Below are 144179 nucleotides of genomic sequence, written 5' to 3' on the forward strand. Positions count from 1 at the left end.
ATAATACTAGTAGAAGACTAAACCATTATCCAAATATAGGACTAAAATTCCTCCCCGTCTAATGTAATGATACTTGACAAAAGTCGTAAATGTATTTTAGGAGAGACAATGATAAATCATGTGTTTTTAGAAAGAAACCACTAGGTTTTTATAGAGGCTGAGTATACCTATTGGAGGTGTAGACCAACATCAAGGAGGATGAAAAATATTTGAATTTGAAATTGAAAATTTCCCTCTAAAAAAAATAATTTTAAAAATTAAATTAGGGTTCATCATTAAATATGTTGATAAATTTATTTTGATCTTGAAAAGACCTAATTTTATCCCCTTCCTTCTCTAATAAATGGATTCTACATCATTAGCTAATAATGTGATTCCGCATCATTCATTCTTTGGGGTTCTAGACCAATGTTTTGGGATTTCATCTTCAACCAAGTATCTCTCATACCATGAGGGCTCTTGTGGCACTACACACACCAACAAAATTGGCATGACAATGGCTGTCAACCTAGAGGGGTCCCATGCCAAGGATCATGACGAATATGGTCAATAAGAGCAAGACAAATATGATGCTTCATAATCTTCTAGGGTATCTAATCCCTAGAGCTATGGTTTCATCACTTCATCATATCATTCATGACAACCAAAATACATAGAACATAAATGACAACATGTTGCACATAATATGCCTTCCTGCAACTACTTTGACATATTGCACCTATTCTCACTTTGACATAAATGAATAGATGCTCAACAATATCCCCCTTTTTCATTTATTTCAACACATTGACCATCTCCTAGTGTGATGCATAATATTACCATGACTTCATGCATCTTCTCTTTGTTCCTATCCAATATTCTCTCCCCCTTTGACATCAATGGAAAAGTCAGGCTGATGTGTCCTTGATGATATCTTCATGTGATATAGCTCCCTATGATAGTGTACTCTTTGGCTCAACCATTTCCTCCATTACGAAGAATACCCCTCACAATATGCTTTCCTATTGAATTATTTATATTATTACAAAGAATCCACTTGATAGTGTGCCTTCCTATGGCATGATATCTTCTATTACATAGGTTTCCCTTGATAGTATTCTTTCCTACAGGGTCCACCCAACTCTGTGCATCTGGTAATTTATTATGAAACCCTTTTTTATTGCCAAAACCTTGGTGTTCTTTTCTTATTTTCTAGTGAATGACTTTCTTTCTTGGTTCTATGAGGTCCATGTCAAGCTACTTCTACAATCTCGTTTGAAATGGTTAAAGTTATGACATAGGTAGCACTCTACATCTCGTCTAAATAATGGAGCAAAGGTGTTGTAATTTTTGTTTTCACAGTCATATCGGATTATATCTTCTCTTCCATAAAATATACCTCAAGGGCTTTTCTAAAACCCTTTATCATTACTCTTGCTATATTCCATACACTCTCCAACTCTATGTCCATAGTTAGATCGTGAATAATAATAACCATGAAATTTTCCTACATACCTAGGTGTATAGGGTGATGATCTTCTAAAAGTTTCTTTTCCTTGAGAATATTCAAGACTTTGCTACTCTCTTCTTCTAAATATTCTTCTATGATTTGGTGTCTTGAATTCGTCATCTTGACTTCTTGAGGCATTGGTCTTCTAACTTTCAATGTTGGTTGATTTGTGAAAAACTTTGACTTTGGGCTTCTCTTCATTTTTGGGATAATGCTTATTTCCTTCTCTAACATGTGTCTTATTTTTATCATTGGCATGAGGCTTCTCTCCATCTTCATCATGTAAATTTTCTTCATCTTCGGAATCTTCATCCTTGCAGCATGAGGACTCACCAACATACCCATGATGCATATTGATAACTGCAGATCTTTAACAATTAGCAATGTCATCCAAGACTTCTGAGCTCCTAAATTTTTTATTCAACTTGTCAACTTCTTCTCTCAAGTTGACAATTCATCATTCATGTTTTACAAAATCATCTTCCTTCTACCTCATTTGACTTCTTAAGACTTCCTTAGTACTTTTGGCATCTGCAGTATCCCTCTTGAAGGTAGTGATTTACTTTCCACCTTCTTTGTCTAGCATATTCCTCTTGTTTGTCTTTTCCTTTTCCTTTAGCTAGTTTGTCAACATGATTTCCCTATTGTTTTCCTCTTATAGCATGCTTTTGAGGTGATCCACTTCTTTCTTTACTTCATCAAGTTGACGATCCTTTTTCTTGTTTTTTTCTTAATTTGATCTTAAAGGTGGGTGATCTGAAATGAAAACCATTTCTAGTTATCATAATGCTTTGTATTCAGCTTATTAAAAATAAATATGTTCAAATCCCTTTCCCATTCCACTTTTTTAAGTTTTTTCTTTTAGGGAATTATCATCTTTTTCGGGATCAACAATAATCATATATTTAGTTGTAGCCTCCATAATTAAAATTTGAATGTTATAGATCTTCCTTCAACTGGTTAAGGTTCAAACAAAGGCATGCTATGATACTGATTATTTGAAATATTGAGAGGGGGTGAATCAATATATCCTTAATTTTTCACAATTGGTTGGCTTCTTTCAAAAATTCATAGAAGCAAACTAAAAAGGAAACAAGATCAGATCACATGTATAAATACACAGAATATGTCGCTCAACAAGATTTCATTATCCATGGTTTGCATAAAAAATTATTAGTTGAATTGGAAGGAAGTACAAGACTCCCCAAGGGGTTTTACTAGCAAGGATGGAAGGAAGAAATTTCTCCTTGTGTAAGTTCTGGCTCCAGTACTAGGGACAACAATACTAGGGACAATGACCCAACTATAATCTTATACGTCAATTGTTTCTACTATTTCTACCACCATCCACTCTCACTGCCACTACTAATGTTACTGCCACTGCTGCTATTGTTCACTGTTCCATCCACTTCTACTGCTACACAAATTTTCACTACTACATGTTTTTTTATTGCTACCATTCATAGATGCCACAATTCATACTACTACCACACTGTCATAACTACCACACTCATTGTCATAGCTACATCACTATCAAGGAGATACTATCACAAACTATAATACATAAAGGTTTCTGTCATACATCAGAGTGTCATTTCCATACTGATTTCTCTACTTCTATCATTCATAATTGTTACACAACAAGGTCACTCTTATAGTCAAAGGTCATTGCCACCCATTTGTCCTCTTACACTGTTTCAATTGTCACAATAAGATATTTTTCGCATCAAACCCTAACTATTAGACGTCACCAATAATGAAAATAAAACTATTACTATTGATGAGATTCATATTTATAATGAGACAATGAGATTCTTATTATTAAATTGTTATTACAGAACCCCTGAAGATTTCAATTTGTTGTAAAAGTTATGGCACTGAAGCCTAGCGAAAACCACTGACTTGATGTTCTGAAGATGTATGCTTTTGATTAATAAGCATACATACCATTGTAATTTAATCAAAATCATGTCACTGCAATAAGGAAGATTTCATGCTAGTTTCTGCCATATTTTGTTCGAACATCTTTTACACATTGAAAATAACACATTTGTTAATTCTAAAACCAAATAAATCATGGAAAATGATACCATTCAACATCATCTTTAGAACAACAACAAAAACAAACACACACACACACATTTGTGTGTGTGTGTGCGTGGTTTCTTGAGAGAATCAGAGATACTTATCTCAAAACTAATGGCTAATTAACTCTAGGACTATGAATCTCCACCCAACGATTGACAACTACATCCATGTCTCACTTGTAGTTATCACCCTGGAGCCAGATCCTAGAGGTTGAGGGATATTTGCGTCAAGGATCATACACTTTCATAAGCTAAAATTGGGACTCCAGAGATTCACTAATCTCCACACATCAATTGAATTTGAAACCATCAAATCCACAAAGATTTTAGAGACCAGATGTCTCTACCCTTCAATCGCGACACTGTAGTTCCACCCAATGCAGGGTTTTGAGAACCCATAGTGAAATCAACATATAGAAAACAAACATCCTGAAATACTATAGGAATTTTGCAAGATAAATTCTTCCACCCACCCCTTTGGGATTTCATAATAAACATCATCTCCACCCTCTAGTCCAACCGGGACTCGAGAGGCAATCAATTCACCACCTCATGGTTTCTTCATACTCCTTTTCTAGCCAAAAGCTTCATTCCTTTCTATTTTTGAGCCTCTCATGATAATTCAAAATTATCATTTTTTTGTCATGCTTATTCTTTCACTCCTGTTTTTCTATCTATCCTTTTTCTCTCCTCGTTTTCTCTTCTTTTTCTCTTTTCCTTTATTTATTATCTTGTCATTCACATCCTTCTTCCAACAATTAATTTTTCCTCTTCTTGATTGTTCAAATTCCCTCACTTGAATTTTTTTTACATTAATATTATTTGTAGAAAATAATCACCCCATCCCTCTAAATTTTGTGTCCCATTACTCAAGCCATTTTAATTTTACAAGATATTTTCATTGCATGCAAATATGTAACTAATTGGGGTTTTCACAACCCCCCCCCCTTTGGGGAGCACCATCCTCGATCTTCTTATTTCATATGCAACACCAAAACATGATTAAATACATACACAAACTATTTATAGAGCTTTATAAACAAAACTCTGTACAATATTTACATTTATATATATTTTCTTCAACCAACAAATAAATAAAGATATGTTTCCCTCATTTAGTTAGTCATTTCCCAAGTGGCTTCCTTGGGCTCAAAATTCCTCCACTAAACTTTTACTATATTGCTCAATTCCATAGGACGAGGCTCCTCTATTCTAGAATGCTAACCGGTTTTGGCTGGAATTCTCCCTATAGCTCTACCTGTAGCACATAGAAATAAATCACATGATTAGAATCCTGTATATATATTTGAAGAAAAGAAGCATGGAAAGCATCATTGATTTTAACTACTGGAGGTAAGGATAATGTATATGACACTAGTCCTATCCTTTTAACTATCTCAAAAGTTCCAAAAAATGTGGTTCCAACTTGGCACATGACCCAATCCTCATGGAGATTTTGTTGAGTTTAATTGCCAAGTAAACATGTTCCCTGACTTGAAATTCATTCTGCACCTTAATCTAATTCATATAGATATTTTGACTGTCATTTGTGACCATTAAATTATTCTTAATGATATACATTTTTTACTCCATTTATTTTAACATATCAGCCCCAATGAGGACCCTATTCAGTGGATCACCGTAGCTGATAAGAGTATTACAATTCCTTCCATAAAATGCCTCAAATGTCTCAGCTTTAAAGACTCCTAAAACTTATTATGATATGCACTTTGTTAATTTCTTCTACATTTGTGAAGTAGCAGAAGTGGATCCATTAATCTTGAGAAGATAGTTGCAACTAGCCAAAGGTATGAATGCCACAATTCAGTCTATTTGTATGGATGAAATTGATGTTAAGGGTTCAATCTATGAATGTGTTGACAGTTCTAGACCAACCGACATGTCAAGGGGATCTCCCCGGAAAGAAGTCCCAGTTATACCTCAAACCGTTTGGTGTAGGAGTCCCAGCAGTGGGTCATAAGGTAATGCCTTGACCATGATGTCGCACAAAGGCAAGTAGGATAACTTTGTTAGTAGAAAGGGTGTGACTGATACAGTGAGTCAAGGAAGGTGTATGGGAGGTTCCAAAACTTCGAAGGGGCAAGGAGGTGAAGGTGATTTCCAAGTTGAAAGGGATCAATCCCAAATCGGATAGGAGCACACAACACAAAGGACATGCACAACTTCCGGCAGATTAGTCCACTCGAATGGGGAATTCACATCATACAATGTAAGGTAACACGTAGAACACTCATGGATTAGTATGAGACGAGTGCGATGGTTATTATAGGAAGGTTCAAGTGAAAGGTCTGTCTGATGTCTTATAGATCAGTCAACACAGAGGGTGACAACATTAACAACATATGCAACACATTAACAACAATATTCATATAATTACATACAAATCAGTCCATACACAAGTACATAAGTTAAACAACATATATCACTAAGACAACTAGAGAAGTCCAACTACAATAAGAACATATGCATGAAAATGTGTTGGCTCTTATTATATAAAGAAGTGTAAGTCTCAATCATACAATACATCCATGTAAATCTGGTAGCCCCAATAGTGGAATGTTAGAGCCACATCCACCTGCTCCTCCAAAGAGATTTTCTAGCTTTGTGTAGTGGAGAAGCCAAGGCATGTTACAATAGTGTCCAAGTCTTCTTCAATATAGTCTTAGTGGAAACTTCGATGACCAAAGCCTCTACAATGAGTTATGAGGCACTATTTATAGCAAAGGGTGGGGTGACTCTTGACATTCCCCTTTGTGACCATTCAAGCACCCTCATGACTCTTCACCTACTCTATGACTATTACATCCACTCTTGACACTTGACTTACACTTCACATGAGTGAATATTACAATGCACATGTACCCATGTGAAAAAGGGCTTGCAAAAGCCAAACTAGACATCGTTCAGACATAGAAAACCATAGAAGTCCAATTGCTTGACATCCTCATGTTGATCAATAGTGACATATTGATGACAATATTGGTTGTCCTTGATACTGTCTGTGTGTTCTACTGTGACATCCATCTGAACCCTGAACCTTACCTCCATAGCATTTCGGTACACTTCTTAGGTTCCTCTGTCTAACTCATCTATGAGCATGTGCATCATTGTATTCAGCGTGGCTAGGTGAGAAACATACTTGCACATGATGTCTGCACTGATAGGAGAGTCTGGGCTGGTGGTGGTGTGCATCAACTCGTCAAAGTATGAGTCAAGCTCCTATTGGAACTACTTCTTTATCCTTGCCTGGGTTAGAGTCCCAAGTGATGGGATAGCATGAGTGTGCACTATAACATCCATGCTCTTGAATACTCATTCATGGGAAGCCTGTATACTAGTTATGAGTTGTGGTAGGTCTTCATAGTTCCGGATCTAACTCTGGATACGATTTTGCAGCTTGACCACATTGGCCTTCATCATCTTTGGCAAGTGAAGTGGGGCTCCCTTGTACTTCATCATCCATGCTTGCATGTTATCAACAACAACATGTATGGTATTCAAGATGCGTGCTCTTCTCACACATCGCTTCTACCATCCTTGGAGATGAACGAGTACATTATGCATGGTACCAAACTTGCAGTACAATGCTTCCATAACTATGTCTAAGGACAATACTTCATCTAGTATTTCCTTGTTTAGTTCAACTCGGGCAAACATTGTCACCAAGTCTCCTCCCTGCTTGGCCACCTGTAGCTCCTTCACCATTATCTCATTGTCATATATGAGAAAATGAACACTTGAGGTAGTGGCTTCAGAATACACTCTAGTTCCATTGGCCAAAGCAACTCGATGCTTGTGCACATTAGTCATGATCACTTTCTCTTCAAATTGCGCATGGGATGTTTGGTCCTTGGGAGTTGGTACTCTCTGGGACTGCACAACTCTGTGATGAGATTGTACAAAGGAGATGTTGTGCATCTTTGCTTCCGACTAACAACCAAGGATCTCATTGCCCCCTTGGTCATTTGAGACTTGCTTATAATCAGGATGCAATGAAGTGGGTGAGTTGACCTCTTTGTGATGAGGCATGAGGTCGGTATCCTATTCCAACTCCTGTTGCTCCATGTCTGCATCCAACTATTCAAGTGCCTATTCTATCTGATGAGAAATGTCTTGCCCCTATGATGGTTCGCCCTGTTCACCTAATGCTAGTTGTTAAGATGAATAAACTACCTGTATGGGTGTTGCTTCGTCTATCTGCACATGATCCGCCCCTTGTTGTGAATGTTGTTGCTGCACTTCCTTCCCCTATTGGTGCATCTCTTTTTCTCTCTGGAGTTTATCCCTCAGCTCATTCAACTCCTTCATTACTTCTTCCATCCTCTTCTTATCCCCCTACCTTCGCATGATGTGCTTGTCGCGATGCTGCCTCTTTGGCTGAATAGATATAGTTGTTTGTTCTACAAGTTGATCTGCTCAAAAATTGCAGCTTTTCTCCTCCTCCATGCGGTTGAAAATATTCCTCTTCCCTGTTTTATTCATAGGTATGCTTCGCTCTGCTCTCTCTGTTGTTGCTGCTAATGCTAGTGCTCTCTGTATTCTACTTCATGCTATCTTGCTAACAACTCTATTGTGAAGCTGGCCTATTCATTAGGTTTGGAGGAATTGTAGGAGTACCTCCATGAGTCTTCCTCATCCCAATGATATGCCCCATGGATCGAGTTGAACTAAACTCTCACGTAGTGATCCTTCATAATGCAATGCGGGTCATACAGATTGAAGCTTTGGAGGTCAAATGGGTACTTCTTCATCTGTTCTGCTTCGACATCCACTTGCTTGATGCTCTAGATCTCATATAACCTAATCTGCGATGGAACAGCTGGCCAAGATGCCTTCTTCTTCTGCTACAGTCTAGCTGTTAATCCTACATAGATATGATACACTACTTCCTGCATGACAAGTAGATCCAAGGTGAACTTCGGCAGAAAATGCAAAGGATTCTCCACACTGAACACTCGTATGAACTTACCAAATGGTGAGGCATACCAATCTGCAATGCCTAACAATTCCTTCATCGCTTCCTCTCACGTGCAGGGTGGATGTTGTTTGAATATCAACCCTTACACTGGGGAGAAAAAATGGTCGGACAACCATATGATCACTCCTCTGAAGATCCATTTGGAAAATAGCTTGAAATATGTGTTCACAATAGTCTCTACCAGTGACCATTCCCACTCCAAGCAAGAGAACTCATGTCGGGCACAAACCGCATCTAGAATGTAAGCAGACATATAAATCTCTACATGCATACCCTCCAGTGACTGTCAAGCCTTCGTAGCTTGTTCCTTCAGCTAGTGAACCACTCTGCCAGACCAATTGCATGGTCTTCCTTCTCTAGCCATTTGGTCCAATGCGATCACCCAACTCTAACGGGAGGTCTCAGTGCTTGCTTGGCCACTCAGTCGACATGCGAATATGACCAAGTATTAGTACGCCTTACCCGATCCCTAAGAATTTTGTTGGAGTGAACTCTATTGTTGGGAAAGATGAATGGAGGGGTAATGATATTCATGGGCTCGTACATCTGATACATATCATTGTAATCTCACGCAGAGAAGGTTGCAAGCTTCATCCCATTAGCACTGCTCAAGGTCATCATCTTGGGGTCAGTGCGAGAAATGATCCAGTGAATCATGTCCGTGCATGGGAATGCAGGGTATCTACATGCAATATGGTACAAGTCAGACTTATGAATATTCACGTACACTTGGTGGTCTTCAAGGTCTTCCCCAAAAGTACCTGCTCAATTGTTGCTCAAGCTGCAATACCATCAATGTCATGAGATCATGTTCTCTTGGAAGCCATTGAGACAGATGAATACCTGAAAGATCTGGAAGCAAGAAGCATGCATGACAAGAAATATGTAAGTGAAAACAAGGTAAGTCCAACGAAGGAAAAAAAACATACTTGGGGAACTGATGACCAATATTGCACAAATTTTACTGGGAGGTTGAGTGATTGGCTATCAAAAATGTGCAAAAGGAAGTCTGTGCTATTTGGGAGGCTGGAATGGCTGTTGGATCTACAAAATGCATAATCTATTTAGGCAGTTGGTTGCTACGATTGCGCAATGTGAAATCTCATCTGGGAAGGACTATTGGCCCAGGGACAGATTTGCACAATTTCTTGGGCCAGGTAGCCATTGTCCCCTAGAAATGTGAAAAACAGTCCTCAAGGCTAGTGTTGGGCAATAATGAGAAAATATAGAGGGGAAGGTTAGCCTTCCTTCCCCATATTATGCAATGCAGCCTTGGTGAAGGTAGAGCTCAGGCCAATGTTGGGCCGAATCGCTGACGGGAAACTAAAAGCAAGTGAGATTATGAAATTTATGGTGACACTAAGTGATAGCAGAAGTGGTTGACAGTGCATGCAAAACATGAATGAAAGATTTAGCAGATAGATCAACATGCATGTGGGTGAGGTAGTTCACCGGTTGGGTGAATGTCCATGCAAAATAGTGTCACACATGTGACAACAGTGAGATAGAAACAAAAATTGAAACAGAGCTAGGGAAATCTAGAATACATGTAAACAACAACAGTCATTCAAAGAAATCAAGAAATAAACACTCACAAAAGCGAATATACAAAAAGAGATAGAAATGCTAAAAAAGACAAGTTCAAGCCACTTACCCATGAATAGTTGAGCCGGATGTGTCGAAGAGTCCTAGATGTACTGTGGGATGCCAGAGCTCCAAGATCAATGTGAATGAATGAGCTCTAATGCAACGAATAAATAAGTTTGGTCTCATGACGTGTATGCCACAAATCTAGGAAAAAGCGACACTTGGAGGGAAACTTCTAAAACAACTTTTCATGTAACCCCCGGCTACTAAAAATAGATCCTTGAATCATGGGATGCCCTTTGCATGTTTTCTCTTGATATTCCAAGAAGATCAAGTTACGCATGCATGCAAGTCAAGTCTCCTCGGTCCCGGGTGGAACTGGTCAACCGGACTGTCCATGCATGCAAGTGCTCAACGTTGGGAAAAATGCGCATTCCTGGCTGGGAGCTGGCTGACTGCCCAGGAAGTTTGCATAATTTCTGAGCAGAGCAGCTGACTACTACCTAGATTTGTGCAAATCCTGGGATGAACAACCTCCTGCTGGGAGGGTTGGCGGGTAGGATTGCGCAATTTTGGATCTTAGGGGGCTGTCAAAGAGGATTCTGCAATTTCTAGAGGGAAGGCTAGTTTCCCTCAAGAAATGCGCAATTTTCAAGTGGTAGCCACTGAGCTTGCAGCTTGACCAAGTCTGGGTAGGCAACTTGTGAGGGAAATGGATAAACTGTGATCGACAGGCTGTCTTTTTGTGAGGAAAACTCTCAAGCTTGAGTACTTGATGAAGCAAGACAAAGTGTTGTGTAAGGTTGGTAGGGAGGCTTCAAAACAGGCTAAGGCAAAATTTGGGAGGGTTGTTGTAGCTTCTACAACACTTGGCGACACACTAGTAGAACTTCAGCTCTCTTAATGAACCTTGTTCATGAAAAGCAAGTCTAACACCTTCAAAAGTATTGTTCATCTCTCAGATCATCTTGGCTTCACACTCGCTTGATTATAAGATGTAACATCCACCAGACTCTTGTTCGATTGACACACTTTCCAAGCCAAGGCAACACAATTTTTTCGATTAGGGTTGAGGGGTATATAGGTGCACAAGCATAATCGTAGTCAGAGACTTAGTTTCATCTTTGGTGTTGATCCACTACCAGTAGGCCTGGACAGTACCGCGGTGGAGTCACATAGGAACACAAGCATGGATTTGTTGCCAACGATCTTAGTGAGTACCCCAACAGAGTTACTTGCATCACCTCCCTGCGCAAGAAGGCTTTCTTTTCTTCCTCCTTATTCATTTTCATTTTGAATTTTTGACATTTTATTTTTTCATTTTTCACTATGCATAACACTTATTAATTTCAGAGGGAGAAGAGGGATCCTGAATTATTGAGAGCATAAGAGGTTCTTCCAATAGAGAAGTATTTTATTGTATCTCTGACATGCCTATTAAGGTTTTTCCCCTCACTGTACTCTGCTTGACTGAGGTGACAAGTGGTAACCCAAAAACAATTGACTAGAGAAGGTGACACTAGTTAGCACGTAAGAGTTGTGTTTTCACCAACATTCACTTCGAACAATACACATTGTCCTTCGATGTATTATGGATTAAAAGTAACAAGCTCATCACACAGAGGCAAGATGATAGATAACCAAGTAGTAATAGTTGTTCAAGCCCTCTTGTACTTTAACCCAACTTGCTTCAAGTGTCATACATGGTATCATGCAAGACTAACCTACAGATGAAACAAACAAACTAATAAACATCAAAGAAAAGCAAAAGAGGAAGTGGAAGTGAAAACAAATCAGGTAAGAAAACAAGCAAGCATACAAACAAGCAAAAAAATCATATAAGAAAACAAGTAGGCAAGCAAACAACTAAAACGAAACACTACTCCTACTCCTACACTAATGGTGCATGGGCCTGATCACGTGAAGTTATACTTCCGATGTAGCCAGCGGCTCATTGCTATACCCATGTTGGTGAAGGCTTAGTCCACGAGCAACATAGTGGTGTGAACCAGCATTAAAGAAAGATATAACAATGAAGACAACCACACTTTGTGTTCCAAAGTGCCCATGGGACATGAGTGAGTGCATGTGCAATTCGGGCAGTCCATGGACTTATCGTGGTGCTATGTGACACTACATGAAACTTTGAAGAATAAGCACACACTTGATTGTGACATGCAAGGAAATGAAGGAAACAAATATAACTTGCATCACAAATGAGTGCTTGAAATGTAAGACTCCTCCAATGCATGAGAATTCGAATCATGCAGTGCAAGTGGAGGAAGTGTGATCTGTGCGTGAGATGGATATTCAATGCATATAGATGAGTGATGAGGAGCCTTGGGTGATTGAAAAGTTTCATGATCAGAAGTGAGACTAACCCCAAGAGAGCGAGGACCTGACATAACCATCAGCTTGGGCTGAAGTGCCTCAACAGTCTTGGGTGTCTCAACTTCATCATCAAGTAGATCATCATACACCAGTGGCTTTGAAATATCAACTATGATAGGTCCTTGATCATGATCAAGAATGGAAGAAAATGGCTCACGAACACCACGATAACAGAAATCAGTGAATTCTTCGGCATCCTCATGATCAAATGAATTGAAAAAAGGGGAAGATGAAAAGCGAACAAACTCATCCTCTGTGTTTCTAGAAAAGGCAGATGAAGGATTAAGTGGATTCTCAATGAGTAACTTATCCTGTCCATTGCCAGATGATAGAGTAACATCTCGTGAGTCCTGTGAGTGATCAGTAATCGGTGCATCCATGAATGAAGGAACATAAGAAAAATCATGGATGGTAGGTTCACCAAAAAGGTTAGGAAAGAACGGAGGGGGATCAGACAAAAGGGAGTCATCCTTGACCGAGTGTTGATGTTCAAGCTCCCACTCATACTCTTCATGAATGAAAATGCATTTTGGTTGTGCAACACCATCTCTGTCAGTGGGTTGTTCCTCATTCACAACAAGTGAAGAGTCTGGAATGGAAGAAAACAAGACAACATCATCCAGAGGAACACTTGAGTGAAAAGATGGAGGTCGAAGAAAACAATGCATATGAGAACTCAAAGGACTCACAACAAAATCTACGTGAAAATTGAGTGGAGTGATGTTGGGAGATTGTGAATGATGAATAAGTGTGTGAGAATGATCCTCTACATCACTGGGCAGTGGTGGAGTTGTTGAATGAGAGGGAGGTGGACAGTCAGTTGAGATAATGCTCACTCCCACATGAGATTGCGCAGTTCCATCAATGAATAGTGTTGACCGAGTCTTGATATCAAGATTGCTCTTCGAATGTGAATATTTCTTCAGGCAATACTTGAACTAGTCCCAAAGATAAGAAAACTTCATATGGATCCTCAGAGCTTGAAAGTACAAGTCAGGGAAGCGCTGCCAAAAATAAATAATGGATTGATGCGGAGCCCTCCATTGCTACGACAATTTCTGATCAAGATGGTCTGGATCAAAATGATAGGATGTGTCTTCAATTAGATCATATAAGTGCTCAAATGAGTGTACAGTGTCAGCTTTTAGACTAAGCACCCAACGAAATTGAGATTCCTGAAGTGTGTATGCAAGCAACAAACTAGCCTGTTCATAAGAAAAATCATCTTCCTCATGAATCATGGAAAGAAAGTTTTGTAAGTGCTTAGACCAGGCCACTTTGCCTTCACCATCATACATGTGAGTGGACAAGAGATCAAACAACTTCCTTGAGATGGAGACGTCTTCATGATTTGAAAAAACACCTCAAGGGGAAGCAGAGTGCAAGACTCCATCAAAGACATGGAACGGTTCAAAACTGGATGAGAGGGCACTGCTTGTCATTAGGCCCTCCTTCTAGCACCAGAAATGTTGATGGTGTTGGACCTACCAACATGTCAAGGGGATCTCCACGGTAAGAAGTCTCAATTAGACCTCAGTCCATTTGGTGTAGGAGTCCCAGCAGTGGATTGTAAGGTAATACGTTGACCGTGATGTCGCACAGAGGAAAGTAGGATAACTCTGTTAGAATCAAGGGTGTAACTTATGCAATGAGTCAAGGAAGGTGTATGAGAAGTTCCAACACTTCGAAGGGGGAAAGAGGTGAAGGTGAGTTCTAGGTTGAAAGGGATCAGTCCCAACTTGGTTAGAAAAACACAAAACAAAGGACATGCACAGTTTCCAGCTGAGTAGTCCACTCGGATACGATAGTCACATCATACAGGGTAAGATAACATGTACAACACTCATCAATCAGTTAGAGATGAGTGCAACAATTGTTATAGAAAGGTTTAAGTGAAAGGTTTGTCTGATATCTGGCAGAGCAATCAACATAGATGGTGACAACATTAACAACATATGCAACACATTAAAAGAAAGATTCATATAATTGCATACAAATCAGTTCATACATAAGTATGTAAGTTAAGTGATATATATCATTAAGGCAACTGGAGTAGTCCAACTACAATAACAACATATGCATGAAAATGTGTTGACTCTTATTATATAAATAAGTGTAAGTCTTAATCATACAATACATCCATGTAAACTTGCTAGCCCAAGTAGTCGGATGTTACAACCACATCCACCTGCTCCTCCAAAGAAATGTAGTAGCTTTGTGCAGTGGAGAAGTGAGGGCGTGTTACAATACTGTCCAAGCCTTCTTCAAGATAGTCTTAGTAAAAGATTGGCTGACCAAAATCCTATACAATGAGTTATGAGGGACTATTTATAGGAAAGGGTGGGGTGACCCTTGACATTCCCCTTTGTGACCATTCAACTACCCTCATGACTCTTCACCTACTTTATGACTGTTACATCCACTCTTGAAACTTGACTTACATTTGACATGGCTCAACATTACAATGCACATGTACCCATGTGGACAATGGCTTGGAAAAGCCAAAATAGACATCTTTTGGACTTAGAAAAGGATATAAGTCCAACTGCTTGACATCCTCATGTTGATCAACAGTGACATATTGATGCCAAGATTGGTGGTGTCCATGTGTCCTGCTATGACATCCATTTGAAACCTGAACCTTGCCTCCATATCATCTGGGTACACTGTTCGGGTTCCTCTATCTAACTCATCTATGAGCATGTGAATCATTGTCTTTAGTGTGGCCGAACCAGCAGCGTACTTGTACATGATGTTTTGCACTAATATACAAGTTTGGGCCAGTGGTAGTGTGTATTGACTCATTGAAGTACGAGTCAATCTCCTATTGGACGTGCTTCTTTTTCTTCGCCTGGGTGAGAGTCCCAAGTTATGAGATCGAATGAGTGTGCACTATAACATCCATGCTATTGAATACTCATTCATGGGAAGCCTATATGCTAGTGATGAGTTGTGGTAGGTCTTCATAGTTCTGGATCTGACTCCAGATACGTGCTTGCAGCTCGACCGCATTGGCCTTCATCATCTTTGGCAAGTGAAGCAGGCCTGCCTTGTACTTCATCATCCATCTTTACATGTTATCAACAGTAGCATGTATCTTTTTCAATATAGGTGCTCTTCTCGCACATCATTGCTACCATCCATGGAGGTGAAAGACTGCTTGATGCATGTTATCAAACTTGGAGTACAATGCTCGCATAATTGTGTTCAAGGACAATACTTCATCTAGTATTTCCTTCTTCAGTTCAGCTCACATGGACATGTTCACCAAGTCTCCTCCTTGCTTGGCCACCTACATTTCCTTCGCCATTCGCTCGTTCTCAACTATGATAAAATGAACACTTGAAATAGTGGCTTCGGCATACACTCTAGTTGCATCAACCAAAGCGGTTGGATCCTTCAAATTATGTAGGGGATGTTTGGTCCTTGTGAGTTGGTACTCTCTGAGACTACACAACTCTGTGATGAGATTCATCGAAGGAGATATTGTGCATCTCTATTTCTGGCTGATCACTCAAGATCTCAGTGACCCCTTGGTCATTTGAGACTTTCTCATCATCAGGATGTAATGAAGTGGGTGATTCAACCTCTTTGTGATGAGGCATGAGGTTGATATCCTATTCCAACTCATGTTTCTCCATGTCTACATCCAATTGTTCAAGCACCTGTTCTATCTCATGAGTAATGTATTGCCCCTGTGATGGTTCACCCTGTTCGCTTGATACCCGCTATTCAGATGAATCAACTACCTGTACAGGCATTTCTTTGTCTATCTACACATGATGCACCCAATGTTGTGTCTATTGTTACTGTGCTTCCTTCTCCTATTGGCGCAACTCTTGTTCTCTCTGAATTTGCTCCCTCAACTCATGGAAATCCTTCTTTGCTTCTTCCATACTCTTCTTATCCCTCTACCTTTGCATGATGCACTTGTTGTGTTGCTACCTCTTTTCTTGAATATCCATAGCTGATTGTTTTACAAGTGGATCTACTCGAAAATTGCAAATTTTATCCTTGTCCATGTGGTCAACAAGCTTCCTCTTCCATTTGTTGCGCATATGTATGCTTGTCTTTGTTGCCTTTATTATTGCTGCTATTGCTAGTTCTCTCCATGATGCTGCTTCATGCTGCCTTGTTAAGCACTCTACGGCGAAGCCGACTTATTCAATGGGTCTAGAGGAATTATAGTAATACCTCCTTGAGTTTTCCTTATCCCAATGACATGCCCCATGGATCCAGTTGAACTAAACTCTCACGAAGTGATCCTTCACAATGCAATGTGGGTCATACAGATTGAAGCTTCGGAGGTCGAATGGGTACTTTTTCATCTTTTTTTCTTCGACATCGAGTTACTTGATGCTTTGGATCTGATATAACCCAATCCATAATGGAAGAGCAGGCCAAGGTGCCTTCCTATTCCATTGTAGTCTAATTGCCAATCCTGTTGAGATATGATATGCTACTTCCTACATGACAAGTACGTGCAAGGTGAACTTTGGTAGAACATGCAGAGTGTTCTCTGCACTAAACACTATAATGAATGTGTTGGATAGTGAGGCATACTAATCTGCAATTCCTGATAATGCCTTCATCACTTCCTATGACATGCAAAGTGGATCCTATTCGAATATGAACCTTTAAACTAGGGTGAAAAAATGGTCTAACAACCGTATGATCACTCCTATGAAGCTGCATTCAGACAATAACTTGAAATACATGTTCACAATAGTCTTCTTTGGTGACCATTCCACTCCAAGCCTAGGAACACATGTTGGGCACATACTGCATCTAGAATGTAAGTGGACATATAAATCTCTGCATGCATACCCTCGGGTGATTTTCAAGCCTTTGTAACTTGTTCCTTCATCTAGTGAACCAGTATGTCAGACCAGTTGCATTGTCTTCCTTCTCTAGCCAGTTAGTCCAATGCGATCACCAAACTCTGAGGGAAGATCTCAATGCTTGCTTTGCCACTTAGTTGACATGCGACTATGACCAAGTATTGGTACGCCTTCCTCAATATCTGTGTCTTGTAGATCTAGTTGGGTGTCATCATGAAGCAAGTTGGCTCCTTTACCCAATCCTTTAGAATGTCACTGGAGTGAGCTCTGCTACTCGGTAAGCTAAATGGAGGGGTCATGATAGTTATGGGATCAGACATCTGATACATCTCGTAAGAATCTCATGCCCAGAAGGTTGCAAGCTTCATGCCACTTACACTACTCAAGGTCCTCATCTTATGGTCAATATGAGAGACGCTCTAGTGAATCATGTCCACGCATGGTAACACGGGGTATTTGCATGCAATCTAGTACAAAATGGACTTATTAATGTTCACGTAGACCTGACGATCTTTAAGGTCCTCCACAAAAGTACCTGCTTAACTGTTGCTCCAACTACAATATCATCAGTGTCCTGAGATCTTGTTCTCTTAGAAGCCATTCAGATAGATGAATACTTGAAATATATGGAAGCAAGAAGCATGCATGACAAGGAATATGTTAGTGAAAACAAAGTAAATCTGGGGAAGGACACAACACATACCTTAAGAACTGATGAGCAAGATTGTGCAAATTTTACTGGGAGGGTGAATGACTCACTACCATAACTATGCAAAAGGAACTCTGGGTTGTTTGGGAGGCTGGACTGGATGTTGGATCTGTGAAATGTGCAATCCATTCAGGACGCTAGCTATTGGGATTGTGCAATGTGCAATCCCAGCTTGGAAGGACTGCTTGCCAAGGGAAGATTTGCATAATTTCTTGGGCCAAGCAGACAGTATCCTCCGAAAATGTACAAAACAGTCCTGGAGGCTAGTGCTGGGCAAGAATACACAAATCTAGAGAGGAATGTGAGCCTTCCTTCCCTAGATTGCACAATGCAACCTTGGTGAAGGCATAGCCCAGGGAAAGGTTGGCTTGACTCGTCGACATAAAACTAAAAGAAAGTAAGATAATGAAATTTATGGTGAAACTGAGTGATAGAAGAAGTGATTGAAAGTGCATGCAAAACATGAATGAAATATTTAGCAGAAATATCAACATGCATATGGGTGAGGCAGTTTGCTAGTTGAGCGAACGTCCATGAAAAATAGTTTCATGCATGCGACAGTAGTGAGAAAGCAACGAAAACTGAAACAGAGCTAGGACAAGCTAGAATACATGTAAATTAAAACGTGTGCTTAAAGGAATCAAGCAAACAACACCCCCACAAGACAATACACAAAAAGCAACAGAAATGATGAAAAAGACAAGTTGAGGCAACCTACCTGTGAATAGCTGAGCCGGATGTGTCGAATAAGCCTGGATGTGTTGTGGGATGTTAGATATCCAAGACCAATGTGAATGAATCATCTCTGATACATCGAATAAATAAGTTGGGTCTCATGACGCGCATGCCACAAATCTAGGAAAAAGTGGCACTTGGAGGGAACTTATAAAATAACTTTGCATGTAACCCCAGGTTGCTAAAAATAGTTCCTTGAATCATTGAATGTCTTTTGCATGTTTTCTCTTACTATTCTGGGAAGATCAAGTCATGCATGCATGCATGCAAGTAAAGTTTCATCTGTCCCGAGTCGAACTGGTCAATCGGACAGTCCATGTGTGCAATCGCTCAACTTCTTGGGAAAAATGTGCATTCCTTGCTGGGAGCTGGGCTGACTGCCCAGGAGGTTTATGCAATTTCGGGGTAGAGCAGCTAAATACTACACAGATTTGCGCAAATCTAGGGCGAAAAAGCCTGCTGTTGGGAAACTTTATGCAAATCCTGTTGGGAGGGTTGGATGGTAGGATTGCACAAACCTAGAGCCCAACGGGCTGTGAGAGAGGATTGTATAATTTTTGGAGGGAAGGTTCGTTGCCCTCTAGAAATGTACAATTTTGAAGGAGAAGTTGCTCAGCCTATAGCTGGAATAAGTCTGAGTAGGTAGCCTATGAGGGGAATGGATCAACTGTGATCGACGGGCTTCCTTTGTGCGAGGAAAACATTGAAGCTTGAGTACTTGATGACGCAAGACAAAGTGTTGTGTAAGGTTGGTAGGGAGGCTCCAAAACGGGCTAAGATAAAATTTTGGAGGGTGGTTGTAGCTGCTATAGCAGAACGCAATAACTTCTATTTGGCTAAGCTACTTCTAGGGAGGGACACTACTAAGAAGACAACCAGGACTTGAACATAATCCTAGTGACTCATTGGTGCCTCTCAAGGCATTTGGATCTTGGTGAGTGGCACCATTTTCCACATTGAGTTGTGAAAAATTCAATAGTTTCCTAAGTAGTTAACGCTCGCGCGACACTCTCACCTCTAGGTGAAAAACTTGTGCGACTTGTTAATGTTGTTGTCTGGTTCTTGTGGTGGGGTTGTTAGTGTGAAGGAAATTAGGTGGGGAAATGAAGACCATCTTCACCTCACAGACAGTGGATATTCCTGAGCGTCTAAAAGTAGAAGTGAGGGCAAAACATATAAAAGTTAGAGGCTACCACGATACTCTCACAAGGAATTTCAAGCACGTGAATCTTGCTTTTCTTCTCATGGAGGGCGACAGAAAGTTGAATATCGAGACTTGGTTTGGATCCAAGAAAGACATGGTTTCCATACACACCTCCATGAACCATCAAATCTGATCACCGGGGTCACCAAGGGGTATTGGTACAAGATGAGGTTTGTTTATGCCCATTTCCCTATCAATGCCAGCATTGGAGGTGAGAATACCAACATTAATATTCATAACTGTTTGGACAAAGAGAAGGTATATCACTTTTACTTATCATTGGTTCCTTAAATCTGTACTCGATTTGTTGTAGAATAATATTGTCTGATTGCAATCTATAGCTTTGAAGAACTATGCTTGAAACATCAATGTTGTGGAAGATTTTTGCAACTTTCCGAGGACATTTAGGTACCTCAAATTCAGGGTCCAGGCGCTTGAACTCAAGCTTAGGCTTAGTATCTTGATCATAGTTGAACAAAGGTTAGTGGGGCTCATAATTTTGTAACCCCGAGGTTATGATAGTACCTGGACAAATGTGAAATCATGGACATAACTACGCTTTACGTTTTGCATTTGAGGGTCCAGGTTTGTTAGTTGGATCAAAATAAACCTATGGTTAGTACTAGTGTTTATTCGTGTTTATGGTTAATAGAGTGATTCTGGAGGTTCACATAGATTCATATATATAATGCAGTGAACTTTCGTAAAAGTAATTATTGACATAAACTTCACAAATTATAGTGTAAAATTGCCTCAGATTTCTACCTTAATCATACGCATTTTGTAAAGTGCTTCTAACTTTGCAAAGTAGACAAAGTTCCTCCTTTAATCTTGAGAAAATAGTTGCAACTGGCCCAAGTTTTGAATACCACAATTCAGTCTATTTTTAACGATGAAATTGATGTTAAGTGTTCATTCTATGAATGTAATAACTTATGTTTGGCTAAGTTGCTACTAGGGAGGGACACATCTAAAAAGACAGCCAGGACATCGACATAGTCCTAGTGACTCATTGGTGCCTCTCGAGGCAATTGGATCTTGGTGAGTGGCACCATTTTCAAAATTGAGCCATGAATCGATTAATAATTTCATATGTAGTTAATGCTCCTGTGGCACTCTCACCTCTGGGTGCAAAACCTCTGCAACTTACCATTGTTGTTGTTTGATTTTATGGTGGGGTTGTGAGTGTGAAGAAAACTAGGTGGGGAAAGGAAGATTTTCTTAGCCCCATAGAAAATGGATATTCCAGAGGGCAAAAAATTATAAGTGAGGGCCAAACAGATAAAAGTTACAAGCTCCCGCAGAACTCTGACCGGGAATTTCAAGCATCTGAATCTCGATTTTCATCTCATGGAGGGTGGCAGAAAGATGAAGATAGATGCTTGGGTCAGATCTAAGAAAACCATGGCTTCCATATGCACTGCCATCAGCCATGTCACAAATCTAATCACAAAGGTCACCAAGTGGTATATGTAGAAGATGAGGTTTGTTTATGCCCATTTCCCTATCAACGCTAGCATTGTAGGTGAGAAGACCAACATCGAGGTTTGTAGCTTTTTGGGTGAAAAGAAAGTATATCACTTTTACTCATCATTGGTATCTTAAATATCTACTCGATTTGCTACGGAATAAGATTGTCCGATTGCAATCTGTATCTTTGAAGAACTGTGCATGAACCATCAATTTTGTGGGAGATTTTTGTAACTTTCCGATGACATTTAGGTACCTTTAATTCAAGGTCTAGGGGATTGAACTCAGCCATAGGGTTAGTATCTAGATCATAATCAAACTAAGGTTAGTGGGGCTCATGATTTTGCAACCGCGAGATTAGGTTAGTAGCTTGACCGAAGTGAAATCATGGACATATGTATGCTTTATGTTTCTCATTCAAGGGTTGAGGTTTGTTAACTGGATCAGAATAAAATTATGGTTAGTACTAGTGTTTATTGGTGTTTATGGTTAATAGAGTGACTCTAGAGGTTCACATGGATTCATATATATAATGTTGTGAACTTTAGTAAAAGTAATTCTTGACAAAAACTTCACGAATTATGGTGGAAAATTTCCTCAAATTTCCACCTTATTCATATGCACATTTTTAAGTGCTTCTAAGTTTGTGAAGTAATTGAAGTTCCTCCTTTCATCTCAAGAAAATAGTTGCAGCTGGGCGAAGGTTTGAATACCACAATTCAGTATATTTCTACAGATGAAATGGATGTTAAGGATTCAATCTATGAATGAAATAACTTCTGTTTGTCTAAGTTGTTGCTAGGGAGGGATGCTATTGAAAAGACAACCAGGACTTGGACACAGTCCCAGTGACTCATTGGTTCCTCTGGGGGCGTTTGGATCTTGTGAGTGGCACCATTTTCAACATTGAGTCGTGAACTGATCAGCAGTTGCCTAAGTAGTTAACGCGATCTTAGTAAAATTGTATAAAGTCATTTTGTGATCTTTTTGCCAAAAGATCCATTTTCCATATATGTTGGTTGTTGAAAATTTGAAATTCCATCTTTCTATTTTCAAAGATACTAGCAGTGGCCATGAGGAAAGATAGGTTATCAATTACAAAAGTGAGCACCATTGGTTATTTACCTTTTATGCCATAATATATTACATCTTTCTATTTTCAAGCACACCTAGTAGTCATCATGAGGGAAAATAGGTTGCCAATAACATAAGTTGGTTCAATTGGTTATTTCCCTTTTCTGCCATGATATAATAAGATTTTTCTATTTAGCATGCACGATATGATTCCCAAAGTATCCTACTGCAAAATATTGATGACATCTATTACAATATATATGTCCTTGTGGATATGACCAATGTGTAATCTTTGTATTATGACCACAAATGATAAAAACACGTTATTGAAGATGTATCTAGTGGAAGCATCAATAACATTGCCATTATTGTCATAAGGAGGTACCATGGTAAATGGAAGGAACATCAAGAACATTGTCAATTTTGTCATCAAAAGTTACCATAGCAAGGGACTGTGAGAACTGTAGAAGTAGTGGTCTGGTTGAGCCTGACTGAAAATCTGAACCTGATTTTTAACCCAAACTTTTGTTTTTCACGAGTGAAATGATCAATATTTTGATTAAGGTCTTAAGAAACTCCATATGGTGAATCAACAAGCATTACAAGTGCATAAATTTGGCCCTTTTTGGACCTTCTTATGACCCTTTATCAAGTGGGGCATGTATGCTAGCATCACCTGGGTTTTGTGGTGGCAAGTCCCCCATCTACTAGTAGACAACAACCTTTTGGACTATCCTTGCTCCCTACACCCGAGGAAACAAAGTTATATTTATTCAAGCTAATAATGAAACCTATTTAATTGTGAAGCTATTGGTTTCTTTTAAGGCTAACCTGAAATCACAGTTGTGAATAGGTATTATTTAGTGTTTTAGCCATGAGAGGCTTATTATGTTGGGGTTAGTGAAAGTGTGTATGTCTTTAGCCTCATCCAGTGTTCAAACTTCAAATATCACCAAAGTGGTGCAATGGTGGTTGAAAAGTAGGAGAATTATCATGACTGTTAGGTCAGCTTAGGTTTCCTAATGCCTGTCTTGATTTAAAAACCTCAAATGGTCTTATCCATGGTCTATACTAGCACTGGTTGGATGGATGGGGCCAACGATCAACTTGGACTGGGAGATTGGTTTGCAAGGATAATTTTAGGGGCGAATGTTCGCCCTTTGGCGAAATTAAGGGGTTTTAAATTTTTAGTCGGCGAATATTTTGTATCATAGTACATTTTTACAAATCACCTCAAATAGCCCACCTTATTTTAAGGGACAGGCTAAAAAAGGTAAATTTAGCCCTTGAAATTAGGAGTTACAACCTTCCATTCGCCCATTTTCAAGAATAGGTTTTATTTAAGTGAATCCATTCGCCCATTTTCAAGAATAGGTTTTATTTAACTGAATCCTATGGGCCAAATACCATATTTATAAAAGAGGTATGGTAAATTAATAAAAATATAAATAAATGAGAGGTATGGTAAATAAATAAAACGTTTTTTATATTTACTCCATAAGTCACCTGGTGTAAACAAATAAAAATATAAGTAAAGTGGAGGTACGATAAATAAATAAAACGTCTTTTTATACTTACTCAAAAGGTATGGTAAATAAATAAAAATATAAATAAACTAGACGTATGGTAAATAAATAAAACCTCTTTTTATATTTAGTCCATAACCCTCGTTCTATTTATGAAGGCTCAAGAAAGAGGTTTTATTTAAGTGAATCCTATGGGCCAAAGACCATATTTGTAACAGAGGTATGGTAAATTAATAAAAATATAAATAAACTAGAGGTATGGTATACAAATAAAACATTTTTTTATATTTACTCCATAATTCACCTTATGTTTACGAACACTCATGAAATGGGTTATATTTAGGTGAAACCTGTGGGAAAAATACTATGGGACAAATACCATGGACTAGATTGCTATTAATACCATGCAAAAAACCATTACTAACCTACCATGAAAAAAAAAAAACCATTACTAACCCTAGTGTTAGAATTAATAAAAATAAAAATGGCACATGGTATTGACCCATGGTATTCACCTGGAATGTGGCCTATTTAAATGGGGCAATTAAACCATCATAGATCCATTTTTACTCTTCTCTAAGAGTTCACAATGCTAAGATTCACTATGACTTTACAAAGTTTTATTATTTAGTGAAAGACTCGTCAAGATCTTACAATATTTTATAATTGAGTAAAATATTAGCCATGCCTGGTGAGAGATTCGCCAGAAAATTATATATACATATTATATTATTGATAAAATCGCCTTCCATTTTTCCTATATACCATGGAGATTCGCCCATTTATTATATTTATAAATTTAGGGGGGGTTCTTAAAATTTTCCTTGTTGGTTTGTTACCAAATCGGTACAAATCAGTCTGAATGAGTTCGTCTAGTGGTGAACTAGGCAAGCGTATGATGGACAATATGCCTGAAACTAATGGATGGGAAAATTTCTATAATTAGAATGTTGAAATCTTAAGCTGAAAACTTTGCTAATAATATAAGAGGATGCTTTATTCCTATGAAACACTAATTTGAGCACTCCTGAGTTCTAAAAACTCATTTATAACTATGGAGTAAGGTAGGCTGGAACAAAACTCTGAAACCATATGACTAAGGTATTCATGGGCCATCGATGTTGATTATTGAACTTTGAAATTTGGCTCACCTTGAATGATATCCATGAACATATGCCTGAAACTAATACTCAAATTTACAAAAGTAAATATGTCATCAACAGTGTGAGATTTCTAACCAAGGGGTTACAAATAATCTAGTTGGTTGTTTTGTGCCCTAACCCTCAGATTAAGCTCACACATCAGACAAGTTTAATGAGAAATCATGTTGATTAGTGTGTAGTAAGCCAGTGGCCCAGTGGCTTGTAGCATGTTTTTTGGATTCTAGGTTCTATTTATACCGACATCAATTATGTATTATGTTGATGATATGTATTACAGTCGCTAATATTTTTATATATTCACCCCTATATGGTATATAAATGAGAAAACCTTTTCCATTTTGTCACTAATGATTTGGAATTGTCCAAATATCCTTTTTCATAAAAAGTAATTATTTTATGTATATATAGTTTTATAGACCCTACTTTCTAGCATGCACTTTGTTTTTACTTTCTTAGAACCCAACAAGCACACTATTTTAATTTTGTTATTTTGTTGGACCGAGGAGTGGGATATCTTCATTTTTTTGAACTGATTTGTAGTCAATTGAAATCTATTAGTTCAGATGAGAAAGGTGGAACTGCTCTATGGTTTTACTATTACCAGATCTGAGAAGGTCAAGCATGAAGCGATTTTGGAAGGAAATGATATTGAACTTGTATCTCAATCTGCTGCTTTGATTAATCATGTATTTTACATAATATATATTCATTTTTCTTCCAAGGTATGTTATGTGAAGGTCTACTTGTCTCTCCTCTCTTTTTACATGTATAAATGGACAAATATCCATAGATATTTAATATTTATCAATTGATGCACTTGCATTTACATCTGTGTTTGCGTTGATGGATTGAAGTCATGATATTGGATACGTGTGTTAGAAAATCAGGAAGCTAGAAAGATTGTTTCTTGTTCATAATTACTTGTGATATCTTCGAGTTCTTATTATCTTTCTTATGTTATTCTTTTATCTTAGTTTCATCAAGTAATTATGAAAGAAAAAATTTGAGTATTCACTTCTAATTGAGTATTCAGGTACATATTGAGTATCTTATATGTAACTATTTCTCCCCCACCCACTTTTGATAACTTTCATAACCATTAGGTTGGGACCTGCAAGTTCAATGTTATTTTTCATGTTTAGTAAAATATTTTCCAACACTTTACAAAATTTTATAATTAATTGAAAATAGTAGTCTCAAGGTTCAAAATTTTAAATTCTAATTATTTAAAGGGTGCTAGTTCAATGGAGGAGCATCTTCTTTACAAGAAGGAGGTTGGTGGTTTGATTCCATCATGCCTTGATATTCATAGGGAATGGTGACAATCGTTTTTGGTGATAGAGGCTATTTTGAAAATCACCAATAACTTTATGGTGATATTTTTTGACCATCACCAAAATATGAAATTGTCACGGTCAATGAATTCCACAATATATTTGGATAAGTAGTGACAATTATGAAAGGTCCATCACCATAAATAATTGTTGTTCATTTGAAATGGTGACGGTCACTGTCTGTCATTATAATCATTATTTTTGATGGACCTTGAATGTCACCAAAAAACCTATAATTTTGTCTATGCGTCCTTGGGTGATCAATTTTTGGTGATAGAGGCTCTTTTGACCATCACCAATAAGCTTACGATGATATTTTTCGACCCTCACCAAAATATGAAATTAGATGCGTCAATAGTGAAGGGAATGAAAGGTCCATCACAATAAATTGTTGTTGATAATATGAAATGGTGACGGTCACTATCCATCATTATCATTATTCATGAAGGACCTTGAAAGTCACCACAACACATACTTTTAGTGATGCCACCTTTAGTGACGTTCAGTTTTTTGGTGACGAAGGCTAAGGTTTGTCACCATTAATCATATAAAATGGTTATGGTCACTATCCATCATTATAAATCGTTATTGGTGACATGCCTTGAATGTCACCACAACACCTATACTTTCGGCGATGCCACCTTTGGTGACATTCAGTTTTTGGTGATGGAGGCTCTTTTGTTCATCACCAATGACATTATGGTGACATTTTTGGACCCTCACCAATGTCATTTTTTCTTGTAGTGTTTCCATTAATTACACTTCAACAAGGTAGGTTAGGAGGTTGAATCCCATTATAGTGGCCTCTCGTCGCATATTTACCCTAGTTGGTCAGTTACTTGGTTAGATGTGGGATGAGGGTACTAGAATTTCTCTTCCTATTTAATAATGGTAATGACGAGAATGGTGATGATATCTACTAGTATTAGAGATGTAATGTCTATGAAAGTGATTCCCATCCATGTTGGTTTTCCATTTTGGTTTTCTCAATGGCGCATATCCTCTTACACATTCCGCACTTTCACCTCTATGCCTATTCCTAGACTTGCCACCATCTGACCAATTTTTTTCTCTCCTAACCCCAAATGCTATTGCTCTCCTCTATGAATAGCTCCTTGCTCATGTTGTCTTTGTCTCTGCAACTCTGGGAAGCTTTGTAGCATAACTACATTCACCTCCGCCTACTTTTCTTGAGCCTTGATTAATCTTTCATTATCTTCTTTGTAACTTTGGACCTAAGCCTTTAGGCTTCTCAAGGTTTCTATATAATCAGAAGAGTTTGTGCCTCCCACTTAGCCAATTTATCTTTCTTCATGCCTCTTTACTACTTCATATCCATGCTATGACCAAATAGAGCTATAAGATACTATTCCTATCATCATTTATTTATCTTTCTATGTATTTTGTTCCTTTTGTTTTGTTTCCATTCACATGCAATAGTTAGACACATGATAATATAAATAAATAACAATAAATCATGTTATGAACTTAATTTTGTAGAGCTTTCACAATGAGGCCAACCATAAAAAATTTCCATTTATGCATCTCCAACAACATATTTCTATCAACACAATTGTTTATCTCATTAGTAATAGTAAAAACATATCAATCATGGATGCATGCATGTTACAGGGAAAAGTGTCTATTTAGAACTGCTCTATCCCACTAAGGTGTGATAGCTGCCTTAGAAACAAATAGAGAAAAGCTACTTATGTTTTTCCTTTATGAATTACAGATAGAGAGGAATAGAAAGACCAACCTCTGTCTTGTGCTAATCCTTTGATTCAATCCCTCTCTTCTTTGATAGTCCCCAACTACCTACTCCCTTGCACGCCCAGCTTCACAAAGTACCTGTAAGATCACAGAAGCATAGCACTATACAAAGACATGGATATATATTCATAAACAATCTAGTATCAGATGTAAATTGACCATACAAATGTAACAAGCATCAATGATACAAAATCATGGAGGAAAACTCAAATAGCTTTTATTGATAAACAAGAAAAGATCCAGGAGGAGTTAAAACCAGTTGTTCCGACGCAACATCAACCTCCGAGCAAAGAAGCCCCTCTTCATCTCAAACAAAGCTTAGATCACCCAACAATCTGATGTTTGTCTCTAGAAACCAACAAAAATTCCTTACAATATGCAAAATTCCAACCTCTGGATCTCTGGGATGAGGGATCCATATATAGATATTTATAAGGGGGATGAGTCAACTTGTGATTTGATTAGTGTCTTCTCTCTGACAATTTTTGCTTCCACTTGGAGACTGACGGCCTCTTACTCATCCTTGGTCGAATTCAGTGAGGCAAGTGTCACAGGAGAAGATTCTGGAAGCTTCCATTGCCTCTCCACCTCGCGGAATGACACTACCATTTGTCATTTCTCGCCCATCGCACCCCCACTGGGCATTTTGGTGAGATGAAACACACCTACCCAGTGAAGCAACTACAATGATCCTGTTTTGACCAATTTTGAGTAGTTTTTCATGGAGAACTTCTGGGAGAAGCTGTAATCTGTTGACCTTGTTCCTTTAGGGGTCAGAAAAACACTTTTAGGGACTTAGGAGCCCTTGGTTTATGGACATTTGATGCTTGGGGTTGTAGGGCACAAAAATGTCTATAACAGTTGCCCCCTAAAGTATGAGGTCGTTAACCTTTTGGTGTCGGGTGAAATGCTTTATTATGAGGATCTGAAGTTCTTTTAATGCTAGGAGGAGACCTGTAATAAGATACAATACAATACATTATCTTCATACTATTTTCATGATCTAGCTGAGGCGGGCATTCCCATGCTCGGCTTTATAAATTCATTTTCATGTACATAGGACAGACAATCGTCTGAGTGTAGAGTGACGATTCTGGTAGAGCCATCATCCTTTTGAGTGGATGATTATCTGTGCAGTAATGATGTACATTTAATGTCTTTATTTTCCCTGAATATATATCGCAACCCGGATGGATGAAACTAGATCTGGGGTCTTCAATCTCGTTCAATCTTCACTCGAAGTACAAGTCAATCCATGTGAGGAATGTTCTGAAGTCGAACATGGAAGGACATCACTTGATTACCAGTCAATGATGTAAACTGTTAACAAGCGCGAGAGGAATCACCCATAATGATAATGACCCTCAAGTTACTATGGTACAATTCACGTGGTGTGAATAAAGGACTTGGCGTCGAACACCACGCAAAATATTTCGGTCGAAGGCCATTTATGTAAACCTGTCGCTGGAAGAGAGAAACTTGCCATTGAGGCATGCAAGCTTCAAAGTACTCAATGGGGTGTTCCTAGATCAACTTCTTGGATAATGAGCTGATGTCGAAAAGAAGTGATCCGTCACAGGAGGGCCTTAATGAATCCCACATCAATGACACGGAACAGAGCAAATGATTTTAATGGAGGTGAAAACGATCTGGTGATATAAGGTTCATGGTGGCGGTCATGAAAGAATGGAGTATAATGTATTGTAGTGGGTGAGACACAGGTGAATTCACTGAATGACTTCTCTTGAACATATCGGCGACACTAATGTGATGGATCGGTAGTGTTAACCCCAAATGTGGATGGTATGGCGTGACCATGGTGATGTGACCGGTGAATGAAACAACCCAACCCGACTCGAACATGGAGTGGAAGTGTCATGTTCAAGAGTGACTTGCTACCAATAAAGTTTCTTTGAGCTTTCTTCCCAATTTTCCCCACTCATTGCTAACCAATACCTCTTTATTTTTGTCAATCTTGAGGAGGATAACATATGCTGGTTCTATAATTTTCCCTTCGGGAAAACCCATCGCTATGTTTTAACGAGCCTAGCGATAGTGAAACTCGTTCTCGTCTATAGACAAGTTTGTCGCTATTAATATTTTTAATGAGTTTAACGACAAAGATAACTCGGTCCTTTTCAATTTTAGGGAGTCTGAAAAGGAACGTAAAGGTAACTCCAAATTTCCTTTTTCGTCATCTAATCCCTTAAGTCCGAAAAAGTATAAAACAATACAGAAGGGATGAATTTTCGATACTTTTAACGAGTCGAACAAAACAAGCGCTCGGTCTTTTTGTGTAATAATCCCTCAGGTCCAAAAAGATTAAAATCTAGAGGAGGGATAACACTTCCTGTCCCTTTAACGAGCTGGAGAGGCCAACGGCTCGGCAATCTTTTCATATTTTACGAGTCAGTTGAAAAGAGCTTAAAGGAGACTCATTTTTTGAGGAACGAGTGATAAAACGGGTAGCAGCTGATTCCAGGTAAGGTTTGGAATTTTCCAATCACGACAGCGTCACAAGGATGGCTAGTGAAATCACTCTTCGCAGCTGTTCCTCAAAATGGGTAAAAAATCAAATGGAGGTGAATGATCGGCCAATGAAAAAGTGGAGGTGATGGTGCAAACACGAGCAAGGCTTTAACGGCCAAAGTACTACATTGACGATGGTTATTTACCGGGGGAATAGTTCATTTTTTAACGAGCTTAAACGCGGGCGGAAACATTTGCTCATGTATTATGTTTATTTTTTAATGAGCTTGAACTATGTGCTAAAACTACTCGATTAGATGGTCTTGTTTTGATTTTACCATAAATAGCTTTGTTCTTTCAAATATCATACTGTATTTTCAACTGCTTCATCAAACTAGTCAGAAATGAACAATATATGCTTGAAAACGAGTTAGAACACTAATATTTTACTTTGAACTACGTAAAAAGTAATGAAAAAGTGTTTTTACCTCTCATTTTACCATTTCGTTTGAACTTTGGTTTGTTGGAGCTTTGGAGGTGCTTTTCCCCCTCAATTTTTATCAGCTGATTTCGGGAGATTCTATGGACGATTCTCGGCACCGTCTGGACTAGGTAGGAGCTAAACCTGAACTCTTTCATTTCACAGTTTCCATTTTGCATTTTGAGTTTGATTCCTAGCTTTTCTGAGTCCCTGTGGTTTGAAGAACTCGTTCTGTCTTCAGTGCACCCTCTGTGTATCGAAAGCTGCATTGAATGTTGGCTTGTTGAAAGGCTATCTGACATTCAACGCACCTAGAACACTGTTGCAGGTGCGTTGGGCGCAAAAAGGGAATTTGATGCACAATTTTTGATGGTAATTTTGCCTGTTTCTTACCAAAATCAGGATCTAATACCTCCCTTGTTTGTTTTTCAGAGATCTTTGGAGTAAGATGACCATTACATGGTGAGAATGTGAGCATGAAGAAGAGGACATGCTTGCCCTACATGATCTGGTTACAGTGAACGTACTGCGGAACTGTGGCTTGCTGAAGTTCTTCTGCATTTCTAGCATGAGACAGCGGATCAACTTACTGTAGTATTTGCTCGATGCTTGGGATCCTACCAATCAGGTTTTCCAAATCAGGGGAAAATTTATCCCCTTGACTGTAGTAGACATCTATTTCTTGACTGGTTTGTCGAGGCGGGGTGCCCCCATCTCTTTGTGAGGTTCGGCCCGAGGAGGCGACTCTGTGAGAGATTATGTTCGCCAGTACTATAGAGAAGGATCTCAGCCAAGTAAAGATGACAAGATCATCATTCGTTATGTCACTGACAAGTCCCTCAGGACTATTCTATTTACTTTTGGTAGGATGGCCGGTGGTGCGACTCTTCATGTAGCCAACCGATCTTACATGCAGCATGCCTTGGAATGCATCCAATCGAAGGTGTTCAACTGGTGCGACGTTGTACTTGTTGTGATGAAAGAACAGTTGACCAAGATAAAGAGCAGGAGGTTGAAGAACTTTGGGTATCGTTCTATTTTGACCGCCTTTTCCTTGGAGAAGATACCACTGATGCAACCGCAGTATATTGCACTCGATTTACCTTCTCCTACTGAACCACGTATGAAGAGATGGGTTGACCATATGTCTAGGCATGCTGGCCAGTCTCAGATTTCATTTTCTGATACCTTCTTCAGGTGGTTTGATCGTCAGGAGATTGTTTATTCCGAGTATCCATACGCTGGCATAGACTTCCGGGGTGATCCAGATTTAGTACTGCCGGATGGCGAACAGTGGGGCGCCATTGGTAAAACAATTTTGACCATATTCCTCTTTATTGTTTTTCATTTATAATGTCCTTGTGCTTTATTCTATCAAGAATTTAATCAAACTCATGTGTACATGCAGATGTTGGTCTTGTCCGTCCAGCAGTTTGCCTGAGAGTACCAGCTGCTGCCCCAGCAGGAGAGGCCGTCGGAAGGGCTATCCTTCGTGACCTCGACGTGGCTGAGACTCTCACAGCATTACAGGAGCGGGTTGAGGGCCTCACTCTTGGTATTCCAGATGTGAGGACTGACGAGCTACCTTTGAGGTTACAGCGACATACTACTGGTGTGCCCAGACGATGGACTCATCTCTTACACATGATCGCACAGGCTGTGACTTGCTATCACAAGCATCATTAGACTAGGGTGCCCCCTAGCATTTTGAGTTTTTTGGTCATTTGACCGATTTCGTCTTGGCTATAGAACATTATGTGTAAACCATAAACAATTATATATATTTTTGATTTTCAAATTTTTATTTTGGTTAAGTTACATGATCCAAATGTAAACATTGATGGTGTGTTTCTTTTTATAAATGTTGCAAATGTCTATCTAACACATAATTTGCTAATGAGTTGGTTAATGTGTTTATGTTTCTGGAAATATGTTGATATTGAATAAAATCAAATTGTCTTTCCAAAATCTTAACCCTTAGGAACATGCTATAAATAGCTGGGTTTCAGACAGAATATATACCATTGAGTTGTAGTATTACGAGTTGTTAGTCTAGCCCGACAATTAGTCGGCGTATACCATGGGTGATGGCATCAGAGAGAAGTTCTATCAACGCGCTATATTGAACGATGTTATTTGTTGATCGAAAAATACATACCCCTCTGAAACTTACTAACTCACTGCTTGGATCGAAAATAGCCCAGGCCGGGGAGGATAGGTTCCGCGAACTACGACTCGCTCCGTCGGCATATCCAACACATGACTCCAATAGGTTTGACATCTGCAATAAATGTAAAAAGTGGATTACTTGACCAAAATAAACACTTTAGCGAAAACAAAAACATAACAAAATCATACAGGTTACCATTACGCATAGTAACACTTGAGGTACAACCCATTACGAGGTTGTGCCAGTGGGATTCCATCATAATCCATTAACTTGTAGGCTCTTTTTGCTAACACTCATTTAACAATATAGGGGCCCATCCATAAAGACTTAAATTTACCTGCTCCCAATTTATCGGACTCTTGGTCATAAAGCAAGACCAAGTCACCTTCTGAGAAGACACGAGGATTGACATTTTTGTCGAAATGTGCCTTGACTCGTTTCTTATAGGCTTCGTTAGCCAAAGTGACATCACGACGGGTTTCATCCAATTGGATTAATTCCAAGAAACGAGCTTCTTCTTCTGAAGTTTCGTGGAGGAGATCAATTGTGAGTTTGAGGGACGAGATTTCACACTGGACTGGTAAGACTGCTTCCAGGCCATATACCAGTTGGAACGGTGTAAACTCGGTTGCATTCCTTACCGATGTTCGGTAAGCCCACAAAGCTGAGTACAAGATTAGGTGCCATTTTCTCTTGTGAACTCCAATCATTCTTTGCAGCATGCGCTTAGGACCTTGTTGATTGCTTCAACTTGTCAGTTGGCTTGTTGGTAATATGGAGTGGAACTGTCGTGAGACAACCCTAGCTCGGTAGCTAATTCAACCATCATGTGATTGCAAAAATGTGATCCATGATCTCTGACTATAGCCTGTGGTACGCCGAATCTGGCGACTACATCATTGAAAAAGAAGAGGGCAGCTGTTTCACCAGTATTATCTAATGTAGGCATCGCCTCGGCCCATTTGGTAAAAGAGTCAAATGCGACTATGATATACCCATGCCCCCTAGTCGAGGTGGGGTTACATGTCATGAAATCGATGCCCCATTTAGCGAATGGCCCAACAGCAACTATTGGCTGTAGAGGTGTGGGTGGTCTTCTAGTTTTGCTATCAAAAATTTGACAAGCATGGCAACTTCTGACTGCGGTTATGCAATCTTTGAACATTGTTGGCCAGAAGTATCCTGCTCGTAAGATTTTTTGCGTTGTAGCATATCTAGTCTGATGTCCCCCACACGTGCCTGAATGACAATCATTCAGGACTTTTTTGGCCTCCTCATGGGTGAGGCACCTTCTCAGAACTGTATCGATACCACGACGGTAAAGCGTATCACCGACGATCATGTAGTCTTTTGCTTGGTATCGAATACGTTTTTTTTCGGAGTGTGAGGTGTTTGGCCTGTATTTTTGGGTTTGGAGATAAATTATTATATCTCCATACCACTCATTGCTTGCAGATATCGGAAACAAATTTTCATCCACGATTGTTTCTTCGGATGTGTCATCGTTGGACGATGATGGGAGATCGCATAATAATTTTGTGAATACTAGAGCTTTCTTCGACTTGGATTTTACAAATTCCATATCAAACTCTTGTAGGATTGCTATCCATTTAGAATACGTGCCCCCTAGCAACTGTCGCGACAATATATAAGTCATGGGGTTGCAATCTGACAGAATGGTAGTTTTCCGAAAGAGGACATAGTGTTGAAATCTATGTATTGCTTGAACAGCTACGAGTGCTAGCTTTTCAACGTAAGAATACTTTCTTTCTGTCTCATTTAAGTTTTTACTTAAATAATATATGGGATGTTCAATTCCATCGACTTCTTGAACAAAAACCATTGCGATGGTTGTATCCGCTGCAGCCAAATACATGTTAAAATCTTTTTGATAATCAGGAGCGTACATTAATGATGCTTTCAATAGGGATTCTTTTAAAGCATCAAAGGAAGCTTGTGCGACCTGATCCCAGACAAAGGGCACTTCTTTTTTCAAAAGACGTGTATAACCTTAAGCAAGTTCGGCGTAATTTGGAATGAACCTCCTCAGAAATTTTTCTTTCCCTTGGAGTTTCTGAATCTGAAGCAAATTCGAAGGTGGGGGCCAATTTATGATTGCCTGGACCTTACATGGGTCGAGACGAATCCCGTCCTTCGAGACTACAAAGCCAAGTAAACGACCAGAACTGACGCAAAATACACATTTGTGTGGATTGAGTCGTATCTTGTAGTGTAGGCAACGTAGAAATATCGCCCTTAAATGCTGCGGATGATCAGTCCGCTTTCGCGAATGAGCCGAAAGGTCGTCGAGGTATGGTTGAACGATGTTCTTGATGTCATGGAAGGCATAATTCATTGCCCTCTAAAACATTGCACCTGCGTTCTTCAAAACAAAGGGTAATTTCCGATATGCGAGTGTGCCCCGTGGACAAATAAATGTAGCCTTTGACTGGTCCTGTGGGCGGATATTTATTTGATTATACCCGGAGAATCCATCAATGAATGAAAAGATTTCGCATCCGGCGCATTCATCAATTATCTGGTCGATGAAGGGTGTAGGGTAGTTGTCTTTAGGACAAGCTTGATTTACATCCCTATAATTGATGCACACTCTAATTGTTCCTTTTTTTTTCATAACAGGGACAATATTCGATACCCAATCGATTAGAGGAACCGGGTAGATGAAACCAACATGGAGAAGTTTTTCAACTTCTGCCTTAATGGCAGCGGCTTTCTTGGGGTGCACCTGCCTTAGCCGTTGTCATACTGGTTTGACATCTCATACATCTTAATTTCATGTTCAATGATACTCGAGTCAATGCCTGGCATCTCACTGTATGACCAAGCAAAGACTTCTTTGAATTCACGAAAAAGAGCATTATATATTTCCAGTTCTGAAGGAGAACAACATTTTCCAACATAAATATTCTCTACAACATCTGTTTTGGTCGAGATATTTATGGCGATTGTTTCTTCAATGTTGGAGAAGTTTCGCTCGAAATCCACCATGTTTACAGTATTTGATAGGAATTCAAAAACAGAAGGATGATAAAGGTCATCTTGAGTATCTTCTCCACAATCCGGAAGAAGGGAACGATGTTGGGAATCATTCCATGGTGCCCCTTCAATTACCATTGATTGGGAAATTCCTTCGTCGGTGACGTGCACTCGCGATGAAGGATCTGAAGGGGTACCATATTCTCTAGACCTATCTATCCAAAAGCTTGATGAGCGCTGATTTGGGTTCGCCTCCCATGCTAGGAACATTGATTGCTACAATATTTCTGTTGGGCTTCGGGGCAAAACCACTGCATGATCCATGTTGATATCGTTTTCTGAGATCTTTTTAGAAGATATCATGTTGTAGGTTCCTATCGACGCTACTTCCGCCAGATTGTTTGGAGGTGGAAGAGCGAAAGTTCCCATTAGTATAGGATCTTTTAGTAGGCCTACTCCGATATTCTGAAGCGAATGGGGGCTTCCATGGATCATGGGAATGCTTCCTGTAACTTGAGAACCATTGGGGAGGAAGTTTTGTTGATCGACGATTGTAATCCCTCCTTGAAAAGGAAATACAATCTTCCTAAAATAGTTCGACACAACGGCCCCCATAGCATATATCCATGGTCTTCCTAGTAGGATGTTGTAATCAAGATTTCCATCGATGACTTCAACATCTATTTCTACCGTTTTCCCTCCTAGTTCGACTTTCAAGTTACTTAGGATACCATTGGGGTATATGTCCTTCCGTAGAATGCTTTTAATGTCGTCGAAGATCGCGACAAGGTTGGAGATCCTAAAGTTTTCCAGCAACTCATCGACATAATGCATGTAGATGCCCCCTCATCAACAATCGTCCGATGAACAGTTTTGTTGAGGGCTTTCACTTGAACAAGGAAAGCTAGTTGAGCTGGTAATTGAGGATCGTATCCTTTATGGTCGAAGAATACTAGATTGGAATCCTTTGGGTCTATCCCACCAATGGCTGATAATAAAGCCTGCCTTTGGGATGGGCAATTTTGTAGTACTTGAAGAGTCAACATAGGGGATGGCGATTGGGCCAAATCTTCCACTATATTATAATGTTGTGCCACTCTAGCGCGGGGATTAAACGTCGACTTGTGTACTACTCCCTTTGTCGGTTTTATCGTCAATTCAGGAATGGTGGGTGGCACAACATCTGTCGAAGTTGTTGTCGAACTACTTTGTTGATATTTATCCTTGTTGTTCGACAGCTGTGGATTCCCATAATCTTTTTTCCTTGTCTATATCAAAGCATCATTTTGTTGTTTTGAAACCGACAACATTAGCACTTGACACCGGAAAGCATGTTCACTCTCAACCAGATTTGTTCCTAGATTTGGAAACAGATCAGTTAACACTGTGGAGGTTTTTGAATTCTTGAAGAATTTTTTAAGCTCAGCTCTGTGTGGACAATCTGCGGTCTGATGACCCTTATCGCATATCATGCATGGAAATTTTAGCTTCCTATCTCCAGGAGGGTTTGCAGAAGATTTTTCAGTTGATGATTCCTCCTGTTTCATCTTCTTCCCTTTGCCGTTTTTCTTGCTCCCTGGTTGTTTGGTTTCTTTCCCTTTATTTGTCGATACGACATTTACTTCTGAAGAAAGAGGTTCATCTTTTGCATTTTCACCTGAAATCTTACGGGCCTTTTTGGATGTAGCCTTTGCCTATTTCATTTCTGTTGTGCCAATGACGCCATCGCCGACATGAGAGTCATTGTTCGATTTAGGAGGAGGGGGAATTGAGAATTCCGGTCTAGGTATTTTATCAACAGGCGTCAGGTATTTTATCATAGAGTGTGTTAGACTGAGTGTAAATCAAATCCAGATATTGCGGATGAGCGATAACTTGCTCTTCTGTTACGACTCCCCCCTTTGCCACATCTTCCGTGATGGAAGATAGTAATGACTTGATAAACCATTCAACTAAGAGCTGATCGGGGACATACGTTTTTACCATTCTACGACGACGTCACCATTCATGTATATGATCAGATATGTGAGTGGCCGTCGTCTGTTTGAAATTGGTAAGAAGTTCTGTTCCCATTTCGTACCTTATTGGTAACTGAAAATGGGTTAAAAAGGTTGTGGCTAAGGTACTGAAGTTGTCGAACGCAGCTCTAGGTAGTTCGATGTACCATTTTGCCGCCGGACCCATTAACGTCCTCTAAAAGAGGCGAAGTCTTATCGAATCATCATTTAGGGTGTTTGATGAACACCTTAGATGAAAGGTCATCACGTGATTCGATGGATCTTCACCCGGATTTCCATTAAATTTAGGAATATCTGATGGAAGTTTATGCGGAATCGCTGGCCACCAAGGGGCATAAGCAATTGGATCATTGGTTAACCGGTTTAAATCAGGTAACTCCAAAGTTGCCACAAAGGGTAACTGCTGATTCAGGTTAGGTGAACCATACCCAGGATAAGATGGGATTGCCTGAGCAGTTGGTCTTTGCATATCGGCATAATGCATTTGATGCTGGTATGTTTGGTAAGGTTGGTGGACATGACCATTGTAAAATTGTTGATTTTGACCATTTTGAATGTACGGCTGTCCACTGTTAGCAAAGATTTGTTGCCCAGAACCTTGGTATACTTGTTGGAATTGTGGTTTTTGGTATTGCACCAACCATGGTTGTGAAGCCATGTGTTGTTGCCCGATACTAACAGTTTGACCAAGATGAGGGGTAGTTGTACCCGTCTGAACCTGTGTCATTCCACCGGTCGGTGATTGTGGTTGAGTCGCAGGGTCAAGGGGTTGTTGCATTACAACCTGAGAAACATGAGGTTCGCATACAACAGGCAGCGCTTGAACTTGTGACACCGTCATAATAGCTGGCGTAGTTGGAATATTCGACGTAGGTAAGCATTTTTGCATCGAGTATACAACTCTTGGTTGTTGAGGTAGTATAGGTACCCAACCTCTTGAGGTAATTCCAGTATAACCTGAATGTTGTTGTGAACTCCCATCTGGATATCCTCCCGGAGGGGATAATGAAAGGGTATACTGCCCCCCATACGGTGGTAATCCAGAACTCAAGGGTATTGTTTGCCCTTGGGGGCCAGACTGCCCAAATTGACCTCCAAATGGATCAATTTATTGAGACTCAACATAAGAGTTTCTGGATATTATTCCGGATGAGCAAACAGGAACAGACAATACTGTCGAAATAGCCCCTGAGTGGGCTCCTTCTAGCGGCTGAGAGCTAGTCGGGACAGATGCTATACCGACGAACATTGTCGGAGTGATAGCAGGGAGTTCTACCGTCGCTGTGTCAGGCGACAGTCCTAGATGTTGACGGTTGTTTAGACATTTGTAGTATATCTAAAAGATTACCTAGCGATTCTACAGGAGCTTCCGCTTGTGGTAGACTAACTTCTGACGAAGAAGGATATAGAGTGATCCCGACTCCAAATTGCGTTGGAGTACTTGTTGGAGGATCTTCTACAATTTATTCTATGGCAATCAGACCAGGTGGAAGGGGAAGACCGTCAAGTCCGTAGAATATTTCTGGTGCTGAAGAAGGTGTGAAATCAGCAGCGATAGATGTCTGAAGAGCAAGACTCTCCGAACCGGTTGTAGATGGAACTGGTTCAGTAACACAAGTGTTTACTCTCAGACTAGGATCAATATCACTGTCCTTCTGTGGTTGCTGAACTTCTTCTGTAGAGGCAGGGATGCCATAAATGTTTGGAGTAACCGGAGTCTCTGATGTCGTTGGAACACTTGTTCTAACTTTAATAGGAGATTTAGAACTGGTTAAACGAGTTCGCTTTGTCCGTACTGGCTTCGATTCCGGAGACAAAGACGGTTGACTCGTAAGCCTCCGAGAATGATGGGGTTTCAATTGACTTTCTTCCATGATTGCGGATTACTCGATCAACTAAAATAAAGGGGAAGTATGTTTCTGAATTAAATGAATTTTAGACGCTTTGACACAACTTGTTTTTTCAGTTTTTAAGAGTCGAGAAAAAACAAGAGATGACTCTAGTCACCTTCGATTTTTAATGAGCCTGAAGTGACAAGTGCTCATATGGACCTTTTTCGTTAAGGAGTCTGAAAAGGAACGGAAGGGACTGCTCTAGAAATCTAGGTAAAGGGAGTACCAAACCAATCGCAAAACTGCAGAATACTTTTTACAGTACGGCAGTCAGTCTTCCTGAAGGCTGTGTTCAGTGCATTGCGATCAATAGGGAGGCAGACACGGCTTCCTATGGATAAAGGATTTAAGCGTATAGGGGTCTCCCAAAATATACTCGATGGTACGTGCGAGCACAAGTCCGTAGTGGCACTTATCGTCTCAAAGTGGAGGAATCACCCAACCATTAGTGAGAACAACAGTTACCAGGCTTTACGACACCGGAATACATCTCTAGCCTAGACCTCTAAATGTTGTGCGTTAAGTTCCAAAGCGTTGTTAGATTTATTGAATTTATTTTAAGTTGATCTTGCTTATGAAGTTTGCCTTTCGGGTTCACCACGAGATGTAGATGTAATTCCTAAAATGCAATCTAAAGATGATAAACAAACTTTTTATCTCTTTTGTGCAATGAAAATCCTAGCTACTAGGGAAAAGAAAGACAGAATCTTTTCACAAAGAGCAAAGAGCACATTGCAAATGCACTTTCCTAAATCAAGCCAAACAGACTGTCTATACGCAAATGCACATGCATGTATTTGTTTTCAACTTTCCTAGTATATGGATGCTAAAAAGAAAGTTGATGTACAAATCTGAATTTCTTTTCAAGCGACAAATATAAACAAGCTTCTTTTCAAAATCAAAAATAGATATGATTACGACACCTTACGATTTTGAAATGAATACTTGTTTTTGACATCAGAAAATTACAAATTCAAACCAAAGGCAATAGTAACAGGATAACCGACCATCAACAGCAATCAAACTTTCTCCTACGATCGAAATCGACACTTGCGACAGATTCAAATCAAAGAGAGATAGTACGATTATGCTACTTTTGCAAATAAGAATTGTAAACGACTCAAAAAACACACAAAAACATCTACATTTATTTTGTACAAAGGAGGTGGAATAACAGTAAGGAAAAGGAGTTTCAAACAGAGATACAATGATCACAGGCAGCAAAATTCAGCAATAGAACTGGAAAGAATGAAGCACAGAAGCCACAGCTACACAGAGCTAGTCTGATCAGCGCACCTGTAACACAGAGAATCTGAAATGCAGCACAGGTTGTCCACTCAGGAAGTGCGCTAAAATTCAGAATCTCTAAACAGTACCTGCGCTGGGCCAGAAACGAGACTCTGTTCAGGTTCCGGGTCACAGTTTGCAGTTCAATTCTTGGTTTTTGGCCGAGTAAAGAGCAATCAGTAATTCAACAATCATGGGTAGATCTAAGGAGGATCTAAGAGCTATCACAAGGGCAATCAGATAGTTTTTGAATCAGTTGTTTAAATCATAAAAAGATCTAGTGGATGGATTGAAGCAGCGGTTATCTACTTTGCATTTGTTATGGCAAATGCAGTTCAAATGCTACTTATAAGTTTATGAAACAAACAATAAGGAATGATAAACAAACAAACTAATTAGCTCCCCAGCGGAGTCGCCATTTTGTTACAGGGAAAAGTGTCTATTTAGAACTGCTCTGTCCCACTAAGGTGTGACAGCTACCTTAGAAACAAACAGAGAAAAGCTACTTATGTTTTTCCTTTATGAATTACAGATAGAGAGGACTAGAAAGACCAACCTCTATCTTGCGCTAATCCTTTGATTCGATCCCTCTCTTCTTTGATAGTCCCCAGCTACATGCTCCCTTGCAGGCCCAGCTTCACAAAGTACCTGTAAGATCACATAAGCATAGCACTATACAAAGACATGGATCTATATTCATAAACAATCTAGGATTAGATGTAAATTGACCATACAAATGTAACAAGCATCAATGATACAAAAGCATGGAGGAAAACTCAAATAGCTTTTATTGATAAACAAGAAAAGATCCAGGAGGAGTTACAACCAGTTGTTCCGACCCAACATCAACCTCCCAGCAAAGAAGCCCCTCTTCACCTCAAACAAAGTTTAGATCACCCAACAATCTGATGTTTGTCTCTAGAAACCAACAACAATTCCTTACAATATGCGAAATTCCAGCCTCTGGATCTCTGGGATGAGGGATCCATATATAGATATCTGTAAGGGGGATGAGTCAGCTTGTGATTTGATTAATGTCTTCTCTCTGACAGTTCTTGCTTCCACTTGGAGACTGAGGGACTCTTACTCATCCTTGGTCGAATTCAGTGAGGCAAGTGTCACAGGAGAATATTTTGGAAGCTTCCATTGCCTCTCCACCTCGCAGAATGACACTGCCATTTGTCATTTCTCGCCCATCGCACCCCACAGAAGGGACTTTTGAAATGCAACACACCCCCACAGTGCATTTGGGTGAGATGCAATGCACCAAGCGAGTGGAGAAGCTGCAATGATCCTGTTTTGACCAATTTTGAGTAGTTTTTCATGGAGAAATTCTGGGAGAAGCTATAATTTGTTGACCTTGTTCCTTTAGGGGTTAGAAAAACAATTTTAGGGACTTAGGAGCCCTTGGTTTATGGACATTTCATGCTTGGGGTTGTAGGGCACAAAAATGTCTATAACAATGCATTCAATCATTCACAAAATTACTAAATATGTTTCTTTTTTCTCATGGTAGATACCATGTAGTTTTTTCTAAAATTGGATGCTCTAATACCACCTGTAAACACACCCCTCCTAACCCCAATTCTAATTGGAGTTAGGAAGTGGTTACTTTACTAACACAAATCCCAAGACACAATTATGCCAATGGAAGCTAAATCTTTTGAATTTCTTTAACTTTTTTAGAATTTCAAATAAATAATATCATTATGTTCATCTCATTGAGTTGATTCCAATGGTATAGATTTCATCCCAATCTGACTTACAATTCAAAGGTTATGGCCATTTAAAGATATGCTAATCACACCTCACCACGTCATCATGCCCTCCATGTGGAAGCATCATAGAGGTCCATGTTGTAGGTGATGTGGTTCATAGACCCATCACAACCGACATGGCATATGACACATGATTATTGTGAATAGGGCCATGTGGCGGGCAAAAGACCTAAGGAGGGTTGAGGTTAGCTCTCGCCTCCATGGTGTATAAGGAACAGGGTAGACCTCACTTCATTCGGTGTCATGTAAATAAGGGTCTAGTTGGTCTGACCCCCGACCGACTCGAACTCTGACCTGCTAGTTGCAAATGGCCGAGTCGACCCATTAGACGTGGGTGCAAGCTCGTTATACATCAAGTATTTTTTACTGACCTCTCGACCTTTGACATGGTCAACCTACAATCTAGAATTGCATTCGTTTGTAGACTTTCAAACACGTTAATAATGATAGAACTTTTTAAACTTTTCCAACTATTCAAAGCTTATTTCCAGCATTTAATGATTAACAGATTCATAAGGAATTTAAGGCTAAACTTAGGAAACTCTCCATCATATGCATGATAACAATTTGACAAAATTTTCTTCTGCATTTCTTCACAAAATACAGAATTGTAACAACTTAATAACAAAGTAGAAAACTCATTTTTTTGGCTCAATAACCTTATCAATTGGGCCAATATTTTTCTGAGTCTCAAAGACTACAAGGGATGGTAATAAGGCCTCCTTCCCTTCAATCAAGAATTTACCCAATAAGAATTTACAAATCTGTCTTTACAGATAAAGCAATTTAAACATGCAAAGAACATAATATTTCAAATCTTTCCACGTTATCCATTAACACTTTTGGGCACTCCTTTCTAAGAGTGCAACTTGATGGGTCCCATCAATAGGTATATTTTGAGGCCATATTTTTATCCTTCATCCCATAAATTCTTTCTTTTCTCCACATTAATTTATATATTTTTTTTATAATGTGCTTAGTAGGAAGACTAAAGCGTGTTTGTCACGCTTTGTGGCCAAATGTGGTTTATGTGCAGACAAGAGAGCATTTTTTAGGGACATTTATGATCTAGAGTCACATTAGAGGAAACATGACAGAATGTAAGAGGCATGTCCCTGCATTTACTCTCCTCTAACTCGAAGTGATTCCTAGAATCACTCATCTGCACTCATCTCCAGCGATGACCCATTGACAATGAAGGAACTGTAGTGCATGAGAGGTTCTAAGGGAACTATTTCCACTAATTTCAAGATTTTGGAGGAAGGAGTCCTCCTCTCAAGGGAGTTTCCCCACCGTCATTTTTGTATAAATAAACAGGCCCAAGGGCTAATTAGGATTCAAAATTTTGGAGCTAGGAAGAGCCATTGATGGTCAAGTACTTGAGGCTCTTATTTCTATTTTTGAGATGATGTATTTAAACTCCATTTTTTGTTAATGAAAGGCTCATTGTTTGTCTACATCTAAGTTATCTTCATAGAGCTGAAACCCTTCGATTTGGGCCCAACCCATAGGATTTAGTACCTCTCATGTATTTTATTTTTGTTCTTGTTTAAGTTATTGTATTTCTTTGCTTGTTTAGGAAGAGATTAGTTTAGAAATATTATTGTTACACATATGCGCACCACCTCTCTTTTGGATAGTGTGGTTGAAGAGTATAGAACAACAAATAAAAAATATGATTTTATGTTTCCTTGGAATTTTATAGGCTTTGGATTTTAATTCTCTAACATGCTCTATTTCTGCATCTTAGAATTTAACATAATGTCTTGGAAAATGAATTAGATGCATGTTTTAGGATAGAATAGTTCTTTATGAAATAAAATTCAACTTATCCTTTCCACTTTGACTTATTTTATGGCAATTTGATCATTAGATGTATGTTCTTTCCAAGAGAAAAATAGGTTGATTGAGGCACATTCATCCTACATCCACTTTGTCATTACCATCCTCCTCCTGGACATATCATACTGCTCTTAATTTTTTCCAACAAGATCACCTTTTCAGGGTTAATGAAGGACACCGTGGGAATGGATTTTTGTGCAATATAGGCCCCTAATGGGTGGTAAGATTGGAAATAAGGTCTCACAAATATTTCATAACCCTCATCCACCTTTCTTAACCTTCAAAACACCTTCCTTACCCTGATAAATCTCTTAGAACCAATCGTGTAGAAAAGCATGGGAATCTTATAACAAAGTAGGGTATCCTATAGCATACTATAGCAATCATGTAGTGCTGCCTAAACTCGACAAGATTTTCTCTAAGATCTTGATTTTTTCATTTTGGGATTGAACAATGATCTTCAAGATTTGAATCCATGATTGGGGAACCTAAGCACTACTCTAGACCCATCCTTCCTTCACTACAAGTACAAGACAACAATTAGAATTAGGAGGCAAATTTTCACATTTGAATCACAATGAGTATTCCTTCATGCAATGAGTAAGGATCCTACTGTTAAAGCTAAAACTATATTACATCCAGTAATATGAAGGGAAACTCTTCAATGCAAATATAATAGACCTAGTTTTTTAAAAGTTACACTCTTGGATTTCCTAGTTACGTGTTGTAGATTAGATTTTCTCTTGCAAAGAAATTCACAAATAGATTAATGATTTACATTGTACATGTAGACTCCTGATTTGATTGTTTTTCAAGTAGAGTAGCATGGTTCATTTACGCAACTAGAGTAGTTTTTTTCCTTCCTGCAATTACAGTTAGTCTTTAATGAATTGCAATTTCATCTCTGCAATTAGGATAATTTTCACGTCCTTGCAATTGCTTGCAATTTCATCTCTGCAATTAGGATAATTTTCACGTCCTTGCAATTGCTTGCAATTTCATCTCTGCAATTAGGATAATTTTCACGTCCTTGCAATTGCAGTAGGCTTTTGTCTTTCCAAACAAATTATCATTGTATTTATCTGAATAAGTGGTCTTCGCATACCTTGATTAGATTCAACAACTGAGGGTGACATGAGTACAACTTGACCTATTGTGCATATAACACTGTCACCTTTAAGTTTGTACTAAGCTGGGTTGATAATTGAAGTTGAGGGTCTTGGGAGTTGCAGCATCCTTGTTGCAATAGCAGGCTCGTCGCAACCCATCATTATCATATTGAAGTGACACCTACATCCAAGATGTTAGTATAATACCATGCATCTCATGCATTCTTGCTTTCCCATCCTCATGTAGCTTGAAATTTACATAGTAAACATGCATAGTCTTCTAATTTAATCAAAATAACATCACTGCCACAAGGAAGATCACATGCTAGTTTTTGAAAACGAATACATAATTTTTCCCACATGTTGTTCCACCACCTTTCACACAATAAAAGCAACACATTGGACTATGCTATCATTAAACATCATCTTCAAACCAACAATGAATACACACACACATTTGGTTTCTTTATAACATAAGAGATAATGATCTCAAAACTAATGGGAAACCAAGTTTGGGACTATGACTCTCCATTCAACCATTTAGACAACTACAACCAAGTCTCACTTGAAGCAAGCCCAATTCTAGAGGTTGAGGGATCTTTGCTTCAGGGATCAAACATATTGATCACCTAAAACAAGCACTCCACAGATTCACCTATCTCCACCCACCAACTTAATTTAAAACCAACAATCACACAAGGATTCTAGAGACCAATTGTCTCCACCCTTCAAAACTCAACACTGTGGTTCCAACTAATAAAGAGATTCCAAAACCCATAGTAAAATCAACATACACCAAAGAAATATTTAGAAATTCACCATGAATTTTCTAGTATCAATTCCTCCACCCAAACTCCTAGGGATTTCCTAAGAAACACCATCTTCACCCTCCACGACAATGGGCATGGAGAGGCAATCAATTCTCCACTTGGTTATTTCTTCTTGCTCTTTTTCCAAACAAAAACTTGATTCCTTTCTGCCATTCAACATCCCTTCGTAAGTCAAATTTCTCCTTTTTCTATGAGGCACTCCTCTTTTTCAAGCTATATTTTTTTTTTCAAGCAATTTAATTTTCCCCTTCTTGATCATTCAAATTCCCTTATTTGAAAATTTTCTTACATTAATATTAGTTCCAGCCAGTAATCACGCCATGCCTTGGAAAATACATTCAATTACTCAATGCAATTTTTTTTTTAATATTTACAGTGCGTACAATAAGTATAACTAATTAAGGCTGTCAGAATATCTTTTAGGTTATTGAAATCCATAGAATTGGAAATATACTGTTTACAAATCCCCAATCAGTTATTACAAATAACCAAATTCATACAACGGAGAGTATTGAACCTAATTTGTTTGAATTCGTTACGATCCACAAAAACAGTTGCAGATAAAATCTACGACAGTCATTCAAAAGCTTTAAAACTATTTAATCTGTGGCACTCGTCCAAAAGTTTTAACACTATCTACCTAAAGATAGTGCCTTTTCAAAACTTTAGTTTCTAGGAAAAATAATTCGTGAAAACCTTACGTACCATATTCTTCTCGGAGCAGCGATGTCCTAGTTGAACTAGGCGTTTTAACTTATTCCACCTCTATCCTTCAACATGTTTGGTGAACATGACCACTCCCCGTTAACGTCCCGCCGGACACACTATCCTGATCACCTGCTGTCACTGGTGCTTTTCTCCATCAATCGAAGAAGAGGCTGATGGAAGTTACAGGCGACTAACAGGTCTGAGTTTGAGTCGGGTCATCAACGTTGGCTACAAATTTCTGCGAACATTTGCATGATCGGCGGTGAAGAACCCTCCTCGGCAATCCGTGAAGCTGCAAAAACTGCCCTGAAGGAGCTCCTCCGACTAGGCAGTAATCATGTGGCCTTTTGGACGACAAGGCTTCAGATATTATTGCTGCAGGGTTATCATCATCGATACAAGTTCCGGACTGGCCAAGCTTAATCGACTTTGCGGGCGTTCAAATCTGAATACACTGATAATCCGGAAGAGACGATTATGGAGACGTTTAGTGGATGTTTACTGTTCAATTCTTAATTATTTAAAATTTTAAATAGTTATTACTGTTAGAAAGAAATTTTGTTTTTTAAATAATGAAATTATTTATATCTCAATCATTTTTTTATTGTTTTATTTATATATTGAGAACTTAGAGAGTTGTTGAGAAGTAACTACTTGTGTTATCTGAATTTTGTTCAGTATAGTTATCATCCTCTTTTATGTTGATTATATGTTGATTATGTCGTTGACAAATTTTTTAGGAATTTTAGTTACAATATATGTATGATTGTTAAAGTAACCTTCTAATATTTATATTTAAATTTGATTGTGAATATTAATTTTTATGTACGATAATAATATTTTGGAGGAATTCAATTTACAATATTTAACAAATAAATTTTTATCTTAAATTTAATTGTAATACCTTATTTAATAGAAAAATGAAAAAGTTATTATAAATTTGAAAACAATTGTAAATAATAATACTAATTATTATAAATTTGAAAATAATTGCAAATCATAATATCTATTTATGAGATCTGGAAAATGTCTTTTTTTTAAAACTATGTGTTAGGATCATGAAGTTAGGTGTTGCAACTTCTTTAAATAATGATGTAGAAAGTAAACAAATGGAAAGTGTTTTATAATTTAGCAATTTGAATTAATAGTATTAAATATATTTTTATGTTTAAATTTAGAGAGAGATTGTAATATACTAGAGTTATAGAGTTTAAAGAAAATTAAGATGATACCATGGCTAAGCAACTCTACAAGGAGGATAGAAAGATGAACTTGGTGATGAAAATTTATGTTTTAGATTTTTGCTCAATAACAGTTGAGATTGCCATTTTTATTTGATAGTGGAACTATATTATCAAACCAAGATTGTTATGCAAGTTGTCCTCAACATTTACATTGATTATTAAGAAATTTGTCAAAAATCAAATACCTTGGAAAGATGAATTAGTCTTATTGTCACCTTTCTCTTTTCATTAGTTCACAAGCATAGAGGATCCCTTTGGCCAAGAATAGGAAGAGTTTCTTAGGAAACCACTCTGATAGTTTATTTGACGAAAGATATTACTGATGTTCCACATTCTTTAAGGCATGGGTTTTAATTTTTTTTGTTGTCTACAATATTGCTTACATTTTATACTATTATTTTATTTGCATATTGTCTTGGTTTTGATTAACTTATGAATAGGCCAATCATATTTATAAGCTATGATGAAAGTTTCCTATGTAGATATATGCTATGACCTGGCTACCTTCTGGAAATGTTTAGTCTATCTCTTAACTTTTGTGTGGACTCTATGGATTAAAAAGAAATATAAACTCATCTCACAATCATGTTAAGTGGTCCAATCTAGAACTTTACATCTAGATCTAAAGTTCTTTTGTTTGTATTATATCCATTTAAAACTTTGTTTTATAATTTAATAAAATAGAAGCAGATACTTAAACAATATCTTTGAGTAAACTAGCTCTCAAGTTATTTTATTTATATTTTATTTCTACAATTTTTTTATAATTTAATAGAATAGAAATAGATGCTTATTAAAAAGAAAATAAATGGAAGGAAATAATCAACCCTAATTTAAATGATGAAAAAAATTTACTCAAACCCTAACATTACATTATTACAAATTACATTATTACAAACATTACATTATTATAAGACTACACATTATATTATGTAAATATGCAATTCCAAATTCGTCATTCCCAAAAAAGAAAAAACAAACCCACTAATAAATGATTTATTTTAATATTAAATAGACTTTATATTATAGCTATAATTTGTTAATTTTGCATGGATACTACATTTTATTTTAATATATTTTTTATAAAATAAAAATGTATTTTAAAAAGTTTTTTTTTTTTTTATTATTTTTTAAAATTCTATATAATATATATGGGAAAGATTATAAAATAGGTAAAAGGTTTATCTAAGCTATTAAAAATAAACACATATTGAAAAAGGGTGGCAAGAACAATATGCAAAAATTACATTTTAAATGTAAACTCTAATGGTAAAATGATTATTGTTTTGTTAGATTTTATTTTATTAAATGTAGAGGTTAAGGATACAAAGATCATTATTGATCGAAGAGGCTTATTCTACAGCTCAGTATGAGGGGATGCATAAGCGTAAGTTTGCTCGTCTTTGATAGAGTTGACACATGCCCCTTTAAAATAAAAATAAAATAAATAAATTATGTAGAAAGATAATGTAGGATATAATTTTAAAAAATTGAATATGTTATAAATTAATTAGAAGCAAAAGAAAATAAAAAAATGGCTAGTAAGATGTTTAAACTTTATACCTTTCAAAAATATTTAAATAATCTATATTAACTGATTTATGTCAATATCAACTTCATATATATTTATATATAGAAAAAAATTTGTTAAAATAAAATATTTTAATGTTGTATATAAAAAATATTTATTGTGGGTTATTAATAAAATATTTTGATACTAATTAATATTGATATATACTTAAAAATGTATTAATAATAAACAAATCATTTTAATTTGAGCTATAAAATGTATCATTGTACATGTTATGTATAATATTTTAATGTCAATTATGTATATACTATATATCATTTCAAAACATTTATATATACATCATAAAAATAATAAGTTTTTATAGTTAAAAATTATAGATGGTCTTATATATTCTATATAGAATTTAAAAGTACACTTTAAATAATGAAAAATTACACATTGTATTTTGCATTTTAAAGAAATTTGCACTTGAAGAAATTTGATCTCTTTCAACTCATATTATATCCCTAATTAAAATAAATATATACTAGTATTTACATAATTTACACTACTAAACCTAAATACAAAAAGTATGAGGATTATTATCGCTGATACAAGTTTACAATATCAAAATTAGAAACTAATGGTAAAAGAATATTTATTGCTCAGATGTCAATGGTGAAAGGAACATTGTTTGGTTTTAGTAATGAAATATGTTAGAAGTTTTCTAGGCCTTGCTAGATATTATCAAAGATTCATCAAAGATTTAGCAAAATTGCTTCTCCTTTATTTTCAATACTAACATAATATACATAGTTCTCTTGGATAGATTAATGTCAAAACGAATTTGAGTAAATTAAGGAGAAACTAATGAAGAACCTCACCTTATAGGTCCATATCCTTTCCATATCCAAACATATGCATCAGATAGGGTGATTGGGGCAACTCTTGGATAACTTGAAGGTAAAATCCCCTATGCAATCTATTTTATTCACAAAAAAATACCCAAAGTTGAGTTCAATTATAGAGTAACTAAATTTCTTGATGTTAAATATTCCTTTAACAAATTTAGACATTAATTCATTGGTTATCAAGTCTTTGTTTGCAATAACCATGTAGAAATCAAATACTTCATGAATAAACCAATTGTAAATTCTCACATAATCAAGTGTTTTTTATTATCACAACAATTTAATTTAACTATTGTTGAAAAACCTGGGAAAGAGAATGTTGTTGCAAATTTTCTATTAAGATTAACCTTGTTTCCAGATGAAGAAGTGGTATATAAGCATCTCCTTGACAAACATATATTTTCCATACTAGTCTTATATCCATGGTTCACTCACATAGCCAACTTCCTAGCTACTAGATGATTACCTCCTTGCGAAAATTTGGATAACCCTAAATCCTATTGCAAGAACTAATGTTATTTCTTCTATTTGTTAATTTAATTAAACAAATTATTTGTTGTGTGATACGATAATATTGAAATAAATACACTACAACCTTCACAAAATAAATACTCTAGAATAAATGAAAATGCTCGAAGAATAAATTCACACACACACACAAATACACAATTATTTTTGGACTAAGTACGTGGAAAAATCCAACTCAGGAAAACCAGTGCAGAAGCTAAGGGTTTTAATAGTATGAAGTTGTAAATCTGAGTACAACACTATGGATGCTCAAATCTAGCAATCCATATAGAGAAATGACTGAAAATAATTCTGGTTAGAAAAATATCACTCTCATAGACATCCAGATACTCACCTTGGCTATAGTTAAGCTGCTCTTTGCTGCCTCCACACAATCGCTGATTCAGCCTACGTAACACTGTGTCCTCACAACTCATAATTGCCTTCCTTTTTGTTATCTAATTAGTTGTTGTCTCGAAAATGGATCCTGCTGACCTCCAAGCTATCTCTCTAGCTTCTGTCACTGAATCATTGCTTCTCCCCAGCATAATACATAATCCCCTTCGAAGAAATACATTGCCTCTATGTGGATCTCGGTTGCCTCTCTGTGGCACTTACTGCCTGTTTGTAGTGCAGTCACCGAAACTGGAAAAAATTCCTTCGGCCTTACTATCCATGCCCCTCTCTAACTTCTTTGAGAACACTAGCTTTCTATTTCCGACAACTCAACGTTGCTACTCCAGAAATCAATCTGCCAATGAAATCAAACTACTGGTGTGCCTTCTCCAAGATCCATCAAGTTTCTTATTATAATCCCTCATTGAGACATCAACAACCAAGATTAAAACATAATCGATGGCTAAGATTGCTTAGATTTAGATCCATGTCCTTTTCTAGAAGATTATCACCATGACTTAATTAGTACCCTTTAATTAATCATGTTGCCTCAGTGTAGTCTTAGGAAACATTAAAAATTGATTGATTATTTTAATTAAGTTGTCTCTGGGTGGAATTTCCATAAACAATTTCTGGGGTTTGGAGAATACATGTATTCTGGCTTCTCCACCAAATTTTCTAGCTAGAGCACATTCGATGTTACAAGAGCTAACACTCCTCGTCTAGCTTTGAAAGAGAAAAGAAATACTATCAAAAATATTTATTCTTACAGTTGGATTATGGGAAAACTCTTCAAGTTAGGGATTGATTAGATTCCAAAAATATGTTTGAGGGAACATGAAGCTTATGAAACCCTCTCAGCTTGCCATGATTCACCCTACGAGTGCATTTTTCTACAAAGAGGACGTGCTACAAAATATTGCAAGAAGGATACTTTTGGAAAACTCTTCAAACGGATACCCAAAGGTATGCTTCACTATATGAGGAATGCAAAAGCATGGGAAAACCTACTTAGAATGATAATATGCCCCTCCAACCTTTGGTGTCTTTTAAGCCATTTTAGAAATGGGGCATGGACTTCAATGGTCCCATTGACCTCCCATTTGGACATAAGAAGTACATCATTATTTACACAAACTACCTGACCAACAAGATTGAATTGAAGACAGTGAGAGTAGGAATAAAGTAAAACATGGTTGAGTTTCTAAGGGAAATCATGTTCTACATGTTTAGTTTTCCAAAAGAATCGATAATAGACCAAGGATCCAAATTCACCTCTAATCTTATCAAGGAATTAATGAAGTAACACCACATATGACATTGGAGGTCTACTCCATATCACTCTCAAGAAAATGGAATAGTGGTGGTTACCAACAAGGCATGGTAAAACACTCTCACCCATGTGATCAACAATAGAAAAAAGGATTGGGCAGAGAGACTTGTTGAGGTAACCTAGGCTTACAACACCACATGGAAGACCACTACTAGTTTTACCATCTACGAGTAATTATACCATAATAAACCTTCGCTTCCTAGTGAATTTGAATATAGCACCTTAAGGAGGGAATCCAAACTTGGTGTTGATCTAATTAAGTAAGGGGATGAAATATTGCACTAATTCAATGAAGTAGATGAATACAAAAAAAATCCATACTACACACCGAAGAAGTCAAACTGTAAATAAAAACCTGGCATGATAAGCACATGTAAACTAGAACATTCCAAGGGGGTTATTGGGCCCTCTTATATGATTTTAGGTTTAAGGAATTAAATTGTAAGATCATGACCAAATGGTTGGGACCTTATTTGGTTAAAAAATGATATGGTAATGGCTTGGAAAAAATGAAGAGTGTTTGTGAGGAACAAGTTCCATTATTGGTAAATGGATATCAATTAAAAGTCTACAACAAGACCCTCTCTAGGGATGAGTTTGCCAATTCAATAATAAAGGAAATAAACCTTATTTAGAGCATCAAGGCTCCCAATCCATTCTTCCTTATTAAGAAAAGAAGGAAAAAGGGAAAATAAAAACATCAAGCAAAAACCTCCTTTGAGGCACTTGACATAGACTCACTGGCTGAAAACCTTGATGAGGTAGCCTGTAAGTCTTAAAAAGGAAAAGTAGAAGAGTTAAAGAAACCCAAGTGAAAACCTCTTAAAAGGCACATATGGTAGATCAACCGGCTAAAACGCTCCATGTGGAAGCTAGTATTCCAAAAAGAAAATAAGAAAAAAATATGGGAAATGGAAAATGGAAAAAAGAAGAAAACAGAAGAAAAATTACTTTTCCTACCTTAACTTGTGTGTAGGTAATAAAAGAATGGATAGTAAGTAATTATATCTACAAATTTAGCCTAGGAAATCAACTTTAACACTCTAAGTGGGTGCAGATCATACCCCCTACATTATTTTTCAACTACTTTCGTCATCTATGATACAAAAAATCCATCCTGAGCTCTTTTTCCATATGTTTTTGTCGATATCATTGAACTGCTAGAATAAGGTCCTATAATGCTACAAGATAACCTAATTTCAAGGAAAAGCTACAAGTTGATCAATTTCTTTGCATTTTATCTAGAAAGAATCATTGGGGACATCCTAACCTCTAGCTTCTCTGGCTTCTCCATTACCACAAATCATAATCTAAATTTCCTTCCATTGTTTGTCATTTCTAGCCATGTAGTAGCTTAGTTACTTGTCTTTTCCACCATAGCTACAATAGAAACTTTCTCTATCAGAACCATTAGCTTCCCCACGAATTATCAAGTCCCTGTGAAATTTCAACAAGGAATTTTGATGAGCATAAGGGACCTCTATGATTGGTATAGGAAAATACACAATCATATAGCAACCTGCAAAGGTCCTAAAGGCCAAAAGAAACACTCCTGAAAAAAATTATAACCTATAGAAAAAATACCAATAGCTTTAGCAACATTAGTGAAATCAGTCTTACTAGTTTTGAAAAATTACCCTGAGTAGATATAGGGTTTCCTGTAAGCTTCTACATGACCCTCTAAATGTCAGCAACACCCTACAAAGCACCTACAAGTACACAAAAAATAGTCTCCATCATCATGGAAGGGTAGAACATTAGGAATGAAAATCCTCTCACAAATTTAGCTAGAGCATATGTTATTTGTGTAAAAGGGATTAGTTTTATAGCTATATAAGCTAGTACAAGACCTAGACAAATTTCGTAGGAAAAATCCACTTTGTATAAAAGTTATTTCCATGTGTGGGTGGGTGAATGAGACAAAATCGATGATTGTTTGAAAGGTTTTCCATTGTTCTACATTGATTGTAGGAAACGTTGAGTAGAATCCATGAAGGCTTACTGGGGTAGGTGGGGCCAGTTCAATATGATGTGCAATGAGCTCTTTCACATCCACCACTTGAAATCATTTCCACATAGGTGAGATATGAAATCGAAGTTCACCACCTGTTCTTGCTCAAATTTCCTACATAAAAATAGGAGTTAAAAGGCCCATGATGAGTCTTCCTTTGCTATAGGAAAACATGATAGGATATCAGGTCATTAATTTCAATGCTACAGGTGAAAATTGTAAATATTTATAAGAGGAATGGTTTTTCTACATGATTACAACACATTGGTATACATTCTCACAGATACATCAATAAGAATAAATAGGTTTATTGCCGAATCCAAAATCCATAATTCTAAGCTCTTTCCATCATTTTACTCTCATTTAACATCAAGTCTATTACATAATTGTTTACTAGCCAGCAAATTCCTAGTTTTGTTGGAGAAAATTAAGAACAATAAGGTCCTTTTCCTCTCAATTTTTTTCTATGAACATAAAAAATAATATGAACATGGAGAGATAAGTTGTTGATTTCAAGTTTAATTAATACTATGCATTTTTCTTTCAAGATAAAATTCCATGCTACCACAATAAACCTTGAATCCTATAGCACAATATTTTACCCTTCCTATAAATCTATCCAAACAACTGGGAAAAACCTATATAACTTGTCATAAACCATGGAGGGGGATTCAACAGAAGAGCACCAACTGATACCACTATTATTCATCAAAATCCTAAAGGTATTGCTATATTATAAAGCTTCTATTGGTTGGACTTCTTTGAAAATATCACAGGATATGATGATGCGGTTTCCTTAAATTTTTCCTTGAACTTACACCACACTGATTGCCAAGGAGAAATCATTTCATTCAAAGGAATAGTAATACATTGATGAAGACTCAATTAGTTGGGCCACTACTCTCCTAAATGCGATATATTGGAGTAGAGAAGAAATGGATGAAGCTATCATTTACAAGAGAGGATTCTTCCTCCCTAATGAGTAGTCAAATGAGGAAAAGAATAGGGTCAAGAGGGAATTCCTACCTTACCCTTGGGATGAGATAGCCTCCAATTTTCTTAAGTACGATTCTTATGAAGGAAGGTTGGGCATAGTGTATGCTTACAATTTCAGACTCATCTACCAGTTGGGATTTCAAGCTGACATACCAACTCATATGAAGTTAAGCATCCCATACTTCCTCCTTATGTCCCTTAAGGAAATGAGAACCAAGGTCATGGAGGGTAAGTAAACTTATTTGGACCACCACAACTTGATTAGATTAGTAGTCATATATGCATTAGAAAGTTTTCAATGCCCCATTCCTAGGTATAATTTGTGGATATGTTTAGATATGCCTTCTTAGGGGCCCTGGAAGAGTTGGTAGAGCCTCATGTAGAATTGGTAAAACCTAAAGAAGAATTGGCCGGACCCAATGTAGAGAATGAAAAAACCCAAAAGAGGTCAATTACGAAAAGGAAAGAAAAGGCAATGGAAATTGTTATAGAAGTTGCCCATTTGATCATTGAAGTATCCCATTTGATCATTGAAGTTGCTTAGAATTCAAATCTCATTTCCAAACTTTAGTATTAAACTTTCAATATAAGGGGGCCTCCCATAAATTTTCTCCATATTCATGGTTAAATACACATAGAAGTTGGTTTGAGTAGTTTTGAACTAGCTATAGGAAGTAAATAACCAACACAACCTAGGAACCCCAACAAAAAATGTGATTATGTATGCGTTTAAGTTTTATTGCATATTTTGAAGGCATACACATTTCAATAAAGAAGGCAACATCTATGTACCCACCTTTTCAAGTTGAAACAAGAACATATATACAAGGTACTACAAAAATAAAAAATATACAAGCCAAAAATGTATTTTGAATGATCCATGGGGTGCTATAAAGTCTGCAAATTCCATGGAATTATTTATTAAAGACAAAATATGTAGATTTAATGAAAAGAGTATTAGAATATTCCATAATACTACCAAACTACAATGTGAAATCTTGAATAATAAGGCTTGCAACAAACCTGAGGAGTTAAACCTTCCTAATGTTATGATTTACGATTTGGAAAAAAAATGTGTGATGTTAGGTACAACTAATCATGCGGTTGTTGAAACAGTACATCATTTCAATACTATTTGGATGCTTCAAAACAACATCAAGAATATCATTATCATCTACCGAAAGCATGAGCCATTAGAAAAACTAAAATATCCTATCAAGGTTATCATCCATTATCAATTTCTCAACTTGAGCTCATTCCATTTATCTTCCATATGAAATCTATATAATAATACATATTTAGAATAATTATTATAGTCTATATCTTGCTCAAGGCACTTCTAATCGAATCACACACACACACACACACACACACACACACATATATATAATTCCAAAATAGAACAATATATACCTTCAAACCCTTGTAGACGTTATCTAGTGGCCCCTTTCAAAAAATGCATTTCCTTATATATAGAACTCAAAACCTTTGATATTTGAATTCCTTTACCACACAATGAATATTAGTGAATCTAGAAACTGTCACTCTACATCCTTTGTGAGCTTCGCTCCTCCTCTGCTTCCAGAATCACTTACTATGTTTGAAGAATCAATTTCTTGTGCTCTAAGCATCTAAAGTTCACAACAGAGATATCTCTTCTAAGCTTTATTTTAAAGAAATAATAAGCAAAGGTCCAAATGATAACTTCTAGAAACATATCTTCTCTAATGATAATGACCCATCTTCTAGTTTTAATCTAAGAGTTGGACCTCCAATCTCTTCTAACTTTTAAATATAATAGATCATGATTTCACAAATTTGTTTCAAGTTAAGATTTCTCTAGTATATTTTTAAACATATCTAAATAATTATTATTCCAATATATATACTATATCTTAGTCAAATGGGCAACTTCAATGATCAAACAAATAACTAGATTTTAACTTGTATAATAGAAGTGACTCCACACTCATTTCTCACAATAATAGATTTGGTCTTTACTGAGGTAGATCTAAACATAAGCTTTCCTTGCACCTTCACAATCTCAGAAACATTATATATATATATATATATATATGTTTATTTCATATAATATTTACTCAATGGAACTAGAAATAATATATTCATGAACAAATCTCACAAAGAATTTATCCATCTCATAAATTTCACTGTCTCTCTCTCAAAGCATCCCACACTCTGACATTAGTTGTTCGAAATAAAAGTGATATGAGATAGAAAAAATTAATACGTAAAAAGTAACCATATGAATGATGTACAACCCATCTTGACTCCATTGTTGTATCCTTGGACACTTTAGCTTACCCCAATGCTTCACATAGTTTACAAAATAGTTTAAAACTCTTCATATATTCTTCTTTACACCAAGTACGATGACTTACAAAATCTATGAGCTCGTAAGGAAACTAGATCTAGGTATTTCTATAGTCATAGTAATTATAATATTATGGAATTTCATTTAATATTAAGATTTGAATTCCTCTTGTATTTCATCTTACATCTATGTATTCATAACCATACTCTAAATTATAAAACTACCATCATTAAGACGAGGATTACAAAATGAAAAAGAACATAACATTACATACTAGACACTAATTGAATGGTCAAATTAACTTAAAATTATCTTTTTGTAACGTATTTGCATATTCATTCAATTCAATATAGTATTAAAATTCTTTAAACCATATCTATTTCTATGATATTAACTCTTACATGATGTAAATATTCCACTTGAAGACAATAGTAATGGTTTGTATGAGCATGATGGAGATCAATATTGTATGAAACAACATATGTTGCAAAATGTGACAATACAATAGGGCATGATAATAGTTGATGGGCCTCCCAAATAGATAAAACATAGGACCCATCTAACATTTCCTAGGCACATAAAGGCTACATTAAACCTCCCTTTTAGAAATTAATAACACATTCTTATCTTAGTGAGTTCTTAGGAAGGTCAAGGAGACTTTTCATGCTTTATGTGCCTAACATGAATATTGTGTATGATATTAATGGGATTTTACACAAATTTCAAGGAAATCCAACCAAATATATTCATGGAGTCTTCTCCATGCTAAGCAAGACTTCCCACTTAGTTTTCTAAGGATAGTAAATACTCCTTCTTTCTGTTGTGTGATGACCTAGGAAACACGATCGGTCTTTTTATGGATTTTGGAGGGAAAGTATTCCTCTCATCAAGGAGTCTTCCTGCTACCCATTTTGTATAATTAGAGGGCTCAAGTAGCCTAGTAAAGGTAGTAGAGACAAGGGAATAAAAATGTAAATCATTAGGAAGTTTAGACTTCAAATCCTATAACCTTTTTCCATGTAAAAACAATTCTTCAGTTAATGAAAGTGATCTTTGGTTTCAATTCTTTGTCTACTTCCCCTTAAGGGTTCTTATTCTGCTTGGGTTAGGGTCCACCCTATGTTCTCAAGACACCTCTTATACCATTACTATTTACACTGTTACTATTTATGCATTAACATTACTAAATTAATGTCCTCATAGATGTTCATGCACCTCATCCAATAGAGAATATCAAGTGAGGGATGGAAGGAACCAGACCTTAGGTCACCCAGCCAAAGCCTTCCTGCGATAAAAGGTTGAAAACCAACATGAATGCACCCTTAAAGAACATAAAGTTCTTGAAAAAATTAAAGATATGCGTGTTAAGACCCCTCTCCTTCAATCCATCAAACATGTTCTTATCTAAAACAAGCTCATTAAGGAATAATTTCTTAGACGACATGGGACAAATAAAAAGGATGCCCCAAATATTAATTTCATAGGTAATCTAGCTGACATTATGCTTAGAAGAGTAATTATGCTAAACTACTTAGATCCTATGAGCCCAGTAGTACATGTGAAAATCAATGAAATTGCAGTTCTAATTGCTCAAACTTAACCTACATGGATCTCTAAGAAATACCTCTATTGTGCTACAACATATTGATAAATCCACAATAACACCTAAAGATATCATGGACCATGTAATGTTTTCCACTGATTCTTCAGAGTATCCCACCGATTTCCTTTCCCTTCATCCCAATTCTAATTTTAATGGCTACCAACTTATCTTGGGAAGACCTTGGTTAGCCACTATATTGGAACTGCTCGGTACTACCAATATACAAGTGAGCTCCGCAATGTGTGGTCCCAATCAGAACTCATGTTGTTTGGTGTAGGATCCCTATTCAGAATAGAGCTTGACCATCGTTTACTTAAACATATGCCATGGTTTAAGTACTTAGCATGAAAGAGAAGCACGTATGTTATTTTTAATGAGAAAGAGAGTGTGCCTTGTGGAATGTTAAATTGTCAATGTATCATGGTTATTTCACTGCAAGGAGAGAAAGTGAGTCTCTAAAGATAAGTAATAGTACTAATATAATTGAGACACATGCACATATGAGAAACAATTATTGAAGATCAAGCGAAATAGTTCACATAGATGCTATGATAGTTAAATAAGTACAACGCATTTCCAACATGTTAAGCACCAAAGTCACCGAAATAGTTCAATTACCCTAGTACATGTGAAATCCAACATGAACCATAAACATTAGGAGAACATTCCATAAGCATCTACGATTCATGCATAAAAATGTGTTGGTTGAAAGGCTTCAATTATTAACCAAAAGTTCCAAGATACATAAGTACAATGAGCACCACTAGCTCTAATAGTGGAGCATTCAAGCCACTAGTTGCTCCCTAAAAGTATTATCTCTATCTCTCTAATTCCTATGGGAGAAGCCAAGCTTAAAATTCCTTTGCATGAGTAATTACGATCCTTTTATAACTTGAGGCATGGTCTTTCATATCATCATAACTCTTGACTTTCCAAATTCTAATGACCTTTAGACTTCTAGGACCTTTGGACTTCCAAATGACTTTTCGAATTACATATGAATTTCGATATTAGATGTCTTTTGGACTTCTATACATGGCCCTTTTGTCCATACATGAATCTTGGACTTCCACTTCTTTGCCTTTATAATAAATACATGATTACATCATTACTTCCACATCATCATGTGAGGAGGGCATGAAAATTCGCTATCATTGCTGACTATGGATCATAGTGATTGATAACATGGGCTTTCTTGAGTAGGTGACATGGTTGCCACTCGTGTCTTTGCTCTTGAATGAAACTTCCAGTTACTAATGTCTTCACCCTCCAAAGGGTATTTGATATTATGGTGTCTTCAAGGTGTTTTGATTATAATGAATTCAATGTGTTTTTTTCATGGGGGCTTCACTGGGGGAGAAATACCATACCACATGGGTTCATATTGGGGAATATATATTGAGAAAAAAATGGTATAATATATTATGGGATATATAGGGGGTAAAGGGTTTTTATATTGACATGTATAAAAAATGGAGCTCAAAGTTAAAAGAAAAATATAAAGGGGTATAAAAAATGTTAATTAAAAAATGGATACCTACAATATCTAGTGGTAGTAGGGGTTTTTTAAATTGGGAAGGTGTATTGGGTACGTATTAGTATGGGGTTAATTAATGTGATTTCTAGGGGTATTTTCCAATATGTAGTCAAATTAAGGGTATTGTTTAATATTCCACGAATTCACATGATAGGTCAGAGGTTCATTGAGTGAAGCCCCTATGGTTTTTTTTCATTTAATGCTTCCTTTTTCTTCCTTATTCATCTAATCTTATTCATGCATACTTTCCATGTTGTTCCTCAAATACCTATAACTGTAATCACTCATGGCAATCAAACATCAATTTAAAAAATATTCTATTCTAACATGCTTCATGTAGATTTTTTGTTCATGTCTTAACAATGCACTTGGAAGGAGCAAGGAGAGATTTTGGGCATAAGGGAAAACTTCAAAAGGTTGAAGAGCTGAAGAGAGGAGTCTTCATGGTTTTGGGATGTGCTCAAGAGGAGGGAGGGAAACTCAAGGAGGGTCACAAAGTGCATATCCAAAGGAAGAAGGATGGGGCTTCGAGCTTCCCAAGTGAATTTTTTCGTCAAGGGAGAGAAAGAGGGTTGAGGGCATAGATATGGAGGATAAAGGGGAAGCCTTTAGAGCTTCAGGGTGTACCCATGTGCTTAAGAAGGAGAAGAAGGGTGCAAGGCACAAGGTTGAAGGGCGAAGGATAAGGCTTCAGTGCTTGAGGGTGCACTCATGCACTTAAAAGGGAAAAGGAGGGCGCACGACACATTGTGAAGGTTGAAGGCATTAAATTTGGTTCTTTAGGGTGTTCTCATGCACTAAAGGAGGGCACAACCCTTTGAGTTGAAGAAGTGTGCTTAAAGGAAGACTTGCTTCTTTAGGTCATAGTTCAAAACAAAGAAATGGAAAGATGCTTTATGAGTGAACTATGCACTCTTCGAGGGCATAGGGTACACTTACGAACAATGAAAGATTCTTGCGCAAGGCTTAAGACTGAAATTTTACGCTCTTTCCTTTAACAGGTTCACTTGAAAAATCAAAATTTGTTTAAGTCTCGAGGATAGAACATGGGGAAAACTCAAAGAGTTTAGACATAAAATCATGTGTGACACATACCAAATCATTGAGAAAAATTATACAAGCTTGAACAATGATAAATAGGCATCAAAGCACCACTTTACATACATTCCTCAAGTAAAACAAACAAAGAGTGTGTGACTACAACCAAAAAGTGTCATTTTACAACAACAAAGGCGTTACAACCATGAAATGCACTAGAGATGTTCTAATCAATGTGACGACACATAAGGATGATCAAGAACTCTTGAAAAATATTGCATGACTTAAAATGAAAATTGATGAACAAGGTGACACTTGATATAACAGTGAGTTAGGCTCCAAAATTTGAATATAGTGAAAATTTTGGAGGGCGTTCTAGTAGCGATAACACAATATTAATGCATATGTAAATTGTATGGTTGGGAAAATGACCATCACAAATGGGAAATTAAGAAAATAGATTGTATTATACCCACCAGCTCAGCCTCTTGTTGATGATTAATTTCTGACATGTGTAGAGGAATAAGAAAGAGATAAGGGATCTTGCCTCTCATCATCCTACCCCTTTATGCACATTATAAACCACCATTAGTGACAAAAACATTTATGAAGATAATCTAATGATAAATTTCAAAAAAATTGATACCCTATTGCCATAGATATTGAAGGCTTAAAATAAGATCCATCCATAGGGAAACCAAACTATTCTCAAGACAAATCATTGGAAAATTTGCTAATTTTTTGTTCTAAGAAAGAAAATGTGCAAACCATAGGAGTTAGCCACTCAAAAAAATTGAAAATTAACCCCTTTCTCTCAATTATTTCAGAAGTCCAATCATGCACTGTCTTGAAACATCATTTTGATTCGTTTGTATGGGGCTACAAAGAAATGAAGGGAGTTCATCGTTAAGTATGGAGTCACCATATATATATATATATATATATATATATATATGAAGGGAGTTCATCGTTAAGTATGGAGTCACCATATATATATATATATATATATATATATATATATATATATATATATATATATATATATATATATATATATATATATATATATATATTTAAAGGAGAATCATAAACCTAATTTTTAGCCACAACGTCTAATGCACCCTACAATAAAAGACATTTTGAAAGATGAACTGCAAAAAATGTTGAATGTAGATTCATCTATCCAATCTTGGATAGTGAATCAGTGTCTCCCTTAGTCATCATCCCTAATAAAAATGGAAAATATAGGATATTGTTTTACTATAGAGAACTCAACAAAGCCATTAGGAAAGATTATTTTTCCTTACCTTTCATTGATAGGGTTATCAATTTCCTAGTTGGGAAAAAATGTCCCTTTTCGGATGGATTTCGTGGGTACAACCAAATCCAAATTAGTCCTTAGGATAAGGGAATGACTACTTTCACATTTCCATGGGGGATTTTTTATTATAAAGATCTTGCATTTGGCATATGTAATTCCCGTACCACCTTGGAAAGGATTTTCGTGAGCGTGTTATCTAACCTTGCGCATGACTTAGTGGAAATCTACATGAATGATTTCAAAACCTATGGGGATGCTTTGCAAGAGGCTCTCTAAAATCTAAAAGTTTTAAAAAGGTGTAAAGAGATGAACGTCTCCCTAATCCATGGGAAATGATTATTTCTAATGAATGAGGGCATTTTCTCTCTTCAAAAGGAATCCAAGTGGACCCTAACAAAATAACCATTATCGAAACAATTGCTCTTCGTCAAAGCTAGCAATATGTCAGAAGTTTTCTAGGCCTTGCTAGATATTATCAAATATTCATCAAATATTTAGAAAAATTGCTTCTCCTTTATTTTTAATACTAACATAATATACTTAGTTTTCTTGGATAGATTTATGTCAAAAAGAATTTGAGTAAATTAAGGAGAAACTAATAAAGAACCTCACCTTATAGGTCCAAATTGGACATTTCCTTTCCATATCCAAACATATGCATCATATAGGGTGATTGGGGCAAGTCTCGGATAACTTGAAGGTAAAATCCCCTATGAAATCTATTTTATTCACAAAACAATATCCAAAGTTGAGTTCAATTGTAGAGTAACTAAAAAAAAATTTCTTGATGCTAAACATTACTTTAACAAATTTAGACATTACGTCATTGGTTATCAAGTCTTTGAGTGCAATAAACATGTAGGAATAAAATTCTTCATGAATAAACAAATTGTAAATTTCCGCATAATTATGTGTTTATTATCATCACAACAATCTAAATTTACTATTGTTGAAAAGCATGGGAAAGAGAATGTTGTTGCAAATTTTCTATTAGGATTAACTTTGTTTGCAGATGAAGAATTGGTATATAACCATCTCCTTGAAAAACATATCTTTTCCATATCAGTCTTATATCCATGGTTCACTGACATATCCAACTTCCTAGCTAGTAGATAATTCCCTCCTTGAGAAAATTCAGCTAACCCTAAATCCTATTGTAGCAACTAATGTTATTTCTTCTATTTGTTAATTTAATTAAACAAATTATTTGTTGTGTGCTATGACAAATATCGAAACAAATACACTACAACCTTCATAAAATAAATACTCTAGAAGAAATGAAAATGGTCGCAGAATAAATTCACACACAGACAAATACATAATTATTTTTGGACTAGGTCCGTGGAAAATCCCAACTCAGGAAAAACAATGCAGAAGCTGAGGGTTTTAATATTATGAAGTAGTAAATCTGAGTACAACACTATGGATTCTCAAATATAGTAATCCATATAAAGAAATGACTAAAAGTAAATCTAGTTAGAAAAATATCACTCCCATAGGCGTCCCGATACTGACCTTGGATACAATTAAGCTACTCTTTGCTGCCTCTACACAGTTGTTGATTTATACTATGTAACACTGTGTCCTCAAAACTAAAAACTGCTTTCCCTTTTGCTATCTAATTAGTTTTTGTGTCGAAGATGGATCCTCCCGACGTCTAGGCTCTCTCTCTAGCTTTAGTCACTGAATCATTACTTCTCCCTAGCATAACACCTAGTCCCCTCTGAAGGACTATGTTGCCTCTACGTGGATTTGTGCTGCCTCTCTATGGAACTTGCTGCCTGTTTGTAGTGCACTCACCGAAACTGGAAAAAATTCCTTCGACCTTACTATCCCTGCCCCCCTCTAACTTCATTGAGATCGATAGCTCTCTCTTTCCAGCAACTCAACATTGCTACTCAGGTAATCGATCTGCCAGTGAAATCGAACTACTAGTGTGTCTTCTACACGATCCATCAAGTTTTTTCTTATAAGATGTCGTTGAGACATCAACGGCCAAGATTAAAACATAATCGATGGCTAAGATTAATTAGATTCCGATCCATGTCTTTTTCTAGAAGATTATCAACATGAATTAATTAGTACCCTTTAATTAATCATATTCCCTAAGTTTAGTCTTACGAAACATTAAAAATTGATTAATTTTTTTAATTAAGTTATCTCTAGGTGGAATTTGCATAAATGATTTCCGGGGTTTGGAAAATACATGTATTCTAGCCTCTCCACCAAATGTTGCAGCTAGAGCACATTCGATGCTACAAAAACTAACACTCCTTGCCTATCTTTGAAGGATAAAAGAAACATTATCAAAAATATTTCTTCTTACACTTGGATTATGGGAAATCTCTTTAAGTTAGGGATTGATTAGATTCCAAAAATATGTTTGAGGGAAGGTGAAGCTTATGAAACCCTCTCAGCTTTCCATGATTAACCCTGTGAGTGCCATTTTGCTACAACAAGGACATGCTACAAAACATTGCAAGAAGGATACTTTTGGAAAACTCTTCAAAAGGATACCCAAAAGTATGCTTCACTATATGAGGAATGTGTTGAAAATGGCAACAAGAAATGCTAAAAATAGAAGTGCTAAAAATGGCACTGCTATAAATAGCAGTTTGGGTACCAGTGCTAGATTGAGCAACAGGGATTGAAAAATGGAAGTGCTAAAAATAGAATTGTTATTTTTAGCAGTTCAGGATGGATTCCTATTTTAGTCAGTCCCTAAACTAAAATAGTGAAGTAATATTCGAATTTGAAATTAACGTCTGTTTGTAAAATAATTAATTAATTCATCTTGAGTTAATTAGTTAAAGAAAATCAAACATGAAGTCTATGTGGGGACATGCAATAGTTTCTCCATTAATTGAGGAATTTATGCATCAGTTAAAGAGATAAGGATGAGTTGCAATTAGTTGACTTAGTTAACTGAGTCAAGTCCAGATAGATTAATTTAAACAGTTTGTTTAAATTAATGAGAGTTCAATTAGTTAATGCATGCTTGCATATAACTACTGCACTTCAGATAACTGAATATTCTCTCATGAATAACTCATGCATGTTAGTTCAGATAGAGACCCAGTTGAGATCAGAGGAGTTACAGTGTACTATCAGTTGGATGGATTTTTCTTATAAAGGAAACTCATCCATGGAGAAGGATTTATCTCCTTCAGGATTGCGCAATTAGATCATAGGTTAGTGAGTGTGTGAAGAGGCCAATTCACACAAGTGGCTGCATTAGACCACAAGGAAAATTGTGCAAAGAAATAGGAGGCTTGGAGGGCAGACGAGAAGGTTTGAGAGAGGTCGTTGACTGTCTATGAACAACAGAGGGATTGCATAGTGAACAGGATAGCTTGTGAGCTGATTCTTTTTGTAATGTGAAATATATTTCCACTTGTATGATAATACAGAGTTGGGGTTTTAGGCTGAGGCTTTCCTTGTGATATTTCTTCTATGTTACGTGTGATTAATTTCTCATTCTTAGTTATACGTGTTCTCTTGATCTTGCTCAATTCGATTAATCTCCCACAAAGTGTTGTAGAAGTAGATCTTGTATTGCCTTTTAGTATATTGCGTAATTTGTTGATCTACAGTGGGAATTTATACATGATATCAGATCAAAGGTGATCAAGGCGAAGAACTGTATACAAGAAGGCAACGTTCAAAGTTTGGTTCCTGAATATAGAAATCGAGTTCTTATCACATCTCAATTTCACCTATGGCGTTCAGTGGTTTAAGACTCGATTATGCCCTTGACGGTAGCTCGAATTATATAGCCTGGAAGGATTGCATAGAGGTAGTGTTAGAGTATAACGGCCTAAAGAACTTCATTGATCAAGACGTCTCCAAGCCGACTAATGCTACTCAACTGGTGAAATGGAACAAATGTGTGGCTAGAGCAAGGAGAATCCTCTTGGAGGGAGTTTGAGACCATATTGTCTCAAGCCTCCATGGGAAGGAGACACCATTTTCAATGTGGAAAGCATTGAAAGATCTATATCAGAATAGTAGCAATTTGACAAAGCTGGTGCTGAAGGACAAGCTTCGGAAGATCAAGTATGAAAAGGGCAACATGATCTCTATGTATGTGAACAAGCTCACCACATGCAGGGATGAGCTTGGAAGTGTATGGATTGTGACAACTAATGATGACATGGTAAGTCTTGCACTCCTCGATCTTGCTAAGAGATGGCATAGCTACTACGACTTGGTTAATGGAAGAGAGAAAATGCCAGATTGGGAACGATTTTGGTCAGATCTGATGCAGGAGGAGATAAGAAGAAGCACCAAAGATGGTTCTTTATCCATGGAGGATGAAGAAAATTGCACCTTAGTGAGTAAGGCAAAGAAGGGGAAGGAGAAGGATTCTGTTTCCCAATCCAGTTCTTCCCAAGGTGGGAAGAGTTTAACAAATTAAAAGTGTGATGCTTTCGTTGTCATGAGGTGTGCCATTTTGCTACAAATTTTCCACTGAGGAAATCCAAGAAGGGATCCATGGAAGGATCAGAAGGCGAGGCACTGGCCTCATAGTTCGAGTTGGATTTCACACTGTTCACATGCATGGTTTCATCCATGGTGGGAAGTGGTTAGTTTCTTAATAGTGGAGCTTCTTTCCACATGACTAGCGACAAGAGTTTGTTCACTACTTTGGAGGAGAAGGATCTCCAGATACTCATAACGATGGGTAATGATGAAAAGTATAGTGTATCAGGTGTAGGCACGGTTTTTTTTCAAAGGGAGCATGGAGCTCACATTACCTTGACCAATGTCAAGTATGTACCAGGACTGAAGAGAAATTTGGTGTCAATCATGATGTTGGAAGACAAAGGCTATGATGTAGTCTTCAATAAAGGAATGGTTTTCCTTAGACACATCATCACTAGACAGGTGAAGCAGATCAGTTCATGGCTCAAGAACCTATATGCTCTTGAGGTTCAAGATGCATGCAAAGCCTTGAGGATCAAGGAAACTGATGGAGACTTTGTGGTTGACAGGGAAAGTACATTACCTCTCAACATGCAGCGCCAGAAGAAGTCTCAGATGATTGTGGAGGAGCCATGATTGGTGAAGTATCTTTAGGGCGTTGTGGAGTAGCCACAACTAGAGGAGTTGAGAGGAAATCGAGTAGAGACATCTACTCATGCAGAGACCTATAGTAGGGGGAAATTTCGAGGCTAGTGGGCAGAGGGATCACATGCATCAATACCTCCAAGTCAGAGGTGGGGCAATGTGGAGCGATAGTCATAAGAAGGTTGGAATAGGGGTAGGATCCTTGAGGTACCCAGCCTCTTTGATTCAAATTTGCTACAGGAGCCCTGATGAGGAGTAGCAGGATTGGCTGAGTGGTTAGAGATAAATGCGGATGGAACAGAAAAGAGAGCTATAGTGCAGGAGTCCCAAGACTTTGTAGAGCTAGTAGGCTGTAGCAATGTGAGAGCCACAAGAGTGTTGCACCAGTGCAGGATGGCACAGTGGGGTGTGCAATGGCACGAGATGCATGGAGTGTTGCAACAGCACAGAGGTCATGGAGGGAGCACTTGTTAGCAGCAAAGACAGCTTCAACATCATCGTATGTTTCTAGCCCAACAGAGAGGTCAGTGGGGAGTTTTTTTTTCCAGAGTTGCTGGAGCAACCACACTTGGTAGAAGTATTGCATGCAGAACATTCCAAAGGTATAGGATCGGGTTCGAGTTGAATGCCTTTCTTGTTGAGAGGCAATGTTGAAAATGGCAACAAGAAATGCTAAAAATAGCATTGCTATAAATAGCAGTTTGGGTATGAGTGCTGGATTGAGCAAAAGGGAATGAAAAATGGAAGTGTTAAAAATAGCATTGCTATTTTTTAGTAGTTCTAGATGGATTCCTATTCTAGTCAGTCCCTAAACTAAAATAGTGAAGTAAAATTTGAATTTGAACTTAACAGCTACTTGTAAAATAAGTAATTAATTCATCTTCAGTTAATTACTTAAGGAAAATGAAACATGAAGTCTATGTGGGGACATGCAATAGTTTCTCCATTAATTGAGGAATTTATCCATCAATTAAAGAGATAAGTATGAGTTGTAATATTGAGTTATAATTAGTTGACATAGTTAACTGAGTCAAGTCCCATTAGATTAATTTAAACAGTTTGTTTAAATTAATGTGAATTTAGTTAGTTAAAGCATGCTTGCATATAACTGCTACACTTTAAATAACTGAATATTCTCTCATGAATAACTCATGCATGTCAGTTCAAACAGAGACCCAGTTAAGATCAGAGGAGGGACAATGTACTATCATTTGGATGGATTTTTCTTATAAAGGAAACTCTTCCATGGAGAAGGATTTATCTCCTTTAGGATTGCGCAGTTAGATCATAGGTTAGTGAGTGTCTGAAGAGGCCAATTCCCACAAGTGGCTGCACTTGACCCCAAGGAAAAGTGCGCAAATAAATAGGAGGCTTGGAGGGCAGAGGAGAAGGTTTGAGAGAGGCCTTTGACTGTCTATGAGTAGCAGAAGGATTGTAGAGAGAACAAGATAGCTTGTGAGCTGATTCTTTTTGTAATCTAGACTATATTTCCACTTGTATGATAATACAGAGTTGGGGTTTTAGGCTGAAGCATTGCCCGTGATATTTCTTTTGTGTTATGTGTGATTGATTGCTCATTCTTAGTTATATTTGTTCTCTTGATATTTCTCAATTCGATTATGCTTCCACAGAGTGTTGTAGAAGTAGATCTTGTATTGTGTTTTAGTATATTGCATAATCTGTTAATCTACAGTGGGAATTTCTACAAAATGCGAAAGGATGGTAAAACCCACTTAGATGGATAATATGCCCCTCCAACCTTTGGCTTATTTTAAGCCATTTTAGAAATGGAGCATGGACTTCAATGGTCCCATTGACCTCCCATTTGGTCATAAGAATTACATCATTATTTGCACAAGCTACCTGACCAAGTAGCTTTAAGTGAAGGCAATGAGAGAAGGAATAAAGTAAAATGTGGTTGAGTTTCTAAGGGACATCATCTTCTACATGTTTATTTTGCCAAAAGACTCAGTAATAGACCAAGGATCTGAATCCACCTCTAATATTATCAAGGAATTAATGAACACCACATCTGACATTGGAGGTCTACTCTATATCACTCTCGAGAAAATAGAATAGTGGTGGTTACCAATAGGGCATGATAAAAACTCTCTCCCATGTGATCAACAATAGAAAAAAGGATTGGGCAAAGATACTTCTTGAGGTAACCTAGGCTTACAATACCACATGGAAGACCACTACTAGTTTTGCCGTCTATGAGTTAGTATACCATAAGAAAGCTTTGCTTCCTAGTGAATTTGAATAGAACACCTTAAGGAGGGAATCCCAACTTGGTGTTGATCTAACTAAGTAAGGGGGTGGAATATTGTAGTAATTCAATGAAGTAGATGAATACAAAAAATGAGCCTTATTGCACACCGAAGTAGTCAAACTGTAAATAAAAACCTGGCACAACAAGTACATGTAAACTAGAAATTTCCAAGAGGGTGATTGGGCCCTCTTATATATGATTTTAGGTTTAAGGAATTCAATGGTAATACCATGACCAGATGGTTGGCACCTTATTTGGTAAACAAATGCTACAGTAATGGCTTGGAAAAAATCAAGAGTATTTATGAGGAACAAGTTACACTCTTGGTAAATGGATACCAGTTGAAAGTCTACAAGAAGCCCCTCTCTAGGGATGAGTTTACCAATTCAATAATAAAGGAAATAAACCTTATTGAGATCATCAAGGCTCCAAATCCATTCTTCCTTATTAAGAAAAGAAGAAAAAAGGGAAAAAAATAATATCAAGTGAAAATCTCCTTTCAAGCACTTGACACAGACTCACTGGCTGAAAACCTTAATGAGGTAGCATGTAAGTCTTAAAAAGGAAAAGTAGAAGAGTTAATGAAACCTAAGTGAAAACCTCTTAAATGGAACATATGGTAGATTAACTGGCTAAAAACCTCCATGTGGAAGCCAGTAGGCCTAAAAGAAAATATGAAAAAATAAGGAAAATGGAAAAAAGAAAGAAACACAAGAAGAATTATTTTGCCTATCTTAACATGTGTGTAGGTATTATAAGAATGGATAGTAAACAATTATATCTACAAATTTAGCCTAGGAAATCAACTTCGACACTCTAAGTGGGTGGAGATTATACCCCCTACATTATTTTTCAACTACTTTCATCATCTACCATACAAAACATCCATCCTTAACTTTTTTTCCATATGTTTTTGTCAATATCATTGAACTACTAGAATAAGGTCCTATAATGCTACAAGATAACATAATTTCAAGGAAAATATGCAAGTTGATAGATTTCTTTGCATTTTATCTAGAGAGAATCACTGGGGACATCCTAACCTCTAGCTTCTCCATTACCATGGATCATAATATAAATTTCCTTTCATTGTTTGTCATTTCTAGCCATGCAGTAGCTTAGTTACTTGTCTTTTCCACCATAGCTGCAACAAAAACCTTATCTATCAGAACCATTAGCTCCCCCATGAATTATCAAGTCCCCAATAAATTTCAACAAGGAATTTCGATGAGCATAAGGGACCTCTATGATTTCTATAGGAAACTACACGGTCCTATAGCAACCCGCAAAGATCCTAAAGGCCAAAAGAAACACTCCTGAAAAAAACTATAATCTATACAAAAAATACCAATAGATTTAGCAACATTAGTGCAATCAGTCACACTAGTTTTCAAAAATCACCCTGAATAGATATAGGGTTTCATGTAGGCTACTATAGGACTCTCTAAATGTTAGCAATACCCTACAAAGCACCTACAAGTACACAAAAATTAGCCTCCATCACCATGGAAAGGTAAAACATTAGGAATGAAAATCCTCTCATAAATTTAGTTAGAGCATATGTTATTTGTGTAAAAGGGATTGGTTTTATACCTATATAAGCTAGCAGAGGACCTAAACAAATTTCGTAGGAAAAATCCACTTTGTATAAAAGTTATTTCCATGTGTGGGAGGGTGAATGAGACAAAATTGATGATTGTTTGAAAGGTTTTCCATTGTTCTATCTTGATGGTAGGAAACATTGAATACAATCCATGAAGGTCTATTGGGGTAGGTGGGGCCAATTCAATATGATGTGCAGTGATCTCTTTTTCATTTGCCACTTGGAATCATTTCCACATATGTGAGATATGAACTCAAAGTTCACCACCTATTCTTGTTCAAATTTCCTACATAAAAATAAGAGTTAAAAGGCCGATGATGAGTCTTCCTTTTCTATAGGAAAACATAATAGGATATCAGGTCAATAATTTCAATGCTACAGGCGCAGATTGTAAGTATTTATAAGAGGAAGGGTTTTTCTACATGATTACAATGCATTCGTAAATATTCTCACATATACCTCGATAATACTAAATAGTTTTATTCCTCAACCAAAATCCATAATTCTAAGCTCCTTCCATCATTTTACTCTCATTTGACATCAGTTCTATTACTTAATTGTTTACTAGACAACAAATTCCCAGTTTTGTTGGAGTAAATTAAGAACAATAAGGTCCTTTTCCTCTCAATTTTTTTCCTATGAGCATAATAAATAATCTAAACATGGAGAGATAAGTTGTTGATTTGAAGTTTAATTAATAAACTATGCATTTTTCTTTGAAGATAAAATTCCATGCTACCACAATAAACCTTGATTCCTATAGCACAATATTTTACCCTTCCTAGAAATCTATCCAAACAAATGGAAAAACCTCATAGAGCTTGTCATAGACCATGGGAGGGAGATTCAACAGAAGAGGACCAATTGATACCACTAGCATTCATCAAAATCCTAAAGGTAATGCCATATTATAAAACTTCTATTGGTTGGACTTCTTTGAAAATATCTCAGGATATGATGATGTGGTTTGCTTAAATTTTTCCTTGAATTTACACCACCCTGATTTCCAACGAGAAATAATTTAATTCAAAGGGATTATAATATACATTGATGAAGACTCAATTAGTTGGGCCACTACTCTCCTAAATGCGGTATTTTGGAGTAGAGATGAAATGGATGAAGCTATCATTTACAAGAGAGGATTCCTCCTCCCTAATGAGTAGTCAAATGAGGAAAAGAATAGGGTCAAGAGGAAATGCCTACCTTACCCTTGGGATGAGATAGCCTCCAATTTTCTTAAGTACGATTCTTATGAAGGAAGGTTGAGCATAGTGTATGCTTACAATTTTAGACTCATCTACAAGCTGGGATTTCAAGCTGACATACCGACTCATATGAAGTTAAGAATCCCATACTTGCTCCTTCAGTCCCTCAAGGAAATGAGAACCAAGGTCATGGAGGATAAGTAGACTTATTTGGATCACCACAACCTGATTAGGTTAGTAGCCATATATGCATTAGAACATTTTCAATGCCTCATTCCTGGGTAGACTTTGTGGATATGTTTAGATATGCCTTCTTAGGGGTCCTGGAAGAGTTGGTAGAGCCTCAGGTAGAATTGGTAAAACCTAAAGAAGAATTGGCAAGACCCAATGTAGAGAATGGAAAAACCTAAAAGAGGTCAACTATGAAAAGGATAGAAAATGAAAGGGAAATCGTTATAGAAAAAAGAGAAGGAGAAGTACTCCTGGAGGAAGAAGAGAATGAAATTACTGCTACATTGGAAACATTCAACACTCCCAGAAAGCCAAAATCAAGAAGAGTTGATGAACATTTTTTCTACACAAGGAGAAAAATCACTGTGATAAGATATAGTGGCAATCCAAGCCCGATTCTCCCACTCATATCACTACTGAAGAGGTACATGATGTAGAGGGGAAAAATGAAAGGCACCAAAGGGATAAATAATATAAATTAAAGCACCTCTTGAGTACTTAAGGTAGCAAATACAATCATAGGAGCAAGATGTGTAACTACATTAACAATCTTCCCATTTATAGGAACATACTATCATGCTACATAAACAACCTACCGAATTGAAAATAGATAAAATATTAGTGGAGAAACTAAGGAAGACACATTCCTAATTTTCTTGGTCACTTATATATGATCCCCCTCCTGGAGGAACATTAGGAAAAATGATTCGTGATCACCCAGTTCCCCATCTGGTACTCAAAGAGGGGAATAACTAAATCAAAGAGGGTGGAAGATGTTTTGAGAATGGAGGATGTGATGAAGAGTATGAGAGAAGAAATGGAACTCCTAAGGTTGTATGAAGAAAATAGGAGGGAACAACTTGGAAAAAATAGGCAGGTCAAAATCTAATTACAACAGCTATATGCGATTTTACAGGAAAGGGAAACTCATGTCACAAAATTTAAAATAGGTCTAGGAACTATGGTACATCTCTCTATGGAAGTAATCAGTTGGAGTCAACCTTCAAAGGATTATTCATTATTCCTAAAAGAATATTGGTGTTGATTCTAGACAAAAATGATTGCAAAGAAAGGAACCATCTCTATATACGAGATCACCAGGGACTTCATTGTCTTCTATCTAGAATGCAACATAGAAGATAAATCCAAGGTGTTTGAATTTTACCTTCACAACCTTGTGCTTCTAGATCTAACCAAATGGGATCCAAACCCATATTTTGGGTATGCATAGTAATTGGACCTAACATCTTGGCTAAGGAATGAGGATATTAGAGGTGAATAAGTAAAAAGAACCATGGATGCAGTGATTTAAGAGCCACTATTGATTATACATGAACATCCAAATCCATCCATCCTCACCTCTACTCATGAATCCTTACAAAAGATCCTAAAATACTGGAAATTTACAAATATAGGCAAGTGGAGGCCATCCTCCACATTGAATATACTTTTGGTTTTTTGGGAGAAGAGAGATCACAAGCATGTCAAAGGAGATGGAAATAACTTCCTCACAACATGAAAATTAAAGAATACCACTCTCCTGATATATTACAATTTGTACTTGCCAAGTGTGATTTGTATAAGAGGATCACTCAAAGGCTTGGGGACTAACGTATTAGAATTAGATTGAATCCACCTCTTTTTTAAGACATTGAGAACATCAAATTTGGGAAGGTGAATCCAAGGAGCTAAAGTAAATTAAAGAGAATGAAAGTTTCCATCCAAAAGAATCAACCACCTTTAGCTCATCATGGAATCTCAAACAGGTTGTCAAAGAAATGAATGACGAAGAATAAAGGAAGGATGAAGAGTACATTGCTCAAAATTTGAGCAACAATTTAAATAGGGGTTATGATGCGAATACCAAATAGGTAAAATATATTTCCCATTTAACCTTTCCTAGGCACATAAAGGCTATATTAAACCTTGATTTTTGTACTTAATAACATTTTACTAGCTTAATGAGTTCTTAAGAGGGTCAAGGAGATTTATCATGCTTTATGTGCCTAACATGACTATTGTGCAGGATATTAAATGGATTTTGCATAGATTTGAGAATATCCAACCAATGATATCCATGGGGCCTTCTCCCTACTGTAGAAGAATTCTAACGCAACTGGCTAAGGATAATAAATAATCCTTCTTCTTGTTGTATGGTGACCCAAGAAACATTATCCAACATTTTATGGATTTTGGAGGGAAATAAATCCTCTCCTAAAGAATGTTTCCCCTATGCATTTTTTATAAATATAGGGTTTGAGTAGCCTAGCAAGAGTAGTAGAAGCAAGAGAAATACAACGCAAATCATTAGGAAGTTTAGATTTCGAGTTCTACAACCTTTTCCCATGTAGAAGTAATTATTTAGTTAATGAAAGTAATTTATGGTTTCAATTCTTAGTCTACTTCTCCTTAAGGGTTCTTAGCTTCCATGGGTTTGGGCCCACCCCAAGTGTTGAATACCCCTCTTGTACCATTACTATTTATGCATTTGTTTATCGTTATAGTTTATTTTTGAAAATCACTTTTATGCATGGTTACTTAGCTAGTTTCTAAATAATCCTTTCTTGCATAATGTTTGAGAATTAGATGATAACATTGATAGTGGTTAATTTAGACTTAATAATGAATTTACGTTCAATTTTGTTGCTACTATTTATTTGTTGTCCATCATTTACTATTTTACTGTGTATGCAGTCCCCTAATTTCTAGCTACAAAAAACCCTACAGTTGTGTATATTACTGAATAAATCCTATGTCAACTGATGGGATGAATGTGACATGTGACACTTATCATATATTAGCCCGCCCTTAACTTATTTTTATTTCTAGCCATGCATTTAGCATATTTTTTTGCTCTCTAGATTATCTCCTACAGAAAAATAAAGACTCTTGTAGCAATTCACAACTTGCTTATGGAACTTGCCTAGACTTGCATCCAGTTCATGGCTCACCTCCTTTGATGTATTAAAATTACCATATAACCTTGAGAATGGATTTTAGAATTAGTGAGACCAAGTAGATTCCTTGGCATAGATTGTTATCGAAATTAATTCTTTCTTACAAAATTAGGGTTTACTATTTGCAAGAGTTTACCTTAGCAGTGTGTTTAATTTCCTTACACAGTAGAATAGGTATGATTTCATATCATTATAGTTAATAGGGTTTTTTGTCCTTCATTCAAATTAAAATAGTTTTTCTTGTTGTCTTCCATTTCTTGCAATTTCAAAATTTTCTTGTAACATAAAATAGTTAGAATGGTATTTGTATAACCATATTTCATCTCAGTACTTCCACCTATATACTAGTTAACAAAATAAAGAGAATGTTCTTGTTTCACATATAGTTCTAACCCCTCTTAGGTTTGTATGAACCCCGGGTTGAAAATTAAAGTTGATACCTCACAAGTTGAAGCATTATTGTTGCAATATTGGGGGCCATAAATACTACTACAAAATGTAGCAATAAATGTTGAGTGACAGATACAATAATGGTCAAGATAGAATTAGTTCACATGTGTTGCAGATAGTTCAAGGGATGTGTTAAAAAAGGACCATGCTACAAAGTGGAAGTTTGAGGGACACAATATAAGAGGTGAATCACCCCAAAATAATATGATCTATCTCAATATGGAGATGAAAAGGAGACAATTAGAAATGAAAGGACATGAAAATACCATTTCAATACTTAAGGAAATTATTCTTGAAAATAAATAAATGTAGCGTGAATGAGGTTAGAAATTATTTGGAAAAAATGATAGAGTATGGCTTGACGAGGAAGAAATAAAAGATAGAATGTAATGATTGAGGTTAAAATGGTATTTTTCGTGGACAACAAAATTTGTAAGTTGATATGCAGTTGTTGAGTCATTGTAATTATTTTCTATACAAATGAATAAAAGGGTTTTGGTTTGCATATTAAATTTATAAGAATATATGTTGATGAGTATATATGATCATAATGTTATTTTGTTTTGTCTATATTTCTATATATTACATTTCTATTACTTTGATGATTAATGTTGTACAAATGTTGGGTATAAAAAACGTTTATTATAGTGGAAAATAGTAGTTTGTGATTACCTATGATTATATGGGTGTGATAGTGTGTATGAGAGAGATATTAACTAATGGTTATATTTTTAATGAGTATGATAGTCCTACATAAAACTATATTAGTATCTTGAATAAGTTCTATTACATATGGTGTTTGTGAGGAGGAGAATTCTTGTTGAATATATGTATGATTGAAGATATTTTGTAGATAATAAAAGTGTACATTTGTGTAACATAAATATGAAAAGTATGCAATGAGAGAGGATAATTTCCTTACTTTATAAACTAACTACTGACTATAGGATAGAGTGACATAAATTGCAAGGTGAACCACTTGTGAAGACTATATAATGTTGTACATATTATCTAAATGATCAGAAAGTGTTTTACAAAATTGCAACTCTCACTAAAGGCTAAAGGATATTGAGTAGATGGTATAGTGCATATTTGTATTCAACATCATCCAATTTCTTATGCTAAAAAATACAAGGTAGTTAAAGATGCACACCTTTAGTGGTTTTAGGTTCAAGGAAGTGAATCATATGTAGTTCTTTATGTATTAGAGGCTTGAAGAGTTTGCAATTCTTAGCTTTATGCTGAAAACTAGAGTTATGTTGTGAATTTACTTTCATCAGCGAGGAGAGGTGTGTTATGTTGAATTAGTACATCAAGATTAAAGATAAGGCTAAGAATAACAATGAAATCATTAAGAAGTGAGAAACAAAACAATGAAAATATTTTAGATATTTTAAATTTCTAATTTCTAATTTTTTTTTGGAAACGTTTTCTTCATAATTAAGAAAATAAATATGGTCAAAATCATAATAAGTTCCCATCACTTTTATTAAATTGGTCATTAAAGTAACCCTAAAACTTATTAAATTGATCATTAAACTAACGATAAAACTCATTGAAATGGTTAAATTTATAAATGTTATTATACAAATGAGTATGAAAATGAATATCAATTTCCTAACATATCTCACCCTTAATAGTATAGCATACAACTTTACTATATGTTACAAATTAACTATTGGGATTGCTAATTTTTTTATTTACATCATAATAAAATATAAGAATAATTTTTTGAACCATATTTAATATTATCACCTGATTACTTTTATATGTATCTTATTATTTTTATTAATAATAATCGTGATTATCTTAAATATTATAATAGCATAACAAATTTTCAGGAATGAAAAATAAAAATTAGAAAGCCCAATTTATAAGTGCACCTATTCACCATAACGTCTTCTTGAGTTCCATAAAAATCCACATGGTTCCAAGTCAATTCCATGGTGTGATTGGCTAAGTAGCCTTGTGAAATAACCTGCCCAACCCCCCTGTGTTATAACTTGGCATTTCTTTCAATTTGAACTGAATTATTGAAACAATTGAAAACATAGTAACTTGATGCTTAATGATGTGGGGAATAGTTAACAAACTCTCTATCTGTCTGTCCGTATGTTTGTTCGTTTTTAATTTTAATCTATCACTTTGTTACTAACGAACTAGTTCTTATTCTTTCGATTTTATGGGAATAATTTCATAACATTTCTCCTATTTTTTAAAAGATATAATTTTATAACTTTTATGATTACGGTATATTCATTTAATTATTTGTAATTCTATAATTTTGGTTATAAACATTTCATTGCGAATGTACCAGTCTTATTCTATTTAATAAAAAGAGTAACTTTAGCTTAATTTTAGCCTAATAACCCAAAAAAAAATATTTATTTTCAAATCGACCATTTTTTAAACATTATTTCTTTAAATATTTTAATTAAATTATACTTCTTCTTTTTCTTGGAAAATTATTGTAATGATCCAATTTGAACATAGTTTTTATGTTAAACATTATGATGTCTATACAATTTTAAATGATTTTTTATTAACATAAAAGAACTTAAAGTAATAAAATAAAAAATTATAAAGATAAGAATTATATGTAATATTATTATTATTTTGTTGATTTAAGATTTTATTTCCACAAAATGTCATTATATTATTATTTTTTTAAATTGAGATTTGTCACAATCTTTTACAATGGAATTTATAATTATTGGAAATTGATAAAAATCTAGATCTTAAAAATGTAAATAATTATTTCTGCTAAATACATAACTTTTTTTCCATAAACTTGGTAGGACTACATCTTCATCATGTCTAACTTCTCATCCTGATCGGGGGATAGCACAAGATTTGAACCCAAGACATCCAATTCAATGAGACTTCATTTTCACGGTCATTCCCAATTGAGGTATGCCAAGTGGACGTTAAATAAATAAATATTGAAATAACCTATATTACTAAAAGTAAAAGACATGATCCAAGAGCCTGAATGAGACATGAAGTATTCGATGAAGTGACTACAGTCGTATCTTGGGTGCTATTCATATTGGGGTTAAAGGTTTTAGGCCACATTGAATATGGGCCTTTATGTCCACTATCTGAGCATCTAGACTGAGAAAAAAGAATGTTGATGGCAATGGAATCACTAAATATCACTCATAAAGGAGATGGTGTTGTTGTAGTCCTTGTTCTTTCCTCTAAGACACTACGCAAAGTTTTCCTCATTTACCAATAGAGGGTAATGGAAATAAGATATTGACTCTATCCTCCACTTCTATTCCCAGGGTTTGCAATCCAATTGGCTACCTCATCTTGGATTTTAGAATCAAAATAAGCATAGTGATTAGTGGTCAAGGTTTCTAATTTGAAAAATTCCTCTTTGATTTTTAGAGGGGTCAAGAGTGGAAAATTGACATACCATTTTGAGCATAGGATTGAGCTTACACCTAGCTTTGGTGGCCTCTGCCACGAAACCTCCAACAACAACACATCCTTTGGAGGGGAATGGCATGGTAGGGAACAACAAGCTAGAATGTGAATCACCCCCAAAAGACAATGAAGTTGAGAAGATATTAAGATAGGATACATAGTAATATGTACAAAATTAAAACTTAGTTTCAAACGAAGTTAGGAGAAAACTCTAGCAAATTGAAACATATGATTAATGGATAGGGATAGACTCCAAGTATGGAATTCCACGTAATACCCTTAAGTTGACTACATATTGGAAAATAACTCTAAAAATCACATTGTTTAACCCCATACCAATATGAACCGAATATACCTTCCTAATATGAAAAATCGCTACTTTAACTAGATATTGTACGTATCCTTTTTTTCATTAAAATTATCTATACTCCGCTATACTTTTTGATTAACTTTGAGCTCCATTTTTTATACGTTCGAATATAAAAACCATTTACCCCCTATTCTATGCTCAATATATTATGTCATTTTTTCCTCAATATATATCCCCGAATATGAATACATGTGGTATGGTATTTGTCCAACAGTGACACACCTATGGGGACTACTAGAAAAAAAATTAATAACACCAATATTAGTGCACACAACCAAGACTCTGTATAAAGTATAGACCAGAATCCACCATACAAAATCTAAAAGATAGAAAGAGATGAAAGAAATGTAGAAGCTACGAGGCAATGGCTAGCCCATTGGGCTTGGAAATGTTTCAAGATAAGGACAAGGCTTCGTCACTCACCTCTCACCCCTATTTGTGCCTATTTCATCATTGCTTCCAATATCCAAGGGGTTACCTCCTCATTTGTAACCATGGTACTCTTTATGGAGATGTTCAGCAATAGGTACATGGCATGAAGGCCAACATCCTAGGAGTTAGTACCAACATGTAATATAGCTCTCAAAAAACAATTTCCATAGGAGTAGGATTTACCCTGTACCAAATATCAGTTACAAGAATTTCCATAGGACATAGGGCCAAGAGAGGTGAAGTTAAACTCAACAAAGCATGCATCATGGTGGAAAACCCACCTACGGTTGGGAGATATCATAGGAACTACATAAGAGAATAGAGCTAAGGTTACGCAACCAAGAGCATGCAAACAAAGAATGGGCTACCATCTTAATGTGAAGGGAATGAATACTAGTTAACATGTATAATTGCATGGGGTGGGATAGCCATGAAATTTCCCCCTCTTAAGTGAAATAGGAGGTCACGACTTGGAGGGATCCCCCCCCTCATCCATTGACGTGAATTCCAACTCAGCGATCAATTATTATTATATATTTTTTATAATTATATTTTTGTTAGAAGTTATTTACTTTTTTATGAGACTAAAATAAATCTCTTCTTAAAGGATTTAAATATGTATTTACACCTATTAATGAAAACCTGTATCACAATTTTACTACTACTCTCTCCATTACCGTTAGCAAGTTCTCTACCAAGGTGTGATATAAACTGAATAATAGTACTACCATCCCTTGCTATGATGATTATTATAAAAACACTAGAAAATTGTCTCGAGAAGCTCTTACCAAACTGTTAAAACTTGATAAGATAGATATATACATTTTTTTTATGAAATATATATATATATATATATATATTATATAAGTAGAAACAAAGAGCAGTAATTGCACATCACTATGCCTAATCCTAGAAAGTTTTGGAGCAAAAATTTAATTCTTAAGAGAAGGGAAAATGATTTGATTCCCTTGAATAACCATAATATTTACCTTAAAAAAATTTATGAACCCCTAACACCATGGACACCATTTTGAGTTCCGATATAGAGGGAGGTATCTTTTCTTTGGAAGAAAATGATTTTTTGGTTAAGTGATTAGCTAATGGGAAATCTTAGGACATTAAAGGCCACCAAGTTGAAATTTTCAAAACTGAAGAATTTATGAGTAGGAAAGCAGGGTGGTTATGGTATCTCCTCTTTCACCTATAGTAGCCAACCTCTCCATGGATAATTTTAAAAATAGAACTGTTAACACTTATTATCTCAAACCAAAAATATGGAAGAGATTTTTGGATGACAAGAATGCTATTTGGCCCCATGGTAGGAATTAACTCTCTAAATTTATTAAGCACCTAAATAGTCTCTCTAATGACATCCAATTCACCATGGAAACTAAAGAAAATGGTTTCATCCCATTCTTGGATGTCCATATTAACCATATGGTTTATTGTAAGGAAACTCATACCAAAAACTACTTACATGCTAACTCTCACCATAATTCCTCTCAAAACGATAGGTGTCATTAGAACCTTAGCTTCTAGGGACTTCAAAATTTTAGGTACTGAGCATGAAGAAAAAGAAAAATAGCACTTGATTAAGGTATTCAATGATTTTTGTTATAATAGTAAGAACATTAATGAGGCCCTTCAAAAGGGTCTTATAGATCATGACAATTATCATCATAATTCCAACAACTAAACCCCAAGAAAGACTGCTTATTTTCATTACATTAAATGTACTACTGACAAAAATGCCAAATTTATGAAGAAAAAATATTTGAACACTTGTTTTAGACCTCACACTACCTTTAGAGAATTGATGAAATCAGTAAAATATGACATTGACCACTTCCAACACAACGTTTTTTACAAGATATAATGCTCTTGTGGAAAATGCTATATTGGTGAGATTAGGTGTTCCCTTAAAGAAAGAATCAAAGAGCATGGTTTTGACATCAAACATAAAAGGATCAAAAACTTGATTATACCTGAACATGCAATGAGAACAAACCATCATGTGAAATTGGAAGATACCAAAATCCTTGCTAAGGAAGACCGATATTATAGGCACAAGTTAAGAGAATCCCTAGAGATTAAAAAGCACCTGAACAATGTCAATAGGGATAATAGCATTGAGATCAATAAAAATTGATGGCCTCTACTAACAAAAAAAGAATTAAAAATGTAATACTTCCTTCTTCACATATGTCTCTCTATTATCCTATTTGGTTCCTCTCATCTTTCTTTAGGATTTTCTAATGTTCCCCCTTCCCCTTTACTTTTCTTCTCTTCCTTTCATTTATACTCCTCCTCAAACAAATTATATATTATATTATATGTAATACTATACTACATTAGTATTTATATTAATGTACTAGTAATATTCATATATATGATACATATTTTAGAATTAGGCTAAATATTTACACCGAAGGTGTTTCCCTTTTGAAAATGGTTGGGTAGGCATTGTTTACCTTTTTCACCTATATTTGACATATTTCTGTAGATTCTTTTGCACATTAAGTGAAATATTATTTCTAAGGATAACCTCTATTACTTAAATATTGTTTCCATTTTCTTGGACTTTGATCCTCCAAATCTTACATGATTTATTGAAAGCTTACTTCTTTGTTGCATTGTTGCAAGGTTACTTCTTCTAAACATATTATTCCTTCTCGGTCACTCAGAATTTACAGAGAACCTTTGCTCAGAGCTCAATAGCGAAAGGGTTTAGCTCTCAATGTTGCTTCTCTCATCTATTTGTCCTTTTTTTTCTTCTAAATATTACCTTCTCCTTTCTTACCACCCAGCTCTAGAGCTAAGAGAGAGGTTCTCTTCAGGGTTTTAGGTAAGATTTTATGCTATCTAGTACATAATGTTTTAATATTTGATCTTGAGACCCTTTTAATTTATTTCATCTTATTTTATTATGGTTGTTTACATGTATAGATTCATGTTCGACTTCTTCTAATATAGCTTCGATTGTTCAGTTTACCAGTTTGTTGTATGTTAACTCGAAACAATTGTGTTTTCTCTCTAGTTTCTAGAATTGTTTTCCAAGGTTTCTCAAGCCAATAGGAATGATGGCTTTTGTTCAAAATATGTTAGGTTATTTATTGATTATGGGTCAAGGTTAAGGCCAGCCTTGAATGACATGGGTCATATATGGGTTACTAGCCCAGCCTATGTAATTTGTTTCCATTTCCTTAGACTTTGATCCTCCAAATCTTACATGGTTTATTTGAAGATTACTTATTTTCTTCAGTTTTTCAAGGTTACTTCTTCCAGACATGTTATTCCTTCATCGATGCTCGCCGTTTAAAGAGAATCTTTGCTCGGACCTCAACAGGTAAAGGGTTTACCTATCAATGTTGTTTTGTTCATATATATATATATATATATATATATATATATATATATATATATATATATATATATATATATATATGTTTCTTTCTTACTGAATATTACCTTCTCTTGTCTTAGCACCTAGCTATGGTGCTGAGAGAGAAGATCTCTTCAGGGTTTCAGGTAATATTTTATGTTATATGGTACGTGGTGTTTTAATGTTTGATCTTGAGACCCTTTTAATTTATTTCTTCTTATCTTCTTCTAGAGGTTTGTAGGTATATATTTGTGTCCCACTTCTTCCTATATGGATTTCATTGTTTGGTTTACCAGGTTCTTGTTTGTTAACTTGAACCCATTGTGCTTTCTCCCAAGTTTCCAGAATTGTTTTGCTAGGTTTCTCATGCCAACAATCATGAGGGTTTTTGTTTGAACTGTGTTAGGTTATTTATTTATTATGGGCCAGGGTTAAGGAAAACTTTGAATGACATGGGTCACACATGGGTTACTCGCCCGAATTGTGTAATTTTTAAGAGGGTTTCATTTTAAACATGTTATTCGGCATTACATTGTAAGCTAATTTTCTCTTTGTGAACATTACTATTGTTTGAACCTATAATTGAAGTTAATCAAAAAGTTCTGCAAGTTTTAATATTCAGTAACTCTTTCGGTTCTTCGATAGTGTGATTCGATGTGAACTATATGTAACCATTCCTAAATGCAATTGTTTAAGATAATGTAGAATCCTATAATAGTGTGAGTTGGTTCACGAGATCTCAGGTTAGGAATTAGTTTCTATTTCTTAGCGTATGGTTCTACCAACCCTAAAACCATGTATGCTATATAATGTTTGATGCATATAGAGAATGTAGAGCATTCTGTAGTGCTAGACTATCCTGGTTCAAACTCTCCTTTGTAGAGCTAACTTGTGGGTTTTTTATTCATTAATCCAATCATCTCATTTTAAAATGGTATCAGAGCTATAGGGATAAGAGAAGCTTGTACCTAAAGAGAGAGAGACTGATGTGACTAAGGTGAGATCAACAGAGTCATTGGCAAGAATAGTGCACCGATACCACCTCTGGATTTACACATTTTTTCTTGGCAATAACAACACGACTAATTGGTGAAAAAGCATGAATGTTCAGTGGAAAATCGTTCTGACCTTGGTGTGTGAAAAAAAACTACGGGTTTTTTTTCTTTTTGCGTGTTTTTCTTGGCACTTACCACCTGGACCACCGAGGAGGAATCACGCTGACCGTGGAGATCTGCTGCTCAGCATGGTGGGGTGAGACATGTGTCGCGATTTTCTTGTCTGCAGCTCAGCGTGGTCATGGAGGAGGTCACTATAAAGCCACTACATCATTTTTTCAATTTAGGTTTTAATGTGCAGGAGGCCAAGGTCGCTGTGGCCTGGTGAGGAGGACTATCGATGTAGGCTGCAAGAGCGGTGGCACGGAGGAGCATGCGCAAACTCATGAGGAGGATTGCAGTGGAGGACACAAGAGGCGGTAGCATAGAGTGTGCATAGAGAAATATTTGATCTGCAGAACATTGGTGTGGATCAGAGGTTGTGGAGGGCATGAGAACTACGTGGTTGAACTTGTGGAAGAGACCTACATAGTGGAAGCATGGAAGAGAAAAATTTGATAAAGATCTGGGGTAGATCTATCATTTTTTTCTTTCCTATCAAGCATTTATTATTTTGAATCGTCATGATGAATAATAAAATAATCTAAGCATACTTGAATGAGCATAACAAACTTGATGGCTCCAACTATGTGAATTGGAAATTCAAGATGAAAACTGTGCTAGAAGCGCATAGTGCTTGGACAATTGCAAATGGGGATGAGCCAAAGCTAGCAACTTGAGCAACATCGGTCCCAAATTGGGAAAAGAGAGAAGGCAAAGCAAGGACACTATTGAAGATTTCAGTGAAAGACTACATCATACCTCATATCAGAGAATGTAAATCAGTAAGCGAAATCTAGGGAGTATTGAAGGATTTGTATGAGATCAGGAATATAAATCATCTTTTGTTCTTGAAGAGAAAGATTCTATCCATGAAGGTGGAGGAGAATGAAATATTTGCTTCCTTCAGAATGAGGATCAAAGATCTAAAGAAAAATTGGCATACATTGGTGAAGTAGTTGTAGATACAGATTCAATAAAAATTACGATGAATGGTGTGACTGATGATTACAAAATGTGTATCACTGGGATAATGCGAGAGATAAAATATCAAAGTTTGAAGAACTAACATGAATATTAATGTAAGAAGAGGAAAGAAGATCGAATCTAAAGCCCCAAAGTGCAGATATTGCATTAATTGCAAAGAATAACTTCTTCAAAGGAAAAGGAAATCAACAACAACAAAATGGAGGAAACCCACAAAAAAGACCAAATCAAACTCAAGGTATGCATCTGAACAGAAACAACTCTGAAATTAAATTTTTTTATTGCGGAAAAATTGTTCATATGGCTAAGGAGTTTAGGAAGAAGAAATATCATGAACAACAGTGGAGGCAGAAAAGACATGCATGTCATTTCACAAATGATAATCATGTGCAGAACTTCAGATTGTTCATGGAAGACTTTGATGAGAATGTTGATATCGACATCTGGTATGTATATTCGATAGCATCCACACATATCATGGGTAACAGACAATGGTTCAAAGATTTTAAAGAAATCAACGATGGAGCACAAATATACCTTAGTGATGACAGAAGTCGTCAGGTCAAAGGGTGTGGGAAAATTTCTATTATTTTACCTTATGGTAATGTAAGACATATGCATAATTTCATGCATGTGCCCAGTGTGACAAAGAATTTTATTTCTGTATCCATGATTATAGATCAATATCTCAAAGTTGAATTTTTAAATCTAAATATCATATTAAAGATCTGTTGGATGGCATGAAGAGTATTGCTTCAAGAATTTGAACAGGAGGTCTGTAAAGTTAGATGTGATACCAACACCAGTTCGAGCTTCGAAAGCAACGAATTTGAGTACAGAAGAGCTATGGCATCAGATATTTGGTCATATCAACTACAATGATTTGTTGTTACTTCAGAAAAAGGAAATGGTAAGAGATCTTCCTATATTAAAACAAGTGCATAATGATTGTGATGCAAGTACATTAGGAAAGATGCATAGAGAAGAAGTCCCTATTCTAGTAGAAAGGAAACAGAGAGACACACTTGAATTAATCGACACAGAACTTTGTGGACCCATGCAAAAAAAGTCATTAGGAGGTGAACTGTATTTTTTTACTGTTTGTTGATGACCACAAAAAGTTTTGTTGGGTATATTTCATGAGTAATAAAAGTCACACATTTGAATACTTTAAGTAGTTCAAATCTATGATTGAAAAACAAACATGGAAGCACATAAAGATTCTCTGCTCCAATGAAGGGGGAGAATATAGGAAGAAGCAAATTATCAAATATTGTAAAGACCATGGGGTATTACAACAATTCACAGTACCCCATACTCCTCAGCAGAACGAAGTAGTGGAAAGAAAGAACAGAACATTGGTGGAATGTGTAGGAGCATGTTGAAATCTAAGGATCTTTCGAATGGTTTTTGCGCTAAAGCATTGAATACTGCAGTTTATTTCAAAAATAGGAGTCCTATAAAGAGTCTCCAGTTTAAAACTCCTTATGGAGCATTATATGGATTTAAGCCTTTAGTAAAACATTTGAGAGTATTTGGGTCTAAAGCATTTGCCCACATTCCAAAGGAAGACAGAAGAAAAATAGATTCAAAAGCCATCAGATGTACCTTTGTAGGGTATTGTTCACAATTTAAAGCTTATAGATTATTTAATCCCTCTACTCACAAGATTTTTGTTAGTAGAGATGCCATATTCCTTGAGCAAGTTCATGATGAATTTGATAAGTGCAATGAGGAATGGGATATTCTGTTCTTGGTGGAAGGAAGTGAAGAAACAAGAAACAACCATGATCAACAGACAAAGACAAAAGAAGAGAATTCAGATGCAGCAATCAAGCTGAGTCCATCAAAGGAAACTCAGAATGGGTTAGAAGCTACACCAACACTTAGAGAAGATTAGGTAGGCAGACTCAATTGCCTGCTAGATACAGGGAAAAAGCTTTTATAACTAGTATGATGAATGTTGTCGAACCTTCTAGTTATAAGGAAGCAAATGAGTGTAGTGAATGGAAAACAACTATGGAACAGGAATGTGAATCTATAATCAGAAACAACACTTGGGAGCCGGTTCAACTTCCTAAAGGTAAACAAACCATAGGTTGTAAATGGTTGTATAAACCTAAGATTAATGCATATGGAACCATATATAAATTAAAAGCTAGATTGGTAGCAAAGGGGTACTCACAAAAAAAGGCATAGACTATGAAGAAACCTTTGCCCCCTTAGCTAAACTAAATACTATCAGAATGTTGATTACTTTAGCTACTAAGAAACATTGGATGATTCACCAACTAGATGTAAAATCTGCATTTTAAAATGGGGAATTGAAAGAGGAGGTTTATTTAGAACAACCTGAGGGGTTTGTCTAGAAATGGAAAGAACATTTAGTTTGTAGATTAAAGAAAGTTCTATATGGACTAAAAAAAGCACCCAGGTCCCGGAACTGAAAATACTGATTCATTTTTTCTGCAACTTGGTTACAACTTAAGTAAAAATGACCCTAATATGTATACCACGAAATATGAAAAGGGGTGCATAGTGTTGATTTCTTTGTATGTAGATGATTTAATTATTACAGATGATGATATTGAGCTAATCAAAGAAATCAAGAAAAAAATTTCACAAGATTTCGAAATGAAAGGCCTTGGTGAATTACGATATTGTTTGGGTCTTGAGATCTGGAGAGATTTAGGACAAACTTTTATGTCCTAGTGTAAGTATGTCAAAGGTCTACTGGAAAGATCCAAGATGGATCAGTGTAAGGCTACAGAAGTACCACTACAACAAAACATTAAACTTCAAAGTGAGGATGGTAATAAGGAGGCAGATGTGACTCTTTATAGATAGCTGGTTGGGAGCTTAGTCTACTTGACCACTACTAGACCAAATTTGGCTTACGTAGTGAGTGTGCTAAGTCAATACATGTCCAAACCACTTGAGAGTCATTGGAATGCAACAAAATGTGTTTTAAGATATCTTCAAGGAAGTATAGACAATGTTATTATTTATACTGACTCCTCTGATGTTAGATTGACAGGATTTACAGATTCTGACTGGGCTAGAAATGTAGATGACCACAGATCCATAACAAAATATGCATTCAGCAATAGATCTAGGGTGATTACATGGAGCAGTAAGAAATAGAACACAATTTCCCTATCTTCAGCGGAAGCAGAGTATCAAGCTATGTGTGCAGCAACATGTGAGGCAGTTTGGTTGTGGAGACTTCTCCAAGACGTCGGGGAAGAATAGAAATATGCAACAACAATCAGATGCGACAACCAAAGTTCAATAAAAATTCCTAATAATCTGGTGTTTCACAAGAATATTAAACACATTGATACACAATTCCACTTTGTCAGGGAGAAAGTTCAATCAAAAGAAATCCATCTTGTATATTGTAAAACGTGTAATAATGTTGCAGACATTTTCACTGAGCCTCTTGGAAAAATTAAGTTTGAAATGTTTAGGGAGATGTTAGGCATATTTTCGAACCCCTTCTCCATTAAGGGGAAGTGTTGAAGATAATGGACAATCCTATAATAGTGTGAGTTGGTTCACGAGACCTTAGGATAGGAATTAGTTTCTATTTCTTAGGGTATGGTTCTAACAAACCTAAAACCATGTATGTTATATAATGTTTGATGTATATTGAGAATGTAGAGCATTCTGCAGTGCCAGACTCTCCTAGTTAAGTATCTCCTTCGTAGAGCTGACCAGTGGGTTTTTTATTCATTAATTCAAGCATCTCATTTTAACATCAATTAATCGTAATACTCTTGAATACTAGTTTAATTACTTATGTTAATTTTTGTGTTTATCAGTTATTTTCTTTCTTCCTCTCATGTATTTTTCTTTAAAGGAAATTGTGTTCACTTGGTTATAAATTATTGTCTTTGAGCTAACTAATCAAATGACCATGGACTATTTTATCGGCCTCTATTAAATTTGTCGAGCCTAGAAACTAACCCCAAATTCCATAGTCGCTAGCAGGTTCCTCCTGACTTGCTTACTTCATATATTAAATTAACTTACACTAGAGGGTTTATTTTCCCTATCCATCACCTAGATCGTGACATAATTAGGAAAATGTTCTTGATTTATTAATCCTCTCATGTAGTTGTATGTATATTTTTAAACTATGTTCTTAACACAAATTTTGAATTACTGCTAGTCCCCACCCCATCAAATTAAAAGTGTGTTTCTTTACTGGCCAGCCCTGAGGGTTATTTAGAATTAGTTTTTTTTACAACTTTAAAGGAGATTCATATGAGTCATTTCTTTCCAAGCTAACGCTTGTTCTATCACAACACCAAATAATTTCCTTCCAGTCTATCATACCTTCAAGAATTTGACATGGATAGTTAGTTTCTTTTTGCAGTAAGCCTCTGCTCCTTATTTCCTTGTTACGATAAGCATACCCACTTTTCTAGATCCTCAATCGAGTAGACCCTATGTTAAAATAGTTTACTTCTCTTTGAAACAAAATCTCAGGTCATCGACTCTAATTACTAAATATCAAGAGATTCAATAATCATTAACAGAAACAGTCACTATGTCAAAAATCATTAATAAAAATTGTCTCTAAGTCTTTCATTATTACTTGTCTAAATTCTCTATAAATGTTTCTTGCTCCGAACCAATGGGAAAATTAACACTCCACCCAACCGTGAGATCATTCCTCACCACTGTATCTCGCCCTCGAGCTTTGATACACACCCAGGATGATTTTCTAGGTTAATGAATAATACCAAAATGGTTTTTACGAAATATATCTGGTCATAACCAGACTTAGATTTATATAAAAATATGAGCTCTCAAGTTATAAACAGACTCCAATGGCCAAACAACTCTAGAATTGTACTTGGTACTCTTGGTCTTCAAGTGTTCATTATGGTTTATAGGACTCCTATTGGAATCCTTTTTCTCTTTGTCCCTGGGCTTTCTTTCAAGCTTAGGCTGACTCTCAGTTGGTAGGATTAAATTCATTGGGGCATACTCTGGTAGAATTTGGTTTAGATTTTTTGTGTGGTCAGTCTTACTTAGACTTATCCTTTATTTGTGTTCCCTTCTTGAATCCATTATGGATCATCAAGAAGTAATGCGAGTTCTTCAAGTGCACGAGGATTAATCAAGGATAACAGGGATGCCCTTGGCACAATTATAATGAAAATCTAGAATCATGATCACCAAATCACTTCACAAAATGAATCTATTATAGGGATCTTAGCCTATTTGAATAAGAAGGTTGCATAGTTGGAAGCTGAAAATGACTTTCTAAGAAACACGCAACAAAGTTAGAATACAATTTCAAGTGCTTCTAACCTCATGAATTCAGACTCAAAATAACATGGTTTGATCAAGGAAGAAGGCACTACTCAACCACTCTTTAAAGACATGGAAATATGATATTTCGGAATACTGCACTCTGCACAAGGAATGAAAGACGTCGAAGTTGAACATCTTTTAGCATTTTATTTCAAGGTTTTACTGATACTAGGAAGTTCTTATAAAATGTTGGAAATATTTTTTTAGTCGTCTTTTGTAAAATGGGACTTTTGGACAAGGAGTATGATGTTGTCTATCTGAAACTTTCAAGAACAATGTACTTATGCTATTTAACTCTACTACGACATCCTTTTTAATTAACATAAAAAATTTCTCCATTTCGATCTCGATGAAAAATAAACCAAAAATAAAACGTAATTTCTTGAGTGAAAATGAACATGGTTTGCAAGGAATTATTTTTATAAATATAAAGGAAAGAGTTAATTATTTTTATAAATGTAAATGTAAGAATTAGTAGACACACTTTATAGATTATTAAAGAACATTGGCTTTTGTGGGGAACTTTTTATTAGTTCAATGATTGATCCTATTTATCTAAGAAGAATGATTCCAAATATGTAAGCGGACAATGATTTCCTCTACATATTAGTAGCACAATCAACTCCACTACTAACCAAACCATTAATTCCTCTACACTAGAATGTATTTACTCTTGGACAAGCAATTTAGTTTTACCTTTACTGCAACAATCTCTTTCAAACTCTAGACAATAATTTATCTGGGTAAGAAGACTCTGTATTTATAATTAGAAGGGTAGGAATATAGAAGTTATTCATCAATGATGTTTCAGTAAAGTTTGATGAGCAACTAGAAAGAAGTTTGAGAATTATGAACAAAATAGGAACATAGTGGAAGGTTAAAGCAATATAATGGCATAGGATGCATAAATGCCAAGTAATAAGTATATCTTGTTTATATCAAGCACCATCTATGTGTATGTTTTTGGATGAAAGGATTCCACCACTGAATATTAATTGGTAAACTCTTTCTTTGAAATCAATAGTTTTTGTGTGTTTTATAGAGTCTAGATAGGACCTCAATCCATTATCTTGACATGTGAACCTCTTTTAGAGTGCACTTGAAAAAAAGTATGCATGTGAAGGGATTTAATTCTCTTCAAAATGGATCTATACTAGTTCTATATATGCATATAGCATGTGTAACTTCTCATTTTTAAAACTGTATTTTTGAATGCATAAATGGATACAATGTCTTGAAGTTTTACTTGGACACTTGGATTGTGTAAACTACACCACATAAATTTGCAATTTCAACAATTATTTACTAGACAAAATTTAAATTTAAATTTAAAACTCGAATTAATGGCTCCAAGAAAATGGCTCTGAATTAATTAATTTTTTTTGAAGGAGATAGCTAAAATTCTAAACAAACTGCCTTCTTTATGTTGATTGAAAAATATCCCTGAATTTGAAGACACTTGAGTGAAAGATGCTCTTTATTTAATCCCATTATCAACACACACTGACTTTAGTCATTTTCTTTGTGTAATTAATGTTTCTCCTAATTACCTTGCATGTTATAGCTTGGATGTAAATATGTATATAAGATTTTGACATAGTGGTATGATTGGAAAAAATTATTTAGCCAGGAATGGTGGTTGAGTAACATCTATCAGACATGCATAGATACAAGTGTGACACTGTTGTAAACTTGAACATATTTCCTCCCCTCCATTCTCCACCCTCCAAGTTACTATCTTTCCTTTGCTGCAACATTTTTGCAGTAACATCATAGGCATGTTTTATTACTTCAGTGTATCTTTGCACCTTCAGGGACAATTTCTAGTATATGTATGTTAATACTTATATATATTAGTTATAATGTATTAATATTTATTTATTTCTAACTACATATTATTACAAAATTACATTTATTACTTATCACATTATTCTAGTTTTCTGGTCGGACTTTTAAGGTTATAATTAGCACTATAATCATTTATTTATTCCTTCTTAAGATCTTCATATATTCTTAAGTCATGAAGATGGACCCAATTTGTGGATCCTCCTCCTATAAATGAAAATTTGTCCTCATCCTGCACTTACACACGCTCTTTAATTTAGTGATGAAGCAAGGCTTCTGTATGCCTTGGATGGAAAGTATTATTGTGTCCATCTTAAAGAGTGGGGATATTCAAATCATTTACCTTATTTAGAGGACCTTTATAATTAACCGTATGTAGGCTAAGTTGTATAGGCCAGTTTTGCAAAAAAAAGAATTAGCCTTTGGCTTGAAAAGGGTGGTAAAAGAGCCAAAGGAAAGCTTGTATTAGGTGGTATCATTCAATTGTGAAACATATTGTTACTCTTAGGATAATTGCAAATAAATACCATAATAATGAAGCTTATTGAACTTTGTTTTGTTGACTTTAGAAAAAAAATTAACACTATTCATAGAACAAAGCTATGGAAGAGGCCAAAATACATAATGTTTCCTCTCAAGTTAGGGGTTTATAAGGCTATACAAGAGTATTATTACCAAGATTGGGACCTTCAAGGGTTTGTTAGAAGAAATTGAATGCAATATTGGATTCAAACAACAGTGTCACTTATCCCCTAACATTTTTGGCATATACATTTATAAGATAGAGGACTGTTTGGAATATGCAAGTTGTGTTGGCTCGACACTCATTAATATGGTCATAACTATAATCATTTTTTCTAATTATATTGTTCTTTTGGAAAGGAACTATTATAATCTTAGAAGGACCTTGAGAATCCTCTAGGATTTCTTCTCCAAGGTGGATATGATTGTAAATTTCGAGAAAATGAAAGTTGTGATAATTAAATCCAAAAATATCATCTAAAATACTTTCATTTATGTCAATATCTCCTTCAAGGAATCTCCTTGATGCAACTAATTTGTAATCGACATTCATCATATTCTTAATTGGAATTGTAGCATTGAGAAAAGAATAAATGAAGCTTGAAAATCTTAAGATGGGCTTTCAAGACAATTGTAAGTTAAGAGATCATTGGATTTGGGATTAAAAAACGCGTCCTTCAGACTCTCGTCAATCTTGTTATTTTATATGGATGTGAGGTTTGGGGTTTCAATCTATCCAAAGTCAATGAGAAAAAATTAATATATCTAAAAGACTGTTTGTAATCTACAACATTAAGATTAAAGGAAATACTCTCTAAAATATCCTCCTTATTGAAGCAAGCCTTTTCACCATTGAAACAATGTCTATGAGGGTGAATGCATGGACATGGGTTACACTTTTGGGCCAAATGTGCCGATGAAATTTCAAGTTTTTCCTCTTTTATCTAATGGAAGTCCTCAAAATTCATATAAGCATTGTGAATTTTGATTTAGACTAAAAAGAAAATATGTGGAGAATTATGTTGTTGTCGTAATGATATTTTTTGTAAAACAAAATAGTGTTATATAATATCTCTATTATCTATTAAATACAATACTCATCCTTGCAAATTTTCACACATCTTAAGTGGTATGCATGTGTTCACAGAGCATAACGTAGTATAAAATGTGTAATTTAATATATATATATATATATATATATATATATATATATATATATATATATAGATGAGCATTATTTACATGGAGAGAACTAAGTTTTTGTTATTAAGAAATTATTTGAAAAAACATATTTTCTATTATTTTACGAAGTTGGTGAAGTAATATTTAAATTCCATTTTGAAGACACATGTGTTCATGTAAGACTTTTTTCAACTCTTGAAATAAGTTAAAAATTCAAGAGGACCCTTTCGAAGAGGACTCATAAACAAAGATAGTGGTATTTTTTTAAATTTGTTCATTGTGTATATTTTATGTCATTGAATTTTTATTCATTCCCTTTGAAACTATCCAAAACAATTTCAAGCATTATGTTTAAAAGTAATTAGATGCAAAATATCATATGAATTTCAAAGTGTCAAACTCATATGCCTTTAGATACATGATTCTTTCACGAATCTAGTATGATCAACTCTGCCACTTAAGAACAAGATCTGCCCTAAATCTGCTAGGGTACAAAATGGGGTTCCAGAGAAATTTGCAGAAGGGGTGCTAAAGCGGTGATTTTAAGGAATTCAGGAGCTCGATCAAGCATGTAAAACACTCGATCGAGCACTTGATTTTGAAATTCAAATAGCTCCACTGAGAGTTTAAGAAACCCTCGTTCGATCCCTTAACGTGGTTAAATAAAGGCTCCATTTAGCTTTAAAGCTCGATATTGCTTTAAAGCTCAATCTAGCTTTAAGGCTTGATATAGATTTAAGGGTAAATCTAGTCTATATCTAGATCTAGGATTAAGGCTAGATCTAGCTTTAAGGCTCAATCAAGCCATTTTTTTAATTCCATGCCTAGGTTGTATTGGTGGGAAATTTTAAAAACATGGCTCAATTGAAGTCTCAAATATTTCTCGATCGAGCGCTTAAAATGGCTCGATCGAGTTATTGTTTTTTACCCAAAATGCACCCTCTCTTGCCAAAAAGTGTAACCCAACACCATGCACTCAGCCATGACTAGGAAACTTATGTATATGAAGAAATTAGACAACATGGATATGAATATTCATAAAATTTCCTCTAACTCTAGCCAAAACCCCCATCTTCAGCTCAAGTGAGGGTGGCACAAGGATGTCTAGTCTAGGCTTGTCTATTGGGGAAAAAAGGAAGAGATCATCTTCTAGAATTCTGATAATATTAAAAATATTATTAGTTCCAAATTTATGCATAAATTGTGGGAAAATAAAGAGCTCGAGGAAAAAAGGAAAATATGATATTAGAAGGAAGTTATCAACCCCAATCTGGAAATTCAAAATTATTTCTATGTCTTGACTAGTGTTAATAAGAAAATGAATAGTGTCAATATTAGAACCAATTCTCACGAGTTTTATGGTGAAATTGGACATTGGTCAATTCCCAAAATGTCATGGGATGAAAGAGTTTGTCACATCTGTAATCCTAGAGAGGTTGAATACGAAAAACTCTTTCTATTATGTTGTCCATCTTATACTTAGATTTGATCTCATTTTAGAAATATTTATCACACTGTAATATTTTTGAGTTTTTGAATAAATAAAAAAGCCATATTTGCTTCTCTCATTTATTTTTTTGGCACAGAAACAAAATGTTAAAGAATTAATGATTTACTTTCTTAACTTCCAATAAACAATATAAATCCTAATAAAGATTCATTATTATTTAATTTCAAATAAAATTAAAATATTATCATCAAATATATTTTTCCATCCAATATAATTCTCGGTTATAAATTTAAATCTTAAATTACACATTTATAGAATTTAGCGAGTAGGTTCGCACTATAAATATAAATTTGAAACAAATCAAAATATTGTTTAGATTTTATTTTAAATTGTGTTAATGTAATCACGTATTAGTAAATAAATATATGGAGAAAATTTAAATGTAATTTTGAAGCGTATGTATTTTAATTTAAATAAAAAGAACAATAATGTTTTATACAGTTATTTAAATAATTTTTATTTTTAAAAGAAAATAAATTTATATGAAAATTGAAAATATATATATAATAAATGTGTTTCTTTTATTAATTTTATATATATATATATATAAAATAGTTTTCTTTTAGTTTTTTGTTTTATTTTTTTTAAATTTGTTTATTATTTTATTTACGTATTTAATATTAATTATATATTTTTAATTAAAATAAAAAATTATGATGAATTTATTTTTTGTCATCCATTCATATATCATGATGACGATGGTTAACATCTCTAAAGACCAATTATGTATTGGACCTTAAGAAGAATAAGTGATTTCCTGAAACTCTTTAATATTGTACTTCCATGCTAGAAAAGAAGTGAGATATATGTTCCAATATCATTGTAGTTTGGCTAACTTAACAAGTCATGTAGATCCATAATGTGATACATGTTTTGGAAAGGAGAAAAGATGTGGGTAAGGGCCGACCATTCAAGGAGAAAGTGCTTCTCTTATTATCACAAAGGGGGGAGATTCTTTCATCCTAGGGTGTTTTGGGAATAGTCCAACGCCTGATTTCACTCTGAATGTCATGGGAATCAGTTCTTATCATATCAATGTTCATCATCTTCTTAGCATTGGTGAAGATAATTTTGGTTAGTAAGAGTGGGGTTGATCTCCTCCTTATAATATCTTATCTTTCTTTTCTCCGGCATCTCCTTATCCTCCCACAACATATCCTAAAATTTGTATGTAACAGTGATTTTAATATATTTCTCATTATCCAATATAATCTCCTCCCTTATCCCCAAATGGTCGATCTAGGACTATGCATCCTTATGCCAACCTCGCTTGAGGCAGAGGTGGGGCTTTTGACTAGAGTTAGAATAAATATTTGGGAACCTCGTGGCTTCCATGTTGGATAACTTCTTTTCGTCCATAAGCTATCTAAACATAGCCATGATTTCAATGGGGGAGATTCTAGTTTCAATCAAGAGAATAAGGTAGGGACTATTTCCTTCAGTTTTGAGATTGTATGTTATAAATTTCTTTTGGATCATCTCAATCTTTTTCCATGATTCTCTAAATATCTTGTAGCCCTAAACATCATAACCATATAAAATAAGAGGGGTTATGAGTCTTGGTCAAAATTTTCATTGATGTCAATATGAGCATTAATGAAGATAATGATGCATGAATGAATGCTCATTGGAAAATAAGATGAATCCCTAACCTTGTTGAAGATGCCCTAATCCTAATAAATTAAGAATGCATTCCGAGCCCCAAGTCTATGAAGAAGAATCCATAGCAGTTCTCATATATCATTTTTTATTGATGGAAAAATGACCTTATTTAAGGATGGAATTGCCATAGGCTTGGAGAAGACATTCAACACTCTTCAACAAGAACTTACACGCCTTCTAACTCCTCATAAGCTAGGAGAAAATGATTTTTCAAGTTGGAACATAATATTTTTTATGCTAGCCAACGTGAGCCTACATGTGCAAGTCGACTCCTCCTCAAAGGGACATGTCATTTATATAAAGGTAAAAACATGTATAAACATAAGTTTGAACTCATCATTCTAAGCATGAAGTCGGTGAAGAAAAACCACATGAGCAGAAAATAAGACTAGTTCACAACTCATGAACTAGAAAGGCTAATAGAACAAAAATTGGAGGAGCCTTCTAACTGTGATTGGGTTTATTTTTGATTGGTGAGAGGATCAGATTATTTATTTGTGAAGGCTCGAATTTATAGTCCCTTGGAGCTCATACAATTTATTTGTGAAGGCACTGATCTATAGCCCTATGGAGCTTAGATTATTGATTTGTGAAGGCACCGAATTACAGTCCCATGGAGCTCGGATTTGCAATATTGTAAGGTGTCAAACCTATGATAGCTAATCTATGGAAGATCAGAAGCTTGTGGTGGATCAGACTTGTAAACCTATGGATCTCAGACTATATCACAAACCTGTGGAAAATCACTCATGGAAGTTTGGATGCTTAACCTGCAGAGGCTAAGACCCGTGGTAACTCAATCTGTGGAGGCTCAAACCTATGGTGACTCGACCAGTCGAGTCTTAGATCCATTGTAGCTTGAACCTATAGAAATTTTTTGGAGCTCATATGTGTGACACTTTAAACCTGGGGCTTGCAAACGCTGTACACTCTTGAAAAATGAAGAATTTGTGGCCTTAATAAATGAAGAATTTGAAGGCTTGAACAATGAAGAAATTGGAGTATTGAATAGTAAAGAACTTGGAGCCAAGAACAATGATGAAATTAGAGGTTTTAAAAGTGAAGAACTCGAAGATTTGGATAGTGAGGAACACTCCTATTTGGATCTTGGACAATGGACAAAATTAGGAGTCTATGTCAATCTTATGGAGTGCTTGTTTAACTATTGAAGGAATTCATGAAGCTTTTAAAAGTAAGTCATTTATACATTCTATTTTTTAACCAAGTTGCAAGCTGGAGGGTTGGAGCCTCATGAAAACAAGGTTGTTTCCTTTCTAAAAATAAGGTTGGAGCCCTGTAGGTTTGAGCCTTGTGAAGTCCAAGTTGGAGCTTGGCAAAGTATATGTAGCAGCCTGGTGGATTGGATATTGGTGTCTTGATCTAGGGTTGGATCCCTCAACTCTTTTGTACTCAATTTATGTAAAAAGAGGATTGGTGTCCTCATATGTTCTTAATAAAATTCCTATTATTTACTTTTTTATTGTACTTGTGAAGAATATTATCTGGCATTAATTATAACAATTGAATGAAATAATGATTCAACCCCCCTCTTAGTATTTCAACAATTGGAATCAGATCCAACTTCTTCATAATCAACCTAACAGTGTGAAGAATGATTCTTAGTCATAATGACCCGTAAGGATTCAAGAAAAATCCTTCAATTTGATGGAACAAATTTTTCCTTTTGGAAACATAGGATGAAATTTTATTTAATGCCACTTGCACCAGAAGTATGGAAATTAAATTCTATATTGGTATAAATTTCCACCTTGTCCACCAGCAAATCAAGGTGGAATAAAAAATTATATAGAAGTGCCAACGTACTAAATTCCATATAATGTGGAATTTTTGATTTAGAATTTACAAAAGTTATGAACTATGAACATTCCAAGGAAATGTGGGACAAGCTTATTTCTATCTATGATGGAGACTCCAAGGTGAAGAAGGTAAAAATCCAAACTCATAGAAGACGATTTGAGAGCCTTAAAATAGATGATGAAGAAGAAATTGCAACCTTTTTCCTCTGAGTGGATGAAGTTGTTAACTCACTCAAGGGTCTAGGTGAAAACATTGAAGAAAGTAAATTTGTCCAAAAAGTTTTGAGACCACTTCTAGAACATTTTGATTCCAAAGTTAGTGCCATAGAAGAAATAAAGGAAATGGATACCCTAAAAATGGATGAATTTCATGGGATTCTCATTGCATATGAAATGAGAAAAGGAGTATCAAACCCTCAGGAAGCTGCATTCAAATCTTCAAAAACATTGAAAAAGGGGAAAAATTGGAATTATATCACTCATGATTCTAATACTAAAATAGAATTAGCACAACTCATGAAGAAACTAAGGAAAGTGTCTAAACTCAAAGACGAGTATCCTCTCATTTATTTCAAGTGTGGTAGAATAGGACATTATGCTGCAAAGTGTCCTCATAAACATGATAGAAACGATGAAGACAAATACAAAAAGAGGATGTTCAAGAAGAAAGGATCAAATAAGAATAATTTCTTCTCGAAAAAAGATGACTCCGATGAAGAAGAAGTCATGATTACAAAGAAAAAATCAACTAAAAATTCTTTTCTACTAAAAAAGGATAATGATGAGTATGATGAAGAAGATGACTATGTTGGAAGTAGTGAACTATTATTCATGGAATTTACAAATGATGATGAATCTGGAAGAGAAGAAGAAGGAAATGTGGATGAATTACTAATTAGTGTTGTTGAAGAAAATGAGAAATTAAGGAATAAAGTCATTTCTCTCAAAACAAAATAGGAAGAAGTAAAAAGGAAGGAAAAATTGTTGAACAACAAACTAAAAGAAAGAGAAGAAATATGCAAAAGACTTGAAGCTGAAATTGTCTCTCTAAAGAAAGAGTTTAATCAGGTTAATAAGAGCTTGCAAATTTATCAAACTCTTGATACCATCCTTAATACTCAAATACCTCAACATGATAAGACTGGAATTGGTTTCAAAGATGAATCATAAAGTTCAAAGAAGAATTCCAATGAAGAAATTCAAAGAAGTTATGTTGACATCCTTTGCAAAGAAGAGACGTCGTTCCACCTAGAACAAATATCTACCTACAACAATCCAAGGAATAAAAACAAAATATCTCCAGGAAAGAATATTACATCAAGTCAAGATTATCCAAATAGGTATCAAACTATATTTCTTTTGTATTGTTTCTATTATAAAAAAATTGGTCATCAAGCTAAGCATTGCAAGGCTTATAAGGATAATAACTCAAGGAGATATAAGACCAATTATCAAAACAGGCCGCTTGAACAAGGTCAAATCAAGAGCTATAATTCATTTGATCCTTTGCCTAAGTATGTTCTAGTATGTTCAAAATGCAATTATTTAGGTCATGATGCACAAAATTTTCCACTTATGTTGGAAATAGAAGAATTGAAAAAGGGTGAACCCAGTACAGATAAATGTGGTCTAACTTTATGTGCACAAAGTAATGAAAATCAATGGTTTGTGGATGTTTAAGACACATGAAAGGTGACAAAAATAAGTATATCTCATTAAATAAAAAGGATGGAAATGTATCTTTTGTAAGTGGATCTACTAAAATTTATGGAAAACGAATAGTTGCTCTGGTTAATGGAAAGGGAAAAGCACAAAATGCAATGCTAGTAGAAGGGCTCAAACACAATCTCCTAAGCCTTAGCTAAATTTCTAACCAAGGACATAATGTTATTTTTAGTGATAAATATTGTGAGATAATAAAATCCTCTTGAGGAGAACTTGTGGGAAAAGGAGTAAGAATGCCAAATAACATATACATTCTAAGTAAAATTTAAGAAGAAAAATTCTACATGAGTCAAACAGATGAAAGCTAGTTATGGCACAAGCGATTGGGACATCTAAATTTTAACAACTTGGTTAAAACGAGCAAAACAAGTTCAAAAAAGGACATTCTAAAAATTCTAAAACCAGAACAAATAGTGTGTGGCCCATGTCAACATGGAAAGAAAACTAGAACTTGCTTCAAGGCTAAGGAATACTAAACATAAAAACCTTTGGAGATCATACATGTACATTTATGTGGACCAACCAGAAATCCAACTCTACAAGGTGAAAGGTACCTTTCTCTATTTGTAGATGACTATACTAGAATGATGTGGGTATTATTTATAAAATTTAAATCTAAAGCTCTTGAATGTCTTAAGAATTTCAAAGATCTTGTGGAAAATAAAAAATAATAAAAAATCAAGGGTCTTAGAACATATAGAGGAGGAGAATTTACTTCAAAGTAATTCAATGATTTATGTAAAATACATGGAATCGAAAAAGAACTTTCTTTACCTACAACTCCTAAACAAAATGGAATAGTGGAAAGAAGAAACAAAAATGTGCAAGAAATGGCAAGAACAATTCTACTAGCAACGTATTTGCAAGCCAATTTTTGGAAAGAAGTAGTTGTTGCAACAATGTATACCTTGAATAGAGCCCAACTAGGACCAAATAATGATAAGAATCTGTATGAACTATGTAAAGGAAGACCTGCTTCAGTAAAATATTTTAGAATTTTCAGAATTAAATGCTTTATTAAGATCAATGATGATTCACCATGAAAGTTTGATTCTCATGTTGATGAAGGAATATTTCTTGGATATTCTACAAGGAGAAAAGCATACAAATGCTACAATAATCCACTATGAAAGATAGTATAAAACATTGATATGAAGATTGACGAGGCACTTCCAGAAAAGGAAATTGAAGCCTATGAAGAAGATTCTATTATTGAAGAATATGAAGAAGATACAAGAAAGGAATAAAAGGATCAAGAAGTCAAAAGGATCCATCTCAAACTCCATCAAAAGTAAAATTTGTTCAAAAAAACCATCAAGAAGAACATATTATTGGTAATGTAGATGATGGAATACAAACCGGAAGAATGATGACAAATACACCAAGAAAGGATGATGTTTCCTTTCTATCCATGGTAGAACTAGAAAACATTTCTCAAGCTAGTAAGGATCCTCATTGGGTAAAAGCTATGGAAGAATAAATGTTTCAAATAAAAAAGAATGGAACATGGGAACTCGTACCTCGTCCAAAAGAAAAAGAAAAAATATTGGAACCAAGTAGGTATTCAAAAACAAAATGAATGAATATGGAAGGATCGTTAGAAATAAGGCAAGGCTTGTTTTCAATTGATACTCACAAATTGTAGGAATTGACTTTGAAGAAAAATTTTCCCCGATAGCTTGATTGGAAGCTATAAGAATGTTCTTTGAATTTTCTTATTCAAAGTTTTCAAAGTTTATCAAATGGATGTGAAATCAACATTTCTTAATGGTGACCTAATGGAAGAAGTTTACATGGAGAAACTAGGAGGGTTTGATCTAGCAGAAGGAAAAGATTTCATTTATAAATTAAAAAAGGCATTATATGGATTAAAACAAGATCCTAGAGCTTCATATGCAAGATTGCATCATTATCTACAACAACAAGGGTTCAAAAAGGGGGTGGGTGGAAGTAACCTCTACATGAAGATAGACAAGGATAAATTAATAGTCACTCTTGTATATGTTAATGATCTGATTTTTGCCCATAACAATGATGAGATGAGTCATGAATTTTCTCATAACATGTCTAAGAAATTTCAAATTTCTATGATTGGTGAATTATCTTACTTCCTTGGACTAGAAGTAATTCAAACTAAATCAGGTATGTTCATATCCAAAATAAAATATGTTAAAGATATGCTTAAAATATATGGGATGAAAGAATGTGCTATTATGACCACACTGATGACTAAAGATTGCAAATTAAGCAAAGATGATGAATCCCCTTCAGTAGATGCAACTCTTTATAGATAAATAATTCAAGCTCTTCTATACTTAATTGCTTCATGACACGTTATTATGCAAGAAATAGGAATGGTGACAAGATTTCAATCATCTCCTAAGGAATCTCATTTGATGGTTGTTAAAGAATTCTAAAATATTTGAAAGGTACTCCTAATTTTGGCCTATGGTATCCTGAAATCACAACTCTTACTTTGACAGCTTCCACCAATACTGATTGTGCTGGAAACATAAATGACCATTAAAGTACTAGCGGAAATGCATTCTTCATGGGAGACTATCTTGTATCTTGGCTCAGCAAAAGACAATCATCCATATCTCTTTCCACAACTAAAGTTGAATACATAGTTGTTGCATATTGTTGTAAAAATATATTGTGGATGAAGGAAGTTCTTAAACATGTCAACATAGAAACTAATAAACCAATCATTATCTATTATGACAATACCAGAACCATCAATATTTCAAAGAATCTGGTAATGCACTCAAAGACAAAACATATTCCAATAAAATACCATTTCCTCCAAGAACAAGTTGCAGAGAAAGATATCTAATTGGAATATATGAATACAAAGGAACAAATTGCAGATATTTTCACAGAACCCCTACCATGAGAGGCATTTGAATATCTCTGCCAAAAGATGGGTGTCATTTATCTTGCATCACATTAAGACAACACATTGATAGGGGAAGGAGCACCATGATAGGGGGAGTAGCATGACAAGAAGAAACTTGATAAGGGGAGTAGTTGGACACCCCATTTTCCATTGATGTCAAATGGGGATAAAATGTTGGAAGAGGAGAGAATATTGCCATCAATGACAAAGGGGGAGATTGCTAGTCAGAATTTTCAGAATTTTGGTTGGAAAATAAGATGAATACCTAGCGTTTTTGAAGATGCCCTAATCCTAATAAAGGAAGAACACACTTGGAGCCCTAAGTCTATGAAGTATAAGATCTAGAAGTTCACATATATTATTTTTTATTAATGGTAAAATGAACTTATTTAAGGATGGAATTAGAATAGGCTCGTAAAATACAATGATATCTTTCTAGCGAGCACTTACACACCTTATAACTCCTCATAAGCTAAGAGAAAATGATTTTTCAAGTTGGAAGATAATAATTTATGCTAGCTAACATGATCCTACATGTGCAAGTCAGCTCCTCCTCAAAGGGACATGTCATTTCATTAAAGGTAAAAACATGTATAAATATATGTTTGAACTCATCATTCTAAGCATCAAATAGGTGAAGAAAAACCATTGGAGCAGAAAATACGACTAGTTCACAATTCGTGAACTAGAAAGTCTAATAGAAAGAAAAATGGAGGAGCCTTCTAACTATGATTGGATTTATCTTTGACGGGTGAGAGGCTCGGATTATTAACCGATAGTGACTCGAACCTGTGGTAACTCAGTCTGTGGAGTCTCAGACCTATTGTGACTTGACCAGTGGAGGCTCAGACATATTCTAGCTTGGACCTATAGAAGAATTATGGAGCTCGTATGTGTGACCATTCAGACTCGGGGCTTGTAAACCGTGCACACTCTTGAACTGTGAAGAACTTATGTCCTTAAGCAATGAATAATTGGAAGGCTTGAGCAGTAAAGAACTTGGAGGCTTGTAAAGTGAATAACTTGGAACCCAAGAATGATGAACTTGGAATCTTAAATAGTGAAGAACTTGAATTTTGGATAATAAGGAAGACTCCTAATTAGATCTTAGACAATGGGAAAAATTAGGTGTTTGTGGTAGTCTTGTGCACTGATTGTTTAACTATTGAAGGAAGTCCTAAAGCTTTTAAAAGTAGTTCATTTATACATTTTGTTTATTTACCGATTTGGAAGTTGGAGGGTTGGAGCCCTAGAGGTCGGAGCTTCATAAAAAGAAGGTTGGATCCTTGCTAAAAATAGGTTTGGAGCCTTAGAGGTTGGAGCCACATGAAGTCCAAGTTGGAGGTTTGAAAAGTACAGGTAGGAGCCTAGTGGATTGCAAATTGGTGTCTTCATCTAGGGTTGGAGCCCTCAACATTTTTGTACTCAATTTACTGTAAAAATAGGATTGGTTTCCTCATCTCTTCTTAATAAAATTCCTATTATTTACTTTTTGGTTGTTCTTGTGAAGAACCTTAAGTGGCATTAATTATAACAATTGAATGGAATATTTATTTACCCCCCTCTCAATATTTCAACAACAAGAGTCTGGAAGAGGAAATTTTACTCCATAATCAGAGATCTGTCAACTTACATTTGTCTTCAAGCTCACAGTAGACTTTTTAGCACCCTATAATCGTTTTCTCGATGTTATAACTCCAATCAAACTAATAGTGAATCTCAATACCTAAATATTTTTATTAGGAAACCTTATCAAAATACGTGTTATCATATAAAAAATTATCATATAATATTTTAAATTAAAAATGTCTTAATTCCTAAAATAAAATCTTTATATAATTTTTCTTATTTCAAAGTACTATGAATAACATTTCTTTCAAATAATTGTTAATATATATTTATTGTGCTAAGAGGCGAGGCACATTCTACAACCCAGTATGACCCCAATGTGTAAGTATGCCACGTTGTCAAAAAATAATAAAAATATTTTTTACTAATGTCTACCAAAACATTATTGTGCTGAGAGATGCATTTTACAGCCTAGTATGACCTCAATGTGTAAGTATGTCACGCCCTCAAAAAATAGTAAAAATATTCTTTACTAATATCCACCACAACATTAGCTTTAATCTTAAATTATATATAAGTTTTTAATCATATAAATGGACTAAGATTAATTATTAAGATATAACTATGTATTATTATATAATTTGAATAGATAATAAATTATATCATGCATTTAATAGTTCCTTTATCATATACGTGAATTTTAATCGCTCATAAATTTACCTTTAACAAAAAATTTACCGCATTAAAATTCCACATTAAGTAAAATATTAAACATCTCTACTGAGATTTACTAAAGCTAATAGCATCTCTTAAATCAAAGGAAAAAGGTTAATTGCACACAAATAATAAAAAATCTTGCTCCAAAACATTGTAATATTTGTTTTGATTAAATATTTGTAAAATGAGTCTTTAAAGGGAAAACCATATCTTATGGATATGTTAAAGTCTTTGAAGACATAAATATTTCCACAACAAACTTCTAATATTTTAAAATATTAAGTTGACGTAGTTTTATTATAATATTTGTTATGATGTCATAATTTGCTTTATTATGTCTAATATTAATATTATTAAATTTAATTTGATATTCGATTTTTTATAGTATAATATATATTAATATATCATGATATATATATATGTGTGTGTGTGTGTGTGTGTGTGTGTGTGTGTGTGAAGGGAAGAGCAAAGACATAAAGTGATATAGGTGGAGATATAGAGGGAGTGACAAGGGAGATATGGAGATAAAATGAAAAGGAAATACATAAAGAAAGAAGAGTGGAGAGAGAAAGAGAGGGAGTGACAAGGGAGAGATGGTGAGAGTATGTGTATGTTTTATGGTGAGATAAAGAGATAAAGAAGGAGAGATGGAAGGAAGGGGGAAGAGAAAGAGAGAGGGAGGGAGATATTTACAGGGTTGGAGGGTGAAGAGAGAGAGAAGGGGGAGAGAGAAAGAGGGAGGTGAGAGAGAAAGGGAGAGAGAGAACGTGAGAGAGAGAAGGACCGAGGGAGAGAGAGATATGAAGTTGGAGGGAGAGAGAGAGGGAGGTAAGAATAAATACATAGAGGGAGAAAGGTGGAGAGAGAGAGAGACAGAGTGATAAGGGAGATAGAGAGAGAGGGAGAGAGGAGAGCAAGAGGGAAGAGAGATAGATGGGGGGAAGAGAGAGTGAAGGGGAAGAGAGGGAGAGGAAGTGGGAGGGATAGATATATAGATATATAGAAAGAGTGTGTGTATTTTGGGGGTGATATAGATATAAAAAAGAGAGGAAGAGGGTGATAGAAATATAGATGGAATATGAAGAGAGGGAAGAAGATATATATATATATATATATATATATATATATATATATATATATATGGAGAGAGAGTGTGTGTGTGTTTGATGGGTGAGATAGAGAGACAAAGAAGGAGACATGGAGGGAGATATAGATATAGATGGAGGGGGGAGAGAGGGAAGAATATTTCTTGTACTATATGCATTGATTTCAGTGTAGATGATGATTTCTAATCCTATTTGATTGCTTGCACTAGATGCATTTATTTCAATGTAGATGTTGATTTCTAATTATTTTATTGGTTGCACTAGATGCATTGATTTTAGTTTAGATGTTGATTTCTTAACCTATTTGATTACTTTATCTAGATGCATTGATTTCAGTGTAGATGGTGATTTATAATATTATTTGATTGCTTGCACTAGATGCATTGATTTTAGTGTAGATGTTGATTTCTAAACATATTTGATTTCTTGCACTAGATGTATTGATTTCAGTGTAGATGTTGGTTTATAATATTATTTGATTTCTTGCATTATATGCATTGATTTAAATATAGATGTTATTTTCTAATCCTATTTAATTGTTTGATTTAGATGGATTAGATGTTGTTAATCTTGAGACTATAAATTATTAAAAATATTTTTCAAGAGTAGACGGATGAGGGAGAGAGGGAAGAAGATTTCTTGCACTAGATGCATTGATTTCAATGTATATGATGATTTCTAATACTATCTCTTTTCTTGCATTAGATGCATTGATTTCGGTGTAGGTGTTGGTTTCAAATTATATTTGATTGCTTGCACTAGATGCATTGCTTTCAGTATAGATGTAGATTTCTAATCCTATTTCATTGCTTGCACTAGATGCATGGATTCAAGTGTAGATGTGGATTTCTAATCCTATTTGATTACTTGCACTAGATGCATGGATTTTAATGCAGATGTGAATTTCTAATCCTATCTGGTTGCTTGCACTAGATACATTGATTTCAGTTTAGATGTCGATTTCTAATCTCATTTGATTGATTGCATTAGATGCATTGATTTTAGTGTAGATTTTTTTTCTAATCCTATTTGATTGTTTGCAATAGATGCATTATTTTTTGTTAATATTGAGGTTGTAGATTATCAAAAAGAATGTTTTTCAAGATATATTTAGTAATACATAGAGGGACACTATTATGCAATAATTAGCTGCCAAAAGTTTCGATACCTAGAATTAAAATGAAAAATATGTGTAGAATCAACTCCCCTGCAAAATGCAACTTAATCCTTGACAAGATACCCTCCCTTCTTCATCACCAACTATCTACTAATAAACAATTACATATATTCAAAATATATTCAAAATTAATAATAGAGTAATTGCATACAACAATGTATTCAAAATATTTATAACAGGAAAATGTATTTTATAAACATCAAAACAAATCAAAATGTTCTTCTAGTAGATGTGATAATTTTTTGGAGAAAAAAAATAATATAAAGATTTTATAAATCTGACCACTCATTAGAAATAAATCAAAAATATATTATTTCTTAGCTTTGAAAAATAGATTATAGATAATAAAAAAATAATCAAAATATCCTTGAAGGAAATAAATTATTTCAAACATAAACAAAGAAACAAATTATAAAATAAAAAATACATTATTTCTTGACTTTGCAAAATAGACTATAGATATAAAAAAATCATCAAAATATACTTGAAGGAAATATAGTATTTCAAAAGTAAATAACGAAACAAATTGTTTCAAGAGTAATCTTGATGCAGTAAATTATTAAAACTAATCTTCAAGATATATTTTGTAATATTTGGAGGAGTAATATTTAGAATTAATTAGTTGTCAAAAGTTGTGATACCTAAAATTAAATGAAATGGATGTGCAATATCAATCCTCTTGCAAACTATTGACAAGATTGTCTCCCTTCTTCATCACAAACTAATTAATAATAATCAATTACATACACCTAGAAAAGTATCACACAACGAAACATTCACAAAAATTATTATCTAGCTCCAAACACATAAACACAAACCACTCAAAGTATCCAAGAAAAAACGTAAAAACCATTCAAGGAAAGCAAAGCAGACAAAAATAAAGAAGAGAATGATATGGTCATGCCAAGAAGGAAAACATGATGTGAATTGTGAATTTTAGCTCGAACATATACATAATAATGATAAGATAAAAACATGACATTGTTTCCCTCACCTGGAACCATCTTAGATCCATCGAACACTAGAATGATCCATCTAATGTCGAATCTGTCATGCACCGGGAGGGATCAAATCCCTTAAGGTGCAAAGATTTCTGGGATTTGATTCCTCTTGGTGCATGATAGATCCAGTGTTAGATGGATCTAAGTTGGTTATAAGTTCAACATGTTATGTAGAAAAATTAAATCTGGGTAGACGTATAATTTCCTTTCTCTTGACTACCTAAATATCAACTAATTGACAAATAAGTACAGACATATTTTAATTATAAATTTACCTTTTATCATTTTATATAATTAATTTAAAAATGCATTTCATAGGTAATCAATGAACATCATTTTTGTAATTTTTTATATTATTATTAAAAATCATTATTATATTTTTTATTTTTTAAAATAATTTTATTTTTTTAATGTTGTTTTTAAATTTTATATATATGTGTGTGTGTGTGTGTGCGCATGTGTGTGCTTGTGTGTGTGTGTGTGTGTATATATATATATATATATATATATATATATATATATATATATATATATATATATATATTATTAGTATTATTATTATTATTATTATCTAATTTTAGGGTCACGGCCAAGCCAGACACTACATTGGTATATGAGAACCCCTTGTTTGTGGGACAAGGGACCTACCTCCCCACAGTGATTTGACTACTATGTCTACGAAGGCATATGTACTATAGCCTCTCTGGTCTTGAAACTGTGACCTCTTAAGAGGAAACACATGCTCTTAACCATTAGATAAATATAAATAAATATTTTTTCAATTATACAGATAAATATATAATTTTTCCTAAAAAAAGTTAATTAAATTTATATTTATATCCAATAATGAGTAGGAATAATTGTTACCATTCGAATTTAGATTAGATTCCTATAAAACTATTTTAACATGATTATATTTTAAATATATTCATTTTTTTTTCTAAATTATGCTAAATTCTATTACTGTAAAATAATGGTACACTGAGACTTCAGCCTTTGCATATCCATCGCATAGTTTAGGGCAACAACCAGCAAAACGGAGTTTGGACTGCCCATAATGGGAAACCAGTCCAGTTCAGAAATAAGATTGCATGAGTTATCTCGCTTCCCATGCAGGGGAAACCAACAATTATGCGTAGTATTTAACCATTTTTTCTGAAAACATAAAAAGAAATCATCCAAGTAACGAGATGACGACAGTTTTCCTAAAAAAATCCATAAAAAACATTATCCTAATTCCTAGAACATGAGACTCGTAGACACATGGCAAGTTGTGTGGGTGATCAGGTGTGATGTGGAGGCAACGAATGTTCCTCATGCTCGCGAATCAGGTGTTGTGCAGAGGCAACGGGTGTACCTCAACAACGAAGCACCTGTATTCATCCATGTCATCTTTTTCCTTTTGTGAAGCCCTCACGTCCTCTTCATGCTGCGCCTGGTGTTCCTCCACAACAAAACATCTATAAGGATCCATGTCTTCATTAGCTTGATGGTCTTGGTCCTTCTTCTCGTCAATTTTCTTGTCCAGAGGAGAGTACTACTTCAGCCGTGTGCAATGTGTGCTCTCCTTAACTGTAGTTGGTTCCACGCTGGTATGGCATCCACCTTCCGTGGCTTGCTCCTCCTTGTTGGAGGTGATGGAAGGTGTGCCCCCGTTGGCTCTTGCAGGCTTCGTGCTTGAGTGGCATCCACCTTTTGTGGCTTGCACCTCCTTATGAAAGGTAATGGAGATGGTGGCAATTATGATGGGCTGGTTCAAGGAACAACAGTAGAAGAATTGGGTTGACTGGAGGGGCAACTATGGATTAGAGGGAATTCCACTGGGTGGCAAAGCAGAGTGCGTTGGATGGAGGCGGAGAGGTCGTGAGTGGCCTCTGCCACTATGGGTATTTGGGTAGTGGCCTGAAGTCAAATGATCCAAAAAGGAGGTGGTTTCAAAGGCTGTAACCGGAGGAGAGCGGGGAGATCTACCTCTACTGCAGCCTCTGCGACTACACGTTCTATGGCGAGTTCTGGGCATATTGATACCAGGGGTAGGAGAATGTCTACAGGTAGACAGCTAAGAGTGATGAGAGGGCATAAAAGGTTAAGAGGTTGGCACAGAGGAAGGATTAGCTACAGACACCGAGTGGAAGATGAGATTGCAAATCAGGCTTTGAGCAAAGTGAATTCCCGAGCCAAGATCAGTGCAGCAAAGGATGATGCAACGCCTACCTGTAGCAGTGTGAGAGCTTGGTGTTGCTGGTGCCTAAGGAAATTCGCATTGTACAGGCAAGGGATAAGAGATGGGGGCGGTGGAGTTAATTTCACCGAAGGTCACCATTGAGCTAAGCCGAGGTAGGTAGATGCAAGCGGGTTGAAGACAATGCCAGCTTAAATGCCATTTATGGCCAGCGTTAATACATTTTAGAGATTGGAGTGTAGGGTTATGCAAGGCCATGTGGCAGGGCCACTTTCCGTCCTGTTCTTCCTCCAACTTAATATTTGTTATGTGCACCCGCATCCAGGAGTTGTGCTTCCTTGTGGACCAAGTCAGTGCATGCTTGTATTTGAGTTTGATCATTTAAAATGTTGATGGCTCCGGATTGGAGTACCTGATCATGTTCAACTCCTATGTTTGCCAGAAGATCTGCAACCTTGTTGTTCTCTCTCTTGATGTGAATGAAAGTGGTGGCTCTTCTATTTTTCATCCATTGCTCTATTAGTTCGAGCCAAGCTGCTAGTCTCCAGCTGGTGGCGACTCTCAAGGCCGGGGTTCCCATTTGTATTTGGGTAACCATGTTTATGAGGATTTGAGAGTCCCCTTCTATTATAAGAGGATGGAAGTTATGTTGATGCGCTAAATTCATACCTTGCCATAATCCTTCCAATTCTGCTGAGTTATTTGTGTCCCATCCAATTGAACCAAAATATAATAGAAGAGGTTGTCCTTCATGATTTCTGAATATTCCTCCATGTCCTGCTTTGCCTGGGTTGCCTTTCGAGGCCCCATCAAAGTTTAGTTTGATCATAGTTGTGGGAGGGGGATTCCATTGTGAGGGCTGCTTGTTGATAATGGTTGCTTTGTTGTGATCATTTTGAGCTTGTGGGATTCATAATTGCCAGTTGTCCCAAATACTCTGTTCCTGTGCCTGAGTGGGGAGGTCCTTTGCGTTCCACTTAAATATATTATTTTAATGTAATTATTAAATTATAATTTTTTCTATAGTTACTTGAAATATATGTCATGGTTATTTAATTTAACATGGATTTTAATATAATGTGAAAAAAATAAGTAATAGCATAAATTGACAACCATTTCAAATTGTATATAATAATTGTAATTATTATTATTATCCAATTTTGAGGTCACAACCAAGCCGACACCAAATTCGTGTATGAGACTCCATTGTTTGTGGGACAAGTGACCCACCTCCGCGTAACGATTTGAATGCTAATCTCTGAAGACATACATACTCTACCCCACTTTGGTTTTGAACCCATGACCTTTTAGGAGGGAACATGCTATTAACCATTAAATCCACTCATAATACATATAAGTATCTAATTATATATTTACTCAAAAAATATACTAAATATATTTAAAATATTCATATTTAATATAGAAAATATTTATTTTTACAAATGAGAAATAAAATATCAAACAACCGCGATATACCATTTACTCCAAACATCACATTCAATAATATATTATTTGTGTGATAAAAGTATTAACTAGAAGTAAAAAAGCAAACTAACGTATTACAACTAATTTTATAAAATAGACAATTAAGATCAAATGATTCAATATTATTTCTTATATTTCTTTACTATTATATCTTATATCCCTTATAATAGGTGCACTACAAAATCATTAAGGACACTTTTATCTATCTTAACTTGTCATAAAATTTATAAAATGTAGTTTTTTATCAAGTTTTGAGTGATAATATCACTCTAGAATTGGCAGATTAAGGTGCACTACAAAATCATTAAGGACACGTTTATCACCTTAAAATGTCATCAAATTTATAAAATGTAGTCTTTTATCAAGTTTTGAGTGATCTAAGATGTAATATGTAATGCTGCAATTCAATGTTATAGATTATAAAAAGTACACAGTACCCCTACTTTCTTGTTAAATGAAGAAAATCTCTAAACAAATATTCCAATCACTCTAAAAGAAAAGTACAAAGTTATACTAACAAATTTGTCAAATAAATCCATAATCCACAAAGAGGGTGTCCAAAGTTGAGATCTATACCATTTCCTGTATATAGTAGAAAGTATTAGTAGGGTGAGATAGTACACCCTCTACATGGCATTCTACATGAAATGAAGGGAGCCATTTCAGTGGCTATGCATGAGGTGAGTTCGTGGGACGCGTAATCCATCATGGAAGTTGGATGTTAACGTGTTAAAGGATATAGAAGGAGATTTAGACTAAAACTTTACCTTCAAGCTTACATCACATATAATTATGGTGAAATTTGTGGGGATTAAGGAGAATCATGATTGAAGGTTGTCGGGAACCATAAATCTAGGATGGATGTATAGATTAGTCTATTGCTCACCTGAAGCTTTGGTATGACGGATTGTTTGTGATCCTTGCATTAATTTGTTGTCTTTTGAGTGTTTATCCTCTTTGAATTTTTTTGTGGTGTTTTTTTTGGTTTCAACCATCATCGAGAGTGTTGGGTCACCAATTTAATATGAAGTTTAAAGAAAAATCTCCCTAATCTTAGTTTAATTTTGGTTCTTTCCTTAAAAGTGGTGATTCATATATTCACATTCATTAGAATGAGGTTTGAGCTCCCGTTGAATCTTGTGTAAGTTTCTCTTTTTTTTGCTAAGCCTATAGCTCTATTTTATTGGTTTTAGCTTTTCTTCCCATCACTTCACATCCTTCTGGTTTTTTTGACTAGTTTTCATTATTTCTACTTAATCCCTCTCATTCAACAGGATGGTATTGTAGGTCCTTGCATTTCTTTCCTTTATAGTGAAGTTTTATCAAGAAGCTTGCGAGACTAGAGAAGCTAGAGTTGATTCCTTAATTTAAGTTGGCTTTCCGGCTATTGTACTTTTCACTCTCCCTACTTAGTCTCCTTTCCTAGTTATAGTTTTTGTTTCATCTACTCATTTTCCCATTCAAGAATGGTGCATCGTAGGGTCTCTTTTGGTTGAAGAAGAGAAAGAAGGGAAAAAGCCACGCTTGTGGTCCATTTTAAGGAACGTCATCCTTTGTCCCTTTAGCCTCAAGTTCAGGTTTATGCTCATTGTTTCATGGCTCATTTCACGGGGGAAATTCTAGAAGAAATTTGTAGAATTATTTTAGTGGTTGAGGCGGACATTCGTTATAGCCATAAATTCACTCCAAATTATCAAGATGATAGGGGCACAAGGAATTATATCCTAGAGAGTGGCACTTCAACATGGTCTCTAAATACATGTAAATTTTTCATTTTTATTAGCTTATAAATACTTTCAATTTTTCATTTTTATTAGCTTAGAAAAAATTTCATGGAAAGGGTTCTTATGGATCAATTGAAAAGTTTGAAAAGTTAGACAACAAGGTTTTTTTGTTTTCCAAGACAATGGAAGATGTTACTCTCACCCCATCTAAAAATGACAATGATCATCCTCCACCAATCTATGTGGACTCTTCCTTAGGAAGATGTGATCAAGTGAACTAGGTCTTATGTGGTGTCATGTTGTGGCACTATTCTTGTTATGACTGTCAATTTTTTGTAAGACACCTTTATTATTTTTCTTTTTGTTTAAATGAAAATCTTGTTCTAAACCAATGGCCTATAAAAATAGCTATATACTTATTTTTTAAATGAATATAAAATTCTTAATCTTAACCGCGGAAAAAAAAATCTCTCATATTATATTGTATTATATATATATCTATATATATATATATATATAAAAGTCAAGTACAATTAAAAAAATTGAAAACACGATGATGAATAACTAGTGCAACACTCCAATAAATATATTATTGGTAAATAATACATAAAAATTAATCTGATATATAACTTGAAGTTTTCATAAATTAGTACAAAAGAAATTGGGTGAGAGTAATACTTTCTTATAATAAGTTTCTATAGAAAAAATAATTAACTAGAAATAATATTATTTTTTAATAAACATATTTTTGATTTTATTGGATCCAAAGGTGTTCTCCATTTTAGTTCAAAGGGTGATGTAGTGATGTAAATGTTTGTAAACATTTACATGTCGACTCAATTAAAAAATAATAGAAAGTTAAAAGTAATAAAAATAATAAAAAAATAATTTTTTATATTGTATATATTTCATTAAAATGTATAATATATAAATAATATGTCACATACTTACCACTTGACGTATACTTTAACCAAGCATAAATTTATTTTTATATTATCGTGAATAAGATCAACCTCATATATTTAAAAAGAAAATGTGTTAACCTAAGTAACACATCGGTAATACTTGTTCATATATTACAAAGGTGTAAGTCATGTTTTAATTAATTATACAGTTGATATTTACAAATATTATTAAGTTCATTGGTGACCTTGTTTTTTTGGTACTCCTACCTTAACCTGTCATTATATATATAGACCATTACACAATGGAAAATTCTATAAGGGCTTCCAACTGGAAACTGCCAGTCCATAATGACAAACATGGATTAGTCATAGTCATTGATGGATTTCTCCTCGATATGACGGGTGAGGTTTTCTTGGGAAGGGTTAGGGTAACTAACCCCTACCCTAAATGCCTCCTCTCTCCACCATTTTGCACCTGCAAGTTAGGCAGAGTGACTCAGCAATTTCGGACAGATCCAACTAGATGTTCATTAAATTTACTCAACCTACACACAGGTAATCACTTAGCACGGTCTTCAGGTATTTACATTCCTTTCCCAGAACGAGTTTACATAAGTCCCTTTAAATATTTGCTAAAATCTGCAACTCTTTTACCTTGCAGGTTTACACCATCATGGCTTCAACCAGATTGCAACCCTTTGGCATTCCAGCAATGTTCAATGAAGGGTTTCTCTTGGCATGATAATGAATTTAATCGTTGAATGTCAGTTCCCAAGGTAACACTCCTATTACAAGGAAAAACCATAAGTGTTTGTTTACCCTAAATGTTTTTCAGGGTTTCTTCAAATTTTATTGAATGAAATTTGCAGGTTTAACTCTATCCCCCACCAGGTCCTTTGGCTTCACGAATTAATTTTTTGGGCTCACACATGAACCCAACAAAATTTTCTAGGTATATCTCCAAATAACATAATGGCTTATGTTGTGGTACATTCCCTTCAGCCTCCGAGACTAAGCCCCAAATTTTGTCTCTTTGTAGGTACCCACTATAGATTCCTCACAATGACTCTTTCCTAGTGGACTCTAACAGACCAAACCCTGTAGATTTTCTATTAGGGTTTTTCTTGTTTGTCTGTTTTAGGGTCGGTTCAGAAATATTAATGAATTAAGCAAACTCGTGTGAGGGTTCCAGTTTTTTATTCAAGTTATATAGTCCATAAACTATTACTGTAATGGAATTAATTTTGTCATATGTATATAACATCATGTTTCTTCTTAGAAATTAAACCTTGTGGCCCAAGCTATGGATGAGGGTCTTCGCTAACGAGCCTTGTCAAGCAGATTTAGGTTAATTCCGTGTTTAATTTTGGATTTTTGTATTTCATTTCCAACTTAAATACCTATCCTTTTAAATGTTTTGTACTAGGTTTATTTTTCTTCATTACATACATAAGGTTACTGTTATTTTTCCACCTGATTTTATTGTCAAGTCTGGTTAATAGTTACACTCATTGGTTCCATAGGGGACTAGACTTGATTGTATGTTCCTCTACAGTATTTAGGTCTCAACCCTCTCTAGGACCACCACAAACCCTTAATAAATATTCCTTATAGCCTAAATATTAATAGAAATATAGCACATAGATTATATAAGTGGTTATTCCTTAGGAAAATTAGTAATAATGGTTTCTTTTTCTTTATTTCCCCCTGGCTTCGTCAGTTCCTGTTAAATTTCCAGCCTTCTTTCAGGTTAGTCGTAAAAAGGGGGCTAATCTCGATTACCTCTCAGGTCCCCACTCCCGTTGTCCAGTATGGCTTAGTCTCAAGGATAACATGCAGTCACAAATATTACTCAATTAGTTCATTAAATATAAACAAAATAACATTGTGTACGGATGAAATAATTTCTATAAATTTCATTTTGTTCACTAAATATAAGCAAAGGAGTATTGTATATGCATGAAATATTTTCCGTAACATTCCAATGACTCCTTCACGTAATTTTTTTATAGTTTGAAAACCTGTCATATTAACATAAATGGGTAAAGTTTACATAAATCCACTATTGTACAATTATAGGGTTTGTTTTCTTTTCACATATTCATTTATGACAATATCAGAGAATGAATAATATTAATTAAACCAACTACTTTTACTAACATAATACAGGCATGTATACAAATTTACTAGTAATCACTTATCTGATTCACATTCTTACAATAATTCAATAGGGCTGAGTTGATCCTCCTCACCATAGGAACAGGAATTATGTCCACTTCTAGCCCCCGATCTTCCACTTTAGAGAAGTATGCACAGTCTCATCAGAATCCAGTAATAGAAATCAGGACCACCATCCAGTCTAATACCATCTCATTCTATGTATGTTCAAGGTTTTCCACTGGCCCAGTTCTAGCTCAAGATTACCTCTAGGAAACATCTTTCCATCTTCACAAACCAATTCTTTCTTTTATGTGCCCCAGGACTCCATGAAAGTAGAACCCCTCTCTCCTGAGAGATTTCCCTTTTATTCCAGGGAGAGAGTGGCAACTATCATAATTTTCTAACAGTTGGAATTTATTACAGGTCATCCCTCTTGAACTCCAACAAATTTTGTTCACATAACATTTATGTAAAATTAAATACTTCGGAAAGTCCACTAGGATTCCCCAGCCAACTTACTCATTGTCTCATGTAATTAATAAAAAATAAAAAATAACTAACAATAATTTATGTTACGAGAGGGTGTTACATCTTCCCCCCTTGGTGTAACACCATCCTCGGTGTTTTCTATCCCATAGAACAAATCAGGATAGGCTTGTTGCATAAGATTTTCATCTTCGGAGGTGGCCTCCTCTAGGATAAAGTGCATCTGTTACACCTTAACCTCAGTGACAACTCACTTCTACAACGTTTTTTCTTTATGATCGAGGAAAAACAGTGGTTCTACCAAGAGCTCTCCATCTGGTTCGACCTTTCAAACCACCATTAGCTGTGATTAGTTCATATATCCTCAATTCATTAGGTACATATTTTTTTTAAATGTAATTCATCACTTACCTATATGTCTTGTTAGTTAACAATGTGTCTGGAGTCATACACATTTTTTTAACAAGGAAACATGGAAGACATTATGAACCTTTACATATCTTGGGAAATCAAGCTACTAGGCCACTGACCTTACTCTTTCCAAAATCTAGAAAGGACCACAGTAGCACATTGCCAATTTAGCACAACCACCCCACTGTAAGGTACTTTTCCTGGGTTTAATTCGTACGTAAACATGGTCCCCCACCAACACTTTATGAGTTTTTTTCCTATTCTCATACATTTTTTGCCTATCTTGGGTAGCTTTTAAATTCTTCCGAACTCTTTTAATATCTTGCTCCATTTCCTTGAGTATGTGAGGTCCTAACATCATCTTATCTTCTAGTCTACTCTAGTTAGTAGGTGTTTTACATCTACTTCCATATAGTACCTCATAGGGACTCATTTTTAATGATTCATGGTAACTATTATTATAGGAAAATTTGACCAAGTGGAGGTATTCTTCCACTTGGTTGGTTGTTGCATTACATACATCTGTAACATGTCTTCCAGCACTTGATTCACTCATTCGGTTTGACCATCCATCTAAGGATGGTATGCAATGCTAAACTGTATTTGTGTACCTATCCCCGTAAAATGATCCTTCCAAAATGCGGATGTGAACTTCACTTCCCTGTCCGGAATTACCACGTTCAACATGCCATGTAGTCACAACATTTCTCTCATAAATATGTCTGCAATTTCCACCGTCTTATGGGTAGATTTAACATGAATAAAGTGGGTTGTTTTACTTAATTTTTCTACCACCACCATGATAGAGTCATGTTGTTTTTTTCTTTTGGGTAGCCCAGTTATAAAATATAGCATAATCATCTCTCATTTCCATTCAAGAATAGGGAGAGGATTAAGCAAGCCTGTAGGTTGATGATGCTTAGATTTTACTCAATGGCATTCCAAACATTTATTTAGATACTTAGTGATGTATTTACTTATGCCATGCCAAAAATACTCCCTCTTAATGCCAGAGAATAACATTTTGTACCCTAGATGAGAAGCATAGGGACTACTGTGCTATTCATCCAATAACATCTACCTAATAACCATTTGATTAGGAACATATATCCTTCCATTGTAAGTCAATTGATTTTTACCATTTATACTATATTCAGATTTCTTACGAGAGTGTTATAGACATTTTTGTGCCTTACAGCGATAAGCATGAAATTTCCATAATTCAAGGGATCCAAAGTCCCTAAAGATGTTGTTACAACACCTAAAGGAACAAGGTCAGCCAATGACAGCTTCTCCCAGAAGTTCTCCACCAAAAAATCACTCAGAAATAGTCAATTCAGGATCAATTCAGAGGCTCCACTAGCTGCCTGCATTGAAATGCAGAGTCTACACTAGCTAGGTGCACTGCAACGCAGGTGGAGGCCCTACCAGGGTGCGCTGAGCGGGAAATGATAAATGGAAAGCTCATTCAACGAGGTGGAAAGACCCTCGAAGCTTCCAGAATCTTCTCCAATGACACTTGCCTCAATGAATTCGACTAGTGATGAGTAAGAGGTTCTCAACCTCCAAGTGGAAGCAAGAACTGACAGAGAGAAGCCACAAGTCAAAACATAAGCTGACTCATCCTCTCTGCTTACATCTATATATGGATCTCTCACCCAGAGGTTCAGGAGGCTGGAATTTTGTACTTTGCAGAGAATTGCTGTTGGTTTGAGATTGAGATTAGTACATTGGGTGATTTATGCTGTGTTGGAGGAGAGGAAGGGATTCCTTTGCTGGGAGGTAGATGCTGGATCGGAACTCACTTGGTTGTATCTCCTCTTGGACTTTCTAATCTTGTCAATAAACTATTTGAGTTTCTCCTACATGTTGTGTACCAATGATGTTTTGTTATGCTTACATGTTTAGCTTAATCTGATCTTGAGCTTTTTATGAATGTATATCTGTATCTTCTTGTAGTTTCTCTCTCTTGTGATCTTGCAGGAATTCGGTGAAGCTGGGCCAGTGAGAGAGCTGGGAGCTGGTAGCTACTGAAGAGAGGAGCGATTGGACCAACAAACTTGCGAAAGACACAGGTTAGTTAGATCTTGCTTCCTCATTTACATTTCATAAAGAAGAACACTCAATTAGTTTACTTCGTTTGTTGCTAAGGCACTATCACCTCTTAGAGTGGGATAGGGGCATTCCGAATTGGATACTTTTCCCAACAACAAATTGGCGACTCCGCTGGGGATCGTATCTTGTGGGTTTATTTGTGTTTCTATTGTTGTTCTTCTCATAAACTCAGGAGTGCTGAATCGAAATGCATTTGCCATTTTCAAGTGCAAAGTAGAGATCTGCCACTCTAGTCCACTCACTGGGCCTATTTTTATGATTTGAACAAAATGATCCACAAGTGCTCTAATAGCCCTTTGTGATAGATCTTAGTCCTCCTTTAAATCATCCTCCTAATTGTACCTAATTGATAGCTTTGATCCGGCCAAAAACTGTAGATTTAACTGCAAACCGTGACCCAGAACCCAGAAACAACTCTCGTTTCTGCTTCAGCGCAGACTCTGTGAAGAGGTTCTACATTTCAACGCAGGTCCCGTGAAGGATACCTACGTTGAAGTTCAGTTTCTCTGTGTTGAGGGTGCGCTGATCAGCCTTTGCCTTGTGCAGCTGTGGTTCCCTGCTTCTTTTTGCTCAGTTTTATCTCTATTTTTGCAGCCTGTTATCAGTCAGTGTACCTATCTGAAACCTCTTTTCTTTGCCTCAATTCTGCCTCAGTTGTATAAAGAAACTGTATTTGTTCTTTGTGTATTTGTTACATCATTTGCAGTTTCCCATTACAAAAGTAAACTAGTCATACTGTCGCCCTTAGATCTAGACCTGTCGTAAGTGTCGTTTTGATCTTAGGAGTGAGTTTGTTTGCTGTTCACAGTTGATTGAGCTTTTACTTCTGTCGTTTGGTTTGAATTTATGCATTTCTAGTGTCGAAACAAGTAAATCATAAAGTGTCGTAATCGTCTTTTTGATTTTGGAAAAGGAACTTGTTTATGTTTTCACTTGAAATCGAATTCAAATTTGTACAACAGCTTTCTTTTTAGGCATCAATATTAAGAAAGCAAAAACAAATACATGCATTTGTGCATTTGCATATTGATAGTTTGTATGGTTTGATTTAGGGAAAAGTGCATTACAGTGTGCTCTATGCTCTTTGAGAAAAGTTTGTGTCTTCCTTTTCCCCTTGTAGCTAGGATTTTCATTGTTGAAAAGATATAAAAGCTTGCTTATCATCTTTAGACTGCATTTAGGAATTGTATCATACATCTCGTGGTGATCCAAAAAGGCAAACTTCTAAGAAATATCAACCTAAAATAAATTGAATGAACTTAACAACGCTTTGTAACTTAACGCACAACATAGAGGTCTAGGCTAGAGACGTGTTCCAGCGTCGTAAAACCTGGTGACTGTCGATCTCGCTGATGGTTGGGTGATTCCTCCTGAGAGACAATAGCGCCAGTATGGATTGTGCTCCCACGTACCGTCGAGTATATATTGGGAGACCCCTATAGGCATAAAACCTTTATCCTTAGGAAGTCATGTTGGCCGCCCTACTGATCGCAATGCACTGAACACAACATTCGGGAAGATTGACCGCCCGTACCTTAAAAAGTATTCTGCGGTTTTGCGAAAATTTTGGCACACCCTCTACCTAGAACTCCAGAGCAGTTCCTTTTGGCATTTTTCAGACTCTATAACGAAAAAGTCCATCCGAGCATTTGTCACTTCGGGCTCGTTAAAACATCGAAGGAGACTAGAGTCATCTTTAGCTTTTTCTCGACTCTTTAAAATTGAAAAAGCAAGTTGTCTCTAAGCGTCGTTAAAATTTATTTTAAACGGAACAATCACCCCTTTTTACTACGTTGATCTTTTAGGTTGAGAAAATGGAGCCCACCAACCAAGGAATTCCCCTTGGTGGAAATCCTAGTCCCTTCTCCTCTTGGGGAGATGTTGGTGCGCCCCATATGGCCACATTGTCGCTTCCAGGACTGACAATTGGCTTGCCGGTCTGGCTCTTCTCAACCAATGTCATTCAGAACACCACTATTCCTGAACAGTCAAATCAACAGTTAGACCAGTCCAAAGTTGCCCACCAGCCTTCTACTTCCTCTAATTCTTCCTCTCCTCCTTCCTCTTCGCTTGACGGAACTAGTAAAACAAAAAACCAAGTTCCCAAGGAGAAGAAGAAAAAAAAGAAGAAAGAGAAGAAGAAGAAGGAGCCAAAAGCGACTGGGGGCAAACAAGTGTCGTCTGACAAAAATCCACACACAGCACTAACTAGGCCTAAATTGCCATGTGTCATATGCAAGGGAGACCACTTCCACAAAGATTGTCCCTGCATCCCTCGGATACTAAGGGACTGGTCTCCCCGTTTGCACAATTCGGTGGCATCAACCTCTGATAGCCATGTTGAATGCATACCGTCAACTAGTGAAAGTGAAGTCCTTGGACAAAAAGGGAGAGTTAGATCCCCCTGTAGACTGTGCGAAGGCAATCATGCCATCCACCGTTGTCCCTTCTTAGACGAAGCGAAAAGAGTTTTGGATGATCGTCTGGTTTCACCGTTACGACTTCCTCCTGGATATAAAAAACTCTTGCCGAGTCCTTCGTTAGTTGAAAATCCAGCTGGCCCACTCAAGTGGTCAGCTGAAGCGCCAGTCATTGAAGATGAACCAGCTGAATCCATACCCGATGAAAGTCAAAAGGTCGAGGCGGCAGTTGACCCAGTCTTGCCTTCGGAGGATTTATCTTCGAATGATACAGTCACTGAAGAGGATAAAGATGACACCATCCAAATTCTCTTCATCAACACAGACTTCGACGAGCACGGGGCACTCCCCCCATTCCTTTATCGCAGGAAGGAAGTTCGTCAGAGCGATACCTGGCCGTTTACTCGGTCCCACCACCAAGCAACCTAGTTGTCTCCTTCGACTGGAACGAACTAGGCAGACCCCGTTTGCCAGCAAGCATACCATTTAGAATTATCGTCTAAATATGCAGAATGGTCATGGCTGGCACCATCATTGATGAAGGGGCATCTGTGAGTATCCTTTCCTCCACTGCTTGGAAAGCGCTTGGTTCGCCAGCGCTTTTACCTAAAATGAGAAATCTGACAGGCTTTGATAAAGTTACCAGTCGACCTTTGGGGATCCTCCCCAATGTGCCCATAACATTGAAAGGGAAGATCGTTCAAATGAACGTGATGGTCGTTCAGGGACCCTTGGATTATAACCTACTCCTTAGATGAAACTATATATATTGCATGGGAGCCATCATCTCCTCACTCTTTAGAGTAATGTGTTTTCCGCATGAAGGAAGAGTGGTCAAGCTCGTGGACCAGCTTTCATTTCCTGGATCACGCATCGCAAATAGTCATATACCTTCCCTAAATGGTCTTTTCACGCAAGAAATGTCTCAACCCACGGTCCGTCCTCCTGATGAGCGCGAGTAATTCGGAAGGATATGACTGGAACCCAGGGGGCATGCGTCCTGGTCTGCTTCGGCAGGAAAACATTGGGTATAGGGTAGGTTTCCGTGGGAGAATATGACTAGTCCGTACCCCGTCCATGGTTGGAAGAGGGGTTGTTCTAGAATAAGATTCTTTTGTCAAAGTTATGTGAGTTGGCGGGCATCGTCGCTCACCTTTGTTTATCTCGGTAGACATCGCCGAAGAAGTGTTTTGTTTGAAAGATTAACAAGACAATCTTTGGGTAACCTGAAAGAGGTAGGCCTCTCTCGGTAAAACGATTGTTTTGGCGGAAGTGAAGTAGAGGTAACCTTGAAACTCTGTTTTATACCTGGGGGCATGCAAACCTTTTGGAGTGCAAGCAAGGGGCGGCTATTTATTTTTTAAATTTTTAGGTCCTCCCTTTAAACCTGTAGGTCTAACCCTTTAAACTCATAGGATTAGTCGTTTCCGAGCTTGCATAACGAAAGGATGCGGGGCATAGCTTTGTAAGGCGCAAGCTCCATAAAAAATGGAATCTTACATGAGACATTCTTATGATATGACTGGATAATCGAGCAGTTTTAGCACATAGTTCATGCTCGTTAAAAAATAAACATAAGACCGAGCAGTGTTTTCCCGCGTTTAAGCTCGTTAAAAAATGAATACCCTCCGGTAAATAACCACCGTGAATGTAACATTATCAGCCATTAAAGCCTTGGTCGTGTTTGCACCTTCACCTCCACTTTTCCATTGGCCGATCGTTCACCTCCATATGATTGTTTACCCATTTTGAGGAACCGCTGTGAAGAGTGATTTCACTAGCCATCCTTGTGACACTGCCATGATTGGAAAATTCCAACCTGTACCTGGAATCAGCTGCTACCCGTTTTATCACTCGTTCCTCAAAAGACGAGTCTTCTTTAAGCCCTTTTCATCTGACTCGTAAAATATGAAAAGATTGTCGAGTTTTGGCCTTCCAGCTCGTTAAAGCGACCGAAAGTGCTATCCCTCCTCTAGATTTTAATCTTTTTGGACCTGAGGGATTATTGCACAAAACGATCGAGCGCTTGTTTTGTTCGGCTCGTAAAAACTATTGAAAATTCATCCCTTCTGTATTGTTTTATACTTTTTCGGACTTAAGGGATTAGATGACGAAAAAGGACTTTCAAAGTTAACTTTACGTACCTTTTCAGACTCTCTAAAAATTAAAATTACCGAGTTATCTTTGTCGTTAGACTCGCTAAAAACATTAAATAGCGACAAACTTGTCTTTAGACGAGAACGAGTTTCACTATCGCTAGGCTCGTTAAAACATAGCGATGGGTTTGCCCGAAGGGAAAATTATAGAACAAGCATATGTTATCCTCCTCAAGCTTGACAAAAATAAAGAGGTACTGGTCAGCAATGACTGGGGAAAAATTGGGAAGAAACTCAAAGAACTTTATTGGTAGCAAGTCGCTCTTGAACATGACACTTCCACTCCGTGCCTAAGTCGGGTTGGGTTGTTTCATTCACCAGTGACATCGCCATGGTCTCGCCATACCATCCACCTTTGGGGTAAATGCTACCAATCCATCACACAAGTGTCGCCGATATGCTCAAGAGAAGTCATCCAGAGAAGTCAACCGTGTCCCATCCACTACCATACATTATCCTTCATTCTTTCATGACCGCCAACCTGAACTATATATCATCAGATCGTTTTCACCTCCATCAAAATCATTTGCTCCGTTCCGTGTCACTGATGTGGGATACATTAAGGCCCTCCTTTGACAGATCGCCTCTTGTCGACATCAGCTCATTATCCAAGAAGTTCATCTAGGAACACCCCCTTCAGTACTTTGAAGCTTGCATGCCTCAATAGCTAGTTTCTCACTTCCGGCGACAGGTATACATCAATGACCTTGACCAAAAGATTTTGCGTGGTGTTTGACGCCAAGTCCTTTATTCACACCACGTAAATTGTACTGCAGTACCTTGAGGGTCATTATCATTATCGGTGATTCCTCTCGCGCTTGTTAAAGGTTTACCTCATTGACCGGTAATCAAGCGATGTCTTTCCGTGTTCGACTTCAGAACATTTCTCACATGGATCGACTTGTACTTAGAGTGAAGATCGAACGAGTTTGAAGACCCCGGATCTAGTTTCATCCATCTGGGCTATGATATATATTCTGGAAAAATAAAGACATTGACATGTACAGCATTGCAGCACAGACAATCATCCTACCAAAGGATGATGATTTCAGCAGGATCATCAGTCAATCATCAGACAATTGTATGTCCTATGTACATAAAAATGAATTTATAACGCTGAGCCTGGGAATGCCCGCCTCAGCTAGATCATGAAAACAGTATGAAAAATAATGTATTGTATTATATCTTATTACAGGTCTCCTCCCAGCATTGAATGAACTTCGGATCCTCCTAATAAAGCATTTAACCCGATAAACAGGCTCATACTTTAGGGGGCATCTGTTATAGACATTTTTGTGCCTTACAGCTATAAGCATGAAATGTCCATAATTCAAGGGATCCAAAGTCCCTAAAGATGTTGTTACAGCTCCTAAAGGAACAAGGTCAACCAATGACAGCTTCTCCCAGAAGTTCTCCACCAAAAAACCTCTCAGAAATAGTCAATTCAGGATCAATTCAGAGGCTCCATTAGCTGCCTGCGTTGAAATGCAAAGTCTACACTGGCTAGGTGCACTGCAACGCAGGTGGAAGCACTACCAGGGTGCACTAAGCGGGAAATGACAAATGGCAAGCTCATTCAATGAGGTGGAAAGACCCTGGAAGCTTCCAGAATCATCTCCAATGACACTTGCCTCAATGAATTCGACTAGTGATGAGTAAGAGGTTGTCAACCTCCAAGTGGAAGCAAGAACTGACAGAGAGAAGCCACAAGTCAAAACATAAGCTGAATCATCCTCTCTGCTTACATCTATATATGGATCTCTCACCCAGAGGTTCAGGAGGCTGGAATTTTGTACTTTACAGAGAATTGCTGTTGGTTTGAGATTGAGATTAGTACATTGGGTGATTTATGCTTTGTTGGAGGAGAGGAAGGGATTCCTTTGCTGGGAGGTAGATGTTGGATAGGAACTCACTTGGTTGTATCTCCTCTTGGACTTTCTAATCTTATCAATAAACTATTTGAGTTTCTCCTACATGCTGTGTACCAATGATGTTTTGTTATGCTTACATGTTTATCTTAATCTGATCTTGAGCTTTTTATGAATGTATATCTGTATCTTCTTGTAGTTTCTCTCTCTTGTGATCTTGCAGGAGTTCGGTGAAGCTGGGCCGGTGAGAGAGCTGGGAGCTGGTAGCTACTGAAGAGAGGAGTGATTGGACCAAAAAACTTGCGAAAGACACAGGTTAGTTAGATCCTGCTTCCTCATTTACATTTCATAAAGAAAAATACTCAATTAGTTTACTTCGTTTGTTGCTAGGGCACTATCACCTCTTAGAGTGGGATAGGGGCATTCCGAATTGGATACTTTTCCCAACAACAGAGAGTTCTACGTTTGCTTGGTTTTCTTCCATAAAAATTCATACTCTAGGTCCTTAAGAGCAACTTCTTTAAGTTTTTCAGATACATCAAATTTAATGCGGTGATACCAAATTTCATAAACACACTGCAACTTCCTACTTAAGGCATTTGCTACTCGATTCTCCTTTCCTTTATGGTGTCTTGTATCAAAATTGAACTCACTCAAAAATGCAATCCACCTGGCTTGTTGTGCATTCAAATTAATCTGTTTGAAGAAACTGGTTAAACTACTATGATCTGTCATTAATAGAAATTTCTTCCCCAGTAAATAATGGCGACACACTCTTAAAGCATGTACTACTCTAGTAAGCTCTAAATCATAAGTTGAATACCACTGCTCATGATCCTTCAACTTAACTGACTCATAAATTATTACCTTTCCCTCCTATATTAAGACTCCTCCCACTCCTTCTTGACCTGGATCTGTGCATACTATAAACTCCTTCTCTGGATCAATAACTTTTAACATCGACACTGATGTCAATAAGTGTTTCAATTGTTTGAAACTGCGTTTGCATTCAACTGTCCACTTAAAAATTATCCCTTTTTGTAGTGATGTTATGGGGTAAGAAATTTTGGAAAACCCCTCAATGAAACGATGATAATACCTAGCTAATCCCATTAAATACCAAATTTCCACAACATTTCAGATTTTTTTCTCGATCATCAATAATACCTTCGAAAGATATCACATGTCCAAAATATTGTATGTGCTTCTGGAAAAAGTCACGTTCACTGAATTTAACATAGAGCTGGTTTTCTCTTAAAGTTTGTAGAACTATTTATAAATGTTCCTTATGCTCCTCTACATTCTTTGAATATATCATAATGTCATGGATAAAATCACAACAAACTTGTCTAAATATGGGTGAAATTTTCCATTCATCAAACTCATGAAGGTCGCAGGAGTGTTTGTAAGCCTAAAGGGAAACATAATAAACTCATAGTAACTATAACGTGTTCTAAACATTGTTTTACAAACGTCGTCATCCTTAATTTTTATTTGGTGATACCCAGATCACAGGTCAATCTTAGAGAAGACTGAGGCACCCTTAACTTGGTCAAACAAATCGTCTATTCTTGGCAAAGGCTACTTATTTTTTACAGTTAATTTATTCAACTATCTATAATCAATACATAATCGCAAGGTGCAATATGTTTTCTTTACGAACAACACTGGTCCTCCCCAGGGTGATACACTCGGGTGAATGTATCCCTTATCGAGTAGATCTTGTAATTGCATATTAAGTTCAGTTAACTTAGGGATTCTCATACAGTACGAGGCTTTTGACACTGGGGTTTCTGTAGGAATTATTTCTTTTGTAATGTCAATGCTCCTTCTTGGTGGTAACCCCTGAATCTCTTCGGGGAATACATCTACAAATTTTTGAACTATAGGTATGCTTTCCATAGACGCCATTTTGTCCTTGTGGTTGGTATAACCCACTTGTACTACAAAAAATTGACAACCTTCCCGGGCACATTTCTTCAATTGATTTGCAGTAATAGATTGCAAGTTAATATTTCTTTTAATACCCTGAATTTCATGTATATTCCTTCCTTCTGTGAGGAAATTAATTATTTTATCTTTACAATTTATCAACGTCCAATGCCCCTACAACCAATCCATCCCAATCAACACGTCATAAGATCCTAGAGGTGACACATTTAAATCTACCTTGATTTGTTGTCCTCCCATTTCTATAGGACAACTTTCCACCTTGGCAGTTACCTTCCATTTGGCCCCAATGGCTAGTTGTACTAACCAAGAGTTTTTAAACTTAATACTTGGAAATTGACATAACTTAACTATTTTCAGATTGACATAACTAATATTTTCCCCTAGATCAATTAAAATAGAGATAGGATGACTAGATATCTTACCTTCAAATTCTACCATCACAAGCTAGTACTCTGCTTGACGATCTTCCAAAGCTGCATTAATTCTTGGTAAATTTCTAGCTACATCTCCCATAGTAGAGGCTTCTTGAACACTCACAGTTGGTTTTATCCTAGCCTGGCAGGGAAATTATTTTTAATAGTGCGGTTCCCCACAACCCCAACACTACAGGGGCGGCTTTTATGGCTATCTTGATTCTAATTTATTTGGTACTTCTGTCTATTTGAAATCATAAGTCGATCTAGTTTTTTGCTCGCTTTTCCCTGAGCATCCTCCCAATTTGCTTCCTGGGTACATATTTATTACCAAGAAACTTGGCTGTCTTATTATGATTAAGAAAGCTTTTCTGTCCCTTTTTATCCATCCAGCTTTTGTTGTTTTCTCCTTTTTGCCACATCTTCTAATAGAAAATAAGAGCTTTCCTAATGGTCTCATCCATTGTCTTCGGATTATCAAACTCTAACCTCTCCTTCCTATATGACAACAGGTTGCTTATAAAACGTTGCACCTTCGCTTTCTCTTCTCGTATATAAGGGAAATAACATAAAAGAGAGGTAAACCTGGTTTCAAACTCATCCATGGACTGTTGCCCCAATTTTAGATCATGAAGCTCTTTCACCTTCTCATCATAGAATCTTTCTTTTAGATTTTTATCCTTAAAATATTTTTGGAAGATGTCCCAAGTCACTTCTTGCTCATCAATGCTACGCATTGTTTTGATTTCCTCCCACCATAAGGTGGCTTTACCTTGCAACTGATAATCGCTAGCCCAGCTTTTAAGTTATCATTATACTCATAAATCTGAAAATACTTTTTCATATTAACTAGCCAAGCTTCTACAACCTCTTTTACCTCTCCATCAAACTGTGGGGGCTTTATTTTTTTAAATTCCCGCTACAATTCTATCTTCAACCTCTTAGCCCCCTGTCACCAGAGGTGTTACCAGACCCTTCCTCATTATCCATTCGAGCTCCTTCACTTTCTACATGTTCTCTCTGTTTTCGTTGTGTCTCTTCCCTATTTCCTTATCTATACTAGGATCTAGATTCCTCTAATTTTTTCTATCTAAGAGACTTTTCAAGGTCCTTTCTTGTTCCAACCTTAATCTCTCATTATTGTCCCTTAAATTCGTCATCTCATCTCGCAACTGTTGGATGGTATCTAACAACATAGCATTCAAATTTGTAGTTCCTTCCCCTAATTGGACCCACATCTCCAGATTGGTCTGAGGTCCCACTGCGGGTCCCCTAGGTGGGGTAGCTCAAACTCCCCTCCTCATGTTGCTTCAAATACTCCTTGCTTTCTCTCTATGCATTATGAACACCTTGGTTATTTTCAATTTCCCACAAGGTCACAGTGTTGCAACCTATGGCTTTGATACCACTTGTCACATACTTACCAATTAACACATAATTTAACCAAGCATAAAAAAAATCTATTATCGTGAATAAGATCAACCACATATATTTAAAAAGAAATTGTGTTAATATAAGCCACACATCTGTATACATGTTCAGATATTTCAAAGGTGTAATTCATGTTTTAATTAATTACATAGTTGATATTTACAAAGATTATAGCGTTCATCGTTGACCCCATTTTTTCGGTACTCCAACCTTAAACCATCATTATATATATAGACCATTGCATAGTGGAACATTCTTGAAGGGCTTCCAACCACCAACTGCTAGTCCATAATGGCATGGGTGGATTATTCATAGTCGTTGATGGCTTACTCCTTGATCTAACAACTGAGGTTTGCCTAGGAAGGGTTATGGTAACTAACCCCTACCATGACATCCTCCTCTCTCCATCATTTCACACCTGCAAGTTGGGCATAGTGACTCAGTGATTCCGGGTGGATCCAACCAAAGCTTCACTAAATTTACCTAGCCTACACAATGGTAATAGCTTAACACAATCTTTTGGTATTTACATTATTTTCCGAGAAGGAGTTTACTTAAATCCATTTAAATCTTGGCGAAACTTTGCAACTCTTTTACCTTGCATGGTTACACCATCACGACTTCAACTAGATTGCAACCCTTTGGTGTTCTGGAAAGTTTCAATGAATGGTTTCTCTTGACACGAGAATGAATTTAATCATTGAATGTTGATTCCCAAGGTAACATTCTCGTTGCAAGGAAAACCCATAATTGTTTGTTTACCCTAAATGTTTTTCAAGGTTTCTTATAATGTTATCGAATGAACTTGGCAGGTTGAACTTCATCCCCCAGCAAGTCCTCTCGCTTCACAAATTAAGTTTTCAGGCTCATCCATGAACCCAGTAGAATTTTCCAGGTATGTCTCCAAATAACGTATGTTCTAGTACCTTCCCTTCGGCCCCGAGACCAAGCCCCAAATTTTGTCTCTTTGTAGGTACCCACGACATATTCCTTGCAATCTCTTTCCTAGGAGAGTCTCAGAGACCATATCGTGCAGATTTTCTATTAGGTTTTTTAGTGTTTCTCTATTTTAGGTTCGGTTATGAAATATTAATGAATTAAGTGGACCCATGTGAGGGTTCTATTTTACTTTTCAAGTTATGCAATCCTTAAAATGTCACTGAAATGGACTTAATTTTGTTATATGTATATAACATCATGTTTCTAGTTATAAATTAAACCTTGCAGCCCAACCTCTAGATGATGGTCTCAAACAACGAGATTCGTGCTCGAGCATGATGTAGTTTTTGTTTCGCTATGAAATTTCTGAAACAATGAACTTCAGTTCTTAGGAAATTGTAAATATTATTATCAAGCAGACTTTGCTTAATTCCATGTTTAATTATGGATTCTTTTATTTCATTTCCAACTTGAATACCTATCCTTTTAAATCTTCTCTATTGGGTTTCTATTTGTTGGTTACATACATAGGGTTATAGGTATTTTTCCACCTAATTTTATTGTCAAATTTGGTTAATAGTTGCAATCCCTCGCTGCAGAGGGGGACTGAACTTTTCTTCTGGTTCCTATACCGTGGACAGGTCTCAACCCTCTACAGGACCACCAACAACCCTTAATAAATATTCCTTATAAGAAAAATATTAAAAGAAATCTAACACAGAGATTATGTAAATGGTTATTCCTTAGGAAAAATAGTAATAATGGTTCTTTTTCTTTGTTCCCCCCTGGCATAGTTGCTTCCTTATAAATTTCCAGCCTTCTCTCAGTCAGTCATAAAAATGGTGCTAATATCGATTACTTCTGAGGTCCCCACTCCTATTGTTCCGTTATGGATTAGTCTCAGGGATAACATACAATCACAAATATACTCATTATGTTCATTAAATATAAACAAAAGAACATTATGTACACATGAAATAATTTATGTAACTTTCATTATGTTCACTAAATATAAACAAAGGAGCAATGTATATGCATGCAATAATTTTTGTAACTTTCCAATGACTCCTTCACATATTGTTTTTACAGTTTGCAAATCTGTCATATTAACATAAAGGGGTAAAATTTACATAAATCCACTACTGTGCAATTACATTGTTTCTTTTCTTTCCACATATTCATTTCTGACACTATAACAAAATGAATAAGATTAATTAAACCAACTACTTTTACTTAAAGAATACATACAAGTATACAAATTTACTAGTAAACACTTATCTGATTCACAGTCTTCCAAGAATTCAACAGTGTTGAGTTGATCCTCCTGACCATGGGAAGGGTAATTACATCCACTTCTAGCCTCGAGCTTCCACTTTAGAGAAATATGCACAGTCTCATCAAAATCCAATAATAGACATCAGGACCACCATCAAGTCTAATACCATCTCATTCTATATATGTTCAAGGTTTTCCACTAGCCCAGGTCCAGTTCAAGATTACCTCTAGGCAACATCTTTCCAACTTCATAGACTACTTCTTTCTTTTATGTCCCCAAGGACTCCAAGAAGGCAGAACCCCTCTCAGAGATTTCTCTTTTATTCTAGGGAGAGAATGACAACTATCATAATTTTCTAACACTTAGAATTCGCTACAGGTCAACCCTCCTGAAATCCAATAAAAAAAAATTCACATAACATTTATGTAAAACTAAATAATTCGCAAAGTCCACTAGGCTTCCCAAGCAATTTATAAAAACAAAAATAAATAACTAACAATAATTTATGTTACCTAGGGGCGTTACATATTAGCTATAAATTAAGATCTATTTCACAATATAAATTAAAATAATGATTCTATAACCATATTTAAATTTAATTAATAAGAAAATAAAATCTTAACACTCAATATATCAAGAATTTTAATAAACTTGCATATTCACGGAAACATTACCACTTTCAATAAACTTACAATATAACAAGATTGTCAATCATGTATATTCATAGTCACTTTACCACCTACAAAAAAGTTACAATATAACATGATTCTTAACCATACATATTCACCACTACATTCTCATGGATGTTATTAACTTGTAAATATGGTGTTTTATAATAGCATAGGCCAGTACCATGGATTATCAATACCACATGCCCAAAAATCATAACTCAATTCAGGATCAAAATATTTTATTTTAATTGAAGTTTATAACATTTTCTTAAATAAATTTAAAATAAAAAGGGTTATAAATACTTTTGCGATATATATAAACTCTCTATTTTCATTAGTACTAAAAATATTTTGTGAATATTTTATAGAGATTAAATTAATCTAATATAAATAATATCGAGATGTGAAATTTATATAATATGAATAATATTATTAAGAACTAACATAAATTCACGTTAACTAAACTATTTAAGAAATCAAATATCTCAATATACAAATATCCTCTCAAGATTTATATTAATTTTTCTTTTATATCTCTAAAGATTTAAATTAAAATAAATAAAAAATAATATAAAAAATTAATTATTAATAAATATCTTCCAGCAAAATACTTCCACAACCACCTAAATAATATTTAAACTTTACTGTAAAACCTAAAAAAACAAACTTATGTCCCTAAAACACACATTTTCTAAATTGCAAAATTGATAAATAAAAATGAATTACAACTTATTTGACTATTAAAAAGCGGAAATTTTTTCAAGAAAATCCAGCGAAATAAACATTTGCATATACAATTGTCTTTCCGGATAAGGAACTTCTATAAGACTAAAGTTTCAAGGGTACACGGTTTTCCTGACATGATAAACATTAAACAAAAGGATTTGTAAAAATTGCTTTGCTCTCCATGATTTACAATGGGAAGAACGCCCTGACATGCGAGAAGTTTTATGTGAAGTGCAGAAGCTTTATTTGTGCACTTCATTAGGAAGATAAGAGCAATAACACTGAAAAGTGAAAACAAAATGACAACCTGAACTCAAGTGACACACATGTTTATCCTCCCATATAGAGGAAAAAGTGCTTAAACTTATTTAGACAAATTGTTTAAGTTTAATAAATTGAACTTAAGTAAAGTCTGTTTTTGAATTTACACCTAGTAGCAGAGAACTTTGTTGGCGATGTCAGCAACCATTTTAAAGAAATAGGTAGCCAGAAGAAAGGTGAACTATATATTACTCTGTCATTGAACATTTTGGAAGGCTTCCATCGATCAGTTGGCCAATTCTCCTGTGAAGGAAAGCGCTATTGAAGTGGCGAAAATCTAACATCTGCAGGATTAAAATAGAAACATTAGAATACTTGAAGAAAAGCAATGCAGCTTGAGGGTTTACAGTGTACACACAATAAAAGATTACCTTCGAGTGAATGCTATAAAAGACCCTATCATTTATAGCAGTAACCGTAGCATTCACAACTTCAAGCCCGGCTTCTTCTAACTCCGTTAGAAGACTAGAGAAGTCGATCTGGTTCTTGAAAATATTTACAGTTACTTGAATACCTGGACCAAATTTGCTAACCCTTATAGTCTGAAATTTGTCCCGTACATTGGAGGATCGAAGCTCCGAAGCTTGCAGGGTTTTATAATTACAGAAGCGGTTGGAAAATGGGTTAACAGTGGCCGAGAATTTTAGCACATCTCTTTCCTTTTCGAGATCTATTAACTTATTTTGTAAATGACGAATGTGTTTAACGGCTTCCAGCAGTTTGTCCGATAATGTGCATTTTGTCTACAAAAATTACAAACAGAAGTAGAAAAATTACCCACTTTTTTCCGTTCTTAACGCTTATAGTGATATGTTTGGCCTACAAAAATGGCAAACACAGATATAACTATTGTCCCTTTTCTTTTCTGTTTAATACTTTTATGATATGCATGAGATACAGATAAACCTCACCTTATTATATTCTTGAGGGAGTAGCGATAACAGTGTTGAACAAAGAGCTTTCATCTTGCTCCGCCTCTGCCTCTCCACCAGTTTGTGAAGATGCGCATTCCCAATACTTTCCTTGACGGCCTCGTTATAATGACCTCCTCCTCCCGCGGCCGCTTTCTTCGTTCGACGGCTCCGCGTCGGTGGGAAAATAGGGTTTACAGAACTCACCAATGAAGATACCGGCGAGCTACAGGTTAGGGTTTCAACTAGATCGTCAATGTTGGCTACGAATTGCTGCGGATATTGCTCGACCGCCAGTGATGAATTGTCCTCAGCAATCTGATGAATCTGCACCGCCGGTCCTATAGAAGCTATTCCGGGCGGGCCGTAATCATGTGGCCTTTTGGTGCAGAGGTCTTCAAATATTAGTGCCGCAGCATCATCATCAATACAAGGTCCGGGTTCAGCAAACTTCACTGATTTGGTTGGTGTTTGGATCTGAACACCTTCATTAGTATTAATATTACCATGATAATGAGGAAGACACGCTGCTGCCTGAGAATACGAGGACGAACACGGTTGAAATGAATATCTATACGGATAGGTTTTCCTCCACAAATCTTCCATTTTGAACTCTCCGGCCTGATTAATGAAGATTAGTGAGGACCAATTACCATATGGAAAATCAGAATCATCAACTCTCTAATCCAACCAGGTGTCTTGCTTGCAAGGCGGAGGGGACTGTTTTTTCCATTCAGAGGGAAAGATAAAATGGAATGATGGTTACTTCAGAATCATCAACTCTCTAATCCAACCAGGTGTCTTGCTTGCAAGGCGGAGGGGACTGTTTTTTCCATTCAGAGGGAAAGATAAAGTGGAATGATGGTTACTGCGGTGGATATGGTCTAATGATTAATGATTAGGTAGGAATTAATGATTAGGTAGGAAGGTTGGATCATATAAGATTATATATATATATATATATTTGAAAATAGTTAGATGAGAAAATTTGATAATACAAAACTATACATAATTGAAACTGTTTTAGATCAGATTTTTCAGTTAAAATACAGAATTAAGGAACCTGAATACAGTTTCTCCGTGACTCTGATAAGCCACAAAAGGAAACGAGGGAGGAATTTGTTGAACGCTTAGCCGCAAAACGAACAGAGGGAGGAGTGTGCTCAAAGCATAGGCACAGTGGAATACACAAAGAAATCACATCCTATCACTTGGTAGTTAATGACTGAAGTAAACTTTTATATTTGAAAAATAGATTGCGTTTGACATATTGGGCGCATATTATTTTCGACGAGTAATATCGTGTGGTCCACTCATAATTGTCATTGTCATTGGTAAAGTAGATTACAGCTCTACGCCAGCTAGAATTTTCCAATTTTGAAATTATAAAACTTAAAATATGGTGAGGAAGATTCTGTAATATATAAATATTTTTAAATATAAGATTCCATTTCAAGTCTTTGAATTTAGAATTAGGCAATCTTATATTGGAAATATCAACGTCAATACAAAAATAGTCAATGTGTAAAACACTTGAAATGATCCATCATATATGCATTACTTAAGTTTACAGCAAAAACATTATATATGCATTACTTAACTTTACAGCCAAAACATTTTAAAAAAAATACACATGTTTACTGTAGGCTTAAAAACATAATCACAAATCGTGTATCATATGGAAATAAAAGAACCAGGTCGTGGTTTTGAAATAAAATGTGGAATGTGGTTGAAGCACTCATTAAGTTAGTAAAAGTTAAAAAATGTATTACTTAAATTGTTAGTAAAAGTTAAAAAATGTATGCCCATCACTCCTTAGTCACAACGTAAAAAATAAAAGTTTGAAAAATGTATGACGCAACCTTCTTTGTCACTTTTTCCTACCACTTGTTACTCTTTTTAGAATGTGAGGCAGAACATAGAACAACTCAAGGAATTTCAATAAATTAACTAATAAAAAAAATAGTAGTAGTGGATTCTAAAATGGGTGCTATATTAGTAGATTGTAAAACAAGTGGGATGATGTTAGATGCTAAAATTGGTGGGAGAGTGGTGGGCTCTAAAACTGATGGGATGGTGTTGTGTGCTATAAGGGGTTAGATGTTTTTGGAATTTTATCTTTGTTTGAGTGTCCTATTGCGGTTCCTATGGTTGTGGGTGGAGACATTTATGTTTCAGAGGTTGGTTGCTAATGTTGGCATTAGAGATATTGCTTGGATTCTATAGAACTAATTTATAGATTTTTGAGTTAAAAGAAAATATTATCCTTTTGTTAAATGTTAATTCTTTAGTTATGGCTTTCTATAAAATGAGAATACATTAAAAGGAGTAAGAGAGCTTACCCATGTTTAGAGGAACATTCAATGTAGAACTAATTTATAGATTTTTGTGTTAAGATAAAATATTATTACTTTTTGTTAAATGTTAATTCTTTAGTTATAGCTTTCTATTAAATGAGAATACATTAAAAGGAAAACATTGTAGAGGAGTTCATGAAAGAATAAGTAGCATATTAAAAGTATAACATGTGTAAATATGAATTGTAGTGTGAAAAGTTGAAGGAAGCAACTAGAGGTTAACAGAAGCCTTAGTTGGCTTACGAGCAACTATGGAACAGTTATGGAATTGTGGGTTGTGGGGTTACTCTCTTAAGGTCGAGAGGGGAATCCAACATTGTTATTTAGTGGAATTAGTAACTTTAGAAGATGTAGATAATCCGTAACTTTCATCTCGAAAGTCGTAGGATAGGCACGAGACAAAAGACAGTAAGTAGTTGGGGCATAGTTGAACATGGTTGGGTTCAAAAGGAAGCTTAAACCATATATTTATTTTGGTAATGAAACCCGAAAGATTCAAATTAAGTATGGCTCTAGCTAAGAAATTTATGCATAGCCTCATTGCTTATTTCCTAGATTCATTACATACGTATCCCTTTCATTGCTTATTTCCTAGATTCATTACATACGTATCCCTTTACTGGCAATAACATTTATAAATTCCTAAAAAAAAAAGAAAATTGTAGTTCATCATTTTAGGCTTTCTTTAGAAAAGAGATAGATTTGAGTCTCAAGGTTCACACACACCCACACAAAAACACACACATATACATATAACCAGAAAATAGTTACAATGTAAAGACAATGGATTATAGAATAAATTTAATAAATTTGAATCACCACAGTGACAATCTATGGACTGTAGAGAGACCGAAACAGAAATTGGAACCCTCACAGGTTTACATAATTCGCTAACACATCTGAGATAACCCTTAATGAAGAACAATAAAAAGTCAAGTGAAAAATCTACAGGGTATAGTCCCTCAGACTCTGTCGAGAAAGAGTTACAACAAGGAATCTGTTGTGGGAACCTGCAAGAGATAAAAAAATTGGGCTTCGCCTTAGAAGTTGTAGGAGAGGCAGCAGACAGAAACTAGTAAGTAGTTGGGGCATACCTATTGAACGCATTTGGGTTCAAGACCTCGTACAGAGTTTCGTTCGTAAAGTTTAGACACACATATAACCATAAAATAGTGACAATCTAAGGGTTGTAGAATAAATTTAATAAATTTAAATCACCTTTGTCATTAGATTAAAAATCGAGCCATCAACGGGTAAGGTTAATCCACTTGGGCTGATGGAGACTAGCAGTTGTCAGTTGGAAGCTCTTCTAGAATGTTCCAGCAGGTATAAAAACATCTCGATACCGACGGGTTAAGGATGGAGTAGCAGCAAACAGGCTCTATTTTAGAAGTTAAGTATTACATTAACAACGATGGAAAATCAATGGTGCCTTAATTAATTCATGCATAGTGCCCTGAGAATTTAATAAACTATATGTATAGTCGTCGTGGAGTTATTTAATTATGATTTTCACCATAAAAAAATTAAGCGGGTATTGTTAATATGTCATTTATTTATGTTAAGAGGATGAGGCCCTGTTGTTCATGTTAAAGTTGTATGGTAGGTTTTAAACCCATGTGGCATTCAAGATTTTAAGATTTTTTAATTTGAACTTTTATTAGCATTAACCTAGAGCTTGATATGCGTAGAGTCTGATAGGTTCAAACACACACATATACATATATAAAATTAGAAAACAATGACAACAATGACAGTATAAGCACTGTAGAATAAATTGAAAAATCTAAATCACCTATGCTATCAGATTAGAAATCAAGCCATCAGCGGCTAAGGTTAATCCACTTGGGCTGATGGAAACTGGAAGTTTTCGATTGGAAGTTCTTCTGGAATGTTCCAACAAGTATAAACCATCTTGATACCGACACATTAAGGACGGAGTAGCGGAAACAGGGTCAATTGCAGAACTTAAATATTAAGTTAACAACGATGGTAAATCAAAGGTGCCTTAATTAACTTATGCAGAGTGCCCTGAGAATTTAATAAACTATATGTATAGCCATTGTGGAGTTAATTAATAATTGTTTTCACCATAAAAACATTTGAACAGGTATTAGTAATGTGTCATTTATTTATGTTAAAAGGGTGAGGCCCCGTAATGTGTTATTTATTTATGTTAAAAGGGTGAGGCCCCGTTGTTGATGCTATGTTGATGCTAGGGTTGTATGCTAGCTTGTAAAGCCACGTGTCATTTAAAATTTTATGAGTTTTTAATTTGAAGTTTTATCAACATTAACCTAGAGCTTGACATGCGTAGAGAATAATTGGTTCTCACACACATATATATAACCAGAAAATAGTGACACTCTAAGGAGTGTAAAATAAATTTACTAAATTTGAATTACCATAGTGACAATATAAGCATTGTAGAGAGACCAAAAGCAAAGTTCAAACCGTCACGTGTCTGCACAATTTTCCAACACATATGATCTAACCTTTAAATGAAGAACAACAAAAGCCCAAATGAAGAACCTATAGGATATAATCCGTCAGACTCTGCCGGGAAAGAGTTACAAAAAGGAATTCGTTGTGGGAACTTGTAAGAGATAAAAAATTGGGGCTTCGTCTTGGAAGCCATAGGATAGGTAGTAGACAAAAACTAGTAAGTAGTTGGGGCATACTTGCAAAACAAGGTTGGGTTCAAGAACTCATCTAGTGGTTGGGCCGCAAGGTTTACACAGAAACACACATATAACCATAAAACAGTGATAGTCTAAGGATTGTTGAAAAAATTTAATCAATTTAAATCACCTATATTATCAGATTAGAAATTGAGCCCTGAACGGCTAAGGTTAATCCACTTGGACTGATGGAGATTGGAAGTTGTCGGCTGGAAACTCTTTCGGAATGTTCTAGCGAGTATAAAACCATCTTGATACTGAGGGGTTAAGGATGGAGTATC

At 35.8% G+C, this 144179-nt stretch overlaps 1 protein-coding gene and 1 pseudogene across 1 annotated transcript; one reads left to right on the forward strand and one right to left on the reverse strand.

The window, feature by feature from the left end:
- Positions 1 to 21278: 21278 nt before the first annotated feature.
- On the forward strand, positions 21279 to 114254 carry LOC149159988 (large ribosomal subunit protein uL6-like; annotated as a pseudogene).
- A 23482-nt stretch (positions 114255 to 137736) lies between these two features.
- On the reverse strand, positions 137737 to 139602 carry LOC149159989 (uncharacterized). The gene is made up of 3 exons (XM_089433605.1): positions 138861 to 139602; positions 138321 to 138692; positions 137737 to 138233 (listed from the first exon to the last, which is right to left on the reverse strand). The coding sequence occupies exons 1-3, from the start codon at positions 139464 to 139466 to the stop codon at positions 138138 to 138140; spliced, it is 1074 nt and encodes a 357-aa protein (XP_089289731.1). The 5' UTR covers positions 139467 to 139602; the 3' UTR covers positions 137737 to 138137.
- Positions 139603 to 144179: the final 4577 nt, after the last annotated feature.

The sequence above is a fragment of the Pinus tabuliformis genome, chromosome 5_2 (assembly GCF_031772625.1).
Source record: "Pinus tabuliformis cultivar Carrire ecotype Pingquan chromosome 5_2, CPIR1, whole genome shotgun sequence".
Taxonomy (NCBI): Eukaryota; Viridiplantae; Streptophyta; class Pinopsida; order Pinales; family Pinaceae; genus Pinus; species Pinus tabuliformis.

Excerpts from the sequence above, each read along its gene's own strand:
- LOC149159989 (XM_089433605.1), bottom strand. The coding sequence starts at position 139,466 with ATGGAAGATTTGTGGAGGAAAACCTATCCGTATAGATATTCATTTCAA. Across the intron at positions 138,693-138,860 it reads TCCCTCAAGAATATAATAAG|ACAAAATGCACATTATCGGA; the intron begins GTGAGGTTTATC and ends TAATTTTTGTAG. Across the intron at positions 138,234-138,320 it reads TTTATAGCATTCACTCGAAG|ATGTTAGATTTTCGCCACTT; the intron begins GTAATCTTTTAT and ends TTAATCCTGCAG.